At 40.5% G+C, this 144,179-nt stretch overlaps 3 protein-coding genes across 5 annotated transcripts in view; 2 read left to right on the plus strand and 1 right to left on the minus strand.

The window, feature by feature from the left end:
• The window catches only part of MAP3K5 (mitogen-activated protein kinase kinase kinase 5), a 159,124-nt gene extending 137,535 nt beyond the window's left edge, over positions 1 to 21,589 (minus strand). The window contains exon 1 of one of the 2 annotated variants that reach the window (XM_079780409.1): positions 20,261 to 21,589. In XM_079780409.1, the coding sequence (XP_079636535.1) occupies positions 20,261 to 20,714 (454 nt within the window). In that variant the 5' untranslated portion in view covers positions 20,715 to 21,589. The remainder of the gene's footprint in view (positions 1 to 20,260) is intronic. The other variant, XM_079780408.1, reaches the window with a different exon arrangement.
• Positions 21,590 to 38,104: 16,515 nt separating this feature from the next.
• Positions 38,105 to 103,835, plus strand: PEX7 (peroxisomal biogenesis factor 7). Of its 2 annotated transcripts, XM_079779829.1 has the most exons (11): positions 38,105 to 38,315; positions 38,565 to 38,759; positions 39,852 to 39,909; positions 42,196 to 42,346; positions 54,452 to 54,529; positions 54,935 to 55,043; positions 63,471 to 63,577; positions 65,196 to 65,309; positions 66,654 to 66,709; positions 87,217 to 87,316; positions 101,996 to 103,835. In XM_079779829.1, exons 1-11 carry the CDS (start codon positions 38,186 to 38,188, stop codon positions 102,062 to 102,064), a joined length of 1,167 nt encoding a protein of 388 aa, XP_079635955.1. In that variant the 5' UTR covers positions 38,105 to 38,185; the 3' UTR covers positions 102,065 to 103,835. The 2 variants fall into 2 exon arrangements, with proteins under 2 accessions (XP_079635955.1, XP_079635956.1); XM_079779830.1 differs by lacking the exon at positions 38,565 to 38,759.
• A 6,027-nt stretch (positions 103,836 to 109,862) lies between these two features.
• On the plus strand, positions 109,863 to 112,100 carry SLC35D3 (solute carrier family 35 member D3; the record flags this gene model as incomplete). The annotated part of the gene is made up of 2 exons (XM_079780138.1): positions 109,863 to 110,301; positions 111,268 to 112,100. The coding sequence occupies 2 exons, from the start codon at positions 109,863 to 109,865 to the stop codon at positions 112,098 to 112,100; spliced, it is 1,272 nt and encodes a 423-aa protein (XP_079636264.1).
• Positions 112,101 to 144,179: the final 32,079 nt, after the last annotated feature.

Below are 144,179 nucleotides of genomic sequence, written 5' to 3' on the forward strand. Positions count from 1 at the left end.
GTTTGGGGCCAGGGAAAAAATCAGTAAAGAAAATGAATACCGATGGCAGAGAAAAGATGGAAGTGATGGGAACGGGTATAGATGCTGAGCAAACAGAACAAAAGTGCTCCTGACTTTGTATGGTAAAAGCTGGAAACATGTGGTTCACCAAGCAGAACCAATACTTTTCCCAAGCATAAATAGTACATTTGATAGGATACCCAGCCAAGAACTGTCTGCCGATATTTGCACATGACTCTCAGGTGTCCTGTGGGCAAAGATTAGGGAGAGAGTTTGGCTCATGCTTCTCACGGTTCAGCAGTCTATGAACAACACAGATATAAGACAGAGAAGGTGTGTGAGGGTAAGACAGGAGTAGGGCTTAGGTCAGGAAAAGCACAAAAAGAAAAGTAAACTTCAGGTTGAATTTCTAAAGCCTAGAATTAAACAAGGGGGAGGCACCAAGGAAAATTAAACAAGAGAAAGTACCTCCTGTACTCTGTCTTTATCTCTCTGGAAACTCTCATGCTGGCTGTAAAACCCTCTATGGATAGGCAGGTTGCCTGCAGATTAAACCAGTCCATGAACCACATACTCATATTTGCACTTGACCCTCAGGGAAGGCCATTCCCCCTTCACTCAACCCAGCCTCCAGAAGTCTGGGTTAACGACCATTGCTACCACCTAGTCCTCTCTGTGGCCCCTATCATTTACTGCCTCGCCCTCTGACAGCTAAAGAATAAAAATGACGAATTCTGTTCATTCCCAAGACTGAGATGGGGTAGTAGGGAGTCTTGGATGCTGATTAATTTGCATATTTTTAAAAATGACAACAATCTCCACCTTTTTGCATAATCAACAAAGATGAAGTCTTCGATGTATAAAGAGCATCTACACAAAATTATTCATTGCCTCTCCACTTCAAGCACCAGCCATTGTAAATCTTTAGCTTTTCTGTCTCTATTCAACCATCTAATCCCACTTAACCAAAATATGTGGGGAAACAGGTCAGCTTTCAGGCAGATGTTCTTCTGTTGGACAATGAAGTAAATTTTCTACCAGTCTTATTTGTTGACACTAAAAATTTATAGAGGCAAAAAATTCTTCCATGTAATGCACATTCTTGCTGAAGCTATTCCAGTACCTTCCATTTTGAGTTTCAGTTGCTCCTTTCTGAAAATCTAATGACTACTCAAGGCCAAGGCCTGTTTCTCTCCATGACTCAGTTACCAGGTGGAAGGGTGCACGCAGAGAGCTACTGACCTGTTGATGAGCAATGTCCACATGTGCACACCTACACGATCTACAGAAGCATGCAAGAACATTCAGACTGTAGGACAGATGTTTCCAAAGATGGCCACCACCAATCCCTTACCCCCTGTATGCATGTGCCCACTTCACCACTGAGTTATCCTCCCTCTCCTTGAGTCTGGTTGGCACTGTGACTGCTTTGATCAACAGAATGCAGCAAAAATCATATTCTGAGAATTCTGAGATCAAAACATAAGAGAGCTGACAGCTTCTACTTCCTTCTTCTTGCAACTCTCATTCATAGGACACCTCCTCTCAGAATGCAAACAGCACGTGAGAAGGCCAACCTGGCCATGCAGAGGCCAAAGGAAGATAACAGGCCCCTGCAGATAGCCCATCTTAACATCCAGTCATGAGAATGAGCCTTCTTGGACATTCCAGCCCAGTCCAGTCCCCAGGTCACTGCAGACCCAAACAACTTTATGTAACATGGAAGAACCACACAACTGAACCTAGGCAACCCACTAAGCTATGAGAGATAACAGGTTGCTGTTTGAAGTCACTGTATTTTGTGTGTTTTATTATATGACCAAAGAAATTGAAACTCAGATCTCCCACAATAATAAACACTGTGAATATACAGAGTGGCCAGATTATTATGACCACCCCATCAGTACTTCGTTGGGCCACCTTTTGCCTTCAATACTGCGGCGATTCTTCTTGGCATTGACTCCACGAGATGTTGAAAGGTGATGCGAGGAATCTGACACCATGCCTGATGAATAGCACTGTCCAGTTCTGTGATATTTGGTGGTTGTGGAACCAGCTGCCTGATGGCTCTTTTAACTTCGTCCCACAAATGCTCAATTGGATTGAGATCTGGTGATTGTGCGGGCCACCTAAGCAAGGTAATATCTCCCTCATGTTCTTGAAACCACTCCTGCACAATACGAGCACCATGACATGGTGCATTGTCTTATTAGAAGAAGTCATCTCCATTGGGATACGCCATCAACATGATAGGATGAACTTGATCAGCAACGATACTTAGGTATGTTGTGCTATTCAGACGTTGTTCCACACGAATTAAAGGGCCCAAATCATGCCAGGAAAACATGCCCCAAACCATAACACTGCCCCCACCAGCTTGAAGGGTTGTACTCATGCATGTGGGGTGCATGCTTTCATGCCGTTTCCACGAAATTCTCACTCTGCCATCTGCATGATGCAACTGGAAACGTGATTCATCGGACCACATGACTTTTTTCCAGTGCTCGACTGTCCAATCCTTGTGTTCCTGTGCGAATTGGAGACATTTCATCTTGGTAACTGCAGACAGCAAAGGTGTTCGAACAGGCCTTCGGCTTCCATATCCCATACGATGCAGTGTACGGCTAATTTGCCTACAAACATCAGGTGGTCATAATAATCTGGCAACTCAGTGTATAAATGTTGGCCAAGGACCTTCTATGTGCCTGCTCCTTTTGTTCACACACACACACACACACACATATATATATATATATATATATATATATATATATATACACACACACACACATATATGTATGTACACACACACACACACACATATATATATATATATATACACACACACACACATATATGTATGTACACACACACACACACACACACATATGTATATTCTCACTTAATCCTCAAAACAATGGGGAAATATAGGCTTTCTCATTGCAGAGGGGATATGTAAAAGGCATAACTGAAACTCCAAGCAAACCTCATTACCCTAAAGCTTGTGTTCTTCCCACCACATCTTTAAAGCTGCGACATGTGAACGCTGTCGGGTTACATTGCAGCTCTCTGCCAATCTGTTCCTTTGCCACACAGGCTTCCAGGATCTCCTCTCTCTACCACCCCACCACTAAATACCCAGGCAGTGGAGAACTTTCTAAATAGTCTTAACAAAAATTCAAAAGTCATCATTAGATTCCCCCACTCCCACAAAAAAAAAAAAATCAAAAGTATATCTAAAAGCCTTTTGGTACATTCGTGCATCAGATAAGGTACTGAATTAGCCTCTAAAATCCTTTTTTTTTTACACTTTAAAATTTTTCTATTACAGTTTACATTCAATATTATTCTGTCTTAGTTTTGATAAACAGCAAAATGATTAGAAAATTATGTACTCTACAGAGTGGCACCCCTGCTGCTTATAAGTACCACCTGGCCGCATATATAGTTATCACAATATTATTAACTGTGTTTCCTACACTGCTACTGTACATTGCCATGACTGTTCTGTAACTACCAATTTGTACTGCTTAATCACTTCACCTTTTTAAAAGTCCTTTTTATTCCAACAGTTTGTGACATGTCAGGCACTGTACAAAGTTCCTTACATGCACGATCCTGTCTAACCTTCTCAATAGGCCTATCAGGCAATGGCTGCTTGACCCCATCTTACAGATGAGAAAACTAAGGCTTAGAAAAGTAAGAATATAAAACCTAAAAGTGACAGGGCCAAGATTCAAACACAGAGGTCTGTCAGGTACAGAGTCCACTTTGATCACTACAATGTATGGTTGCCCTTCCATTGCTAAGACATGATTTTTTTCCCTAGTCCTCTGATCACTGGAGAACATGTTTAGATTATCCACAATCCAAGAAATAGTCCCGAGGTGGGCAAGAAACATTCTGGTAAAGCAGAAAACCACAGATGCTACAGGTGAAGGCAGGAGTCAAGTCAACCCCCACCCGGCTTGCAGTCAGAGACGGACTGAATAAACACCTCACCTGCAAATCCACACCAACTGTTCTACAGAATAAGTTTCCGAGTTGAAGCTCTAGTTTCCCTTTCAAAACAAGGCCAATCAATAACTCAGCGAAGAACTGCCCATAACAATGACCCTTGGGATCACTTCACAATCTAAAAACAAAAAATAGCTGGTCATCACTGATCTCATAGCCAAGTGGGTCAAAGCTTTGTTCTTGCTCTTCCAAACTTTATTTCAATTCACCCATGGTAATGAACAGACCAGTTAATTATCTGGAGCTTTGACTCATTCCCTTCATTATCAGATATAGCAGCAAACAACTGGGTTTTAGGGTACTGGGTAGTAGAATATCTGACTCAACAAAACTGTACAGGTAGAAATTTGTGGTTGGGGACAGAGATCATTAAAAAAATTTACAGAGCACCCCTATGTTCATTGCAGCCTTATTTACAATAACCAAGAAATGGAAGCAACCCAGATGCTCATCAGGAGACAAGTGGCTAAAAAGCTATGGTACATATATACAATGGAGTATTACTCAGGCATAAAAAGGAATGAAATCTTACTGTTTGTGACAATATGGATGGACCTAGAGGGTATTATGCTAAGTTAAATAAGTCAGACAGAGAAAGACAAATACTGTATGATTTCACTTATCAGATAGTTTTGGGAATCTAAAGAACAAAATAAATGAACAAACAAAACAAAATAGACTCATAGATATAGAAAATAGACTGATGGTTGCCAAATGGGAGAGCAGTTGGGGGTAACAAGGATAAAGGGATTAAGAGGTAAAAATTGGTAGTTACATGGATGTAAAGTACAGCATTGGAATATAGTCAATAATCCTATATAATAAAAGCCTAATATGCTAAGTGTCCGGTCGTCTGGTCGTCCATTCAACCAATCAAAGTGTAATATGCTAATGATATGCTAAGGCCACTCAACTGCTCGCTATGATGTGCACTGACCACCAGAGGGCAGACAGTCGACCAGTTGCTATGACATGCACTGACCACAAGGGGGAAGACACTCTGACTGGTAGGTTAGCTTGCTGCTTGGGTCCGGCTGATCAGGACTGGGCAAGACCAGCCGGACATGTCCTGGAGTCCTCCCGTGGTTCCTTCCCGGATGGCCAATCTCCCACGTCCCTCCCCAGCTCCAACTGTGCACCGGTGGGGTCCCTCGGTCTGGCCTGTGCTCTCTCACAATACGGGATCCCTCTGGGGATGCCGGAGAGCCGGTTTCGGCCCGATCCCTCAGGCCAGGCCGAGGGACCCACTGGTGCACAAATTTGTGCACTGGGCCTCTAGTATTGTAATAACTATGTGTGGTGGCAGGTGGGTACTAGAATTATCAATGGGGTCACTTCGTAAAGTATCTGAATGTCTAACCACGCTATGCTGTACACCTGAAACTAATATAAAGTAGTACTTAATTCCAACTGTAATTGAAAAATAAAAATTTTTTAAAAAAATAAATAAAATGCTAGGAGCGGAAAGTGCCATACTCACATATTCAGTCCATCAACATGTACCAAGTGTCTATTATGTGCCAAGCACTAAATTAGGTGCTAGAGATACAGGATAAACAAGACAGACAAGGAAAAGAGATATGAAATTATATTTTATCAATCCTTTTAAAGTTTATATAACTGCTCCTTGGATCTGAGACCTTTCTAGTAAAGGATTTATCAATATCCTGTAACACTGGACTTCACTTTTTCAGATGTTTCTTCTTAGTCATTTCACATCTGATGCAAGATTTATGGAGCAACAGCTTTTTTTATATCCTCTAAAGAAAGTATGCATTGAAAAACTAAATCTTAAAACAAATCGAGATTTATTTAATAGACTTTAAATGATTATTTTAAGAATTAGTAGACAGATAAAAGAGGTAAATAACAAACATGCAATTAAAATTACACAGATCTTAAAGAGAGAGTAAAATAGACAAATACTTGCACGATTATTCTTAGTTTAAATAAAAAGAATGCTAACCTTAAGCTTATAAATAACTATGCAATATGGTGGATTCAGTAAAGAAAAAAAATTCCTGGTGAACACATAGTATGGCTTAAAAGTTGAAAAATACTGTGTTCTATGGCTAAGGGACAATTACAAGTCTTGAAAAAGGTAATTCGCATATACTAAATATAAAGTCATCAGAAGTTTATAACCCAATCCAAGCCATAAACTAAGAGTTCTGCATGTAGATCAGATAACCAGAAACTGAAAGCAGATTAGGCATCTCCAATCATAGCCCATTTCTCCTTTAATGCTCACAGAAAATCTCAAATTAAGTGTGCCTTATGCTCTGGCACAGAACTCTGTTTAGGTAACATGCCTCTTCAGAGTTATTCCAATATGTCTAGTGATATTTTCAGAGGAAAGCACAAGCCTATTAAACAAACAGCAGTGGTCTGGGAAAATTAAGAAACAGCAACATGCCCTGGCAAGAGGCTCAGTTGGTGTGGGAGCACCGTCCCGTACACCAAAAGTTTGGGGGTTCAATTCCCAGACAGGGCACATTACCTAGGTTGGGGGTTCAATCCCCAGCTGGGAAGCATATATGAAGCAATAGATAAATGTTTCTCTGTATGGCTCAGTGGTTGAATGTCGACCCATGCACTGAAGGGTCACCGGTTGGATTCCTGGTCAGGTCACATGCCCTGGTTGCGGACTCGATCCCCACCAGGGGACATGCAGGAGGCAGCCTATTGATGTTGATGTTTCTCTCTCAGGGATGTTTCTATCTCTCTCTTTCTAAAATCAATAAAAACATATTTTTATTTAAAAATCAAGGGCATAGCTTGCTGCTCAGAGGCAATCACTTTCAACAATTTAAAAAAACACACAGCAACATATAAATGCCATAGTGCAGTTTTGCTTCAAAATTTCCAACTCACAATACAGTGGCAACAGCTTTTGTGTGAACAACTCTGGGACGACTTGAGGTTGGAGTCTGGCCCTTCTTGGGCTATTCTAGATTTAAAATGAATGAAAATAGGTAATGAGAATCAACTACAAAAGAATTTAAATTACAAAAGTAAACTTTGTAAACATACTATGTTCATAACTATGAATTTCTGTTACCTGTACCTTGTGTGACATAAATTAATCAAAAGTAACGCCTACGGCCCAGCTGGAGTGTATCAGTTGGTTGAGTGTCAGCTGGCTGAGCGTTGTCATGTGCACCAAAAGGTTGCCAGTTCAATTTCAGGTCAGGGCACATGTCTGCGTTGCAGGTTCAGTCCTCAGTTGGGATGCATATAGAAGGCGGCTGATTGATGTTTCTTACATCGATGTTTCTCTCTCTCTCTCTTCCTCTCTCTAAGCATGTTCTCAGGTGAGGATTAAAAAAAAGTAACCCCTATGACACAGGTATGCCACTAATTTGAATGTACTGTAAATGGTCTAGTAAACACTAACAAAATACTCCCAGGACTTAAATGTTAAGTCAAAAGCACAACTGTGCAAATGCTGACAGCTCTTAACTTCAGACTTTGGAAACAAAGAATGCAGACCTGCAGGTTGACATTCATTCTAATAAGCACAGAAGGATCAGTCCTTGGATATCCCAGTCATGGGTTATATTTAATGATTAAATGAATTTTCTACACTACTGATTTTATAAAGGAAAGAAGAGTCTAGGACTCTGTAAAGAGTCTAGGCTAGCATTTCTTTTCCAATTTTAGTTCAGATTTACCAACTGCCACGTGGTAAGCACGTAAAATATAGGCAACGCTAAGTTGCTTGGCAAGAAAAGTCAAGCCAACCATTCTTGTCATAAATCACATGCAAGCTGCAAAATTGTTCTCTAATTTCACTAGGTCAAATCAAGTAACTTATACCCCAACTGTGCTTTGCAACTAATAATACACACACACATAAACACACACACACATATACATTAAATTTTAAAGCTAGACTCCCTACCCCTCTAGATTGCCTACAAACCTTTTCTTACTCTGATAATATATAAACAGTAAACACTGGGCCAGTATGCATCTCTGGGAAAATGACCAGAAGTTAACTTTGAAAAACTAAAAGCTTACTGTCCAGATATGAATGTCTGAATTTTTACTGGGGGTGGGGGGTGTGGTGGGGGAGAGGGGGTCAAGCAAAACTAGCTTCCAAAGACCAAGTGCTAAAAATTGAGGAACTGTTTTAGTAGAGCTGATGTACATCAAAATAGTTAGACCTATTATGGAAAGTATAATCCATAAATGTTGCTTAGAACCTTCAAAGGTAGCCTACATTTCAACCTTAAGTCATTGTCTATGTATACCATAATACATATATGGTTCTGCATCTATAAGGTATCCAATGCATATCTGCCATCTAGATTCCATTATCTAAATGAAATTTTGTTTACTATTCTCATTCTGGCCCAGATATTCAATAATTTGGCATTCGGTTGACTTGGCTGTCAACCAAAGACCATACACTCCCAGCATCAGCAACAAGCAAGAAACACAATTATGGACTATAGACCTAAAGAATACTAAGTTGAAATGACATTGTTGGCATATTTCAATGATCTAAAACACCCTATATATTTTTCACAAACTGAAAAGATTAATACAAGACAATTTAAATACAGATCAAATTCTACTACTAGAAAAATAATACACACGAAAAAAGTTTCAAGTCTCAAGACATAGCTCCATTTGCTTCCATAAGAGTCAGTATTAAAAAAATTCTTCATTAAGGAATTATAATACCCACGTAGAATTTGATTTAATTATATCATATCAATATTTATAAAAGATCTTATAATCTGGGAATTTATTTAAATATTTTTCAATACTGATTTCATATAAAAATAAGTGATGAGCCTAATGCACTTATAGGTATGTAAGCTTTTTATTACCAATGCATGTTCCATTATAGCAGCAATAAATGTTCTCAAATGTACAATCCAATGAAATCACTTATATTATGAGTCCTTAAAAATTTATCCTGGAGCCCAACCGTTGTGGCTCAGTGATTGAGCCTTGACCCATGAACCAAAGGTTGCCAGTCTGATTCACAATCAAACACATGCCCAGGTTTCGAGCTCAATCCCCAGTAGGAGGCGTGCAGGAGGCAGCCGATAGATGTTTTTCATTGATATTTCTATCTCTCTATCCCTTTCCCTTCCTCTCTAAAATCAATAAAAACATTTAAAAAATGTAAGCATTCTTGAGTGGTCATTAAAACCATAATATTAAAAAAAAAATCCCTTGGTTTTGTTTCTTATTCACTACTTAGAGCATCACCTTGCATGTGGTAGGCTCCCAACATTTATTAAATTGTTGAACTCAATGGGGTAGACTACAAGATCATAAAATGCAGAAATTGCACTCTTTTAACTTAACTTTGTACAGACCTTAGAAAAAATATTCTAAGTAGTCAATGAATGTCTACTGATAACACTGTAATCCTGGTATTAAAGACAAGTATTTTCAAATAGAAAATTTATTTCTGGGAGACAGGAGAGCATAGCTATAAAGGAACAAACTATGAAATCAGGTTGGGGATCAAAAGTTGGCTCTGCCCCTTAAAGCATATGACTGGGAAAGCTAATAATTCTTGCAGGGTCACAGTTCTCCCATATGTAAAATTGATCTTCTGATGCTATCGGCCTCATGGAGCTGTTTTAAAGAGTGAATAAAATCAAGCATGTCCATTGATTGGTACAGCACATCATAATGCATATTGTTCATGTGGGTAGATTACATTACAAGACCAAAGTAATATACTATTTGGCATATGGAATTTGACAGCAATTTGCCAGCCCTTTATATAATAATAGAAGCCCAGTGCACAAAAATCATGCACTCGGGGGGGTGGGGGGCCCGGCCTGCACCTTCTTGCAGTCTGGGAGCCCTCAGGGGATGTCCAACTGCCTTGGAGGTGGGAGAGGCTCCCACCACCGCCGCTGAGCTCGCCAGCCGTGAGCCTGGCTTCTGGCTGAGCAGCGCTCCCCCTGTGGGAGCGCACTGACCACCAGGGGGGAGCTCCTGCGTTGAGGGTCTGCCCCCTGGTGGTCAGTGTGCGTTATAGCGACCAGTTGTTCTGTCGTTCAGTCAATTTGCATATTAGCCTTTTATTATATAGGATTATAAGGATTTTTTTTTCAGAAGCCTATTTGGAGCAGTCTAGACTACTGAAGTTTCCATTAATAATGATAATCATTTCCCACTGTAAAACTGAAGACACTGCAGGCATCCCACTGGCATATTTCTGATTTGGTTCTAGCCAATCCACTTCTGGGAACTATCTGATTTTAAAAAGATGTATACTTTGGTTCTGGCATGTGGCTTGTAACTCTTATCACATCCAAAACCTAGGTGCTGGACATCCTAATATCCAATTTGTACATGTTTCTGACCTGAAACAATTAGGATTAGAACAAGTTAATCTGGGACCTTCTCAGGGTGATCCCAGCTTCAGATGGCAGAGCAGCTGAGAAAAAAAAAAACAGGCCCTTTAAGTCAGGTTGGGTAAGAGCACTTGAGAAAAACACAGGCACAGAGCCTGCTGAAAATGACTGTGAAGAAAAGTTGTCAAACACTTGGAAATCGGCAAAAGAGAGTAGTGGGTATCCTTTCTGTGGAGGGCTGGGCTTTGTGTAGCACATCCTCTAGGAAATACCTGATTTTAAAAGGATGTGCACCTTTGATTGTCCTCGCGATAAGACCATTTTACAGTGCTGTTGGGATAAACATTAAGTTACACAAAACCTACAGCAATGCAAATAACTCTTGTCACAGCAATACAAATGGATATTACTTGGTAGATACAATTGATTTCCCCCATGTAGAAAAGATGACTCCAACATCTATATTTATAGAATTGCCTTACAGGCATTATTCAGTTTTGCATCTATTAGCAAATTTATTTCAGCATTCCTGATTGTGTGTGTATATGATAGCAGCTCTTCAAATTCTCCTTTGAACTAATTTTAATATCTTAGTGGTTTTCTCATTTAATAATAGCTAATTAAATTAAATTTTTGCCATTTATTCACATTTTAGAGAGCCATGATTTCAGATTTTTGAAAATGGTAATTTAGTACTTCTAATGAAGGAACAATTTTATAGGAAGGAAAATTGATGTGGTAGAAAGGAGCTTTCAGTTTTATCCAGAATTATTTAGTTCTCTAAAAGAAAGAGGTAGAGAAGGAAAACAAATCTCAAAATGTTTAACAGCTATTATATTTATGTAGTGAATGCATAAGTGCTATATACTATTTTACATACTTTAAGACTGAAATGCTTCATAACTTAAAAAAATTTTTAAATGATTTTTTTAAAAGAATCAATTGAGTAGGGAAAATGGGAGTACAGATAGTTCGTCCTGACTTGTTTAGCATCAATTTTCCCCATGGAAACATATTTTTTTAAATATATTTTTATTGATTTTAGAGAGGAAGGGAGAGGGAGAAAGAGATAGAAACATCAATGATGAGAGAGAATCATTGATTGGCTGTCTCTTGCACATCCCCTACTGGGGATCAAGCCCGCAACCCCAGGCATGTGCCTTTGGCGGGAATCGAACCTGGGACCCTTCAGTCCGCAGGCCGATGCTCTATCCACTGCGCCAAACCAGCTAGGGCTGGAAACATATTTCATAAGCCTCTATTATCCTGTAGATTTATGCCTGCTTTTCTTTTGTAATTTTTCCGTATCTATTAGTAAAAGGCACATCACAGCCAATGAATATGTGCTTATAGAACTGAATTACTGGGAATATACTCTAACACTAGAGAAAAGTGAATCAGACTCAGGAGGCAGAATTTCTCAGGGAACCAAGGAAAAGAAGTCTTCCCGGGCTGTGCTGTCAACTCAGCTCTCTGCCTTACTCAGAGAAAGCTTGGTCTGTCACTTGGCAGTCCACCCTACTACCATGCCCAGAAAATAGCCTAAGACTTGCCTGCAGGAAGCCCAGTTTATAGCTCCAGGCAATAAACTGGCAACCAGGACTCAGTCTAGGCTGTAGACTAGTGATGGCGAACCTATGACACACGTGTCAGCACTGACACGCGTAGCCATTTCTGATGACACGCGGCCGCATGCCGAGGATGAAACATTTGCTGCTTCTGAGGATGAAACATTTGCGACTAGAGTCTTGGAGTTAGTTTTTTCCTCAAAGTGACACACTACCCGAGTTATGCTCAGTTTTTTGGCGAAGTTTGACACACCAAGCTCAAAAGGTTGCCCATCACTGCTGTAGACCTTCTTTGGTATTGACAGAGAAATGACAAAGTCAGTTTACTGATGGATTACTTTACAAGACTGTTAATAAGAAATCAGTGAAATTTGTTAGTAAAAGGGCACCAGAACTTAAGTGTCACTACCGTGACTCTTCCTCATAATAATGGTACATGAACCAAGATGCTAGAACTGATCCTCTTGAACAGCATATGTACTTCACAATATTTTTCTCTGCAGGGGGGAAAGTGTGGTACAGTGGGGGAAAACACATGAATTATTTGGAAGTCAGAAGACCTGAGTTGGACTCCTACTCAACCACTTCCAAGGAGGAGTTTCCTCAACTGTCAAATATAGATAATTATATGGCCACATTTATTTACTGTATGGAGGTAATAAGATGATCAAAGAGTACTACACTGTACAGGATAACATACATTTATATTGTCATTCTGATATAGCCACATAAATCACCTGCACCCCAGTTTGACCAAACTATAAATTGGGAAATACCTAACTGGAGGTAAAAGTCATGGCCCCTGGACAGAAGAATCCCACCCCTGCTTCTGGCTGCCTCAGGTCTAAGACAGTATTTGTCACAATAAACATATTAAAAAACTTGAATGTGACATTAAGGAATAGTTGACATGTAAAACCCTGGGTTTACTTATTCTCATTGGATGACTTTTAAGTAAGAAATAGGAGTAACCAAGATTTTTCAAGGAGTATGAATTCTCTGGCTTAGGCAAATACTTGGTCTTATATGTTTTGGAGTCAATGAATAGATGACCTGACATTCGCTAGGGCAGCTCTTCCGATGTTTCTGTCTCTTGAGAATTCTTAGAAGAGACTACAAGTGTTGCAAAATACTAATATAATTGGTCACAAACATTTTTAGAGATCTGCTGTACAAAGGATTATAACTTCCTTCCTGTATGAATCATAAACCAAAGGCAGTTGCTTTCCTCATTGTTGATTACCTACTATAACAGAAAAGGTTTGCTTGTAATGGAATGTTTACTATTACCCTGTACAATTTCTGTGACATTTAAGTTACACAGATCTGCTTTGTTATGCTTTTTAGTAGAAGACTCTGTTAACATTTATATATTCTCTCCTCCCTCTGCCTCCCATAAGAAGATTACCACAATTAGCCTAGGCCCGTGGTCGGCAAACTGCGGCTCGCGAGCAACATGCGGCTCTTTGGCCCCTTGAGTGTGGCTCTTCCACAAAATACCACGGCCTGGGCGAGTCTATTTTGAAGAAATGGCGTTAGAAGAAGTTTAAGTTTTAAAAATTTGGCTCTCAAAAGAAATTTCAATCGTTGTACTGTTGATATTTGGCTCTGTTGACTAATGAGTTTGCCGACCACTGGCCTAGGCTATGCATCTTTAAGTTCTTTTATGTTTTCTTTGGGGAAAACAACAACAACACTACAAAATAAAACTCGCATAGAAGTAAGTACTCACTTTAAACATTTTTTGGAATTATTAGACAAAATTTTAAAAATCAACTCTGCCCTGGTCGGATGGCTCAGTTGATTGGAGCATTGTCCTATACACCAAAAAAAGGTTGCAGGTTCAATCCTGGTTAGGGCATGTAAGGGAGGCAACTGATCGATGTTTCTCTCTCACTCTCCCTTCCTCTCTCTCTAAAAATCAATAAAACATATCCTCTGGTGATGATTACAAAAAAAAATAAAAATCAGCTTTGTCTCATCCCCTTTCTCCCTCTCCAATAATTTGATACATATTTTGATCAACATCTTCAGTCAATATCTCCAGCCAGAGAGAAAAGCCAATATATTAAAGCAACTAAGAAAACCAACAATTATTAGAATCACCAGTGGATTTTTAAATAATTTGTAATTTTGTTTTGCTTTCCTGTTTTTTCTTTTATGCCATAATAAAATTTGCAAAATTAATTTTGCTCCCTGAAAAGAAGAGTGTTTTCTTAAATACAGCCAGTTTCCCCACTTACCTATATCCAAATTAGGGGATGGCAAAGCTGTTTTCAAGACAAGATTTTGAGAACAACTATCTTAGTTATCCCACTTGATTCCACAAATGTTCCACTTACCCCATTAATTTAAGGCCACTTGCTAAATTTATATGTCAGAGCAATTTCAGGAATCTACATTAAGAAAATAAAAGAGCCCTGGACAGTGGTTAGAGCATCAGCCTAGTGACCAAAGGGTCACAAGTTCGATTCCCAGTCAAGAGCATGTACCTCAGTTGCAGGCTTGATCCTCAGCCTCGGTCAAGTGTGAATGGACGGCAACAAATCGATGTTTCTCTCTCTTCCCCCTCTTCCTCCCTTCCACTTACTCTCAAAAAAAAAAAAATTCAATGGGAAAAATATCCTAGGATGAAGATTTAAAAAAAAAAAAAAAAAGATAAAGGCACTTACAGCAATTAAACAAAACAAACAAACAACAAAAAAAAAAAACATAAAAAACAAAGTATACCTTCCTTTCCCAAGGCTGTGGTTTTCTGCTTTCTTCCTGATATCCACATAGCTGTGGGTTCCTGCAACTGTCTACTCCCTTCATTTATCACATTCTCAACTTTCACCTTGCCCCCTGTGAGTTGGGGTAGTGTTTGAAGGGACTACCTGGGGCAACTTACTTGGAAAGTAAATAGCTGGGACCTATTGGTGGCGAAGTGCACAGTCACTGGGCCTTGTGCTTGTCAATCTCTCATTGCTCCACAAAGAAGCTGTGAACCAACTTTATCCTGCAAACCAGAAACAGGAACTGAACGGGCCTCTAACCCAGCCTCCAAAACAGGAAGCAGGGGACAGTCCCTACAGCACGAGAGAGGAACTGACCTGCAGCACAAAACTCCCAGAAGGCTGGCACCAGCCAAGGCCACAGGTGAGACAGGGCCACACTGCGCATTTATAACTAGGCCTCACCTACAAGTGGAACCAACTTGAGCTACCAACGGATGAATGTCTTAAACAGACCACAGGAGATGGAGTTGAGGGAAGAAACCAGAATCCCCGGAGCCTGGAAAGCAGGGCCAGTCATGACAATCTGCAGTTGACTAGTTAGAGTAAGAAGTGGATGATCTAAAAACAAATTTACTTTTGTCCTTCGGAGTTTTCCTCTTAGTTTTGCTTTTCTTTCCAATCTTCTAGTAAACCTCTTTTTGGCAAATTATAATTTTGCCTTCAAGAAAGCAAAAGGAAACACAGTGCTTTGGGTTCACAGAGGGTGGGTAATGGCAAGCCAGCAAAAAAGTCAAAAGGCCAGAGAAAAAAACATGTGCAGAGCACCACTGGGATATATTTTTTAAATCCCTCTTAACCATAGTTTTCCTTTACGTTGGCTCTTTTGATAATTTTGCTAAGGCTTGTTTCTTCCATGAAGAAACAGTGACTGAAAGGTGGGAAGAGGCTGTAAGGTAGTTTAGATCAAACACTACTCTGTTGATTGGCATGATAGTGTTCACTCATCTGTGGTGAAATAGGGACAAAATAATAAATAACGAGTTTCTCCATACATTTACTATATGCAAAAAGCTAGCCTTTATTCTAAGCTTATGCCAATCCGTCCTTTGTTCCAGTCCTCACCACAGCCCCTGCTATCGGAAGATAGATAAAAGCAAAAGTTACTGATTCTAACACAAGCACAGGTGTGTATTGAAAGTCCCAATTTTAGGTTTCAGTAACATAATTTTCCTGAATGTTTAACAGCGAATGGGTTTCATACTTCAAGTATACTAAGTTAACACGGCTTCTTCTAGCATGGTCCTAGAGTCTAACCACCACGGATAATTCTGGTTCTAAGGCAAAATGAGCTCCTGGTTCCAACCTAAATATCTTAACCTGGATTAGTGAATATAACTACTCTATGTTTCATTTTTCTTATAAGTAAAATAGCTGATTAATAAAGCCTATTCCAGCTATACTTCAAAGAACTAATGTTTATTAAAAAAATTTTTTGAGACCCTGCCAGTTGGGGGTCTGTGTACCTGAGTGGAATAGCTCTGTATAACTAACATCTGTATCACTGACAACTCTTAGCTTTCCTAGAGATTTACAATGTAGGGGACTTGAAATGTTAACTTGGCATTTGCCATCTGAGTGATAGTCTTGTATATATAAATATGGCATATTTTCGTAAAAAGCTTTGATAGAATATTAGTTTCCTTCAGAACAGGAATGAGAGAGTGACAAATATGTAGTTAAAAAGCCAACCAGATTACAGTTTAATGGTCAAACAGGGAAAATCAGTGAAAACCTTCAACTGCAATCTATTCTTTAAAAAACACACCAGTACACATAGATAGAAGAAGCTTGTGAAAATGTAACCAAACTTTAAGTTCTTCCTCATGCCATTAAGTTGAGCTATTGGAACACCAACATTCCTTTTAAATGTTGAGGCCCACCTTAAGTTGTCCTTGCTTACCCTCCCATCTCAGTTCAGGTGTCACTTCTAAACCACCACCACCCCGCCCCCAAGCCCACCACATCCACCCGTCTGATTCCAGAATGCGTTTCCTGGGAACCCAAGGCATTCTCTGTGAACCCTCTCAGAGGCCCCGCTACAGCCAGGCTTTCAATCTCCCCTCCTCACCAACTCTCCACTCCTTGGGGCCAGGAACACGGTATAATCTATATACAAGTCCACAGACTAAAACAATTCATTTCGCATTAATAATGTTATAATTTTAAAGTATGGAAATTGAGAGCTGAAGGGAATCTCAGAAACCTTTTATTCCAACCCTCCACTCGTTTTGAGATTTTAAATGACTTGCTCCCAATCAGAGAAGAGCCAAGGACCAGAATCCAGATCTTGAAACTCTTGTTCCAATGCTCAAACCACACTGCCTTGCCTTTGCAAATTCATAGGATTAAATGAGGGAAATCAGAAATTTAATCCAATCTTCCACGTCCATCCCTGGTCAATTTCATAAGCCTTTTGGAGGAGATGAATTACATGGTTCAGAACAGAGCCAGGATAAAAACGCAGATCTAAGCTGAGGAGCCGTACTCTTCCCACTACCAGTATATCATAATGATTCAGCTTTCAAATGGAGGGGGCGGATGTAGAACAAAGGTCAGCATGGCCCAGGGACCAAAATCCTGCCAGGCCTGTTTCTGTACAGCTTACAATCTAAGAATGCTTTTTACATTTTTTAATGGGTGGGGAGAAAAAGAGAAAAAAAAGGGTTATATTTTGTGAAATATATAAAATTCCAATTTCAGTGTCCATTAATTAAGTTCATTGGACTACAGCCATGATCATTTGTTTAGGTACTGTTTATGGCTGCTGGTGTGTACCAACTGCACAGCTGAAAAGTGAGAGAGACCTCCTGGAAAGTCTGAAATATTTACTATCTGGCCCTTCACAGAAAACTCTGCCGAATCCTGGTGGAGGAGGAGCATTTGCTCTCTTAGAAATCAGAAGAAAAGTTGGACTACCATCAAACTCAGCAGTCCTCAGTTTAGAAAGACAAAGGGTTTGGACAGAACTGATACCTCTGTCACATCTTCATGGTGAATGAGAGGGCTCAAAGTTCATTCACTCACATAGGCAGAGGGTAAGCTGAGACCTTCGAGGTGGAACAGGACAGAGATGGCCTGCAAACACTGGTCTTTCTAGAGCGAGTCTTCCCCACTACTCCACACCGTACCCAAATGGCTCATAAGTTCCCTGCCAGCTCCCTACCACATGATTCCAAGACAGAGAGCTACCCTTGACCCTGAGACTAAGTAAATCAGCGCAGCTAAATGGAGGCAGCGAGGGCAAAGCATACCATTTTAGTCAGCCACCGGATGCGGAATCTGGCATTGACTAGTTAATACCTGAAACTTGGAGCGGGTTATGATCCCTTGGTCTTCTCAGCTAAGAAGGACATAAGAAGGCACTTCCTTCATAGGCTTGTTTGGAGGATTAAATGAGTTACAGTTCAAATGTCAGGTCCCTTCTAATCTTTCTCCTCTTTCCAGAGAATAAACAGTTAAGTGAACCTTGTTAGAAAACTTACAAATAGGCTCACAGTTTAAGATTTTTTAATAGAGCCACATAAAAAATATATATCAGTGCAGTAAAAATAAGCATTTTGGTTGGGTGTTTCCCTCACACATCTTTCAATTCTTTGAAGCTTCTTCCAAATTATAATCTATACTAATATCTATACTAATAAAAGGGTAATATGCTAATTAGACCAGGAGACCTTCCGGATGTCCTTCCAGACAAAGCCATGGTGGCGGGGCCGAGGCAGAGGCGATTAGGGGCGATAAGGCCAGGAGGGGAGGGCAGTTGGGGGTGATCAGGCCAGCAAGGGAGGGGGCAGTTGGGGGCAAGGAGGCAGGCAGGGGGGGCAGTTGGGGGCGAGCAGGCCAGCGGGGGGGGGGGGGGGCAGTTGGGGGCAAGAAGGCAGGCAGGCGGGACAGTTGGGGGCAAGCAAGCCGGCAGGGGGGGCAGTTTGGGGTGAGCAGGCTGGCAGGGGGGGCAGTTGGGGGTGAGAAGGCTGGCTGGGGGGGCAGTTGGGGGCGAGCGGGCCGGCAGGCAGACTGGTTAGGGGCAATCAGGCAGGCAGGCAGGTGAGCAGTTAGGGGTCAGCGGTCCCGGGTTGCAAGAGGGATGTCCGACTGCTTGTTTAGGCCCGATCCCACAGGGGATCGGGCCTAAACCGGCAGTTGGACATCCCCTGAGGGGTCCCAGATTGGAGAGGGTGCAGGTCGGGCTGAGGGACAGCCCCCGGCTCCCCATGTATGAATTCGTGCACCGGGCCACTAGTTCTAAAATAAGAGTACCGTAGTTTTTAGAAAAGTTATGTTTATGTAATTTTTATAGCATGCTACCCAAAAAAACAAGCTACACTATATTATACTCATGTTCACTTATGAAGACCAAGATTGTAAAAAAAACAACACCACCCAGAAAGAGAAAATCCTAGTTTATTTAGTCTGACTTCCTTAACATGAAGTTCTTCTTGTTCTTAAAGTAGTCAGCTTTGGATGAATTCCAAAACTGACATAAGCCTATTTCAGGTGTTTTGAAGAAATTGAAGAGAATCAGAAGTGAAAACAAGATTGGAATATAAAACGTTTTGTGTAATCACAAATGCCAAGAACTTATTGTCTGAAACCACCATTTAATAAATAAAATTTTCTGCCCACGCTTATAAAAATAAATAAGCACATGTTCTCAACATTGGTTGCACAGGCCACTAAAGGTTAATTTCAGTAACACGTTCTAATTTCTAATATTTGCTAGCACAGCTAATTGCTTCAGTCACTAGAACTGCAACAACACTGAAATCTGCGATAGGCTGAAAACCTATTTTTTCATAGATTATGCTAGCAATCATCTTAATGGCCACTTTAGTCTTAGTTATTAAGATAGCATATCAGCATTTTAAACAATGTTAAATTACACACTGTCCAGCCCCTTCTGGTATATGGGGTAATAAAATCAGACCCTAGTTCTTTCACTGAAATCCTAAAAAGATACCACACAAGTTTAGTGTGAGTGACAAGGTTATTACTCTTGGAAGCAATTACTTGAAAGTTCAAACTGCTACGAGATGGGAAATTCAAGCCACTACACTTGTTTAGGTAAAACGACTCGGGAGATCATGACATGCAAATTCATAGAGATACACTCTTTTCGTGCGGCTGGCTTCGCTACATTGTCATGGTTTCTGTACTCCCAAAACTACACAGAAAAAGAAAAAAAAAATGAGAACGTCATCTAACAGTCACAGGTAGATATAGGACAATATGGGCCAAACCTAACAGAAGAGAAACCAAGACACGGAGGGACGAAGGGCTGAGTGGGGCTGATGAATAGAAGTCCTTTGTGGGGACCAGGCGGACCCGGGGCTCCAGCCTGGGCCGTGGGTGAGTCGGTCCCGCGAACAGGTACTCACAGGCTCCTGCCCCAGCACCCACCTTCCGAGGAGCCGCGGGCGCCGGGAGCATCCGCGCAGCGCCGCTCGCTGCCCCTAAGGTGGGGCGAGAAGTAAAGTCGGAAGCACGCCTGCTGCCCAGAAAAAAATGTTATTTTCTCCCCCGTGGCGGCCCCTGACCGTGGAGGATGGGGAAGGGGTTCCATACGCACCTGCATTGTAAAAACGGTCCAGCACCGTGGTCTCCCCAAAGTCCAGTTTTCCAAAATGAAGCGTCTCCAGCGTGGCGCCCACCGTCTCGCACGCCTCCCGCAGGCTCTGCAGGGCCTCGGTCTCGGACCCCACCTGCTGCCCCTGGCTCTCCTCGTTGATCACGTAGGCCACCGTGGTCCGTCGGCCGCCTCCCCCGCCAGAGTTGCCCCGGCAACGGACGGCGCTGCTCCCGGAGGCGGCCGCGGGACACCCAGCGACCGGGGCGGCGGCGCTCTCCACGTTCCAGAAGCTGCCCGGCGGCGGCGGGGGCAGCTGGTTCTCTTCGCCCTCGGCCCCCGCCGCCGCCGCCGCCCCTCCCCGCCAGCAGCTGCCGCCCTCGGCGAGGGCACAGAGGCCCGAGTGGGCTAGGGGCGGCACGGAGAAGGTGATGCCCTCGCCCGCCTCCGCGCTCATCTTTCCCGGCCGGGCGGCGGCGGCGGCGGCGTCCCCCGCGCAGCCGCTCCGTCTGGGCAGCCACAGCTCCGGGCTGCTCCGCGCGCGCCGGGCTAAGCAGCTGCCATCGCGAGCCGTGCCTTCCGCGCCGCGCCGACGCCTCCTCTCGGACGCCCTTTCCCCCGAAGGGACGCCGCTGCCCGGCGGCGCCTCGCCCCTCCTCGGCGCCTCCGTGGCCGCAGGGTGTCGAGTACACGGGGTGGGACAGCGCTTCCTTCTCTTGGCGGGCGGACCAGGCGGCTCGCGAGCCGGCGCGGCGGTGCGGCTCAAGGGCGCCGCGTTCGGGGTGCGAGTGTCCGGGTGTGTCAAGCCGGGGCCCCGGCTCCTTCCGCGCGGGGCGCTCGGGGAGGGGCCAGGAAGAGCGCCCTCGGGGTGGGGAGCCGAGCTACCTGGGCAGCACCTCACGGGCAGGCAGGCAGGCAGGCAGGCAGGCGCGCGGGGCTGCGTGTCGGAACAGATCGGCCTCCCTCCTCGGCACCGGTCCCTCGTATCGGTTCTACGTCTTCCGACTCCCCGGGCCTCCTTCGACTTCCGAGAGCTGCGGCCGCCCAGTCCCCGCGCCGGCCTCGCCGCCGGAGTCTCCGCGCCCGCCGCTCGCCCTGCCGGCCACAGGCTTCTGGCCGCCCACTCGTCGCTGCACCGAGAGTCGGGGGCCCGCCCCGGGGGAGGCGCCGCTGGGGAGCCGGAGCCGGGGCGAAACTGACCGCGCCGCCGCTCCCGGAGCTCAGTCCCAGCGCGGCGCGGAGCCCAGCTTCTCCGCCACCAACCGGGCCCCCACCTCAGAAGACCTGGCGTCGGCAGGAGCCCGAAGCGCACGCGACAACAGGGTGGCGCAAAAAGTCTGTGTAGCGAATGCTGGGGCCTCCGGAGCGACAGCCCCAGAAGCATTTGCAGCGTTTCCCGGGGCCACGGCGCCCCCCTCTGGCCCCTGCCGGGCTCGCTCCACCGAGCCGTCTAGAAAGCCTGGGGCCGCCCCGGAGGCCCGCTGCGGGAAAGGCGGGAGCGCTCTGGAGCTGGGGCCGAACTGGGGAGGGCGGTTTATTCGTGACAGTGCGCTCCGAGGTGGCAGGCGAAATTCATCAGGTCGTCCCCTGGAGCATTTCCTTTAAAATTTTCCAATAGTTGTGCTGTCATTAATGAATAATTGGTTAGCTCCTGACCGATTTAGCATTCTTATTTAGGGTCTTAACAGTCTCCCCGACCCCCCCCCCCCCCCCACACACACACACAAATACGTGTGCCATATATCCATATACTTGGGATAGAAGAGGTCTATACCTGATTCTGCAAATCATCAGCCGCCAGTTAAAAGAAGGAAATTAAGTGACTAACTCTGTTCTTTAAATTGCACCACAGGCCCTGGCCGGGGTGACTCAGTGGTTAGGTGACTCAGTGGTTAGAGCGTGGGCTCCCGCACCAAAGGGTCACGTGTTCGATTCCTGGTCAAGGGCACAAACCTGGGTTGCGGATTCGCTCCCCGCCCCCGAAGGAGGCAACCAGTTGATGTGCATCTCTCACCTCTCTCTCCCTCCCTCCCTCCCTCTCTCTCTCCCCACTCCATGTGTCTCTCACATCAGATGTCTCTCTCAAACCGCAATGGAAAAAAATATCCTCAGATGAGGATTAACAACTCAATTGCACCGTGGAGAGGGGGACGTGAGGGGAATGCTTGGATTGCTTAAGAGCATTCAAACAAAAAGGATCTACTTATTTAAAGAGTAAAAACAGATGTGTAAATTCTCAGAAAACTTCACAATGCTGTAACTTTAGGAAAACCAGTGAAAGTGCAAGGAAGTTATAGATTTGGGGCTTCCCATATTCAGGAATTGATTGAGTTCTTATAAAAAAAAAAAAAGAAGAAGAAGAAGAAGAAGCCCAGAGGCTACACAATTGTATTCTCAAGGAAGCAAAATGGCCTTAGCTCTTTCTAAAGGTTTGTAAGATGATGAAAGGGCATTTACAGTTAGGAAACTTTACACTCTTCATGTCAGCTGGAATCTATGTGATCCATCTCTGCTTTTCCACTTGTTATCATTAGAGTGTATATCAGTGATATACTGAGACAAAATGTTGATAGGCTACTAGTAGATATATATCTTTTAGTATGTCCAAAAACTTATCAAACCTATAAACGCCTGTTGGAGAAGATAAAATAATAAACACTGGAAATTCATTAGAATCTTATCTGGAAAACTAAAATGCCTAAATTCTCAAATAGCATTTTACTACACAAAGAAGGCCTAAGGTTATTATACATAATGGCATTTTCTAAAAATCTTAACTTTTTAGACCATTTCATCTTTGCTTTCCTTCCAGATCTTTTCAGAGCCATTTTTCATACACAATTTTTATTTTTACTCACTTTGTTTCACTTTGAATTGATTTAATAATTTTAAAGATGTTCTTGATTAATGGCACCCAAACTCCAATGCACTACTGAAAGACTGTAGTTAGTTCTAAGTCTCTCACTAACTAATGGAATGATTTAGCTAATTACACTTACATGGAATTTATTAAGTTGAACCATTTGAAATTTCCATTTTTATAGCTGATAGACAAATATGCATAAATTCAGATGGTTCCATTTACAACTCAAATCTGAAAACTGTGAGCAGACAGAGGGGCAGGTGCTTGCAAGGTTGGCTCAGTGTGTCCATCTAGAGAAAATGAAATCATCTTTTCCTAACTGAAACACCCAAAAGATGTGCATTTTCACAATTTGTATAAATAAAAGGAGTGCTTTTTTTCTAATCCAAAAAGACATAAGCAAAATCATTGCCTATTTTGGGCTCTCAGTTTGTTCTTAAAGAGGCAAAATAATGTCCTAGCCAGTTTTGCTCAGTGAATAGACAATTTCTTACCATTATAGTCTGTGCTTATTCTGATTGCTAATTTCCAAAGTACTAAGGTTTAGAATATGGAGACGTTAATTTCAGTACATCTGACCTCTCCTGGGGAGGTGTCTTTAGTCCATTTTAGATAGGTGAGACAAAGTCATTTGGAGCATAGCACTTTTATAAGTCACAGATCCTGGTAATTCTAAGTCCATTATTTAGAAAATTAGAGGTCCAATGCATAAAAATTCATGCAAGAGTAGGCCTTCCTTCCCCCGGCTGCCGGCACTGGCTTCCCTCTGGCACCTGGGACCCAGGCTTCCCTCCTCTGGCCGCCCGCAGGCACCGGGGACCCAGGCTGGCTTCCTTCAGGCTTCCCTCAGGCACCTGGGTCCCGGGCTGGCTTCCCTCTGGCTCCGGCTTTGTCAGGAAGGACATCCGGAAGACATCTGGTCTAATTAGCATATTACCCTTTTATTATTATAGATATTCACCAGGATATTCAGGCTAGCTTCTCCTCTAGGTGAAGGCAGTGAAAAAAGTGCTAGGGAATAACTTTCACTAGAGTGGCTTAGTTCTGGAGCCCACCCTGTATCTAGTTCAAGGTACAATTAGAGGCTCAGTCTTGGTCTTAACCCTTGGCCTGTGTAATGAGGGGTAAAGAGAGAAGTCTGCAATGAGAAGGGAAGTAGGGCGTGTTGTGTAGACAAAATAACTGCAGGGTTTTAAAGTTACCACTTATAGACTGAAAGGAATTACCTACTTTTTCATGAAATTCCATAGCATTATTCTCATCGACTTTTCCTGGGATCTTATCTTTGTAACTAATATTTGTAAGTACTAAAGTGTCACACATAGTCACATGAGAGAGACTGTTTTTACCAATAGTCCTGCTACCCTGCATGAAGGAGATTAGGCAAGAAAGAGTTGGTGGCAATAATCTATATATATATATAAAAGCCTAATATGCAAATTGTCCCCACAGGAGTTCGACCAGGAGATTGATCACTCGCTATGATGTGCGATGACCACCAGGGGGCAGCACAGACTGAAGGAAGGCCCCAGCCAGCAGCGGAAGGCCCCAAACGGCCCTGATCGCCAGCCAGGCCTAGGTCCCTACCTGTGTACATATCTTGTGCACTGGGCCTCTAGTTGGCAAATAAAAGCATTCCACATTTATTTCCAAATCAGTGGAGACATGTTCATCACACCAATTATGGTCATGTAAAAGGAAATGCAGAAATTGTAGTTTTGTCCCACATGTGCGAGCAAGATGCTGACTGCATCACTCCCACGTCCAAGTGTAGCTCTGCTGAATGAAATCCCTGTTACAACGAGCCAGAGCATGCACTCTCAGTAGAGAAGGGCTCTGAAAATAATGTACTTCTATAGTATTGATCATTCCTATTCCTCCTGGTTCTTACAAATTTGGGGCTGGTGGGGAGTGGGGAGAAACTCTTCTAATTTTCTCTGCTGTGCCCTCCACAAATGCATCTTTGCTGTGCTTTTAGGGTGGAGGAAAGTTTTTCAGAATTTTTTTGGTCCTTTTAGGAGGTAAATTGGTGTTTTATACTTACATAATCATTTAGTCAGACTTGCAAGAAAATATTTTCATTGGCTTTCCCCAAAAGTACTTTAAACCCATATTAATTTTTTACCTGGATTCTATCATTCATGAACCATTTCTCTGCTCATTTATTATCCTACCTATGTGCCTATTATGTTTAGATTGGCTTAATAGTGTGATATGGATCCCTCAAGAAATGAGTCATTTAATAACTATCACTAATGACATAATTAGTCTCTCATTTACTAGTGGCCCTGACTCATTCTAAGAATAAGTCATACTCAAGAAAAGATAAATGAGCTAACTGAAAAAAATAAAACAGCTTTATCACATTAAGTATTTCCAATGACATTTTACTTTTTGTATTTAATACTTACTTATCAAGTATTATTAAATGTTGATGGAACTGTGATCATTACTAATCATAATACTAGTACTACTAGTACTACTAATAAATGTATGATAACTTGTCCTAGAAAAAATCCCTAAAGCCATATAGTTATAAAATTTTTAATTAAAAATTTTATGTATATACATAACTACCCTAAACTGATAAGGAAATTGGTAAAATAATTCCAAGTGTAAGTATATATTACATTAGAACAAGATTCAGAGAAGAATAGTGGAATGGAGTTCAAGGAGAAAAAGAAATGATAGGTTTCTTAATAGTTAAACATGATCTTGCTCATGTATTTTTAAAAATTGAAAACAGTGATAGGCAGCCTCTGCAAGGTGGCTCTGCCCCCTGGTATTCATGCCCTGAGAAAACCCATCCCCTTGAGGGTGGGCCTGACCTAATGACTTGCTTCTAACTAAGACTACACACACAGCAAAAGTGATGGATGCAACTTCCAAGACTAGGTTACAAAAAGAATGTGAAACCTGTCTTGCACATCCTCTTTTGTTCTCTCTCACTCTCGCTCTTCTTCACTCTCTCTCTGTTTCACGCTCTGTCTTTCTGAGGGAGGCCAGGTGTCATGTTGTAAACTGCCCTATGGAGAGCCCCATGTGGCCATTGGCCAGCATAGAGCCAGCCCCTCAGTTTACAGCTCAAAAGGAACTGAATCCTGCCAACATGCATGCGAGTGAACTTGGAAGTGGATTATTCTTAGTCTCCAGATGAGACGAACCCCTTGACTTCAGTCTTGTGAGAGATCCTGAGTAATTGGACCCAGAAAAACTGAGAAAGCAAATGTTTGTTTTCAGCTAAGTGGACAGTTGATTACAAAGCACTAGATAAGTAATACAATGATTGTTAGTGTCAGATGCCTATTATTTTTAGAATCTATTGGAAACATTTCAATTGATAAAATACTTTTAATTTTAAAATGAAATCTTCCATTAGCTTAAAATTACATCATTTGCAGCTATTTGAGCTTATGAGAAAACTTTTTAGAGGGTAACTTAAAATGTATGTGGGTTTCATAATTTTTCTAAATTATTTTTGGGAATGCATGAGTTTAAAATTAGCAATGTCCTAGCAGTATTGGGCAACCCACATTTCTATGGGATAGTGAAAGAGATTAAGGGAATGAATTAAGAGTAAAATGGGAACTAGATGGTTAAATTTCCTGCCTTAAAGAACTAAATTTAATACTTAAGCCAAGCTAGAAAGCATAACTAAAATAATAACCTATACCAACTGAGAGCTTACAGTGAGTGATACATGTCACCTCATTTAGTTTTCACAACAACCCTTGGCGGGAGATATTATCATTATGGAGATTTGAGGGGGCCAATTCATTATACCCCATGTTGTTTTGTTCAGTTGAGCCTACAGAAGAGCGCCCATTTATCCATTGGAGCCAATATCCATTTATGGGACAATTCTACCCATTTATCCCATTTATCTAAAGGATAATCAAGGGGCCATGAGTGCATGTGCTGTAATCCTGCCTAAGAGCTTAAAGTGGACAACTAGATATCATCACACAAGTAAAAAGCATGAGGCTTAGGTTCAGTGCTACATCTTTGCTCTGAGGATTGTGTTCTTAACAGCTCTGTCTTTTCAAAAGACAATGAGAATGATTAATTGCATTTTCTACTATGTTCAAACTATATCAATCACGCATAGATTTTTGTCTCTCTACATAGAAGCACAGTAAATTTATTTAAGACTCAAAAGCTTATTTTTTTTTATTGTGTCAAAATATACAGACCATAAAATTTACCATTTCAACTATCTTTAAGTGTACAATTCAGTGGCATTAAGTATATTTGCATTGTTGTGCAACCATCACTGTTATCCATCCTCAGAACTTTTCCACTTTCTCAAACTGAAATTCCATACCCACTAAACAATAGCTCCTCATTGGTCCCTCCACCCAGCCCCTGACAATCACCATTCCACTTTCTGTCTCTATGAATTTGACTACTCTAAGTTCCTCACATAAGTAGAATCATACAATATTTATCCTTTTGGGGTTGGGTTATTTCACTTAACATGATACCTTGAGGTTCATTCATGTTGTAGAATGTGTCAGCATTTCCTTCGTATTTAAGGCTGAATTACATTCCATTATATATATATATACCACAATTTTGTTGATCCATTCATCTGTCAATGAACACTTGTTTTGCTTCTACCTTTTGGCTATTGAGAATAATGCTGTTATGAACACGGGTGTAGAAACATCTGTTTCAGTTTCTGTTTTCAACCCTTTTTGGAATATACTCAGAATTAAAATTGCTGTATTATATAGTAATTCTATGTTTATTTTATTTTAATTTTTTTTTTAAGAACTGCTATACTGTTTTACACATTGGCTCTACCATTTTACGTTCCCATGAGATTCTAAAACTTTTAACAGGAAAGTATAACTAAGAAAACAAGTGATATGGAATGACTGTTGCAGAAAATTAGCCCACAATTACAGACTCTTGGAAATTGAAGGGCCTGTAAGTACATCTGTCCAACTACCCATTACATATTTGAAGATAATGCTTAAAGTGTTAGGATGATGGTGATGTTACCCTCTAGCAAACATCAATTAAAGGCTTACTACTATGTGCCCAGCACAAGGCTGTGCAGAACTAAAAGGAAAAAAAAAATACCCATCTTTTTCTGGAATTCTTTTCCATTACTACCATAAAGAAACTTAAACATAGTAACCTGTCCATTTACCTAGGATAATGACTCACCTGGATAGAAAGACCATATATTTAAATTATTTTACTTCCTGTCCATCTCCCGTGAGAAAGATAAACTAGTTTTGAAAACAATTTGGGTTGGTAAATATTTGCCATTAGAGTCTGTATGAGTGTCACAATAGCAGTTATAAAAACAAAACATTTTTAATATAATTATAGATTCTTACAGAAGCCTGATATCTAGCCATGCCCGCTTACACTGATTTAGTCGAATGGTGTTCCACAGCAGTGGCCAAGTTTATAAATTACACAACTCTGAGGTTTAATAAATGTTTTGATAAAAACAGTTTCTGTCTCAGTTGAGAAAAGCCAAGTACCCCCAAATGATGAGGAGGACAGATAGTAGCAAGCCTATCATAACAATAAAAGGAGCACTTCCTAAATGTTGCTAATGTTCTAAGTGATGAAAATGATCTCTCTGCTGGGCTTTGAATGCTCTGGTAGCTTCCCTCTTCTTCAAGACTTCCAAAAGTCACAATAAGGGAATATTGTTTGGCCTTAAAAAAGAAGGAAATCCCATAATTTGATACACTATGCTAAGTGTGTGTGTGTGTGTGTGGGGGGGGGGGGGGGGTGAACCAGACACAGACTGGCAAATACTGTATGATCTTGCTCATATATGGAATCTAAAATTATTGAACTCATAGAAGCAGAGTAGAATGGCAGTTGCCAGGGGTTGGGGGCAGGAGAAATAGGGAAATGTGGGTCAATGTACACAAAGTTTTAGTAATGCAAGATGAGTAAGTTCCAGTGATGTAATGTACAGCATGGTGACTATATTAACAATAATGCATTATATACTAGAAATTTGCTAAGAGGATAGATCTTAAGTGTTCCCATTGAACACATGTAAAAAGGTAATTATGTGAGTTGATGGATGTGTTAACTAGTTTAATTGTGGGGATTATTTCACAATGTATACATATATCAAGGCCTGTATATCTGTTTCCTATATATCTGTTATACCCCAATAAAGCTTTTAAAAAGAATCACAGTAAGGAGTACATGATGACAGCAACTCTCTGCCTTAGCCTTTCTTGGCTCTGCAGTGTCTTAGAGAGCAAACTGATACCTATAAAAACTTTTCAATTTTTTTTTTTTTTTTTTTGCCTCCAGGAGCCCCAGAAATGCTATGATTTCATAAGCAGTTAGTCAGAAGTTAATATCAACATCAGAGAATGAGTGTAACCACACTACATTCATACAATTTCAGTCCAAAAACCAAGAAAATAGAATTCTAGGCTGGCCTCTGCTGCAGAATTATAAGTGTACAATTTCTATTTGGCTTTGCAATATTTAGATTAGTTTATGTAAACTTATTACAGTCTTCAAACCCTCTTACCTAGAAATGATTAATCTAGTTAAAACTTGCCCATCCTATATAATAAAAGCCCAGCAACCGAACGGGGGAACAACCAGAATGACCGGTCGACCCCTCGCTATGACGTGCACTGACCACCAGGGGGCAGACACTCAATGCAGGACCTTCCCCCTGGTAGTCAGTGCGCTACCACAGTGGGAGCACCATCGGCTGACCAGAATGAGTGGCTGCTCCCACTGCGAACCCCGGGCCAATGGGCAGAAACCCAGGCTTCGATCGTTGCCTTCTTGCCCCAGGCTCCTCCTCCTCGCTCCCTGCTACCTCCTCTGGACACCCCAGGACATGCAGTGCCGCCGCCAGACTCACAGAGCTGACCCCGGAGGCTGGGAGGCAGGTTTGTGGCCGCCGCAGGACTGAGGCCTACTCCGCTGCCTCTCAGTGCTATTGTCCCTGGGCCCGGCCCGGACCGGGTCCCCTGGAGAGGAGAGTGCTCCAGCTCCATGGAAGATGCCGGACCAGGGAGCAGCTGCTCAGAGGGCAGGTCCACAGCTGCTCAGCTGACCGGGATGAGCAGCACTCCCACAGAGGGCCGATCCCCGCAGGCCATGCCCCCCACCAGTGCACGAATCCCGTGCACCAGGCCTCTAGTTTTACATAAGAAGAAACAAAAATCTAGGGTAAGCATGGAATTCAGAAGTAAAGGGCAAATTGAGATAAAAACTCAGAATTCTTTGTCCTCTAGCCTATTTGCATTTAAAAGAGGACTCTTCAAGTAATCAATTAAAAAATTCACAGGGAATAAATTTCCAGTAATGGAATTTCACATAGTCCTTAACTTTACTTCCATCGACACCACTAGCAAACCTGGACTCTGCTTGGAACGTAAGATGTGGGGAGGGGTGTGAAGGGAGGGTAGGAAGGGATAAGAGAAGAGAAGAAATATTTCATGTCTCCTATTCTTTGATCTTCCAATTCAACTCAAGTTGTTAAACATTTATGGAAGGTTTACGTCTTTTGAGAATTCTTTAAGATTCTGGAGACACAAACAAATTAGACCTGGACTTCACTTCAAATTGCCCCAATCCAGTATAGGAATGTGCTTCATTTATTTACATGTTAAATTTTTTTAATTCTAGAAAACCTTGCCAGTGGAATAAAATAGTTTACAATGCTAGAGTCATGCATTGCTAGGTAAGGAGTGGCTACTATCTCAGAGCCCCTCAGAATTTTTTTCTGTGGTCAGGATCACCATAAGCAGTTTACCCAGCTGGAATCAGCCTCTGTCCTTCCCAGAGAGACCACACTATTTTTAGCTTAGATTGGGTAAATCCTCCTGCATCACTCTTTGCCAACGTTCCAGCTGCCTTGTGTTTGCTCACTTCAATATTATATTAACCTCTTTTTAGCATAGCAAAAAAAAAAAAACAACTTCAGAATTTTTTCAGTTTACCTTTATGGTACTACAAAAAAAATAAAGCGAGAGTTTAGGCTTGTATAATGCTGCATTCACTCAATGACAATATTTCCTGAATGCCTATGTCAGGTTTTTGGGATATATCAGTGAGCATAACAGGCAGAGATCCCTGGCTCAATGGAACATATATTCAATAAAAATCCAAAGTTATTGAGGTTCAGAAAAGATACAATTTTTTCCCTCATGTAAAGTAAGTGCAGATTTATTCAGTCCAGGGCTCCACTAGTGACTCCTTCACCGTGTCTTCTTTCTTAGCCTTATCTCATAGCTTCCCTCCTCAGGGTCACCTCATGATCAGAAGATGGCTGTTGTAGTCCAGCCAGGATATCTGCGAGGGAGGCTGGAAACAAGCTTTAAACCTGGGCACATATATGCAACCAAAATTTAGGAATTTTCTTCCTTACCAGAGAAGAAAAGGAGAATGGATACTGGTTAGGCAACAGTTTCACAGATATCTTAATCTTCAATACGATATGTGTTTGTGTGCATGTGTGTGTATCTATAGATGGATGGATGGATGGATGGATAGATGTATAAGAAAAAATTTTAGAGCACCAAATGGAGGAATTGTCAAATACATGTAGTACTTCTGGGGTTGTTGTACATGCTCTTTAAAAAAAATCACGTGTATAAATTCTAACTTTAAGTATTTAGCTTCTGCTCATCCTTAAAAATTTAGAGTGCTGATTATCCCATCTAGACAGGTAGTGTTTAAGGAGTGTGGGTTATGTGCTGTCATTCATTTCATTTAGTGTAATCCCTTATTCTTGGTTCTCAAGAATAATCTGCAAGTTTCTTAATGTATTTATAATTAATAAAAAAAGATCTCTGCTGAACTCTTACATAAGCAAGAAAAGAGCCTTCTCTGAGAGGTCCTGCTTTCGGTTCAGGAAAGATCCTGGGTGTCCCTAAATCCTTAGCTTCTTAGAGACACCACGTCCTGTGGCCCCAGGGAAGGACATGTGCCTCTAAAGCAGTGGGCGCCTGACTAAACTCAGTTCTGGCTCAGTCTTGGAAGGAGCTGACTTCCATTCTTTTGGCCTGAGTTTCCTAATTTGCAAAATGAAGCCGATTAAGTTCAACTGCCACAGCATTTTATTTAACTGCTAGATTAATAATTGTCTTTGAAATATTTTTAATTGAAGACAGGCCTGTATATCAACAAAAGCAATAACACCTTTTTCAGTTGTCCTAAGAGAGAGACTACATTCGCATAACTTTTATTATAGTACTAGAGGCCCGTTGCACAAAAATCGTGCACTGGGGGAGGGGAAGAGGTCCCTCAGCCCAGTCTGCATCCTCTAGCAGTCCAGGAGCCCTAGGGGGATGTCCAACTGATGGCTTAGTGCTGCTGTGGAGATGGGAGAGGCTCCTACCACCACTGCTGCACTTGCCAGCCGTGAGCCCGGCTTCTGGCTGAGCAGCGCTCCCCTGTGGGAGTGCACTGACATCCAGGGGGCCAGCTCTGGCATTGAGCGTCTGCCCCCCTAGTGGGCAGTCTGCATCATAGTGACCAGTTGTTTTGCTGTTCGGTCTATTTGCATATTAGCCTTTTATTATATAGGACCAGTGCACGGATTTGTGCACTGGTGGGATCCCGTGGTCTGGCCTGTGCCTTCTCGCAATCTGGGACCCCTCAGGGGATGTTGGAGAGCTGGTTTCAGCTAATCCTCGCAGGCCAGGCTGAGGGACCCCACCGGTGCACAAAGATCTTTGGTTAATCTTTTCCTGCCCTCATCCCTCCCTTCTTCCCTTTGAAATTCATCAGTCTGTTCCATGTTTCCATGCCTGTGCATTGAGCATCTGCCCCCTGGTGGTCAGTGTGCTTCATAGCTACTGGTCAAACAGTGGAACAGTAGCATGGTCGAACAGTCACTTAGGCTTTTATAAATATAGATATGGTTATACTTGTTTGAATTTATTATTATCTGTTGTTAATTTATTACTGTGCCTAATTTATAAATTAACCTTTATCATAGTTAGGTGTATGTAAGAAAATATATATAGGGTTTGGTACTATCCACATTTTCAGGCATCCACTGGAGGTCTTGGAACATAAATCCCCTCTGCAGTTAAGGGGGACTACTGTACACACATTTGAAAATAAAATTAGTGGCATATTATAAGCACTGTTCTTCACTTTGATTTATTTTTCACTAAACAGTAAACTTCTCTCTGAAGATGTGGACAGAAAAATTAAGGATCTAAAGTGAGACGAACACTACTTCTCACTGTACACTCTTTGAATACTTTTTAAATCATGTGCACATATTAATTTTTAAATGATAAAACATACATATGAGGTAGCTTCTGCATATTCTTAATATTTGGATGAAGATCTTAAAAACAAGTAGCAAGACTTTAAAGAAAGCCAACTCAAGGTCCTTTTACTTCTCTTTTAATTTTGTGGCATCATTAACTTCCTACTTCTCAAGGAGCATGATTTTTAGCAACATTTACTTTCTGTTTTAAAATATATTTTAAAATTTATTTTAGAGAGGAAGGGAGAGAGAAAGAGAAATGAAAACATAAATGATGAGAAAGAATCATTGATTGGTTGCCTCCTGCATGCCCCACACTGGGGATCGAGCCCACAATCTGGGCATATGCCCCGATCAGGAATCGAACTGTGACCTCCTGGTTTATAACCACTGAGCAATCCTGACTGGGCACAACATTTACTTTCTGAATTAAGCTTTGGATTCTGATGCTACCCAAAATCAAGTCACCACTAAAAGGAAACATTATTCTGTTGCCTATAAAATATAGATTCCAAGATTTGAGATAAAGTGTGGCTACCACCTGGTGGTCTTAGTTTGAATAAAAATAACCTTCAGTTATAATAACATGTCTTTATAACAAGTTTTAGGATCATGATGTTAATTAAGAGGTAAAAAGGATCAGACTATATCATACTTATTATGCACATGAGAATATAAAAAAGGTAAAGCAAAGAGCCCCAAAACACAAAGCACATACTTACTCATAATTACTTTATAAGTATTTCATTCACTAAATTTGTCAGGAAAAGGATATGATTGCTATAACCCCCCAAAGAAGGGAAAAATAAGAAAAGCAATTACAATTCTTACAAACTTTATTAGACGCATGTTCTTACAAATTTGGAAGTTAAATTTTAGAGATGAGGTGAAATTTCTGGAAGTATTCCATCCTCAGGGAGTATTTGAAAGAGGACAGAGGTGGCGTGTGGGATAAGAAGGTAAGGACTTTTCCTGCGTAGGGGGCAGCATTAAGAACACCCAGAAAAGTCAGTGGGTGTAGGGAACAAAAGAATCTTTCAGAAGAATTCTGTAGGCAATCCATGCTAGTGAGATGGGGGAGGGGAGATTTTACTTTCTTTTTGAGCTTCTTGAAAGTTTTGTCTCAGAAGGGTAGTGGAGAATGAAACTAAATTCTAAAACTTTTCAATTTATTTAAGAACAAAATTTTTAACCATTTTTACCACATTTGCTTTATTCAGTAGGTTATAATCTACACTTACCAATATTTTAATTGGCCCAGATGTGTTCAGGGTGAGCTCCCCTCTAGCAGGCGCCTATGTCCTTTATACAATCTGTGTAATTTTGTGTGTGCACTTCCTTACTCTCTGGCACAGTAAGGTATTCCAGGCTCTGCCATTATGTGTTAAATAAATTAAAATATTTATTCAGCTTATGAGTATTTATTTAATTCCAAAATAATGTTGAAGGTTTCACTGTGCTCATAACACTAAATAAAATGGTCACATTTGTAGCATCCTTCCCATGCCTTTTCATATGTAGTGACTACTCCTAGAAGGAAAGTTTGGGGACTGGTGTATGTTTCCTTTTCGTTTGCAGGTGTAGGCATTCATGGCCAGCCAGCTGTTGCCTCTTTGGTCTCTCTCGGTTACTGTGTGTTTAAAGAACATCAGGGCTCCCACTCTGTGTTTATTCAGTTAGGATAATGCAGTTTAAATTGGAATTTAAGTTGTCCATGTCTGAAAAACAAAGTGACTGCAGCCTTCTTGTTAATACTGATTCAGGAGCTCACAAGTCTTGTGCCACCTTTGAAAACACAGCACTTGGGGCTGTGAAGGAAGTGACATTGGATCTCAGGTTTACTCAAGTGCAAAGGACATGAAAACACACATACAAAGTGTTCCCCTCAAATAGAAACTCCTGAGAGGGTTGAATTGAGTCTGACATTTTGTATATTTATGTTTTAATACGAATGAAGTAGATAGCTAAAATCCAACGCTCAGATGCCATCTATAAAGTCCATGGGAACAATTAAATGTGAGCCTGGTTCCATTTTGCTATGGGAGTAATTCAGTTCTGGTGGTCTCCTCTAGGTTCAGGAGGAGATGCTGTGTAATTCGATGATGTCAATATTTTATGAATGATATCCCTTCCTGAACACCTTATGATCTCCAGCTTGCTCTGCCTGCAGTGTCTTTTCCCTTCTGCTCCCAGGGTTTGCTTCCACTGTTCAAGTCCTTGTCAGTGCTGAGCACTTCGCAAATGTGTTCTTCTTCTCTGTGCTTTAGCCAACGAATGAGAATTGCTCAGAAGAGCTTGTTAAAACGCAGATTTCCAGGCCCTGGGATTTTGAATGAATGTGTCCATGGTGTGTCCTAAGAACCTGCATTATAAAAATTACCCAATGAGATTCAGAGGCAGGGATATGAAATATGAGGAATACTGCCTGGGTGATGAGGCACCCATGTCCCATCTCAGGTCCATGGGGAGGGAGGATGCTGAGTCTGGGGCTTGTGTGGGTTAGGAGTGAGAGGAAGCATATGCAACATTCTGTTAGCTTCTAAACATCTATGTTTTTACTGTCAATTGTTATTAATTAATGATTAATTGATGTTTTATCCCTTTTCTTCATTAACAGTATGCCAGGACAATTGGTTTGGTATTGATTTGCATTTTGCTGTACTGGAGTTTTTTTTCCTTTCCCTATTCCAATTAGATAGCCAGCGCCTCTGTGATTCCTGGCCTCAGGGCACTTGACGTACTGGCATGGAAGCTGCTGACAGTCTTTAAACTCACTGAACAGAGTTTTGATGTGCCCTTAAGAAGAGGGAGGCAAGAGATGACCATGTGATGGCAGAGAAAGATCAGTGGGAAAGTGTCTCCAGCCTGGAGAAGGGCCAGCAACCTGGCCCTGCCTCTTGGTGGGAATGGTTTCATGGCCTTCACCCCCTCCCCATCCCCATCTCCACCCCCCTCCCGGTTAGTGGGAGCCCATCTCAGTAAAGAGACCTGGGTCCTGCTTGGCTTCAAGCAAGGCAGGGAAATGCGCATTCACGCGATAATTCAGACTTGCACAGGGAGATGTCTATGGTGACCCTAACAGACGGAAGGTGAGAGAGACTCTTCTTCACTGTTGGCCAGACACCGTTTCAGGTGATGTTGTAAACTTTACATTCCAGTGTCAGATTCTGGTGTGACCCTAGGGAAGCCAGGAAAAACCCGAATTTGATGAGCTTGAATTTTCTAACGGCCTAGGGGGATGGAGATTTAACTTTGTTCAAGAAAATAAAGAAATCCTCTACTTCTTGAATACTTGGGTCTGTGCTAGAAAATTCTTTCCTGCTATAATAGCAATGGTTGTCATATTTTTTGCATGCCTACTATATGCCCGGCAATGGAATAGATGTTTTATCTTATTTTCTCTGATACTCTTAAGAACTCTGCCGAGTCGTGTTCCCAATGTAGGACCCACTCTCAATCTATCCATCTAAATATGTATGACAGGGTTATATGCAAATTCTCCCAACTACAGCTGTATTCTTGACCAGTATAATTAATTAATAGGATTCCCAATCCTTCCCTAGCTCCTCTTCCTCTGTCGCATCTTACATCTGGTATTTTCTGTCTTTGGCCCTTTTCACTTTTCATACCACTCTCTTCCTGAGTGATGGCAATCCTTTCCATGGCTCACATATATTTTACATGCAAATAAGAACTCCCTTAGCTCCTGACTGGTATGTCCAATATGAAATTCATATTCAATATGTTAAAACCGGAGCTCATTTTTCCCCCAAACCTATTCCTCCTCCCATAGTCCTGATTTCAGTGAGGAGGCCCTACATCCATCCAGGCATGTAAGTAAAAAATATGGAAGTCATTTTGATTCCTTCCTATTACTTACATGTCATATATTATGAGTTATTGCCCTAAAATCTCATCTGACTCTTACTTTATATTCCCATTATCTTTGTCTCAAATCTTATCTTTTGCTTGAACTATTGCTAAAGCCCTTTAATCAATCTCCCATTTCTAATCTCTGGCCTCCAGATTAGTGTTGCCCAGATCTTTTAAAATGAAAACTCAGTAATTTAATTTCTCATGTTAGAAAACTCCTATGGTCCTATATTGTTTAAATTAGAGTAGAAATCCAATTCCCTTGGTGTGGCACACAGATTCTTCATGATCCAGCCCCAGCACAACACTAATCCCTCCCAATACTCTTCACCATCCCCTTTCCATGTGGTTAGGCATAATACATGGTTAGTAAATGTTAGAATGAATGAGTGAATAAGCCTGTTTTCCTTAATTAGCCCTGCATCTGAGCACTTACTATACATGAAGTGAGATTTCTTTTTAAGTTAATGCCTTTTTTACTTAGCTTCACTCCACCTGATTTAATATTATTCAAGTTACCTTGGGCAACGCAGTTCTCAATTGCTTTTTGGACTAGCTGCATGATTTCAGAGTTTACTGTCGCTTGTCTCGTTTTGTAATAATGAGGGACATTTCCCGATGCCAGAATTTCAAAAGCTCAATGAATTAATAAAAACCAGATAGCCCCGCAATGGAGGCTGATATGCAAAATGAAAGTTGTCACCTAACCCGCACCTCCCTGTCGTATCCAGTTCATTACTGGTGGCGCCAATTAGTTTGTCTTGCCCAAAACAAAAATGCATCCCGTTGGCGTCAATGCCCTTTCACTTGCGACCAATAGGAACCCAGCGTTCAGGACACCAGGTGTCTCGACTTCCGCCTCGTCCTCCGGGTCTCCAACTTCTGGGCCAGTCCGCCTCGGCTTCCCCTCGGCGCCGGCGGCCGGGAGGCGCGGTCCCGAGGCGCGGGCGGGATGAGCGCGGCGCACGGCGGGTCGGTGCGGACGCTGCGGGTGCCGGGCCGCCACGGCTACGCCGCCGAGTTCTCCCCGTACCTGCCCGGCCGCCTGGCCTGCGCCGCCGCGCAGCACTACGGAATCGCGGGTGAGGCCGGGCCCCGCCGCCGGGGCGGGGGCGGGTTCCAGCCGAGCCCGGCTCCTCCCGCTCGTCGGGAAGCACTTCCGACAGCAGACGGCGCCACAACGGAACGCCAGGGGGCGCCGAGGAGCCGATCGGCGCGGCGCCCTCCTTTGTCCAGTGCGGGGAGTTGGTGTCAATTTCTCCCCCAGTGACGGCGCGGAAATAGCTTATGGAAGATGCCTAGTGGCCCGGGTCCTTGTCCTTATTCCTTAGGAGCGCCCCGATTCCGCAGCCATCCGACACCCCTCTCGCCCCCGTGCACACGCTGCCCGAGGAAGAGTGTGTTTAGCCTGTGTGGCCCCTCTGACCGGTCGGACCCACCACCGCGCTTGGAAAACCGTCCGCAGGGTCACCCCAGGGCCTGTTCGTTCGTCCCCGTTCCCCGCAGTCAGCATCCCGCCGTCAGGGGTAAATCGAGTGCCCCTGAGTCTGCGCTTGGAGTTTCCTCGCAAAATTGCCATTATGACATTTTATTTAAGTTCTGCCCTCACTGTTTGTTGTCTCAGCAGGAATACATACATTTATTTGCAAGCACTTATTTGGGGTTTAAGTTAATTGTCATGGGCTAGATTGAAATGCAGGGTTTCAGTCTTAATTTTTTTTCCCTCTTAATTCATATCCTAGCTATTATTTACACACCGACAATCTATGAAACAAGTCCCTACATAATGTCAGCTTCCTGTAGTAGTTTTTGTTTGGTCCCACACATGAAGAAAAAAAAAATACTGTGATTTCCAAAACTCGGAGGAAATATTTGCTTTCTTGTATTGTCACCATTAGCTCTTAGGGCTTGCACATTTAGATTTACAATAATTGCCCATCAGTTAGGTTGAAGACCCATGAGTTTGTGATATTTTAAATTGAAACCTTTACAAAAACTTTGAAGGAGTTAATATTAAAAAAAAAAAAAAATCAGGTTTAAATAAAAGAGTCCCCTCCCCAGTTCCTATAACAAATATACCTTTTAAAATATGCTGGTCCCTTAATAAAAATAATTCATCTTCGGTATATAACATATTCTGTTCAGCCCTTTACCACCAAGTTTGTGGTAAATTCCACCAGCTATTTTGTCTTAAAACCCCATGTTTAATGCATTTCAGATCTATTGGCAAGGCAGTGTGATGTAGTAGGAGCAGAGGCCTGCAGGTCTGTAAGCCAGAGGTTTAATCACCTGTAAATAGGGATGATGATAATACCTATCTAGGTCGTTTGTGTGCTTGGTACCTGCCTGGCCACAGAATATGAACTCAAATATCTCCTCTGTTAGGGCTATCGGGATTCCAAGCATAAGTGAGATGATAAATTGAATATTTAATTATTGAAGCACAATATAGAAAGACAAATGGGGAACACAAACCCATTATTTTGTAAACATGGTCTCAATAACTGTAGGGAGAAATTCATGGTAGTAAAGTTAGGTACTCGGTGCTTGATCCCTCCTTGACCTAGATGGTCCCCTGGTGGGTTCAACAGTATGACCTCAACTTTTTTTTCCCTTAGGCTGTGGAACTCTGCTAATACTGGATCAAGATGAATCTGGGCTTAGGATTTTTAGAAGGTAATATGGTTCTCTAATTATTAACTTACTAGTGGCCCGGTGCATGAAATTCGTGCATGTGGGGGGGGTCCCCCTCAGCCCGGCCTCCACCCTCTCCAATCTGGGACCCCTCGGGGGATGTCCGGCTGCCGGTTTAGGCCTGATCAGGATCGGGCCTAAACCGGCAGTTGGACATCCCTCTAGCAATCTGGGATGGCTGGCTCCTAACCGCTCACTCTGCCTGCTGGCCTGCCCTCCCTGCAGGCCTGCTCGCCCCCAACTGCCCCCCTGCCAGCCTGCTCGCCCCCAACTGCCCTCCCCACTGGCCTGCTCTCCCCCAACTGCCCCCCTGCCAGCCTAATCACCCCAACTGACCCCCACTGCCGGCCTGCTCGCCCCCAACTGCCCCCTTGCCGTCCTGCTTGCCCCCAACTGCCCCCCACCAGCCTGCTCACCCCCAACTGCCCTCCCCGCTGGCCTGCTCGCCCCCAACTGCCCCCCTGCTGGCCTGCTTACCCCCAGCTGCCCCTCCCCCCATGGCCTGATCACCCCCAACAACCCCCCCCCCCGCCACTGGCCTGATCACCTACAACTGCTGTCCCATCCTGGCCTGATCACCCACAACTGCCCTCCCCTCTTGGCCCCTAACCGCCTCTACCTTGGCCCTGCCACCATGGCTTTATCCAGAAGAATGTCTGGAATGTCTCCTGGAAGGTCTCCCAGTCTAATTAGCATATTACCCTTTTATTAGTATAGATAGAGGCCTGGTACACGGGTGGGGGCTGGCTGGTTTGCCCTGAAGGGTGTCCCGGATCAGGGTGGGGGTTCCCTTGGGGGGCGGGGCGGCTTGGGCGAGGGGCTGGGGCAGTTTTCAGGCCAACCATGCCCCCTTAAGGGTGGAGGTCCCTGCTGGGGTGCCTGGCCAGCCTGGGTGAGGGGCTGATAGCTGTTTGCATGCTGGTCATGCCCCCCCAGTGGGGACCCTCACCCTGATGGTGGCATGGCCAGCCTGGGTAAGGGGCTGAGGGCTGTTTTCAGGCTGGCCACACCCCCTTCAGGGTGGGGGTCCCCGCTGGGGTGCCTGGCCAGCCTGGGTGAGGGGCTGATGGCTGTTTGCAGGCTGGTTACGCCCCCCAGCGGGGACCCTCACCCCGATGGAGGTGTGGCCAGCCTGGGTAAGGGGCTGAGGGCCGTTTGCAGGCCTTGGTGGCTGGCCTGGGTGACCCAAGCCTCCCGCTTGCTCCAGCCTGCTCCGTGACCGCCGCCCAGAGGCCCCTCCTTCCACAGCTGGCCCAGGCAGGTGGGAAGCTTGGCTTCCTCCATCACCAGGGGCGACTCAAGCCTCCCTCCCAGCTGACTCTGTGGCCGCTGCCATCTTTGTCCCGCTAATTTGCATATTCCCTCCTGATTGGCTGTGGGTGTCGCGAAGTGGTGGTTAATTACCATATTACTCTTTTATTATTATTATTAACTTATATGTATTCTCTTTTGCTACTAAAGCCTTAGTAGAATTAGGTTTTGAATCTTCTTTATCCATAAAGTTTTTTTTTTAATTTGCAATATAAAAGAAACGTCAGCATTTCCGTAGTATAGAACTTATTTTTTCCATTAAGTTTGATTGTCATTTTTCTTCTACAGCTTTTGTCTTTTAGTGTCCATTTAGGAATTATAAAACTAAAAAAAAAAAAAAAAATGAACTAGTTAGTCTACTGCTGTGTGACATTTGTATCTTTGCTCTCTTCTTAATGTCGTTTAGCTTCACTCATTCAGAAGCTATTACCCATTTTGTAGATATCTTTCCTGTCTTTCCATGCACGTCTTGTCTGTATGTTGGACTCAACACCTCCATCGGAGCAGTCAAGGTAGAGAAAGAAAAGGAAACGCTGTCAGAAAATAACTACCTGCTCATAACTCATGTGAAAGATTTATGGGAGACATTGAAATTATTGCTCTAAATTAGTATCTTAAAGTGCTTGCTAGTCCCGCCTCTGAACCACAGAAAACAGTGAGCACCCAAGTATGGCAGCATGCCCTCATGTAAATAGTGCTGTATTGCTAGCGGGCAGACCTAATTTTAATATAGCTTTACAGTTTTCTAGCTGTATGAATTCGGCTATTCTTTTAACCTCTCCGAACTTGTTTCTGCATATGACAAGTGCCAGTTCTACTTATTTCTCATTGTTGTGAAGATCAGGTGAGATAATATGTGTTAAAATGTGAGAAACTTAAAAAAACTGTAACGTTATTTTTATTTTACGTTCAACTGCCTATATAACTAGATGTTTTTGTTGTAATTTCCTGGTATAGCTTTGACTGGAACGATGGTTTGTTTGACGTGACCTGGAGTGAGAACAATGAACATGTCCTGGTCACTTGTAGTGGGGATGGCTCGCTGCAGCTCTGGGACACTGCCAAACCCACAGGGCCACTGCAGGTCTACAAGGAACACACTCAGGAGGTAGGAAGGGAGTCTTCCTGGGCCTATGGTTTTTCTTTGGGTGAAATACATTTGGGGATGCAAACTTGGGGAAATGTCTTCAGGGGATAAGAAGTTTAAGCTTTGGTGTTTGCCCTACATGTTATAAGTCACTTATTTGATTATTCAGACTTAAACTACCTCTTGGCCAAAAGAGCTAGGAAAGAAGAAAAGGTCAGGCTACTCATTGGTCAGTAAAAATGCCTCCAGTAGTAAGCATCCTGTGGCACCAGTTCCTCCAGCGAGGCCCATCGCTGTCTTCATGCTGTAGGAATATGCCTGTCATAATCTGCCTCAAGATAGAGGTAGGTGGACTTTTCACAAAGATATCGAAAGATTGCCTTTAGCTCTTCAGTAGGATTCCTGAGGATTTTCAGAATATATTGGAGCAAGAGCATCAATTACTGAAGAGATTTTAAATCTAAATCTGGTTCATGTGTCAGTGTGTAGCATAAAAAATAGTTTGATCTTCTTAAGTCATATTAAAATATATCTGTTTTTAATGAACATGATGGGAAAGACATTCTCTTTTGATGTTTTACTTTATTTATTTTTTATTGTTTAAAGTATTACAAATAGTAGTACATATGTTCCCTTTTTTATTTTCCCCAATTGATCTTCCCTCAGCCTCCCCTACCCGCACGGCACATGCCCTCACCCCCCTCCCAGTGTCTTGCGTCCATTGGTTATGTTTATATGCATGCATACAAGTCCTTCGGTTGATCTCTTACCTCTCCCCCACGCCCCACCCCCCTGCCCAAGATGTTTTACTTTAAATGTCTAAAAATTTTTCTCGAGGTAGCAATAGATCCTTCAAATGAAAACTTGCAAATTGACTTTTAAATTTGTGTCTACACGGGGCCTGGCCCATAGAAACCTTTATTTAGTAAATGCTTATCAGATATAAGAATATTAGTCTTTTGTGATAAAAGATTCATTATGAGGATTTCAGACATCATTTTGTAGCTATAGCTGTTAAAAATCAGTGTTTCTAACATTGTGACTGAAAATAATGAAAAATTATAGTTTTTCTATTTTATTGTGAAGGCTCTTTGAATAAGGGTAGTTATAAATTATCATATTTTCATAGAATCACTGAAAATTAAGACAACTTTGATAAAGAAGAACTTTAGTTTCAGGATGTTCAATGCAAGAAATTCCACAGAGCAGGATGTCCAAAATGCAGACATTTTTGTGGTACCTTCATGATTTTTGCCATATTCTTATACTACTTACTTCAGGCCTGGTGCACGAAGTTCATGCACAGGTAGGATCCCTAGGCCTGGCCGGCAATCAGGGCCAATCTGTGGGGCGACCAGTGGAGTGATCGGAGGGGCCTCCCCTGGCACCTGCCTTGACGGCCTGGCGCCACCTGCTCACCGGCCCCACCCCGCTGCCACCACCAGTCACCTCCCTCTGCGGGGTGATCGGCCAGGCGATTTGGGTCAGGGGTGGCCCTTCTGGTACCCGCCTTGGCTGGCCTGGGGCCTGCAGGCTAGGGGAAGCTCCTGCATTGAGCATCTGCCCCCTGGTGGTAAGTGCATGTCACAGTGACCAGTCATTCTGCTGGTCATTCTGCTGTTCAGTCGATTTGCATATTAGGCTTTTATTATATAGGAGAAGTAATTAAAAAATTTTTTTTTAAATATTTTTTCTCTCAAAAGTTTTTTTTTCTTTTTATTAAATCTTTGGTGCTGTGTATTGTTTATCTATATAAATTCTATGGCTGTAACTAATGGGTCATAAAATATCTAGTTATGTTAAGTAGGCTATATCACTTAATGTTTTTCTTTAAACGAGCTTTATGTTATTTCACTCATCCTAAAATAGTTATATTCATGAAACCATGGGGTTGATAGCTAATTTAGTATATATATTTATTAAATTATAACATGTTAAAGTAAACATAAAAGGCATAAAATAAAGTTTATGTACCAGTTAAAATCATCTCATACAGCCAGAGGTGTGTGTACTGCAGAATGGAGCAAAAGTAGGTTTACAGTTGTTTGTATGGAAAATAATGCAACAATTAATAAAGAATAATTTAAGAATAAACTGTGTTTCATGTACTCACAACTGTAAACCTGCTTTGCCCTACCCTGTACATGCTACCTTCTGGAAAATACTATTCTAGAATGTTCCTCATGATGGTCTCTCAGTCTTTGCTTCATTTCTGTGAAATTGAATTTCACTGTCTCACATAACTAACCTGACTTTTAGATTGCTGTAATGGTTAGAAACTGCTCTCTTAGGCCCAGATCTGTTCTCCATGGCAACCAACTGTTTCTTCTAATGCCTTTCTGTGAAGGGGTGAGATTAAGTCCAATCTCCCTTTTCTAGGAGAACCCTTGAAAATAGTCATCATGTCCCCTTTAGTCTTCTCTCTTCCAGACTGTGCACTTGTAATTCCTTCAGCCTGTCCTCAGATTACATGGTCTCTACATTTGTCACCCTCCTGGTAAACTCCTTTGCATACTCTCCTGTTCTTTAATGTTGCTTTTAATATTCTCTACCTAATTTATTCCATAAATGTGTTGATCAGTGCTGGGCTTTATAAGACTTTGCCAACATAATCTTGAGCCTCTAATTCTAATAATATTACCTAACCTGGCTGTATATTTTCTTCAGCCATGTCATAGTGTTGGGTTACTTTAAATCTGTTACTAAAGTACCTCAATCTTTGTTATTTGAACTGCTGTTATACATCATCCTATAATTATGTAACTTTGTTTTTTTTAACTGAGGTCATACTTTGTTGTTTGTTTGTTTTTTTTGTCAGACTGTTATTCTAGATTGTCCGTCCTCATTTTCTTTTCAAATGCAGTTTTTGAAAATCATTTGTATCAGTTAGGATGCCTTGGATGTTAGTATAATAAAAAACTGAACAAAAAAAATGCATGCAATAATCAGAGTTTATTATTGCACATAACCAAGCATATGGAGGTGGAATGGGTCTAAGCTTGGTTAATTCAAAGTTTGACAATGCCATCAAATACTCAAGTTCCTTCTGTCTTTCCACTCTCTTATCCTTAGCGGGTTTCTTTTCTTCTTATTCTTCTTATAGTTCCAACTATTATCTCATCACCCTGTGAGGTCAAAGAGCAAAAAAAGTGAATGTCCCTATCTTGGGACTTTCCTAAAGCCCCACAGCAGTACGCTTCATGTCTCAGTGGCTAGAAGAGCATCACATGCCCAGTTCTAACTCTATACCACTCCTGCTTTCACCTAAATGAGATTCACCCTTCAGATGACGAAGGGACAGAGCTTTTCCTGAAGGACAAAGTTGGGGTTGTGTGAACAAGAAGGAACCTTTTGGGAGCCAACCATCTCTATGTGCCACAACATTACTTCTTGTCTTTCTCACAATCCTCCTATATAATAAAAGCCTAATATGCTAAGTGTCCGGTTGTCCAGTCATCCATTCAACCAATCAAAGTGTAATTTGCTAATGATATGCTAAGGACTCTCAACTGTTCGCTATGACATGCACTTACCACCAGGGGGCAGTCACTCGACTGGTCGACCACTCACTGTGATGTGCACTGACCACCAGGAGGCAGACGCTCTGACTGGTAGGTTAGCTTGCTGCTGGGGTCCAGCCGATTGGGACTGAGCGAGATGGGACAGACACGCCCTGGAGCCCTCCCGTGGTCTCTCCACGGCTGGCCAACCTCCTGCGTCCCTCCTCGGCCCTGATTGTGCGCTGGTGGGGTGCCTCAGCCTGGCCTGCACCCTCTCGCAATCCGGGACCCCTCAGGGGATGTCGGAGAGCTGGTTTCAGCCCGATCCCTGCAGGCCAGGCCAAGGAACCCCACTGGTTCACAAATTTGTGCACCGGGCCTCTAGTTGTTTATAAAACTCAAATTACACCAAGCAGGGTGATGAATAGAGAACTGTGGGAATCTCATAAAAGTCATCCTCCATGAGGTTATTAAGAGAAAGAATTTCTGATGATCAACTTAAAACTCAGTATTATAATACCAAATATTTGGCATTTTTCCATTAAAGAGAAGCACAGCATTTATTTGAAGTTTGCTTCTTATACCAAATATGCAGAGACACTTAAAAGGATTTAAAGTCAAAGGAGAGTTTTGAGGAGCTAATAAAAATTTGTTGAATAAATTAGTAAGTGAATAATCACAGCTGATTCCTATTTTTTCCCACCAACGTGTTCAGAGAAACTTTGTTTTACAATAGAATAGCACACAATGGGTCACTTTCTCCCATGGGAGAGAGTTTAGAATGATGAACAGTATGGTATTGAGTCCTGGCTCTATAAGTTTCCTGCTGTGTGACCTTGGGCAAGTTATTTTCCCTAAACCTAGTTTCTTCATTTGCAAACGAGGACAATAGTGGGTGTCTTAGGTTTGTTGTGAGTGCTTAGAATAGAGCCAGCACTTACTAAATATGAGCTATTATTATTATTTGCTCTTATGATAGTAGGGTTGTAAAGGCATGAAACAAGTTAGGAATCTTCCAGTTACTCATTTCACCACTCAGTAACTGAAAAATGTCCAACAATGAATTTTCAGATAGTCAGATCAGTAAGTACTGAAGCAAAAAGGAGAAATCCAAGACCTAGATATATTTTAGGTCTTGAGGAATAAAGGTCTTGGTGAAATGAAAGAAAATCATGGACATTATTCCTTTGCCTGGCTTCTAAATTTAGCATCAAAGCAGAAATCAAGTTCTTCTCTATGTTAACTGGCAGCTGCAGAGGCCGTTATGTCTTTTGGGCCCCATAAAATGCTGTTAGCTTAGACTGCTGCTGAATATATAATAGGAGTGGAAGAATAGGAAAATTTTAAAAGGTTCAGCGAGGAGAAAAAAGAGGGTAATTAGGAGTTTTATCTTTGCTTCTCTACTTCATGACTTACAGCACTGTGTGCTATGGAAAGCAAGTTCAAACTCACTTTACTAGTAAAGATGACATAGACAATGTTTATTTCAATATCTACTTTTCAGTGTGCTTATTACCATTCTTAAAAATAGTTAAAATTTGTCTTCACTGTCAAATGGCAAGGCTTATCAGTTTGCTGAAAACTTAAAAGATATTTGATCCATTTAAAGTTTTTTTTTTACCATTGCTTATAAAATGTATTTTTGAAATAAGTATCCAACAAGTAGTATGTTGTGGAGAAAATGTATTTAACTATACATTTCATAGTAAAAATGTGCCTTATTTTAAAAAAGAGTCAATTATTTACCTCTTTGATAATGATAGTAGCTGATAAGCTTATAATGATAGGTACCAAAAAAATATTAAGGCAGAGTGACAACTCATGCATTTTTTAAAATATATTTTATTAATTTTTTACAGAGAGAAAGGGAGAGGGATAGAGAGTCAGAAACAGTGATGAGAGAGAAACATCGATCAGTTGCCTCCTGCACACTCCCTACTGGGTATGTGCCCACAACCAAGGTACATGCCCTTGGCCAGAATCGAACCTGGGACCCTTGAGTCCGCAGGCCAATGCTCTATCCACTGAGCCAAACCAGTTAGGGTACAACTCATGCATTTAACACCATTTTGTTCTCTTTAGAAATGTATTTATATTTAAAACTATCCAATAACAGATTTGTCAACCAAAGAGATATCTCCCTCTCTCTCTCCCTCCCTCCCTCTCTTCTTCCCTTCCTCCCTGTCTCTCTTTATCACCTTGCTTGGTGTAGTTTGATATTTACTAATAATTGTGAGAAAGACAAGAAATAATGTTGTGGCACATAGAGATGGTTGGTCAGGAAGTTATGAAAGGCCACTGAGATCTTGTCAAAAGGTTAGAAAATACAACCTGAAGAGGCTCTCATTGATTATGATGGGGCAATTTGAACACCATAAGGAATGACAGCAATGGATTGAAACACTATACACACACATAGACACACTTATATGTATATTTTCACTCATAAAAAAAAAAAACCCAACTGGTCGCCATTGAAGATTACTAGGATAACTGCCTCATTCTGAATATTGATAAATAAAGGTAAGGAATGAAGGCATTTATCCTGCCTTTCCTATATGAATTTTATTGTGGGGTAAACAGTTGATGTGGAAAATGTCTTATAACAGAATTCTAGCTAATAAATGCAGGAGGAATAACATCATCATTTTGTAGCCCCTAATGAAACGACTCTAAGCAAGGGTTATGCATGGATGCTGAAACCATTAATTTAAGACTGATACATCTTCTGAACAATTTTAGGATCACTACAAGTGGGTCAACCAGAAATTATATACCTTCTAATACAATAGGAAGCTAAAGAAAAGATTGAACTGAATCTAATGAAGCCTCTAGATCTAACTTCAATTTAAAGGAAATAGGAAAGGTAGAAGAAAAGTTAAACACTACCATGAGGAAACAATTAGCCAAGTCCAGAATGTGAAAATACTATAGGACCATTAACTTTGTTTCTTCAAGAAATAAATGTCATGGGAAGAGGCGGGAAGGCAAAGCAAGGTGGGGAAGAGGACTTTCCTAGATTAGAAGAGACCTCAGAGACATAGCACCTAGATGTAAAATATGGGTTTTATTTGGAACCTGATTCAAATGAACTGTAAAAAGACATTTTTAAGACAATTGGGGTAATATGAAAATGGACAGTATTAGATGATATTAAGGAACTTTTGTTCATCTTGTTGGGTTTGAAAATGACTGTGCATATATAAAAAAGAAAACCATCCTTATCTTCTGAACTATTTATGAGTGAAATTGTCTGATGTTAAAATACTCCAGTAGTCAATTAGTCAGTAATAGGATAAAACAAGTTAGGCAAAATGTCAATAATTATAGAAGGTAAATGACAGATACCCAGGGATTTATTATTCTGTTTTCTTTACTTGTATGCACATTAAAATTTTTCTGTCATGAAAGATTAAAAAAATTCATTTCACATTAAAAGAAACATGTAGCCCTTTCTACTCAGTAATTAAAAGTCAGTGTTCCTTTCCTTTGTATTGATATAGATAAGTGTGAACATTCCAGACAGTTTTTCTTTGATGATTTTTAATTAAATAAGCCAACTTTTAAAAGGGCAATATTGTACAGTAGATTTAAAATGAACTCTTTGGGACTTAGTTTCAGTAATAAAATTTGTCCTCTCAAACTGATTTTGATGAGGTTTAGATTTCATAAAGTAGCACAAAATATTGTTCAGTGTCTTTTTCTTTTTGCAATTTTTAAATTAATTTTCTTCACCATTGCCAAGAGCAATTTCCTAAGATAGGCTTTCAGAGGACCCTGCTTTTAAAGCAGAGCTGCGTATTTCTCTTCTTTTTTATACTTTGACCATTTGCCATGTGCACTGTTTGAGTGGTAGAGGAGGGGGAATTGGGAATAGGGAAGAGATGGAAGAGTGGACTATTGGGAGATGTGTTTTCCATTCAGATTTGTTTTTCTGCCCCTTCATTCATTCCAAAAACTTTAACTCTACTGTCTGCAAAGGCCTACTGGGGAAGATGAACCCGTCAGGCAGGGTCCTTACCCTTCTGGAGTCCTTGCCCCTCTGGGGAGAGAGTCCTAAGCTGCTGGTTATCTAAGTTGTAATGTGGCCAGTGCTGTGAATGTGCAGAGTGCTACAAGAGGGGAGGGTCTGGTCTGGGGAAGAGGACGTCCTTGAGTCTGACAGGAGAGTAGGAATTGGCTATTTAGGTGGAGAGGTCAGAGGAACAGGGTTAGCAGCAAAGGGAAGTGCATGCTGGAAGGGGAAGGATTGAGCCTATGTGCCCAGAGCAGTGAGCATTTTGGCCCTTATGTTAAGGTCAGTGGAAAGACATTGAAGATTTAAAATAATTTACTCTGAAATATTATATGCATATAAAAATATGTAACAAATGTATGATGAACACTGTATATTCATCACCTAGCTGAAGAAATAAAACTTTACCGATACCGTGGAGCCCCTGGTTACTGTTCTTCTGTCTTTTTTTTTCTTTCTATCCTTTTCTTTTCCTTCCTTTTTTCCTTCCTCCTTTCTTTCCAGGAGCAACCACTATCCTGAATTTTCTGTTTATGTATTTTTTCTTTTAGTTCTACTACATATGTATGAATCCCTAGTCATGTGTAGTTTAGCATGCTTTTATCTTTCAGTAGTAAGTAGCATGGATACATCTCAGTGTAGAGTGAGGATTGTAAATTGCAGGAACTATATAGGATGAAATGACTGAAGGGCTTTGTGCAGGGGGGGACGACATTAAGTGTGTCTTACAAAGGTAATTTTTTATGCAATGTAGATAACAGATTGGAGGTGAGCAAAAATGAATGGGGAGAGCAGTTAGAAGAATGCTATAATCTAGCTGGTAGTTGATGGGTGTAGCTGCTTAAGAGAAATTACATATAAACCCGTAACCATGGCCCTATGGGTTCTTGTCCCTCCTATTTGACCTTGCTGTTCCTCAAACAGGACACACTTGTTTCATGCTTCAGGGCCTTTCCCTGTTCTTCTACTGAAAGCCTTTCTTCTCAAATCTGCAGAGTTTTCTCTTACTGCACAGAGTTCTTTGCTCAGAACAGTCTTCCCTGGCCACTGTTGAGAAGTGACCTCCTGCCCTTGTCATTGTTTTCTAGTCTCCTTACTTGGCTTTGTAATTTAAAAAAAATATATTTATTTATTTACAGCCTGTTTTCCCCGCTAAAATATAACATCCATGAGGGTTGGGACTTCATCTATCTTGTCTTACATTGTACCCCCACCCCTCAATTTGTCCCTTGTATATACACTGAGTGGCCAGATTATTATGATCTCTGAACGCATAGTAATCTGGCCACTCAAGTGTATTTGTATCTCAAATGGGTACCAAAAGTATTCTAGACTTTTGCTGGAGATCAACCACCTATTTGCCCTGAGCTTTCTATCAGCCAGTGCAAAGGGGAAAACTGATCAGGTGCACGATTTATAGTATCTTTGATATCAAATACATGAGGTACTCAAGAGAAGTACACTGAGTGGCCAGATTATTATGCGTTCAGAGATCATAATAATCTGGCCACTCAGTGTAGTAGGTGCTTAATAAATACTTGTTGAATAGATTAGTGAGTTGACTTAAGGTTGGGAAAATGGACCTTATCCCAAACATCCTTATGGTTATAAACTTTTTCCAGTGCTTGAAGTTAATGCAAAACTCCTGTTTTTACTAGACATTTCCACTTGACTATCTTGCTGTCACCTCAAACTCAGTATGTCTAAAATTACACCTTATCTTCCTTCCTCCAGTCTTCCAGTTTGTTCAAGCCAGCATCACTGACAGTCCCCAGGCACAAAACCTTGGCCTTATGCAGCGTTCACTAGTCCTAATATCTTGGTGCTTTCTGTGCCCATATATATCTTTGGAGGAGTTTCTGGTCAGTGTTTGCACCTCTGCTTCCTGCTATTAACATTGTAGCCAGCCCTCAAGGCCCTGCTTGAATCCTTCTCTTCTGGCATCAAGCTGAAGTTTCCACCCCAGCACCACTTTTATACTTAGGTCTATAGTTCTCTTTTTTAAAACACAGTATCCTGACTTGTACTGTTAGTTACTTCCCCACGTCCGAATACTTTAAACACAGTAAAGCAAATAAACTGGTTATTGATTGAGTCACCTTTATTTCCTTCTTTATTAATCCATTTTTAACCTCATCATGTGTGCCTATCCTTAGTTTTGTCCTAGAGCCCTAAAGCTTGCCATGTTGTGTGACAGATAAGTCAGCTGGCAGGACGCTGCCATCAGCATAGTTTTCTTGCCTCCAGCTTTTTATCTCATCAGGGCTGGGTTCTCTCTGAGCCTATGGAGGCTCTTGCAGTTTTAAAAGGTGAGGGGTCATAGGGTTTCAAGTCCTGCATCAGGCTGGAAATGGATAGAGGCAGTGGAGTGTGAGCTCATGATGTTAGTTTTCAGTTGTATTCAGTTATCTTTTAAAATGAAATCAATAGCTATTTATGCCTACTTAAATCAAAGTTATAGATTGTGAACATAAATTTGGTTGGTTTAATTATTTTAATTCACATTTATTGAGTTATATTGCAATGAGCATAGATGTACAAGATGTACCTCTTAGGATTTTACTTAGAGGGGTCTTTCAAAATCTAGCAGGTATGGTAGTTATTTAACATGAATATTAGTAAAATATGGTAAATGCTGAATCAGAAGTAGGTGCTGTTGGAATGCACAGAAGGAAGCATTTAAATCATTGAGGGTTCATCGGGAAGCTTATGTCATGAAGGACATCATCGGGCCAAGAGTTGACATTTGAGCAGGAGTTAACCAGGTGGGCAGGGACTTTAAGTTCTTGGATATGTTTAGTTCATGAAAACAAAATAAAATAAGTCTGAGCCCAAATATAGCTCTAGTGAAGGGTGATACCAATAAGGGTAGTGTTTTATTTCCTTAATATCACAGCTCATTGTCACCAAGAAGTTCCAGTTCAACAGTGCCCTGGAGCAGCATGCTGTAGAGATGGCCTAACAAAGTGATTAAGTGTGGGCTCTACAATTAGGCCTCCCAGGTTCAGATTTCAGCTCTAGCTTTGGCAATTAAACTTCTGACATATTATCTACTTCATAGACGTGAAGATTAAATGAGATAAAATACACAACCTGTTTATGGAAACATGCAGTAGGTGCTCAATAAAGATTTGCTTTTATAGTTATTTTTCACTGTTCACATCAGCCAGAGCAGGGGTTGCCAAACTACTATACCAAGGTTAAACCCAACCCACTGTCTGATTTGAAATAAAGTTTTATTGGAACACAGCCATGCCCGTTCATTAAATATCATCTATGGCTACTTTTGTGCTCTACAAGACTGAGTTTAGTAGTTTTGACAGAGAGCAAATGGTCCAGAAAGCCTATAATATTTATTTGGCCCTTAACAGAAGATATTTGTTGAGCCCTGGACTAGAAGATAAAATCAAACTCTTCAGCTCTCAAAATCTTCAGTGATTGCTTCCAAACCTGCCTTTCCACCCATAACTAACAGATGGCTGTAGCAGTCTTTGGTTTCTGCTGCCCCTTCTGTATGCTTTATGAGCTGCTCTCTGTTACTGGATTGTGGTTTCTGTAGTGTTACAATTGCTCTTTTCTCTTTTGCATGGATGTGGGCAGCAGCAGGGCCAGGACTAGGGCAAGCTGGATGAGGCACTCACCTTGACTACATAATTTAAAGGAGCCCCCCAAAAACTTAGTAGTCAAAATAAATAATGTCTTAGTGCAGTAATTAAAAAAATAAAAATTAATGCAAAAATCTATGATTAACAAAAATATCAATTCTACTGGAAAATAAAGATAGGATCAGAATTACTAATTTTTTGGTTTTACTCATGCTCCAACATGCTCAGCTTAGCACTAGGCAGCTGAGAACAGGTAACCCATACTTAAACCACTACAGACCCCAAACACTCATACCTCTTACATAAATATGGTAGAGTTTTTAGATTTAAAATAACCTGCTGACCACATTTAATGACATACTCAGATCCATGTCGGGACTACTTTCATAAAGTATAATTATGCAAGTATTCTGTTGAACTTAGCTTATAGTAGTGATCTGTATATAATCTATTGTATAAAATGACAACAAAATTTTTTCCAAATAGTTTATTTGAAATGGTTCACTGAGAGCAGTGAAGCATAGATTAGAATAGCAGCATTGGATAACTAAAGCTGTTTACCAAGAGATCTGAAAGGATCACCTGGTTCCTATAAGCTTTTTCTAAGAAAGGCCAGCTAGTGATAGTAATTGAATTTTAATGTTTTATGATAAACATTGACCCAGCAAGCTTTTTTAGATGGCTTTCTGATCTACTTTGACATTTCCTCAGGGTGCTGCAAACAGTGACTTGTGGTAGGTTTAAAAATATGTATAATTTGTTTTAGTGAAGGATATTTGGAAATATTCTGTAGAATTTTATTAAAGTAGAATCTGTAAGGAATAAGTCTGGAGGAGTGGACAGGTAACTTTCTATTTCTCAGACACTGTGTTAAGATTTGTAGACTTGATGTTTCAACAAAGTAAATTAGTTGTTCTAGTTGGCTATCACTGTTATAAAGAGATAAAATATAATATTGAACTTGATGCTCTTTTGTTTTCTAAATAACACTTTTAAATGTTTATAGGTATATAGTGTTGATTGGAGCCAAACCAGAGGCGAACACCTTGTGGTATCTGGTTCATGGGATCAAACCGTCAAACTGGTATGTTGATATTACTGTATTTAAAAACAAATATTCCTTTCCCCAAAGCTTCCACTGCTTTTTTTCTATTCTAGAATATTTTTATGTAGCTTTTAAATTATGCAGCTAATTTTATTTTTTAAAAAAATGTATGAAAGCATTTATTAAAATTTAATATTTTCTAATCTTTTGGCTGTAAACTAATAATCAGCTCAACATTGATTATTTTGGCCCCTTAAATGCCATCTTGCTTTATGTAAAAATATATTTTTAAAAAGTCCTTGAGACACATATGTATATCGTATGTGTGTGTGTGTGTATATGTGTGTGTGTGTATATGTATATATATATATTTATATATTATATATGTGAAAGCATACATTTGAATTTACCTGTTAAGTAATTGATCTGTTCATTTATTTGTAGTGGGATCCAAATGTTGGCAAGTCTTTATGCACCTTTAGAGGCCATGAAAGTGTCATTTATAGCACAATCTGGTCTCCTCACATCCCTGGTTGCTTTGCTTCAGCCTCAGGTAAATAATTCCATATTTACCAAAAGTCTTACTTGTAGTGAATGGTGGTCTTGCTTTCCCCAATAGGTGGCGCTGTGTACCTTAGATTCTGAGGAAATAACACACCAAAAAAACCAAAAAACCGAACAATTTTTTTTGTGTTCTTTAGACTGTTTTATTCTTTACCAACCTCTAGACATTCTTTACCAACCTGGATTACTTTTTGATGATTCTAACCATTTGACTTACATGTTTCTTTTTGGTGAGGTAAGAGGTGTGGGACAAAGAGCAAGTGAAGGCTTTGGCATTAGTCTCTCTTTGATGTTTACCCTCCTTTTAGGGGTATTCTCTGTAATTCATTGCTAATAAGCCATAGCAAAGATAGGTTTTGGTATGATCTTTTTTCTGACTGTTGCTTTGCTTTTGATTGATGTTAGCAATTTTAAGGTGAGGTAGATACTTATATTTATGTCTCTATTTTTTATAGAGAAAAATTATTTTGTTAGCTTTAATAATTATACTTTGTACTGTTTGCATAAAGATTTACAAATGTGTTTTGTGGGCCAATTCATAAATAATGTAAAATCTGAACAATCTAACTTTTAAGTTGTAGAGACACATTGCCCAGGTTCTCTGCAGTGCCATTTACAGCAGCGCAGTCCACCTGCCTAATGGCGGTTTAAATAGCTGTCTGGGTCTTCACTCATTTCTAGCTGCTCTGGAGCTCCTTTCCCCGGGCCACTTGCCTCATTCTTCTCACACCCCTTCACCTCTGCCCCTACCGCTCTTGTACTTTCATCATTTACCTTTTCTTCCCACCAGTCGAGCCTCTCTCTAATGCTCTCCTGATTTTACATGAACAAGTTCAGTGTCAGGGTCCTCCAGAGGGTGACAGGGGAAGAAGCTGAAACGGAAGAGCAACCCCTTCTGCCTGTGGTTAGAGAGAGAACTGTTCTCCACAGAGAGGAAGCAGTTCATTGAAAGGCATTTGGAGTTAGAGTTCATGTGGTTAAGAATATGGAATACCAGTTCTTAGTGATATTGTAGTATCTGATACACCAAGACTTTTAATAGTGTGAATTAGATAGAATGCACTATTAAGGAACAAATATAATTCCTCTTAGGCAGATTACAACTGGTTATAAATCTTTCAAAATTAGGAACCAGTCTAGCTCTTTTTACTAGCCCCTGAGCTGCTTCGCTTAAATAGTTTTATCTTTGGTTTGTTTATCAGAACAAAGGTTGCTAAGTTGTAGTAACAGTTATAAGAATATGTAACATGTGCTAATTAATCATAAATATTGTGGTGATTGACTAAGTAAGATAATCAGTTTTTATTTTTTACTTTTATAACTTTCAAAAAATAAATTTATAAAGAAAAAAGTCGTATTCCAGATAATTCCTATTCCAACCGTGTACCTACAGTGAGGAAATTCAAACAACACAGAAACATGCCAAATAAAAAGTAAAAGCCTTCCCTCCCCCTCCCCTTTATTTAACCATTATTAACATTTTCTTGTGTTTCTCCATAAAAATTCTTTTGCTCACTCCAGAATATATGATACAAAAGATTTAAAATATTTATGGGGAATATTCTTGAGGAAAAAGTCAGATACTTTCAAAGGCTGAATTTGCTTAGTGATGTTAGGTTTTATATGCTTATAGCTATAAAACCTTTGTTGTTGTTGAAATTGCATAGGAAAATAACTTTTTGTCTATGAGTCAGGAATTCTCCTGTCCCAGATTCCAAATTCTTATCCCCATTGAAAACATTGTTTTTAGAAAACAGTTTTTGATTGTAGAGATTTCTTAGTAATCTTAATACAGTATAATAGCTGAATTGAGTAAATCATACCACCATTCAGAAAGAGTTTTTGGACCATAGTTTTGATAAACTTGATGGAAAGAATATCCATCAATTATATATTGTGAATTATATATACATTTATAGTATATATTTAAATTTATTAAAATATTTTTAAAGTAGAGAAGGAGGTACATCAAGGCTTTTGGGATGGGAAGAATAATATATTTTTTCTTGTCACATTTCCTTTTCCAAGCTTAAATTCATTCTTTCATCTTTTATCTTTCTGTTGTGCAGCTAGTCATAAGGCCAGTTGTGTATTAAGTAAATGATAGCAATACTGATATATTTAATTTGAATTAACTCTTTAGCATACATGTATAACTTGAGTTAGTCATCATTTGTGCTTTAATTTATTGTAAATGCTAATGAGTTTCATGTTTATAGTGAATAACATCTGTAAGATGACCACAGTTCAGTGTAATGGTTATACATAATTTTTATAATTTTACTATTAGTGAAAAGCTCTAATACAGAGAGCATTAGTACAATTAAATTAAAATTTTAATGAAGATGTGAATCAAATTTACATTAGCATCATTTTCTTAGAGAAGGCATGCCCTTTAGCTTCATATCCTATGGTTCCAAAGGAGACATTTCAAACCCTGAATGGAATTAACAGTATAGAATAGATCCACTTTCAATGAACTGAAACATGCTTCAAGGGTAAAACAATGAAGACATGTCCGCTGGGAGCTCTGATTGTCATCATTCATAATAAACTAGAATTAATAATGAGTGCAATTTTACATATTTGGAAAAGTGTTAGTAAGTAAAACTCCCTGAACTACTAACATATTTTTTAAAAATTCCTTTATCTTATTATTGTATATAATTTTGTTAATTTACATTATTATTTAAGTTCTAAAATTGTCTCCATTTTATTTTAATTGTTCTTCTTTTTATGCCCATGAGCAAATGCAAAATCTGACAGTGACAAAATCATGAACTAACACAGCTGCATTTATTTAAATGTCAAGCAGAATTGTGTATATTAGCCCTTTATTTGAACTGAGTCACACACACCGCTTGTTTCATTGGCCTTTTGTGTAGCATGGTATACGTAATATTGACTCTGGATATTATATATAGAGTGTTCAGTGTGATACTGAATAGCAGAAAAAGATTAGTTGTATGTAAAATATTAACAGTAAAATCATAAAACTTAACATTTAAAAATATCTGTATGTTGTAAATAGATAGTGTATAAAAACAGTCTTTTATCAACAGTGATCATTAGCTTTAGTAGAAAAAAAGATCATCTGTTTAATGACATTATTTTCATGTGTTATATTAGAAATGAATATAAATAGTGGTCATATCAACCAGGACTTGTTTTGTTAAAATTGAAAAAATATTCTGACCCAAACTAGTTAAGGAAGAAGATAATTTATTTGCTCACATAGTTTTAAAGTCCAGAATTAGAACTGGCTTTATAGAGACACTAGAGGCACGGTGCATGAAATTTGTGCATTGGGGGTGTCCCTCAGCTCGGCCTGCAGCCTCTCCAATCTGGGACCCCTCGGGGGATGTCCAACTGCCGGTTAAGGTGGGATTGGACCTAAACCGGCAGTCGGACATCCCTCTCACAATCCAGGACCGCTGGCTCCTAACCACTCGCCTGCCTGATTGCCCCTAACCGCTTCTGCCTGCCAGCCTGAGCACCCCCTGACTGCTCCCCTGCCGGCCTGATTGACGCCTAACTGCTCCCCTGCCTGCTTGATTGCCCCCAATTGCCCTCCTCTGCTGGCCTGGTTCCCCCCAACTGCCCTCCCCTGCCGGCCCGATGGCCCCTAACTGCCCTCCCCTGCTGGCCCAATCACCCCCAGCTGCCCTCCCGTGCTGGCCCAATCACCCCCAGCTGCCCTCCCGTGCCGGCCCAATCACCCCCAACTGCCCTCCTCTGCTGGCCTGATGGCCCTCAACTGCCCTCCCCTGTTGGCCTGATGGCCCCCAACTCCCCTCCCCTGCTGGCCCAATCGGCCTCCTCTGCACGAGGCAGCGGAGACACTGGGACTGGCCTCCTTCGTGCCATGGAGCCATGGGACCCTCAGGCCTCACTGCGCAAAGCAGCTGCTGGGTCCCGCCTCCACTGTGCATACGGCCATCTTGTGGTGGCCATCTTGTGGTGGCCATCTTGTGATGACGTCGCATGTGAGGACCACCTAGGCTTTTATTAGTATAGATGACTGGATATAGGGTTCAAAGGATGTTCTTGTCCTCATTTTTGTTCTGTCTTCTGCTCAGTTGGTTTCAGTATCAGGTACCACGTGATAGCAAAATGGCAGTAGTTTTAACCCCCACATCCTTTTTGGTTTCTGCGCTGTAGGAAAAAGTGAGAGGTTCTCAGACATCTAGGAAAGTTTTGTTCTCTCTCATTTGCTCTGAAGGGTCTCTGTGGTTGGAGAGGGGTGTGTAATGTGTTAGTTGGCTTCTGCCCAGCTTAGTTCCTGCAGTTGGGAATGGGAAATGGGAGAGAGTGGTGCCCAAACTACATACTAGTACACTGAGAATGGAAAGGGTCGAATCCTGATTAGGTGGAAGTAGATGGATACATTCTGGGGGGCCAACAGTCAATAAAATGCTGCTCATTGAAGGCTTAAAATAGATCTGAGGGGTTTTGATGGAAATCAAGCACTAGACCTGTGTGCTATGAAATATGTTCCTTTAAAAAATTTACTCAAAGATGTAGTAACCTTCAAATTTGTATGAAAATCTAGAACTAAATTTATCATTAGCTAAATTAAGACAGGACAAAAAGGGAGAATTGTTAGAGATTTAGATCTAGATTTACCTTCCATAGCAGAGTTCACTAAGGACGTTGCATTTTGTCTAGTTCATGGTAGTCGTATTAGTACAGAATTTATATTTCTAAATTATATGAGCTAGAAGGGAAGAATATTTGAGCTCGTTGTGGAAAGAGGATTAATGTGAAGTAAACTTTCTTGTGAACCATGAAAACTAAGTTACTGCTCTTACAGACCCCATATAATTGCATAAATGATAGCCATGTGTGAATATGTTGAGTCTAGTAGTTAAGAAAACCTCATTCTACTCTAAGAAAAAGTCATATGATATCTGATAGGCATCTGGTATTTCAATTAAATTAAATTATTTGGGCCCAATATACATCCTTTTGCTACTCAGTTCACTTCACTGTTTCAGACTCAACTTTTACACTCATTCTTTCTTCCCAACTTACTTTTATCTGCTGCAATTTGAAATGTAGACATAGTAGCAGCCAGTGCTTCCTGTTCTGCACTGTGCACTTCCATACACTGGTTCTGCTGCCAGTGGCAGATCTGCAACTGATAAGAGAAGCTGGTAATTCAGATGGGTCTATGGCACCATTACAGGGCCCTGATGAATATTCAGCTGACAATGAAAGGCCAGTTTTCTGGAAAATATTATTTAAAAACAGCAAATATAGGTGTGCTGGTGGCTCAAAGAGTTGAGCGAGTCATTGTGCCATTTGGCTAGAAAGTCTCTCTCCTACCTGGAAAACCAACGGATGAGGATGAAGTGCCAAATGTTTGCAGCAGGAGCGACTGTCAAGGAAGTGAATTCTTAGGTTCTGAAGAGCAATTCTCACTTTTTGGTGCCTTTAAATTAACTGCAAGAGGGGACAAGCCATGGCACTTGTTTAAAAAAAAAATGTTGCTTGGGTATAATAGTGAGGAACCAAAATATTGTCCCAGAGAAGTTAGAATAACCAACTACAAAGCCTTTGTTGTTGTTTTGTTTGGTCTTTATTGGAGTACTAGAGGCCTGGTGCATGAAATTCGTGCATGGGGTGGGGTGTCCCTCAGCCCGGCTGCGCCCTCTCTCAATCCAGGACCCCTCAGGGGATGTCCAACTGCCCTGTGGGGATCGGGCCTAAACCGGCATTTGGACATCCCTCTCGCAATCTGGGACTGCTCACCCCTAACTGCTCGCCTGCCTGCCTGCTTGCCCCTAACTGCTCACCTGCCTGCCTGCCCAGTGCGCGTAATAGCAACCAGTTGTTCTAGTCATTCTGGTCATTCCTCCTTAATGGTCGCTTAGGCTTTTATATATATATAGATAATACACATACAGAACAGTACAGAATCTTAAGTGTACAAGGCAATAGATTTTTACAACGAACACATCTGTGTACCAGCAACCAGATCAAGAAACAGAATTTTTCCAGAGTCCCTCCTCATATCTTCCAGTCATTACTGCCTCCGCGCCTCAGGGTGACCACTGTGCTGTCTCCTAATAGCATAGATCAGGGGTCCTCAAACTACAGTCCACGGGCCACATGCGGCCCACCGAGGACATTTATCCGGCCTGCTGGGTGTTTTTGCCGCCACTGCCTGTCCTGCTTAGCAGCCGACTTAGCAGTGTGCATAGGAATTTGTTCATAGTTTTTCTTTTAAACTATAGTCCGGCCCTCCAACGGTCTGAGGGACAGTGAACTGGCCCCCTGTTTAAAAAGTTTGAGGACCCCTGGCATAGATTAGCATTGCCTTTTGTGTCTGGTTTCTTTTGCTCAACATTCTTTGTGGGATTCATCCATATTGTTGCTAGAATAACAGTTCTTAATCTCCTAGTCAACATTCATTGTAATATTTTGTCACCTTAAATCGTCCATACCCATATAATGTAATTTTTAGGGTGAGCGCAAGCTCTCTGAACTTTAAGCAATGCTTAATAGTTATAGCAGACTTTATAGTTTCAGCCCTAATATAAAATAAACTAGCAGCCCTTTTGCACGAAGATTCGTGCAATAGACCTTCATTCACCTGGCTGCCTGCACCAGTTTTCTGCCGGCACCGGGGACCCAGGCCTTGGCTGTGGCCACCGCCTTCTGCCTTCTTTCAGGGTTGGGGCTTGGCCCCGGAGGCTTTCCCGGCCTTGGGCTCGGCCGCACCCCAGCGTCCCTGCGACGGTTTCCTGGTGGGCGTGGCTGGTGGGTGTAGCGAAGGTACGGTCAATTTGCATATTACTCTATTATTAGGTAGGATGTTTGAAAGCTGATGTACACCATTTAGGCACTTCCTGTGTTTTAGTGGAAGCCTCGTGCAGAATCCAATGTTTTTGTCTGTGACTAGGCTTTTAGAGACTGAAGCTCCAAGTGAACTTCATCACTCCCTCCAAGATGATCAGGGATCTCCTTTGCCTACAGGCCTTGCTTGGACCTGACTGGTCAGCTTCTATCAGTTGCAGACCTGCAACCTCCACATTTCATTACTACCAACAATTTAATACTTAACTTTTTTAACATCCAAGGAAATCAGGAAAAAGTTATCTAAAATAGCTAAATTTAGCGAAATGATCTGATTAAGAATCTAAAATATAGGAACATATATGTGGGTAAGTAAAGAATAATTTAGCCCTAACCGGTCTGACTCAGTGGATAGAGCGTCGGCCTGTGGACTGAAGGGTCCCAGGTTCGATTCCGTTCAAGGGCATGTATCTTGGTTGCGGGCACATCCCCATTTGGGGGTGTGCAGGAGGCAGCTGATCGATGTTTCTCTCTCATTGATGTTTCTAACTCTCTATCCCTCTCCCTTCCTCTCTGTAAAAAATCAATAAAATATATTTAAAAATAATAATTTAAAGATTTAGCACTTTTATATGCCATTTATTAAAATATCTACTCTGTGCTAGCAGTCATGATAGGTGCTTTGCAGAAACTTTTATTACACTAAATTCTTGTACAACCCTGCATATAAGCATTGTTTCTTTTTTAGCAATGAGGAATCATTTTCAGAGATATCATATAACTTGTGCAGGATCGCACAACCACTAATGGAATTCAAGACCTTGACTGTCATCACCCCAGTCATAGACCACAATCTTATCATTAATATGAACTAGCTTTCTCTCATGATCAGTAATTGTAATTTACTTTTGATGTAGCTATATGTACTTATTTATTCTGGGATTTTTTCATCTGGGCATTTTGTTGTTTTCTCATAGTTTACAAAAAGTCAAGGTAAACAGCATATAAAACATTTAATCAGGGGCGACTTTGTGCAGCTAAGCAATGTAAACCATATTTGTAATAATGTAAAGTATAATTCTTAAAAATTTTCAACTTGATTTTTTCCAAGGAGAAAAAAATATCTCTGGATGGCTGATTAAAATGTGGTAAACATAAAAACTAAGATTTAAAAATTCTCCATTTTGGCTTGGTAGACTTTGCCTACGTTCAGTAGTAAAATTGTTACTGTTTTATTTCTTGTAGCATGTGCTGATACAGGGCACTAACTTTATTTAATAAAAGGAAGGATTTTCAGGCTCTTTTCCTAAAGAGAAAAGCACAGATGTGTGTTTGGTCAGCACTGTGCTTTTCTCAGTGTGAGATTCAGATTTTTCCAATTTGAATACATCTAAAAAAACATTGTCATGGTGTGTTATTTGTTGTAGTTCATCAGTTTTAGTAGATCTTATAATGCATTATTATAGTTAAACAATATGTGTATTTATGTGATAAACAGATGACAGTATCCTCTCAGTGAAAGCAGTGTGTTTCCCATGACTTACCATCATGGATACATGTCATTGAGCATGCAGGTGGTGTGATGCACAGTGATCAAGTCTTCCTCTTTCACCAGGTGATCAGACTCTGAGGATTTGGGACGTGAAGGCAGCAGGAGTCAGAATTGTGGTTCCAGCACATCAGGCAGAAGTTTTGAGTTGCGACTGGTGTAAATACAATGAGGTACCTTGTCTGGCTCTGTCCTGATCTGCCCAGCCCTTCCCAATGGTGAAATGTTCTAGATTTTATTTTGTCTTTGTTTATGTGGATTTGATAGTGTTTGTGGGCCATTAAGTTAAATTTAGTCCCTTTCACTTCTAATTGATGATTGCAAGTGACCTGCATTAGCATTAATTGGGTTTAAGTGCACATAAAACAGGCAGAATAAGAAACAGAAATTCTCAAAGTTCAACAGTGCAGCCTTACTTGTTTGTTTCGGAAACTGCTTCACAATTTATGTGATTTTTTTTTTCTTTATTGCTCTTAACCCTGCCAATTTGTGTCAACTTTTGCTTTCCATCCTTGTTCATTTGCTACTCAGGCTGCTGAACTATTTGTAGGTTGATTTTTAATTTAACATTCCACCAGTTTTTAATATTTTCTGTTTTATCTTCCCTTATAAGCCTAACCATGCTTCATGCTTCTTAAGATAGCAGTATCCATTTGTAACTTCTTGTAAAGCTTCAGTTAACCACAGAAGCATATGAATTAGAAATAGTAATGGATCAAATATGTGCTGACATATATATATTTATATACCTGAAGTGGTCTGTTGCTGTGACAAAGAAGTAAAACATATGCCTTATTTTCCCCTGTGTTAAATTAATGAATAAAAATTAAGAGAACATTATATTGGCAGTTTTTTAAATAAAAAGAAATAAAATAGATTAAAAGAAAATACAGTACCTATTCAATAATAATACTTGATCAAAATAAAAAAATTTCTGTGCTGATAACTACAGTTTATTCTCATCATAATGAATTTTTCATATAGGAAAATGAAATTGTGAACTATATATTTGGGAATTCTAAAAAAGATGCCTATTGACACTTGAGAGTGCTTTAAATTTTCTTTTTAAACATTGAAACTTATCTTTAAATGAACTTATACTGAAGCCCAAAACATTCAGACGATGAATTATTGCTCTGGTTGATGTGGGATACAGCCGAGTGTGAACTCTGCACTTGGCCTATTCAACCAGGAACTCTGGATCCACTTGAGTTTGTAAAAAGCAGAAGTTGCAGGCTTATCATTATTTGCATAGATTTTCTGATATGTTTAGATATATTAAGATATGGCCTGTGGGAGTTGGGAACAATGATTGATTTAGATTTAGAAAAATATATAAAGATTTAATTTATACCTTTGCTTTCAAATATTCCTAAATTAACAGAACTTTTGCCTTTTAATGCCCAGCAAACAAACCCCCAGGGCATGCTGAAGAGAAAGGTTGGTTCATTGTCAGATATAATTTTTAATCCATAACATACTTATTAATATTACTAAAAGTGGATTGGAAAATCTACAATGCTATTTGGGACTATGCCTTTTTCTGTAGTGTGTAGTGTTCCATACATGCTAAAAGCATATGGAGTTCTTTTTCTCTCAAGTCAGACTAATTTTTGCTTTTCTGATGTATATTTTGATTCCATTCTATACTTGTCATATAACTTCTCAAGAATGACTCCTGGGTTCTGATTAAATAATGATCCGAAAATAGATATTGTTTCTAATAGAAGAACCTGGACACTACTTAATTGAAAAGTTGTCACAGTTTATTTTTCTCTGCATTGCTTTCAGAATTTGCTGGTGACGGGAGCAGTTGATTGTAGTTTGAGGGGTTGGGACTTGAGGAATGTTCGACAACCAGTGTTTGAACTGCTTGGTCACACCTATGCTATCAGGAGAGTGAAAGTAAGTTTATATCTTTTCTTTTTATACATAGAATAAAATATAATCAATGAAATATAAAAGGTGCTTATGGGTTGGAGTTATTTATTATTTTTTATGCATGTTTTTGTTACCCAACTAGTTATAGTGAACATTGAAAGCTAATATTAGGTAAAATATTTGAATAATTATTGAATGAATTGGGACAATGTAGCCAATTCATACTTAGAGTTAAATAATTTTTTTTATTCTGTCATCCCAATCTACTATTTCTTTTAATATTTTTTAACTATAGTAATTACTTTTAGTATTATATGCTTCATAATTTCCTATTCAGTGAGATGGTCTCTTTACTTTGTTGAAACTCATATAACAAAATGGTTACTTTTTTTCTTTTCTCTAACATGATAGTATATATGAATGTTCACAAACATTTGAGGTATAAATGTAAAGAGCAGAGGATGAGATAATTTTTTTCTGCTGCTCCTAAGAAATTTGCCTGCTTATAACAGCTGTAATTTAGTTTTCCAGCTTCTATTTAACTCCAGGCAGAATAAGAAACAGAAATTCAAAGAATTTCATTCTTTGTTTTTACACTGAAGGTAAAATGTACTTTATTGATCTTTTCTTTTAAAAAAAAATATTTTTACTGGTTTCAGACAGGAAGAGAGAAGGAGAGAGAGCTAGAAACATCAATGATGAGAGAGAATCATTGATTGGCTGCCTCCTGCATGCCCCCTACTGGGGATTGAGCCCACAACCCAGGCATATGCCCTGACCGGGAATGGAACCGTGACCTCCTGGCTCATAGGTTAATGCTCAACTGCTGAGCCACACCAGCTGGGGTTATTGATCTTTTCAATAAGATAAGTATGCTATTCCTATTTCAAAAATCTAAAATTTCAATTAAATTAATATTTTAAATTTTATTGGCTGCAACTTAACATATGAGACACAGTGCCCTGGCACACAGGTTTTAGTAGTTGAAGATATTTTTACTTTTTGTTCACAGTGCTTCTGAGAATGAAATAGGGTAATGTAGTGAAAGTATTTTGCAAACTAGAAAGTTGGCAAATCTGGTTATTATGTGTATGTAACTATTAAAGTACTGATGAGAAAGACAACAAAGAAATGTCATTGCAAAGGGCAGCTTATGAAAGTATGTTATTACTTATGTAAAATATACTATTTTAAATTTAAGTGTTTTTCCTGTAGATAACATACATAAAAGGCTACAATATTTTTGCCTTGAATTAAAGCATATAAGGTTCAGAAAAGCATAATTTTTAGTGACAGCCCTGACTAGATTTTAATTTATTAAGCATGTTATAATTACAGCTAACTTCAAAAATATGTTTTGTTTTATAGTTTTCACCATTTCATTCTTCTGTGCTGGCCTCTTGCTCCTATGACTTTACTGTAAGGTACAGTAGTTTTGGATAAGTTTCATTGTGAAATACCAAGTAGCATTTGCATCTTTGCAATTTTTAGGAAGATAATGTATTTATCTTACTAATATAAAAAAATCTGAGCTGGGCACATTTGAAAATTTGCCACTGGTTTGTGAGTTTTTAATGGCATTTACTTTAACTTCTATTGATTGCATACATAACCAAGGCATTTACTCTACTTTCCTTATTTTCCGCTTTCCCTTCTCCATCAAATTTTGAGTTGTTTTATTTATACTTTGTCAGAACATGCAACATATAACATATAGCACCATCATATTATATAGTATTCTTCTACTCTTATTTACACCTTTGTTTTGCTTTTAGATATATAACTAAATATATTAAATACTCATCACAAATTTTTTTGCTGAAATTTCCCCATCATCTCTTGGTTTGATGAATTTTTCTTCTAGTAGATTCCTCAGGAAGGGCTGATGATTAGGAGCTTTTGCATGTTTAAAACTGTTTCTCTATGTCCTGGATACTTAAAGGATAGCTTAGCTGAACATAAACTAAATTTACATTTCTTTCCTGCAGCTTTTTGAAAATGCTCCCTCATTTTGGCCTTGTTTTATGTTGTTTTTGAGAATTTTGATGGCAGTTAATGGTCTTGTCCTTGTGAGTTATTTGATCTTTTTTTTCAGTTCCATTTGCATGCTACAGGTTAAAGAGTTCAGTGGGTTCTTTAAATAATGTAGCTTCAGGTCTTCTTTTATTTCCAAAAGTTTTTTTGGATTATAATTTAAAATATTAGTTCTGAGACAATGTTTTATCATTTGCAGGGGCTCTCAACATAAATTGAATTTCTTTTCGCTGTCTTCTATATCAAATGCTTTCTCTCTGATGCTTTTTACTTTTTATTTTAAAAAAAATCTCATTTTCATTCTCTTGGTTGTTTTTCTGCTGTTTTCAGAGCCGTTATTATGTTATGTAAATGTATTCTTTGGGCACTATGTAATTTTGTCTTCATTTCTGATATAATTTTGCCTTTCCCCCTCTATTTCTTTCTTGTGTTTATTCAGCTCTACTTCACTTCTTTCTGTTTTTGCTCACTTCTTTTCTTTGTTTTTGCAATTCCTGATTATAAGGGAAAAACTATTTTTTTTCCTCTACTGTCAGTAGTCTTGAGACCAAATGTGTGTGGGGTTTTCCCCCACCAAGCAATTCTTCAGTTCTCAGCAGACACCAACTGGGTATCCTATAAATTTACCTCAGTTTTGAGATAGCATCAGATCCTACAGATGAAGGGCTGTTCCACAAGACTGCCCCATTTCCGAGGTCAATCAAAAGTTCAAGTTGTCACATGTACTTCTGACCTACCAACTATAAATTGGAGGTTCCCATGAGCCCCTCCTCAGATTTGATAATGTTTTAGAATGGCTTTTACTTTTACCATTTATTTTTAAAATGTTATAAAGGATAAAGATAGACAGATGAAGAGGTACATAGGGAGAGTTCATGAAGGTCCCAAGTGCAGAAACTGGGGTGAACCACTCTCCCAGCTTGTGGTTGTGTTCACCAGTCTTGAAGCTCATCAGATCTTATTGTTCAAGAGTTTTTATAGAGCTTAATTTGCAGCCCCCCCCCCCCCCCCCGCCCCGTTCCCTTCCCTGGAGGTTAGTGGGTGGGGTTGAAAGTTCTAGCCCTCTAATCACTTGGTCTTTCTGGTGACCAGCCCCTTCCAGAGGTTATATAGGGGCTCCATCCTAAATCACCTCATTAGCAAAAACTCTAGTTTGCTCAAAGGAGGCTCCTTATGAATAACAAAATACTCTTCTGTCATTCAGGAAATTCCAAGGGTTTTAGGAGCTCTGTATCAGGAAGCAGGGACAAAGATGAAATTACTCTTATACTACATTGATCAAGGCTTTTTTCTTTTTTTGATGTCTCCAAATGCTTGTTTAAAGATGTTTAATTCAGTTTAGGATGTTATATTCTAGTTTTCTTCTACTTTGCTGTCTGTTTTCTTGGAGTGAATCTTTTGTCAGGTGAATTGTTTGAATTATTGTATCCATTTTATTTTGATAGGAGTTTTTTATTTTTTAATAAATGAAGACCTTGTGTCTCTGCTTCTCTCTTCTCTGTTCAGTTTTGTTTTCCCTAAACTGCCCTCACTGGCCTCAGAGGCTTGCAGCTGGAACGTGGGAGATAGCTTATTGGTATTCTGTTTGTCTTTTTCTTTTTACATGTAATTAAGAAGTTTGGATGTGTTAAAGATCTAAGTTTTGTGTAGTTTTAATTGTTCTTTTTGTTGTTCTGTATTGGTTTTTGTGAGGATACACTAAGAATTTTAGACTTACATAACCTCATTGCCTCAACTACCCAGAATTCCTCTCTCCTTCAGAGTCAGTATTTTATATGGAAGAAGCTATATAACTTTGTTTGTGTAGATTGTACTTCTACTAGAATAAATTACAATGCCTTGAGAGAAATTATATGCTTTAACTTTCTTTTTGACTGATCTAATAAAAGCAGAGAGACAAACCAGGAAACATCACACTGAGGCTTCCAGCTCTCAATTAAAACAATACCATAACCAGGTTTTGTTTTTTAAAATAGTATATATAAAATACTAAAGAGTTATTATAGAATTTTTAGCATGGGAGTTAAATAATGGCAACGTGGAAGAAAAGGAGAAAAATTAACGGTTGTTTTCCATCCACCCCAAGTGTTTCCAGATTGAAACTGTGGAGCTAGATCATTGGCTGGAGGAAAGGGCTGTAAATGTGGATTCAAAAGTCATTAACTTACTGACAATTCAATCTGTAAGAGTGAATAAACCAAAAGGAGATGAGTTTAGAGAAAGAAGTTTTGTGGCATGGTGGGAGACACTACTGGCATTGAGGGCAGACACCAGGCATAAAATCCTACAATGGCCATAACATTGACTCCCTTCCTCCAATAGGACCCCTATTGAATTGGATTTCAGGCAGTAGGAACATTGAATGGGATAGGTCTAAGAGAAGACAAGTCTTTATTATGCTTAAAATTCTTCTACATTATATCTGTTATTTAAATTCTTATTTTTGATTAGCTGTGTCTAGTTTACAAAGTATTTTCACATAAAATATTTCTTTTAATCCACACACACTATTGTGGGGGTGCTTGCTTTATCTAGAAGATAGTTGACTCAGTGAGGTGAAAGGACTGGCTGATGTCACATAGCTGGCAAGGAATTAAAGCTAGACTTGAACTTAGATCTTCTATGTCTAAGTGTTTTTATGTTACTCGATACTTGGAAACTTCTTTAATCCTGGGGACTTTATGTATTTCTGTTTTTCCCCTATTATGTAAGCATGTTCTCCATAGAGACTAAGTTAATAATAACAAAATATTGCCTTTAATCTCTATAATCATTTCAGAATTGAAGTATTCCACATAAGTGACTCTTGACAATGATGGATGCATAAAAGTTTATGTGCCATAATTTTTATCTTAATATAGATTTTAAAACATTTTGAAATTAGCCCTAACTGGTTTGGCTCAGTGGATAGAGCGTCGGCCTGCAGACTGAAGGGTCCCAGGTTCGATTCCGGTCAAGGGCATGTACCTTGGTTGCGGGCACATCCCCAGTGGGGGGTGTGCAGGAGGCAGCTGATCTATGTTTCTCTCTCATCAATGTTTCTAACTATTCCTCTCTGTAAAAAAAAATCAATAAAATATATTTAAAAAATTTTTTGAAATTATAATGTGTGTGTGTGTGTGTGTATGTGTGTATGTATGTATATATATATATATATTAGAGGCCTGGTGCACAAATTCGTACACCAGTGGGGTCCCTCGGCCTGGCCTGTGGGATGAGGCTGAAACTGGCTCTCCGACATCCCCTGAGGGGTCCTGGATTTCGAGAGGGCGCAGGCCAGGCTGAGGGACCCCACTGGTGCACGATCGGGGCCGGGGAGGGACACGGGAGGTTGGCCAGCTGGAGAGGGACCACAGGAGGGCTCCAGGGTGTGTCCAGCCCATCTCGCTCAGTCCCGATCAGCCAGACCCCAGCAGCAAGGTAACCTACCGATCGGAGTGTCTGCCCCTGGTGGTCAGTGCACGTCATAGTGACTGGTCGATTGGTCGACTGTCTGCCCCCTGGTGGTCAGTGCATGTCATAGCTAGTGGTTGAGCGGCCTTAGCATATCATTAGCATATTATGCTTTGATTGGTTGAACGGACGACTGGACATTTAGCATATTAGGCTTTTATTATATAGGATAGGATAATACACACTTGTACACATGTATAAAGATACACATATGTATAAACATTTATTGAAAAATGTTTGGAAAGATATAACCAGAATTTTAAATAGATTACTGATGTGTGGGATTTCATATGTCCTTATCATAATTTTTTTTATCTTCTTTAATTGAGTTATAATTTAGGAACACCACCTTAAATCTTCCTTAACAGAATTGTAACTTCTGACCACAGCTGGCCTTGTATCAGCTATTGAAATGTTCTGTGTAATATAGGACTGTCCTAAGGAACTGTGGTCCCCAGAAAGTTTACTTTACAGTTTTTTTCTTTCACTTAAAAAAAAAATTTGTTTGTTTGTTTGTTTGTTTTGTTTTTGGGCAGATTGAAACTCCCAGGCATCTCGCAAAGTAGGCGGGTCACCTTAGGGGCAACCTTTACCGGCTCAAAAATTCGTCTCACATTAGCAGTGAGAATTCAAGCGTTACCCCGAATCCTTATTTTCCTTACTCATAAGCATAAAAAAAATGTATGTTTTTATTCATCTTTTTCCAAGAGAGAGGGAGTTAGAAGTATTGATGAGAAAGAAACATTAATCAGCTGAATCCTGCACATCCCTACTGGGGATCGAGCCCGCAACCCTGGCATGTGCCCTGACCAGGAATCAACCAGCGAACTCTTAATGCACAGGACAACATTCAATCCACTGAGCCACACCGGCTCGGCTCTTTCACTTTTTATCTTTTCTCTATACTTTTTCACTTCTAGCTATCATGTTATGCTTTTCTGTGTACAAGTTTTAATCTGCTCACTTAATAAAATTTAAGACTTAAAAATAGCCATTTATCACATATACACACTTCCCTATATTTTTGGGCTCTCTGTTTGGGTTATTATTCCTCTCAAAAGTCAGATTCCTAAGTATGTACAATATTACCATAGTAAATATGTATCATATCTGTTGTTAAATGAATTATATAACTATATTATTAAAACATTATATTTGATTCCCAAGTTATATATGGGATATATTCCTGAAAAAGAAAGTAATATAATATAACTTGAAATTATATAACCCTAAGGTTTTGGGAGGGAGATTAGACAATCTAGGACCAAGACTCGGTAACTATTTCATTCAAAAGAAATATTTAAGTGGAAGTTATAATAGAATAGCTTTTTCTAAATATCTACTCAAAGTATAATTTAATAAAATTCCAAATTAACAAGGAGGTGAGAGAGAAGTACAGAGTAGAGATAGGAGGTTATCTAGAATCAGCCCTGTCCCTCCCCATGCCTTGCTTCTGGAGGCATATACAAAGTTCTATGGGTTAGAAATCCACTGTGTGGTGGAGTGAGCATAGGATCAGTCAGATTTGAGGAGAAAGGCTGGCTCCTCCATTTGCTAGTCATGCAATACAGGAAATGATACCTATCTTTTGGAGATGTTCAGAGGATTAAATGAAAGTATCTGGAAATGCTCTTGGCACATAATAAGTGCTCAAAGAAATCTGACATAATAAAAGCCTAATATGCTAAGTGTTTGGTCATCTGGTTATCTGTTCAACCAATCAAAGCATTATATGCTAATGATATGCAAAGGCCGCTCAACTGCTCGCTATAACGTGCACTGACCACCATGGGGAAGACAGTTGACTGGTTGACCAGTTGCTATGATGTGCACTGACCACCAGGGGGAAGATGCTCCAACTGGTAGGTTGCTGCTGGGGTCTGGCCAATTGGGACTGAGTGAGGTGGGTTGGAGCCCTCCCACAGTCCCACCCCGGCTGGGCAATTTCCCACATCCCTCCCCGGCCCCGATCGTGCACCGGTGGGGTCCCTTGGACTGGCCTGCACCCTCTTGCAATCTGGGACCCCTTCGGGGATGTCGGAGAGCCAGTTGCGGCCCGATCCCACAGGCCAGGCTGAGGGACCCCACTGGTATATGAATTCGTGCACCAGGCCTCTAGTAACAGATATTTTAAATGAGAATATTAATAGTCTGTTTCCTAATTTAAAACATAAGTACCATAGGGAGAGTTAAGATAGTCATTATTTATGCCTTTCCGGGCATAACTATACAAAGATAATTATGTGCTTAAAGCTACTAAGGAGCTTTGTGAATGGGAGTTCTTATTGCCCTGTCAAGGTGAGGTGGGGGAAGCGTACCTTGTGAATGTAGTGCAGCATGAACCAGAACAGGAGATGTACTATGCAAAGTTGAATATGTCTTTTTATTCAAATCCATAACCATGTGACCATTTCTACTTCAATTCAACCTGTATTTTCTTCTAAATTATTATATTTTTATCTACATATTTGTTAGAAATTATTTCTGAGGAAGATAGCATGATGTAATAGAAAAAGAGGTATAGTTTAAAATCTTGGATATACCATTACTAGCTATTGTTATATTTAATCTCTTATAAAGTCACTAAATCTCCCTGAGCTGTTGTTTCCTCACTCATAAAACATATTGTTATGAGGTTTAGAAATCAATATATGCAAGGCTGTTCACATAATGCTTGGCCATTTTGAGCACTCAAGTTTCATTCTTTTTTTCATTCACATATATGTTCCTCAAATTTTATACTTAGTACCATATTACTATACATACATACATACTCTTGATGGTGTTTGCAATTTATTTTGAAGTGGTTCAGCAAAAATATTATTTTATGTGTGTATGTGTAGAGAGAGAAAATAAAGGAAATATGCCAAATTTTTAACAATTGGTAAATCTAGATGAAGAGTATATGGGTGTTCATCATATTATTCTTTGAATTTTTCTGTTGGTTAGTCATTTTCAAAATAGAAACATTTGAGAAAGTCAGCTGTAAAATAAGATACTTAAAACATTTCTTACTAATACCTTCTAATAAATGTGACATTTAATATATTGTTTAATTGTAATCCTATATAATAAAGAGGTGATATGCAAATTGACCCTCACGCCCTTGCACAAGATGGCCGCCCCCATGTGGTCAAAGATGGCCACCACAAGATGGCCGGCAGGAGAGGATAGTTGTGGGCGATCAGGCTAGCAGGGGAGGGCAGTTGGGGGGGACCAGGCCTGAAGGGGAGGGCAGTAGGGGGCAACCGGGCCTGTAGGGGAGGGCAGTTGGGGGCGACCGGGCCAGCAGGGGAAGGCAGTTGGGGGCGATCGGGCTGGCAGGGGAGTGGTTAGAGGGTGATCAGGCTGGCAGGCAAGCGAACGGTTGGGAGCTAGCAGTCCCAGATTGTGAGAGGGATGTCTGACTGTCCGACTGCAGTCGGACATCCCCAGAGGGGTCCCAGATTGGAGAGGGTGCAGGCTGGCTGAGGGACACCCCCCACCCAGTGTATGAATTTTGTGTACTGGGCCTGTAGTATAAAATAAATAGCTTTATTATATTGCATTAACAGGTAAGTGGTCTTTAATTGGATTGTAGTACACATAGACTCTTAACAAAGCAGCAAATACAGAAATACCTTTTATCTTTGTCACATTTACTCTCGTGGGATTTGCCTTTATGTAGTGAGTATCTTAACTTTGGTATGGTTGATGGACTTTTTTGATCCTTATGTTTATTAGCATAGAGATTCTCAGGAGCAGATAATTCTCTTTCTTCCCCTTCCCCATAAAAAAAGGTCAGGCAGAGTAAACAGATAGTATAGCTGAATATGTACTCTGTCTCAAACCTTTCATTTCAACTTTACCTAGTCCCCCTTACCCACAAAAAAAGGTCAGTCAAAGTAAATAGATAAAAAATGTGGCTGAAGGTGAGCTCATATGCAGCTTCAAATGATCATTTTACCTCATTTTTAAGATAGTTGTTGTAATTCCTTTATATTTGTTTATCAAATCACCAGAAATTATGTGGCTAATGATATGATACTATTTGCAGGAACTGTGAATCTTAAAATGATCAAAGAGTGATTTAATATTCCATACTTAGATATAAATGTCTTTGTAACTCATCACAGTTTTTGCTTCACCACTGATAATAGGAAAGCATCACCAGACTTCACCACTGATAATAGGAAAGCATCTTAATGTAGTTGTCTTTAGTTTTCTTGTTAAGAATGAGAATATATGCATTCACATATTTGTTTAATTCTTATAAGGATATTTTTGTAATGAATATATTTAATAAAACACATTGCCTGATTATAGGGTAGGACTTGTCTGTTTCATTGTTTTGTCCCTAGCATCTGGGACATGGATATACTAAATACATTTGTTTATAAATGTGAGTGAATTTAAATTATATTAAAAATTTTGATTCTCTTTGGTTACTGACTATAAAAGCCTGCAAGTGGCCCAGCCGGCATGGCTCAATGGTTGAGCATTGACCTATGAACCAGAAGATTATGGTTCATTTCCCCGTCAGAACACATGCCAGGGTTGCAGGCTCAATCCCCAGTGTGGGGCATGTAGGAGGCAGCTGATCAATGATTGTCTCTCATCATTGGTGTTTCTTTCTCTCCCTCTCCCTTCCTCTCTGAAATCAATAAAAATATTTATTTTTTAAAAGCCTGCAAATGATTATATTTTAATATGGTTTTCACTTTGTATTTAAAGTAGTCATCACTAAAACTGAATTAAAGTGTAAAGTCCTGTTGGGATAAGAAAATGGTATTTTTCACCGAGAAAACTTGCTGTTCTATTGTTTAAATCAGTATTGACTAGATTGCAACATTTTAGTATTTAATAAATTTGTAACCATTGTATTGGTATCCTGATTGTTAACTAAAGTTACAGATAGATATTATTTTTCCACAACCAATTGTAATATGGGATTTACTGATAAATCTCTATGAGCTTCATATACCTAATGTTTAAGATATTTGTATGTATGAAGCAATAACTCCTGAGTTTATTATGTTCGTTTTTTTTTAATATGTTCCAAAAGAGTTTTCCCATTTGACTTGTTTAAATTAGAAAATTCTTGTGTTGATTATTGCAATACTGGAAAGATCTTTTGATTAAGTGAAGCGTAATTTTGCAAGTTAAATGCCAGGTGAAAAATGAAAATAATTTCCTATAAAATGAAACAACATGCATTAATTAGAAAAAAAAACTTGTAAGACTTTTTTTTCTTCTTGTAAGACATTTGATTTTAAGTACCTTGATTTATAATTGCAGAACGTTTTCAGAATTATTTAGTACTAACAGTGTTCTTTAAGAATCAAACCAAATCTGTGTCTAATTCACACCCTAATGCAAGCACATGAAGAAATAGATCTAAAAGGAATGAGGAATGTTAAGCCTGAGGTTAATGCCATGTAAGTCACTGCTTTGAACTTTGAATTGTGCTGATTAGTCCCAACAGAAAATTTATGGAGTTTGTCAGCTAATTTGCATTATAATTTTTTAAAAATTCTCTTGTGCAGCTTCAATAAGGCAACTGTGGGTTTTGTTGTATATATTTCCTAATGTAGATATTGCTTTGCCTCATCTTCCATAGTAGGAAGTAAAAAGATAATATCTGAAAATGAACATAATCAGTGAATTCTCTGAGCATATTATTCCAAAATACAGAGTAAAAAATCAGAAGAAACAGCTAAAAGAATTTAAAGTGAATGCCTCTGAGGTGAAAAGATCGAGGGGGCACGGCTCGAAGCTGCTGTTCTTTGTTATAAGCCTGTAGAATTAGTGGACGCAGATCTGTGCAAGTATAGTTTTTAAGAAAAAGGCACTTGAGTAGAACCTCAGTGTTTCCCTCTCTTAGTTATTTACACACATAGTGAACCTATTTATTTAGATCAACTGGGTATTACCTGTCAGTTGTTAGTAGTTTACTTTGTCCCCTAAGAACTCAGGGATAATTTATTTATTTATTTATTTATTTATTTATTTATTTATTTATTTAAAACATTAAGTATTTCATGGTAACATTGCTAATCAAGACCAAAGGCCTGTCCTGAAACTCCAACCTAGAGTGTGGCAACACTAAACAAATATTATAATATTTAATTTTTCAAGATTTGACCTAATGAAATGAACCATACAGAGAATAAAATCATGATTATTAATCTATTTTCACCTTAAATAAAATTCAGCAGAGTCCCGTATCTTTCTTCATTATATATTTTAGGACGTGTGTGAGCACACCTGTGTACACTCCCGTGTGAAACAGAAACCATCTTGAGCTAGCTTAAATAAAAAATGGAAAATGTTTCTTAGGCTCTGGGCTCCCTTTGCCCCAGGGCAGTGGTGCAGCAGGGCCTAGGCAAGGTACTGGGACTGCTTTACCCTGAGTTCCTGCTTCATCGGTCCTTCTTCTTTCTATAGACGGATCTTTTTTCTCCCCAAGCTTTCATGTCCAATCACCAGAAAGTAAACAGACTTGTTTATTCTGCTTTGTGTCTGATTTTCTTTCTCCACCTTAGTTAATGTCTGTTTTCTTCTCCCCACCACTGTATCCATCTTCTAATGAGGAGAGAGTTGTACAATAAGAGGTCCTTGTGCGCTGTGCTGACATTTCACAACCTGGTACCCCGAGTGGTTTTATTCATAAATGCTCAGCTGCAGAGATGAGAACATTAAGTATTTCATGGTAACATTGCTAATCAAGACCAAAGCACAGGCAGGTTGCTGCTGTGAGTTTAACGTTGTTCTACATTTAGGTGTGGAACTTGAATCTCATCTGATCACATTATCCTCTGAACTTTGTGAAATGATATTTTGCTCTAGGTAGCCACGTTTTGGTGCCAGTTACAGTTCAGATGTACATAGACCATTCTCATGCCTGAGATAATGATACTATTGCATGAGTAAATTCTTATCATATTGTTTATTGTCAGATATTTGTTTGAGACTTTATTGGAAAAAAAATTTCATCGTTCTTCATTTTGTGCCAGTAAGCAGTAAACAAACTCCATGGGAGTTTTTTCCCCCTTCATCTCTTTTTGTTGAGATGTGACATTCTTCAGAAAGCCATCCTGCATCCTTGTGGATCACAGCCATAAACTCCCCCAGAACAAGCCTTCCATCAGCTAATGGTTTTCTTTAATTTGTCAAAGGTACTCTAGGCTTTGTGGTACATGGTTCCTGGACTTAATGTTTATTGTGATGAAGTGGAGTCAGCCCCTCCACAGTACTGATCTAATTAAAATTTTAATTGAAATCTGAATAATTCATTTTGCTGGACAAGCTTAAGTTTAGAATTTTATTATATTTAACCTTGAAAGTTTATAAATATGGTATGGTTTCTGGATATTTGCAATTGAGTGTTCTAAAATTCATCTTTGAAAATTGTTCAGTAATTCTTCAAAATTAATAATATGTTCAGGCAATTAGTGTTTTTCTATTTTAAACTTTGTTATTACCAGTTCCAAAACACAAGCACCTTTCCAATCCAATCATGCAAATAAATGAGCATTAACATTCAATAAATATTTTTGAGTTAATAAATGAAAGTTTAGCCCTTTACAAAATTTGCTTGCTTACAATTTCTATTTTTAATCCCCTCCAAAAGCAATACAGATGGTAAAGTAATAAGCCCGTGATTCCATGTTATACTCAGAGGGAATTCACTTTTAAAGGATAGAAATCTCTGAGGTTACAAAAAGAGCCAATCACTCGAGTGATACCTAAGTTAGGAGGAGACAGCAAAGTAGATGAGAGGATGTAGTAAGTGCATATAAAAAAAATAGAACAGAGAAGGGATAATTTCTGAACTCCTTGCTACAGGAGTGCATATTTATTCTATTCATAATTTCCTTAGGGTATTGGTTTTGAATGTAAGTTGGCACACTAATGGGATTTTGGCATGGACTTTGGCTTATGGAATTTTCTATGTAGTTTGAGGAGTGAGGGGGAAACCTGACTTGGACCAGGTCCATTTGAACTTTCAGGTTGTTAATCAGAGCTTCCCAAAGAAACCCCGATTCCTGCCGTCTATATTCTAGATTCACTATCATGGCCCAGGTCTAGAGAAAAAAATGAATGGCAGCATCTTTCAATAGAAAAAGTACTGGACATTATGCCAGTAGAGTCTGTGCTTTGGGGCTGCCATTTATTTGCTATGTCACCATGGATTGCTTAATTTCCTTGAGCAATTATCCTCATCTCTGAAATGAGAATGATTACAGTAGTCCCCCCTTAACCATTGGGGATACATTCCAAGACCCCTAGTGGATGCCTGAAACCTTGGCTAGTACTGAACCCTATAGTGTATATAACTTATGTTATTTCCTATGCATACATATCTTTTTACTTAAATAAAGCACTTTATGACTTCTTTTTGGCATATCCGAATTGCCAGCATCACTACTCTTGCACTTTGGGGCCATTATGGAGTAAAATGAAGGTTACTTGAATATAAGCAACAGTGGATCTGATAACCTAGAGGGCTACTAAATGACTAATGGATGGGGAACATAAACTGTGTGGATACACAGGACAAAGGGATGATTCACTCCTGAGTGGGACAGACTGGAGAAAGTATGAGATATCACTCTACTCGGATGTACAATTAAAAACATATGAATTGTTTATTTCTGGAATTTTCCATTTAATATTATATGATCACAATTGGCTGTGGGTTACTGAAACTGCTGATAGGTGTGGACTACTGTATACCCTTTGTATCTTACCTTGAAAATTTTTTACGCTTATCCGAAGCAATCTATAATAATAAAAGGGTAATATGCTAATTAGACCGGATGTCCTTCCTCACATAGCCGGGCCCAGAGGGAAACCAGCCTGTGTCCCAGGTGCCTGCAGGCGGCCCGAGGGAAGCAAGCCCAGGTCCCGGGTGCCTGCGGGCAGCCGGAGGAGAAAAGCGCGGGTCGTGGGTACAGGAGGGATGCTGGTGCCAGTAGCCGAGGGAAGGAAGGTCTACTCTTGCACAAATTTTTGTGCATAGGGCCTCTAGGATAAGATAATGGGGAAGACTGTGCACACTGTCAAAGTCTTTCTTGCTGAGGATGGATTGGGTAATGTGAGAACCTTAGTTTTGGATCATCTTTGTTCTTCATTATTGGGAAGCTGGAGCTAACACTAATACTTGTTTGTTCAGCAGCTTTTTATCCTAGTCTGCTAAGTTAAATTATATGAGATAATAGTGTTACTTTTTCTGTGAAACTATTTGCCTGTCTTTTGCTTCTAATGTATTTGTCCCTTCCCAAAGTTTTGCCTTCATTAGTGGTTAGAGCCACAATGAAGTAATAATTCTAACCAGTAACAACTGTCTGGATCAGTGGTTCTGAAAGTTTGGCCCTAGGACCAGCAACGTGAGCATCACCTGGGAACTTGTTTCTAAAATAAGTTCTCCAGCCACACTCCAGATGTCTGTATTCATGCTCAGCAAGCTCTTCGGGTGATTCTGATGCAAACTTAGGTTTGAAAACTGCTGTTTAGATCAGTGATTCTCAATAAACGGGTAATGCCCCCTACCCAGGTCAGAGCTTCCCAACCTTGGCTGCATATTACCTTCACCCGGAGAATGTTTGCACCTTCCAATTCCCATGATGTACTCTAGGCCATTTAGAATTTCTTGGGGAGCATTCACACATCAGTATTTTTAAAAATACTATCAAGGTTGAGAACCACTGCCTTTTTCTCTCCCCTCCCCTTCTTCCTGAAATCACTATTGTTTCTAATGGGAATTTATCTAATCTGTATGTATGATGATATAAGGGTGAGAAGTACTGCTTTCCATGGTGTTTCCAAGCCTATCAGCATTTCTTGGGAAGAGGTTTCTGGATTTCAGACTGATCTACTCAATTAGAATTTTTTAGGAAAAAATTTCTCAGCAAACCTGAGGAATGTGTCTTTTCCGAATATCTGATATAATGAGCCTTGGTCCATCATTTGGGAACCAGGCCTATAGGTGATTTAAAAGTTATCTTACTTGTGAGGTTGGCCTTCGTTATTTGTTTATCTTGTCCTTAATATGCTTATTTATTTTTTGTTCATTCGTGAAACATTCTTGGACTATCCATGTGTCAGATACTTTTATACATGCAAGAAATACAAAGACTAGAATATTGTCCTTGAGTGTAAGGAACTTAGTGACTTTTAGAGGAAAATAGATGAATAAATAATTTAAATAGTAAATAAGCAAATGCATCTTTCTTGGTATCTTCTGTTCCATTAATCATTTTGATTTCTTTTGTCCTATTAATTTTTTCTGCTTAAATATATCTCTAATCCATCCATCAACCTTTCCTTATCATCACTGTACCACCTAAAATCCAAGCTGCTATCATCTCTTTTTAGACCACTGGTAGCCACATATCCACTCTTGAGCCCTCAAATCCATTCTTCTCTCAGTGGCCAGAGATACCTTTTAAAAGTCAAAACTGACTATACTACATGTGGTCATACTGTAAGGGAACTCTCTATACTATCTTCACAGTTCTTCTGCAAATTTGAAACTATCTACAGTATATAATAAAAGCCTAAGCAACCGTTACGGCGGAACAACCAGATCGACTGGTCGATATGATGTGCACTGACCACCGGGGGGCAGACACTCATTGCAGGAGCTGCCCCCTGGTGGTCAGTGCACTCCCACAGGGGGAGCGTCACTCAGCCAGAAGCCAGGCTCACAGCTGGCAAGCGCAGTGGCGGTGGTGGGAGCCTCTCCCGCCTCCGCAGCAGCGCTAAGGAGCAGCAAGCCAAGCCGTAAGGAGCAGTGAGCAGGCGGGCAGTAAGGAGTGAGCAAACCCAGACTGCGAGAGGGTGCAGGCTGGGCTAAGGGACCCTCCCCCTCCCCCAGTGCATGAATTTTGTGCACTGGGCCTCTAGTTTTAAAATAAAAAAGTAGTTTATTTTTAAAAATTTTTAAGAAGGCAAAATGGAGTGTATAAACGTTCTGCTTAAAACTCTCACTGGTGTGTGTGTGTGTGTGTGTTTACACTTAAGAGAAAAATTCCCAATTCTTCACATGGCCTACAAGACCTCTGTGATCTGGTCCTGTTTGCCTTGTGTAACACTCTCCTCTTCTCTTGCCCCAGTCCAATGGGCTCTCTCAGTCACAAACCATCAGGCTCCTTGCTGACAAGGGACAAGCTGCCATCTTTGCCCTCCACCTGGTGAACTCAACCTTCAGCTCAGTGTCACTTCTTCAGGACAACATTCTTACATCATCCTGCGTTGTTTTGGGGGGCAGCTGTCAATTGTAGTTACATTTGTGTTTTTGTTGTGTTTTTTTGTTTTGTTTTGTTTTTTAATGTCCATCTATCTCATGGAATTAGGAGCTGCAGGAGGGCTGTGGCCACGTGTCTCTTGCTTTTGGTGCTTATTAGCACGGTACCAGGCACATTTTAGCACTCATAAATTGTTGTATGAATGAGTAATTAAATGAGAAAACAAGCAGTTGTGACATGTTTTGCTCACCACTGGAGAATGCTACATAGCCAAGCAATGCAAATAGAGATAATTATAATATTGCAATTCGCTTAAAAATTTTAAATACACAACTAAAGTTAAGGCACATGTAAGGCATTGCAAAGTAGCCAAAACTTTCCCCCAACTCTTATAGTTAGGAAAGACTCATGAAGAATTACTAACATGTGGGTTGTGAACAGGAAAGGAAACTGAAAAATATTTTAAACCTTCTACTGAATTCATGTACTGGCTAAATTTTAAAAGTGTTTGTATAGAGATTTCAAATTACATTTGAGTAAAGTAAAAAAGTGATTTTAGCTTCATTTTTGAAATCGTTTTGATGCTTTATTTAACACAGTGCTACATACTTGCTTTGCTAAAGAATTGTGAGTCAGAAGGCAAAAAGGGATTTAACCAAGACATTGTACTATGATGAATTTTTCTCTCTACCTCTCCAATTTAAATGAAAAATGTTCCTACAGTTCTGTAATATTTTTAATCATTGGAAGCCTGTCCAGTGTATTTACTTCCCATGATGGAGCTTAAATAGTCAGTGATTTCATCAGCAAAGAGACAAAAAGGCACCAAGAAGTATATATATGCTGTACCAAAAAGCCATCATTTAAAAATGATGTGCCTTATTTGACTGCTTAATGATATATGTAGCCTGCCTTCTCCCAATAAAAAGGAGCTCATTTTACTTGTATGATAGGCACACGAAGGCCCTCAGATATATAGAACTTATGGGACCTTGAGTCCAGAAAAAGATTGCGAAGAGAGACCTTGCCAATTCCCTATTTGCAAACGTGAGGAAACCTGGTGAAACGCTCACTTTCTTCCTGCCACTTTCTCCTTACAACTCACCCCTTCCTGGTGGAATTGAATGATGATACCTAGAAAAATCTTGAACTATACACATCAAACTGTTGACAATGGTTGCCATTTAAAGTGTGGAAATGAATAAATGTAAAATAAATACATTTATTTTATTTCTTTTGTTATTTGTTTTATGATTTAAAAATAAAGTTTATAGACATTAATTTTTTATTGTCTCAGCTATTTAACTTGTGCACTTTACTGTATTTGACTTGATACTTTTGATTAGATATTTCAGTTTACTGAAAAATATATTAAAATTATAAATAAATATAAATACTGAATTTTTCTTATTTTACTGGCTCCTGATCTCCTTGAGGTTAAAAATATAGAAGCTTAGATTCTTCCTATTTAGCAAATTCTCTCAGGGCAAAAGCTGCCTTCACTGTTCCATTTACTGCGCTGGGTTTCAGACACCACTCTAGTTTTTACTTGAGTGTTCCTCACTGATGCTTTTATGAAGTTTTGTGGTAGTTGTTTTCACAGTTTATCTAGCAAGTTTAATTGTTTTCAGGAAGAATATTGGCCTAGGTTCCTATTCAGCCATTCTGCTGGAAATGAACCTCTCATAATGTTTGCACCACATATATATATATACTTTGTGTATTACATAACTTGTCAGAGCTGTGAAATGGTGTAATAAAAAATCGTGCTTGTATGTCATTCACTAAATTAACTTTCCCTTCACCAAATAGTATCCTTAGAGTTTTAGCATGTATTTTTTTTGTTTTTCAATTTAGCTTTTTTTAGTTTTAGAAAAATATACATAACATGAAATTTACCATTTTGACCAATTTTTAAGTGTACAGTTCACTGTCCTTAAGAACATTTACATTTTTTTGCAACCATCACCACTCTTCATCTCCAGAACTTTTCTCATCTTTTAAACCTGAAGCTCTATACTTCTTAAAGTCCATTTTATCTGATGTAAGTATTGCTGCCCCAGCTTTTTTTCTCTCTTCATTTCCATTTGCATGAAATATCTTTTTCCATTCCTTTATTTTTAGTCTCTGTGTGTCTTTCCCTCTGAGGTGGGTCTCTTGTAGACAGCCCATATGAGTCTTTTTTTTTTTAAATTCTTTATTGTTAAAAGTCTTACATAAGTCTCCTTTTCCCCCCATTGACCTCTCCCCAGCCGTCCCTACCACCCAGCACATGCCCTCCTTCTGCCCCCCACCCCAGTCTGTGTCCATTGGTTAGGCTCATATTTAGCATGTATTTTATTTGATGAGTTCTTTGCAAAATGCAAATAAATAAATATTGATAGTTTTTCCCAGGTTAAAATTATGATAGGTGTGACTATAGTGTGGAATTGTAGCCTTGACTGCCCACGAAGCTACATATTAGACAAATTTATATTGAGTTTTTGAATCCACTCTCTGCTCTCCTGCATGTGCAACTTCTCTTACCACACTTTCAAGCTAAAATTGGATGGCTTCACACATGTGCCCTTATTAAGCATCCTAATTTTCATAAGGTTCACCTGTCTTGTCCTCCATGCAGCCTTATCCTTAACAGGTTTAAATAAGAAAATAACAACAAAACTGCATTTCAGGAACAGGTCAGGAGGGTATAAATGAATCCTTATTGCTTTTTATTTATAATAATAAAAGCATAATATGCTAATTAGACCGGACAGCCAAACAACCATCTGGATGTCATTCCAGAAGCCACGGCAGCGTGGGCCGAGGCAGAGGCAGTTAGGGGTGATCAGGCAGGTAGGCAGAATGGTTAGGGGCAATCACGCAGGCAGGCAGAGTGGTTAAAAGCGATCAGGCAGGCAGGCAGGCAGAGTGGATAGGGGTGATCAGGCAGGTAGGCAGAGTGGTTAGGGGCAATCACGCAGGCAGGCAGAGTGGTTAGAAGCGATCAGGCAGGCAGGCAGAGTGGTTAGGGGTGATGAGGCAGGCAGGTGAGTGGTTAGGGGCGCTCAGGCAGGCAGGCAAAGTGGTTAGGGTCGATCAGACAGGCAGGCAGGTGAGCAGTTAGGGGCGATGATGCAGGCAGGCAGAGTGGTTAGGGGCCATCAGGCAGGCAGGCAGGCCAGCGGTTAGAAGCCAGCAGTCCCGGATTATGAGAGGAATGTCGGGCATCCCTTGAGGGGTCCCAGATTGCTAGAGAGTGCGGGCCGGGCTGAGGTTCCCCCCCTCCCGTGCACGAATTGCGTGCACCGGCCTCTAGTCCTTAAATAGTTCAGAAGGAAACCAGTTTTTAGGATTTGTCTAAAGAGCATTTATCCTACCAATTTTACTGAAATAAAATCTAAATCCCAAATGAAGTCAGAGAGCTGATTACCTGGATTTAATTGACCTCCCCATAGAATGATTCCAACAAACTGCTCTTTGGGGTGACTCATGAGTAGCAACCCATGAAACAGCATGTCTGTGTTTCCCTAAGAAATGTTCAGGGAATTCATTACATAAGCATTGGATTTCTGTTTTGTGGACTCCCAAGGGTGAATTTCCTTCAGAGTTCCAAGAGCAATTTGAATTGAGGGATCTCTTGTGTCTCCCTTTTTCCTTTGGCTCCTGGAAAGCTTAGCATCTTGAGAGGTCCTCCCCTGCCAAGCAGTACACAACTTTATGGAATATAATTTTGTTTACAAATATTACAGATTTGAATTTACTCTCCCACCCTTACTTTTCCTTTAACTCAGTTTTTTTTCCATATTAAATACATATTTTTAAAACTTTTGAATACTTTTTGGATTATAGTGGGCATATACAAAATCATTTGATTATTGTTTCAGCTATTGCAAATCAGCATATAACCATATTTTAGAAATGAAATTATACGATTACATATTTACTTTTGCTTATATAAACATTATCAAGATCTAGAAAATTAGATTGCAGTAAAATTCACTGTCTTTAGACCCAAAGAACAAATATGCAAAGACAGTAGAGACCATTATTATGATTTCTGAGAAGGACTGCAGCTTAGCTTGCTCCCTCATTTGTTTGAATGGGCAGATTTTCAAAAGTAAAGTCACTCTCCTTAAATATTTTGCAGATTTCAGTAATCTGATAAATGAGCTATTTATTCATTGTTTCTCTGGTACCACACAGTAGATTATCCATAGCAACAATCCTTTTCAGACTTAATAAGACCAACTCTGTATTTATTAGGAAAATAATACTGCCAGGTTAAACAAACTGACTGCTGGTTTTGTGTATTTACTCTCTTACAAAGAGATCTGCTAAGCCTTCAATGTGTTCTATGTTGTGCATCATTAGAGAGGCTGAACTAGAGTATGACTCTATGATTCTGAATGTGCCATTTTTTATGGTGTGTTTAGAATAAGAAGGAGGATGAGCAAATAAAGCTTTACAAATAAAGTGCTATTTTGTGTATTGAAAATAGGGCCAAACTCTTCTCTAAACGGTAGAAATCAGATATATCATGGTAAATATTACCACTCCCCGTCTATAGAGCATAAATAGAATACTTAATATTGGCCCAGGAAAACACATTTCCGTTTTTCTTGACTCGAGAATTACATTGACATGAAATCTATAAGAAGGGCTGTGCTGCAGAAAAAAGAAAAAGATAGTTTCAGAATTACAGAGATATTTTTATAAGAGAACAGATTCTTTTTTAAGAATTTGAATTGCTATTGAAATGTAAATTAAACCTAAGATCTTTTCATGTCAGAAATGAAATAGTATTTAAAATCACAAAATGTTAGAGTGCATGTATTCCAATATTCTTATTTTACAGCAGTGAATGCTTTTAGAAATTGCTGAAAAAAAAAAAAAGAAAGAAAGCCTGATCTCTCTCATCTGAAATGTCCATGTGCAATATAAAAAAAAATTAACTAAAACTTGTGAAGTTTCACCCTACAAGTTATACTAATGGGAAGATAATCATTGTTTACAGGGTAGATTGATTACTAATTCCATTTGTTATATAATAGAATGGAGTGCATTTTTTTCTTTATTTGATTTTTTAATGTGGGCCAGCAATGGAGCTCTGCATTTATTAATTGGTTGGGCCTATTCTGATAAAATCTTTGCTATGTTAAATATCTGTTTTTCTTAGGTGAACTTTTTGGTAATTTTAGAACTTGAATTACTTTTTTTGTTTATATTCACAGATTCTGGAACTTTTCAAAGCCTGATCCTCTTCTTGAAATAGTGGACCATCATACAGAGTTTACCTGTGGTTTAGATTTAAGTCTTCAGAGCCCTACTCAGGTAATGGCGGCGATCTCCTGGGGGTTTTTTCTTCCCATACAGTTCACAAATAGCTCTATGTGTGGCTTTTCTGAACAAAATTGCTGCCTTTAGGCAAGAGCAAAGTACATTTACTTAATCATCTTGATATCTTTTGCTGTAAAGCTGGAGCATTTGAAACCCTAGGGAAAGAGAGGTGTCCAGAAACTTGACATGCCTCTCCCCTCATGAAAGACAGACTTTTCTGAGAGGAAAAGGAACCGTCCCCACAAGTACTGTGCCTTACATGCTGAAGGCTCCCAGTGGAAAGGGTGGCAAGAGAAGAATGGAATGGGGAAGGATTGTCCCCAGAGGTTGGTGGGAGTCGAGAGTGTGTGGTCCTCATTTCAGCTGTCCCATAAGCATGTGAGATGATGGGCAAGTCACTTCCCTCTCGGGACTGTCACCAGAAACTGTGTTAAAAGAGAGGCTTCCGATGGGGACAAAGTAAAGAATAGCTACTCTTTTAATCAATAAACTTTAAAATTCCCACGTTTTATTTTCTTGAGGACTTGAGAGTTTAAATATTTAGGACTTTTTAAAAAGCTGTTTCAGTTTTGGAAACCCAGATCAGAAACACTAGAATATATTGAATGAAAATGCACTTTAAAACAGACTATGTGAAAACACTAACATATCAATGAAACAATATAATATGTGGAAATTCTAGAGTATGACTAAGAAATTAGGTTTTTATGACAAATTTTAGAAATTAAACAAAAACAAATTTCATTTCTCATTGCTGTGTTCTTAAATTTAAACGAGTACAGGTTTTTATTTTATTTTAGGAATTTAAGACATAATTCTGAGCTTAAAATATTCTCGTTAGATATTAGAATAGTCTCATTAACATTAAAATAATTGTTGTAAAATGACTTCATAGCAACTAAGAAGAGAAGAGACTGAAAATGGCATTACCTTTAATGTAAATACAATGTGCTTCCAATGAACTAGTTTTTTCTCCTCAGACATAAATCTATTATAGATGATTTTTAATAAAATATTCATACCTGTTTGCTCTCCTAGTTAGGAAAAAAGCTGTACATATTGAAACATGACCATACCAAACAAAGAACCCTAAATAAATACTTTCCTCTCATATATTTCTGTTAACCTATGTTCCATGAGTCCCAGACTGTGGCCCGAGGCAACACATACGCCTCCTCAACTTCCTTGATCCTGGCAGTTCCTTACCCCTGTCTGAGAGGTGCCAAATGCTTTCTAAATCCTCCACATAGACCACCTTATTAAAAGCAACTTTGTTTCAGAGGACTTATTAATTAGATTTTATGTATTCTTAGATAAGAGAATGTATTACAAGGTCATGTATTTTGTGTAAATCTGGTGACTGTCACCCATCTCTTCCTGTTCAACAACCAAATTTCAGTTGTACTAAGGAAATAGTTGCTATTGAGAGAAATAAGAGTGGAAAAGCAGGGTCTTCAAGCTCTACATAACCAGCAGGTTCACTGGCATAATGTACAGTTCAACTGTGCCAGAAGTCTCCACTGAGTTCATTCATAGTGGGACAGAATTTTGGGATTAGAAGGGACCTAAGAAATAAGACCACTCCCTCTCATTTATGTATTCTTCCCACAGACATTTTCATATGCCAGACCTTGTGCCAGGCACTGGGGATTCAGTAGAGAATGAAAATAAATGTGGGCCCTGCCTTCATAGAACATTTAATCCACTGTTATATCAGATAATCTCAAGAAATGAATGTAAATGTCAGTTGTAACAACCCTATGAAAGAGAAGTACATTGTTCCTCAGGAGTTCATAATCAGGATAGACATTTGACCTACTTAAGAAATTTGTAAGGAAGTGAGGGTCACCTGAGATCTGATGAGTAGGCATTAACTGTAGTATGAAGAGACAAAAGGAAGAAAGATCATAACAGGCAAAGGTAACAGTATGTTACAGATGCAGCAATGCCAGGGAGCATGGATAGTATTTGAAAATGAAAGAAAGTATTTCTTCCTTATTTATGGTAGATTATTCAACTTTAGAATTTAAGGAAATATATTTGTTGACTTGTCATGTTTTAAAAAATGGAGTGTTGAGATTATTGACTAAATGTTATGTTTGTTTCAATGTTTCCTTTTTCCCCTCCATTGTATTTATATTCTGTTTTGGACCTTAAACTTTCTTCCCTTTCTAACTAACATTTCAACCAATATTTTTTTACATACCTAACATTGACACATTTTAACACAAACATTTGTATTGTATATATTAATAGCTTTTGTTTTTACCAGGAAACATTAATGTTCTTTCTTCCTAGGGTAGATAAGAGTCAAGTTCGTGGTGCAACTCCCTATTTTTCTCTCACTTATTTCATTTCAGTTTATTATATCTTGCTATATAATAAATTCCCCACAAGTTAATAGCTTAAACAACAATTCCCTTTCCCCATAGCTCTGTGAATCAGTAATTTAGGATGGGCTAAGCCACGCAGTTCTCTTGTGGCCCCAGTCATCTGGTGGCTTAACTCCGGCTGGGTGGTCTTAGATGGCCTCATTCACACGTGTAGGGTACAGTGCTGGTGGTCTTCTGAGCCCTATGCCTCCAGATGAGCCCAAGCCTCTTCACTTGGCTGTTGTAGATTTCCAGTGATTTCCAAGAAGGTGAGAGTAAAAGCCGCAAGGTATCTTCAGGGCTAGGCTTCGAAATCACACAACATCCCTTCCGTTGCAAAGCAAGTCACAAGGCTAATCAGATTTAAGGAGTGAGAAAGAGACTCCATCTCCTGATGGGAGTAGCCACAAAAAATTTGTAGCCATTGAAAATATACCACATTTATTTTTTGCTGGTATATTTGGTAGCTTAATTTATTTTTGACATATTTATCCTTTATTCTCAGAATATGTGGTCAAGTATGCTGATTGCATGTTAATTTATTTCACTGTTTCTTCATAGTTTATTTCCTTAAAAAGTATCTTTCTCACTGGCTGGCATGGCCCAGTGGTTGAGTGTACACCTATGAACCAAGAGGTCACGGTTGATTCCTGGTCAGGGCACAAGCCCAGGTTGTTCGATCCCCAGTTGGGGGCGTGCAGAAAATAGCCGATCGATGATTTTCTCTCATCATTGATGTTTCCATCTCTCCCTCTCCCTTCCTCTCTGAAAGCAATATATATATATATATATATTTAAAGTATATTTCTCTCACCTCTTAGAAAGTAAGTACCTTTCAAAAATGTGTTGTCTCTTAGGGTGAACTTAACAGCTGTAGGACTTTGCTGATTGTATGGTTTCTGTGTCTTAATATATTATCTGTCTTAAAAGAAGATTTATCTGAGTTCTTGTATTTATAATTCTTTTTAGCTTCTCCCTTCTCAGAGATCTGAAAGATGAGACCCAAGAATATTATACCTTTCTTCTTGACAGAATGTAAGATCTTGTCTTTAAAAGTTTAAAACTTGACAATTAAGTGTCTGGGGTCATTCTTTAAGGATAATTGCTGAGAAATTCTTTGTGCCCTCACTTGTTAACCAGGCTGAAGTTATCTTTCACTTCAAAAAAGTTTTCTTTGATTTTTCCCCCCTCTGATCATGATTTGTACAGTCTTGGCATTTTCCCTTTTCTCAGCCTTATTATTTCTAAATTGGATACTCTTTTTCAATGTTTTTAGTTTTATGATTCTCGACCTTCAATGCACCCATTTATATAATTGGGATTTCCTGTATGAATGTATTTTTAGAATTCTTGACTTTGTGATCTGTAGTATCAACTCTGCTTTTTCAAATGCTCATTGATATTAGTCTAGTATTTATAAACTGGGTACAGGTTTACATATCTGTACACATTTCTTTTGGAAGATAATTGTTTTTCTTTTAAAGTATAAATTATTAATTCATTCCAAGATATCACATGTATGTTCAATAAAATGTATCTCTTTTCCCATGATGAAATTGGGAAATTACATATAAAAGAAAGAAACAAGATTTCTACCACTCTGTAAAGAATCAGTTATAACATATTAATATTTTGTTTCAATCCTTTTTAAAGAAGTTTTTAAATTAAAGTATAACACTTATACTGGAAAATACACATTTTTAGTTTATAGCTCAATAAGTTATTAAGAATGCCCATGTATCCATCACTCACGTTAAGATATAAGACACTACCAGCATCCCAGGAGCCCTCTCAATATTCCTCCAAAATCTCACCCTCTCCCTTCTCCCCAAAGGTAATTGCTCTGTATTTGTGCATATTTTTCATTATTGTAGTTACACTACACATAAGAATTTTTCTTCTGGAACTCCCAAAATCCTTGGTAAACATTGATGAATGAATATCCTAGTCCATCCATGCTAGGTATCCTTATAGTACCCTTAAAATAGGGTAGAAGAAATTTTGTATACTTTCATTTTGTTTGGTGGAAGATGCTTAGATTTGATTTAAACAAGTTCTTTAGATGTGGTTTAAATAATATCTTTGGCTTTGTTGATGTTTTAGTGAAAATATTCATTATTTAAAATTTACCTTATGTTTTGATTCAAATCCCTATTCTGACAATCTTAGATACCAGGTTTAGAGGTTGACAGTGAGTAATATATTTTAAACTTCTCAGTATAAGGTTGGAAATGAGGTTTTAGAAGAGGACTGGCATTATTGGCAATTAGTATATCTGTGTCCTTGCACTTTTGATCTGAGGTGGTATCTTCTGCATGTGTCACACAGACTACCTTTAGCATTGGAAAAACATGTACCAGAAGCATCCACTGTCCTCAGGCAGCAGTCTCTGCTATTTCCTCCCTGATGCTTTAATAATTGTATAATATTTAGCTGAAAATTATATAACAAGTGCTTGTTTTCTGCCAGCCATGAAACATTCCCCAGATCCAGCTCTGTAGGATCTTGGCGTGCTCCTAAGATGGGTGCGTCTAGCTTGTGTTTACTGCCCTCTGCACTCTGTGTACAGCCCTGCAGTGAGCACTTCCAGGATGATTGACATCTGAGCCTCTGGCACCTCTGCCTCTGAGCTCCCATTCCTAAATCATCCACTCTCTACTCATTTCCTTCTCTAGACTATGGAGCATGGCTTCTAAAAACCAAACAAAAATGTTGACTTGGCACGCTATGAACTACTTTTCCAAAACACTGTATTTGGGCTCTTGATCCTACTCAACTTACCTTTCAAGTCTTTTTCATTTTCTAGTCCATTCTCCACAGTATCTTTTCTCAACCTTCTATAGGGTCATTAAATTCGACTTACCTCCTACTTTACTATAAAAATAACCAAGGATGGAATATGTTCTTCTATTTCTATTCTCTCAAAATATTTATGTTCTATCTCTATTTTCCCCCTTTCCAGTGGGTTCCTAATTTTCTCAATGGCTTCCTCATCCAGGTCTTTGTTTCCATAATTATTCACTGTTTTTTAGATCTTCAGTGAGTTTTTTCCTCTGTTTTTAAAACTCATTTGTTGCCACTCTCGACCAGTAAATTCTGTTTCTCTCCTATTATTACACATCTAGAACTTCCTCTTGAATTTTTGCTGTCTTACATTATTAGATGCTGCAACTTCCCCTTGAAACTGTCATTTAATTATATGCTAGTGATGCTTGACCCGTTAATCAAATTGCCTGTATTATATGATCTGAAGAGATGTCTTGCTTTTCTCCAGTATTTCTAACTTGGTTAGTTGATTGTATGCTGAGGCCTGACGAGAGACCTGGGAAGTCGTCCTAGTTTTCTTGTCTTTCTATACCCTTAAATTCATTGGACTTCAAGTTTATAAATTCTCTCTTACCAGTACCTCTGAAATCTGGACCTTTGATAAGCATTTATTTAGTGCCTCTGCCATGGAGTACTGCAGTAATCTCCTAACCAATCTCTAAGTTCTTTTCATCATTCCATTGATTTTCAACACTGCTTCAGGGGACAGCTGTTCGTAATTCAAATTTGATTTTGTTAGTCATTGACCTGAAATATATCAATGGCCCCATTAAAGACATCAGGAACAAGATGAGAATTACTACTATCACCACTGTTAATCAATATGGTTCTAAAGATTATAGCCAATTAGTAATAGAAGAAAACAAAATAGAATATAAACATTTTTAAATGTAGGAAAATTTATGATTATTTGTACTTCATATGATTGTGACTTTAATTAAACCTATTATAAATAAAAAGAGCCCGCTGGTGTGGCTCAGTGATTGAGGGTTCACCCATGAACCTTGAGGTCGTTGGTTCAATTTCTGATTGAACCAATCAGAAGGCTCTATCCTCAATAGGGTGTACGCAGGAAGGAGTCAGCCAATCGATGTTTCTCTCTCATCGATGTTTCTATCTCTCTCTCCCTCTCTTTATAAAAATCAATAAAAAACACTTAAAAAGTAAAAAGAGTTCAATAAGTTCAGTAAAAATAAATATATAAAAATGAATACTATGTAGATATTCATAATCATCAGTTAGAAAATAAAATGGGAAAATTACCTTTACATGGCAACAACTGTGTGTGTATGTGTGTGTGTGATACATAGAGGACTACAAATTTTAAAATGTGCAGGCACAGATAAAGAAAATTATATAACTTTACAAAAGGACCTTTAAAAAAGACCAGAATAAAAGAACAGATATATTATATTCCTGCAATAAAATACATTTATTTCCTTATTGCTACCATTTTATAGGTCTTTCTCGTCTAACACAAATATTACAAACTCATGGTAAGCCACTCCTGTGATGCTCTTTACCTAATGTGACCATTAACTATACTAGTTACATAAAAGTTTTAATTTACAGCCGAGACCGGTTTGGCTCAACGGATAGAGCGTCGGCCTGCGGACTGAAGGGTCCCAGGTTCGATTCCGGTCAAGGGCATGTACCTTGGTTGCGGGCACATCCCCAGTAGGGGGTGTGCAGGAGGCAGCTGGTCGATGTTTCTCTCTCATCGATGTTTCTAGCTTTCTATCCCTCTCCCTTCCTCTCTGTAAAAACTCAATAAAATATATATATTTTTTAAAAAAAGTTTTAATTTACAAATAGATAAAACTAAATTGTCATCTTCATGTCATCTCAGAAACCTTAAAGAGTCTGCCCATTACCTTCAGGGTAGAGTCTGAATTTTTAATCTTGATTTCAAGATTCAATATAATCTGTATGTTTTCTAATTATATTTCTCATCATTCTATGTAATCCTTCTATTACATACCAATTATCCTATATAATAAAACCCTAATATGCAAATCAACCAAACAACAGAATGACCGGTTGCTATGAGCGGCAGCTAAGCTGGAAGGCGGACATCTCCTGAGGGGTCCTGGACTGAGAGAGGGTGCAGGCCATGCTGAGGGACCCCGCCCCCCAGTGCACAAATGTTGTGCACCGGGCCTCTAGTATTTTATTATTTGTTGTTTTTGCCAGTTTTTCTTGCTCTCCCCAACTTTTGCCTATACAAAGTGTTTCTGCCTTTCAAAGTCAGAATAAGTTCTCTTCCTTCATTCCTTTCCTTTTTGCTTCAGTAAATATTTGAGTGTCCATTATGTGCCAGAAGATGCATAGTAGATTAATGCAAGCTACCTGATATATATATATATACAATATACCTCCCAAAATGTATACACACTTTAACAGCTGATAGCTCAATTTTGAAAATGAAATGTGTTTTAATAAACACTGCCTTTATAATTATTCAAAGTGTATATATATTATATATGTTATAATACTATAGTATATATATTATATATGTTATATATATTATACATAAATAAAATAAGTATTAAATGAATGAATGAATGAGTGAATGAATGAAAAGGATTTTAGTAGAATTAGTCAACTCTTTCCTTATTTTTACTTAAACTCCTTAAAGATTGACATAATAAACCATGTTCTTCTCTGTAGTTACTTCCTACTGTAAGCTAATTGAGTAAGTAAAACATGTTCTTACTTCAGCCTATGATGTAATACAACGCAGCATAATGACTGGGCTGCTTTTTCAAAATTTAAAGTTGACTGTTAATTGTTTTTTGGTTTTTTTCATTCTCTCTCTATCCTTCTGCCTATTTCTCTGGTTCATTTTGGCTAAAGAGGCCATATGTCATATAAATAATTATAGTAAATTAAACAAGTTTCCCAAGGGCAAAAGCAGTTGTCCACAAAATTGAGAGAAAAGAGTATAATGATAGATAGGAAATGGAAAATTTGTCAATAAAGTAAATCTCTTAATGAGTCCGTAGGAATTCTTTGTTAGATTAATAGCCATATTTAATCATTTGAAATAAATTACATTATCAGAAGCATGTGTAAAAATTTTGATAAAATGGAGAGAATTGATAAAATTAATGTAAATTTTGTAAGTTACACATGTATTTAAAATCTGGTGTTTTCATTATGTTTCCTCTTCCAAATTTTGCATTTATAGGACCATTGTTATTGAGGATGTTCTATGGCAAGTCTTATCTGATCCACCAATGATAAATTTTTATTATAAACCACTTATTGACTGGATTTCTTTAATATTCTTGGGTCTACTATAGAATCTAGTCTATTACTTGTAAATAGGAAATGCTGAAATATTTGTTTAATACAGTTGCTCTCAAGCATTCCACGTGATAATTTCATGATATATATGCTATAACTCTATTTAGAAATTATTAGGCTATTTTGATAGATAACAAATATTTATTCAGTTTTCCAAGAATGCTTCATTGTATATTTTAAAGAAATTGACATATTCGGATAGTAGCAAAAAAATTAGTGTGCATATTATGAAAACTTAGAAATATCTATTTTGCTGTTAAATGTGAAAATGAAATAACTAAAATAGAACTTATATGAAATCTTGCCCTGTTCATTTAGTTATTTTTCACTACCCTAGAAGATAGCAGCTTTAAAAAATATAATGAAGATGGATTATATCTTTAAGGTTTTAATTCAGTAAAGAAATACAACATTTTGACAAATAGTTTTTCCTATTATGTCAATAATTTTGATTCTGAGTTTTAATGAAAAGATTTTCATTGTGAACTCAGATTAAAGGAAATTCATAGGCCATAGGGATGAAATGTACTAGAGTGGGGGCTTGCTGGTTAAGAAATACATTTTCCACTGGAAGATCCCTGGGCAGAAGAGGTAGAGCCCGGAGGCTCCTACACTGTGGTGTCCACATGCGCACTCACCGTAAGGAAGTAGGTCAAACCCGAGAGGTTTTGGCAGCCAGCCTTCAAGAAACCCTAGAAGGGAGTCAGACAGGAGTCAGAAAAAAGGCCTCTCTCAAAAGATTAAGAATTTTATCAGAGGAGGTATAATGCAATTTAGTTGCCTTAAAGCTAGAACTGTTAGTTCTGCATTTATTCTTATTTATTCCACTTCCCAGAATACTTTCCCTCTCTCCTTCATGTCCCCACACCCCACACAGTAACAACAATAAACACCCTCTGGCTAAGGTCTATCTTCCTTTGAGCGACAGTTTAGGTCAGATTTCCTCTTGAAAGCATGTACTTTGCTCACATTTGGCTACACATCTACTGGACCCCATAATTCCCCAATCGTTGTCCATATCACTCTACATCCTAGGTGTCTGTTTACTGATACATCCCTCTGCTGGACTCCAGATCTTGTTTACTGTAGTATCCTCAGCATACTTCTGACATAGAGGAGGTGCTCAATGAATATGTGTTGAATAAATGAATGAATATAAGTATGTATATATGAAGTATGTTTTAAGTAGCTTTGTAGTGCAAAGAAATACTTGAAAAACAGCTCCTGAGACATAAGCTCCCTGTGAAGCCTCTCTAAATAATATTCATGGCACTCAGATATTCCATATAGCCCTCAAATTCCATGAAACTTGTTGCCTTTACCCAGATTTTTGACCTCACACCTGGCTTGATGCTCTTTACCATGTGTGAGGTTCTACTCAACACAATCTTTGGAGGAGGGAAACAAATGCTCATGCATGGCTCCATTGATTTATTAATTCATTCATTCAACAAGCATATACTAAAAGTTTACTATATACAAATCACCACAAATACAGATTTAATCAAGATATATAATCTCCGAGTCTAAAAAAAAAGTCCTATTCAGGTTTAGTGGTACAAAAGTGTTTACATCCATATGTGAATATTGTTAGAAGACAGAAACTATATTACCCAGCATGCTTTCATTTCCTCCTTCGTTTTCTTAAAGCATAGAGCCTAATTTATTATGCAAATGTAATATGCGCAGCTCTGTAATATGTTTTTGGTCCCTTTAGAACAGATTTTTAAAAATCTATATTTATTTTATTTGGCCTGTGGGTTAATCTATAGACCACTTCAGCCCATTTAGAACTGAACAAGGTTCAAATCTTAAATAAAATAAAAATATTTTTATTAACCATAATTTAAATTATTAATACAATTTTCTCATGTGTTTAAGTAGAAAGCCTGCCATATGAAGAATGATTTTGTATATTTTGTAAAACCACTCTTTTGGCAATGAATGATTTTTGTGATGGAAGAATATTATATATTTCTCTTATAGTCAAGTGCTAGAAAAAACTTAATCTCCCTTGATGAAGCAGTGAATTATGATATTTGCATATCTTATATTATTGTTTGACATTTTTACCTTTGCTGCCAGGAGGTGTAGAGCTCAATTTTATGTCTAATTTTAGCCATTATTCTTAGTCTCTTTTTCCAGTATAATTATCTGCCCCATCTCTACATTTCATGTTTGTTCTTTTAATGAAATGGCTTTTCTGTTACTGTGTTAGCTCCTATGAGAAAGCAAGGGTTATTATATTTCATGGAAATAATTGTTACCCTGTTGAGGCAAATAAGTTACATCCCTGCATGTGGCCATGCTTAAAGGATAATTTTCAAAATGGCAATCATGACTCATACAAGTATAATGTGAACACGTATCAAAGATTTTATGTAACTTGTGAAAGATTTTACAACTAGCTTAAAGGAACAGATACATATAGGTAGTCACTGAATGCTGAAATGAATGTAGTAATAGGTACAAAACTGGCCAATATCCACAGGGCAATAAAATGTCATGTTTGGAATCATCTCTTGGGGAGCAAGAAAGACATCAATCAACTACATCTTCATAGGACATTCCTTTGCAACTTTAATGGATGAGAATCATTTGATTACTATCAGTTTTCTACAGCTTTCAGAGTTGTAAAATAATCCAGTCAAAGACAGAGGAAGGCAGAGACCCCTATAGAATCAGGTAACCAGCCCTGTGGGGCCCTAGCACAATGCCAGCATTCCACTGAAAGAACACCTCGAAATCTTTTCTGCTGATCACAATCTTTTACAGTTTTTCCTGACAGCAAGGTAATGGGCAAAGAACTGAGTCCTCCTGTAGGAGACTGAAACTGAGAAAGAGGATCTTCGGTAGATGAGAAAGGAGATACCCCTTTATCGCTATCCTGAGTCTGGCCTTGAAGGAGTCTTCATGGCCAGGAGTGCATTCCTGGGGATGGGAAGGAAAGGTGGCTTTTGTCTTGAAGAAGCAGGATGGGAGCTAAGCAAGATTCCTTTCTTTGTTTGACATGCTAATGAATGAGTGGATCTCATCCTGCAAAGCAGATTATTTATTTCCATGTTATTCACTTTCCTTTTTTATTTATTTATTTATTTATTTATTTATTTATTTACTTACTTATGTTAACCTTTAATAAAGGTTAGAAAAGTCTTTTTTAAATGCCTTTCAGGCTGGTCTCAGCTGCATAGAAAGGGATATGAAGAAGAAGCCCTGTGCTTAGTCTCAGTCATAGAATGAAGTGGGAAGCAGTGCCTCCAGAGGCCATTTGGTTGATGATAATTAATGAGAGCCCTCCTCCTACCCCTGGGGACCACAAGGTCATCTTTTCTTACCATATGGCAGTGTTGGCGAACCTCTGACACGCGTGTCAGCACTAAATATTTAGTTTTTGGTTTATTAAATACAATTATATATAACAATTATACATTTATGTTATTTAAACTATAAATATCGTGAAATAATGTTTTTTCCTCAAAGTGACACGCTACCCGAGTTATGCTCAGTTTTTTGGCGAAGTTTGACACACCAAGCTCAAAAGGTTGCCCATCACTGCCATATGGTTTCCACAGTGCCTACCTTGGAGAAGCTGGAGACTCTGTGTTAGTTTAGTAAAGTGCTTTTATTCTTACCTTATTGTTATTTTTATTGTAAGCTTTTAAAAATGTTTAGAATTTGATGGAGTTTAATTAATTAATTAATGGAGAAATATTATTTGCATTCATTTTAATGACTATTCACAGTTCAGTTTCAGGTCTTTCTTGTATTACCAATTAATGTAAGTGTATAGTTATGTACATTTACTGATTCAGTGGCCTTGATATTTGTTAGTTATAAGTTCTGAGTAAATAAGAAGCTGGACTGAAGAGTGCTGAATAAGGATTCAGAAACATAATTTTATGAATATTTTATATTAGAAACATAAGTCTTTCTTCTCTGGTTTTCTTGTCCATAATAGTTGACACTTAATATATAGAGAGGCCCGGCACATGAAAAAATAAACATATATGAGATAGGGGTAAATTATATAATGATCTTTGTGGTCCATGGCATAAAAACTTAAAACTTCAGGATATAATCCTAACTGCAGGATTAGGCAAATAATGAATGTTAGCTTGCCTTTTATGAGGCACTATTTTAGAAGACAGATTCAACAAATGTAGGTTCTGGTTCCAGCTCTGTTACTGTAGCGTGACCATGAGAAAAAGTTCATCTGTGAGGTCTTAACCTATAACAGTGATGGGCAACCTTTTGAGCTTGGTGTGTCAAACTTCGCCAAAAAACTGAGCATAACTCGGGTAGCGTGTCACTTTGAGGAAAAAACATTATTTCACAAATGTTTCATCCTCAGGAGCAGCAAATGTTTCATCCTCGGCATGCGGCCGCCTCGGGTTCGCCATCACTGACCTATAAAATACATTCTGTGAGATAGTATTTATTGAGACATTGTTGTTATAGAAAGACATAGTCCATGCCCTCAAAGAGCTGAGACACGCGTGCAGTAAATAAGTATAGCTGAGTATTATAACCACTAGGAAGTCTCTTGCCCATTTCTAATAGGGTTGTCTTTGGATTATTGAGTTATAGTAGTTCATCATATAGTCTAGATATTTGTCAGTTGTTCGTTTTGTGAATATTTTTTACCACTCTGTGGCTTACCTATTCATTTTCTAAATATTATTTTTTGATGAGCAAAAGATTTACTTTTGATTGAGTCTAAGTTATCAAAATTTTTGGTTATAGCTTTCTGTGTCCTGTCTAAGAAATCTTAACATACTTTCAGATTGAGAATATATTCTTCTATGTTTTCTTCTATAAGCTTTGTATCTTTATTTTATATATTTAGGACTATGGTCCATCCACCTCAAATTAATTTTTATTTATGGTGTAAAGTTGGAGTTGAGGTTCATTTTTTCCCATATGGATCTCCAATTCTAGCACCATTTGTTGAAAATACATTTTTGCCCTTTGAGTTGTTTTAGTAGATTTGTTGAAAAGCAGTTGGCCAAGTGTAGGGTTTATTCCTGAATTCTGTTCTATTTCTTTGATCTACTTGTATATCCTTATATCAATGTTGCACTGTCTTGATTACTGTAGTAAGTCTTGAGATGGGTAGTATAAGTACACCTTTCTTGTTATTTTTCAAGGTTCTTTTGGCTATTCTAAGTCCTCTGCATTTCTACATAACTTTAAAAATCACCTTGTTCATTTTTATTAAAAAGCCTGCTAGGATTATGAATTGTAAATTACTTTGGGAGAGAATTAAGTTCTTAACAATATTGAACCCATGAATATGGTGTATATATATAATATATATATATATATATATATATATATATTATATATATATTACCCCATTTATTTAGACCTTTTAAAATTTCTCTCAGCAATGTTTTAGTTTTTAATGTGGAGAATTTGCATGTCTTTTGTTAAATGTGTTATTAAGTATTTTGTTATTTGGTGCTATTTTACATAGATTTTTAAATTTATTTTTAACTTTTTTTCTGCTAGTATATAGAAATACAATTGATTTTATATATTAATCTTATACCCTGAGACATTATTACATTTGCCAAGTTTTTAACACAGAGTTCCTGAGCACCATGGACTGTCTTCCCTTCATGTTTTAGTATGGCTTTTTAGACTTCAATGTCCTTGTCTCTCAGGTCTGCCCCCAAAGAGGGCCAGTGTGAATGCCCAGGCATTTGTGAAGTCTTCTGACTTCACAGTTGGATTCAAATAGTTCCTCCTAGGAACGTCTCTATTAGAGCATTTATCACTTTCAGTCTTGAACAAGCTATTCTTTGAAGTCCAGAGCTATGCTTTATCTCCATTCCATTCCCACAATACCTAGCACAATGCCTTTGTTCACAGTTGAGGAATACATCTTTCCAACATTTATCTCAGGAGGTATAGGGAATTACGTAGCTCTGGGGTGCGGGAGGGGAAAATCCTGATGGGCAACTTTAGTCCATTGGAAACAATCCCTGAGTGTGTCTTAGAAAGGTAAAATAGACCTTTGATAAAAAACATACCATGTGTTCTTGCTATTTAAAGATATGTTCACTGGTGGATGATCTGCTACTCTCTAAATGACTTAGGCTTTTGCTATCAGTTTTGAATTTCTCTAAATTATGTTTCCTCTTACTTTCTTCTGGTTTTCTAGGTGGTTGACTGTGCTTGGGATGAAACGATAAAGATATACGATCCTGTTTGTCTTACTGTGCCTGCTTGAGATACACTACTCTGATCAGAAACAAAGAACATTGGCTGAAGAACTACTTACCAGGAAATAAATTAACTATTGATAACATAGTCATTATGCTTTTATATGCTATTCAGATTTCAAATGTTAAAAACTTACCCTGAATCGGTTTAGAGGCAGCTGATACAGACTTTGGCTCACCCTTTACGCCTGACACATAAGCCATATTTCTTAAAATTCTAAGGAATAATTGATGTTATGGTATATCTTACAGTACGTTAAAAATGTAAACTATGTGTTATAAAATGGATGAAATTTGATTCATATAGGTTATATAGGTAGGGATATATTTTATTTTTAATTTGTCATTTTTGATGTGAAATACAATTATTGCTGTTGATAAAAATAAATTGCATCTCTTGATCACTTATCATTTTATGACATTCCCAACAAGATTGCCTTTTCTAATCTAGTGTGCATATGAATGCAGTACTATAGATAAGGTAGCTATATCTTGCTTTAGTGGCAGGGCTCTAATACAGATTTAATTTATTTAGCAGTTATTTATTGTGCATCTACTATGTGCTTGACACATAGACCGAATGCTTCTCTCAAGGATTGTTTCCATGCTTTAAGAATATGGAATGTTGTGAACTAAGCTTTTCTTTTTTTACAGTTCTGCAAATCTTTTTAGATATTGTATCCATGATTCTATATTTCTCTCTTCCTACTTCTCTACTATCAAATGTTTAAAAAAGAAAAAAACAACAACTGGTTACTAGACAAAATGTCTTAGATCCTACTATGGTTTCAAGCAATTTCCCTGGAAACAAACCCTAAATAATGCTATAAACATTTCTCACTACCTCCCTAAGTGTCCTTGAAAAATCTCTAGGTGTTGATGACCTGTAAAAAAGTAGGTTAAAAGGGAAAAAGTAGTAAAACAAACAACTTTGCATAACATTTATATTTTTATATAAAATTTAAGAAATGTGTTATAAATGGCAAAAATTGTCATTAAATTTTTAATAAGCTTTTGAGGATTTTTAAAGAGCAAAATACAGTTGTAGTAATCAGAAACAAAATAAATTAAAATATATGTATATTGTCTAATTTACATATCTTTCTTTACTTATTCCAGAAAAAAGTTAAGACAGCTTACAAAGTAAAGGAAAAAATGAGATCACATAAAAAATAGAACAAAAGGAGACAAAGTAGAGCCAGGAGTAGGGCTTGAAAATACATGTCTCAGAGTCCTAGAAAGTTGCACTGGCAGCATAAATGGGAAGCCTGGTCAAGAACACAGTTCAATCCCCAAGGCCTGAGGGTAAGAACTTTGTCCTAGTCCCGGGCTTGGCCTAGCATCATGCCTAGCGCATAGACGGTGCTCAATATCCGTTAAACGAATGAAAGGACTCAGGGAAAGTACAGCTCTTTTTAGTGCTTAGACAAATCAATACTAATTGTTTTCGAGAAGCCCCATAAAGAGGACACTGCTTAACATGAATATATGGTAAGGAACCAGGCGCTCAAACAGCCTTCGAGCTGTCACGGCGATGAGATTCATAGAGCTGCTTCTTGTTGCTTCCCTCTACAGGAACTAATGGCATCACACCAAGTGCAGTTCAGTAAAAGCAGGTTCACTGTGGGTGTTCTCTGTGTCAGCAGAATTTATAATAGACCCGTACAAATACCTAACCCAGATCATACTTATAATTAATTGAAATTACTTTTTTAATTTCCTTTTTACAAGAGACTTATTAAAATAATCTACCGTGTATCTTTTGAGACAAATATTTGTGATTTAGAAATTAACACCTTTCTAAATATTTATTTCCCCCCTCTATATTGGGGATGTTAGAGATGTTTAGAATACTAACTTCATAATACTTAACTCAGGTTCTTGGAGACTCTCCATATAAACGAGTGTGAGTGAACATTTGCCCAGTGGGTCCCCTAGAGATGGGATTGGAAAAACTAGATTGGGAAACTAGAAGGAAAGGAGCTTGGATTCTCTCTGAAAAGAGAATGGGCAAGATTTTTGAATTCTTGGTAGTCCACAAGCCAAGCAGCCTCTGAATTTTAAGAGGACAAGAGTCATTCCCTCCAGGCTGGGAAAATGCCTTTGTTTTCGGGCTACAGAGCTCTTAGCTTTCACCCTGTCTGCCTCCCCAGGCTCCTCCTGCACCTGCAGCGACAGCACAGCACCCCAGAGTGAGTGCAGGGAAAGGGAACACGGTCCCCGAGCATTTCCGTGATCTGGGCACGACGTGAGATGCTTTCTGTACGTTATCCCTTTTTGTCTTCATAACATCCCTGCAAGGAAGCCCTGCCAGTTTTCCAGACAAGGAAATGATGGCTCTCGGGAGTCATAATACCCAGGAAGTGTGGAGCTGGAATTGGAAACCTGCTATAACTGGATCCAAACGTATGGTTCTGCCACGTGGCCTCCTTTCCCTCAGAACAGCAGAAATGGGCCCACGGAGAAGCAGTAAAGATGTGGACCTCGGGTGACTAGATCCTGATCATTCCTGAGAGAACTGACCAAGTTGAGTTTCCAAGACTAAAGAGCTAAGAAGCTGACCCTGGGTCTAGAATGACTTCCCCAAGGTCTGTCACCTGCTTCGGCATTTTTAAACTGCATAACTTAGCTATGACTTGGCTCTTCCAAACATGAACTCATTCATTTCTTATTTAACAGGCTTCTTTGTGAATGAAATACCTACTTAAACATTTTTTACTTCCATATATTACTGGGTACTTCCAAATCCGTATCTCCTGCCTTCCCCACCTGGGCCTCCCACAACCTTTGCACTCATGTTCTTCCAACCAAACTCATCTTGCTCTCTAAACCAGCTTTTCCTGTACACGCCTTTTCTTTTGCCAACACTGTCCACCTGGGTGCTCAAGCTAAAGACCTAAAGACCATCTTTGTTCCTTCCCTTTTTCCCACTTCTCCACTTCAAGACACATCAAATAGGTCACTAAGTCCTGTCCCTTTAGCCCCCTAAATACTTCTCCATTCTGTCTCTTCCCCACCATTCAACCACCACTGCCCCAGCTCAGGCCACCATTAGCTCTTCTCTAGGCGATCGAAGCAGTTTCCTAAGTGATGCATCTGTTTCTTGTTCTGTCCCCTCAGAGCCATCCTCTTCAACAGAGCTGCCAGAGACTGATCTAAAATGCAGTCTGATTACCCCAATTTCAGTGTCAAACCGTTCTCTGCCTACAGGATGGCCTACAAGAAAAAGTTCAAGCTCACTAAGCAGACAGATAAGGTCCTTCAGGCCCAGCCCCCGCCCCTCTCTGCAGCATTGCTTCTCTCCACATTGTCACACACTTCGTGCTTCACCAACTCCAGCATGCTCACAAACTCCTCGTGTAAATAATGCAGGTTTTCATTTCTCTCTTTGCTCAAGGCAGTCTATGTGCTTGGATTGTCTTGTTCTTGGCTTGGCACATTCTTACCCATTAGTTGAAAGTCATGTGAAATGACTAAAGAAAAAGATTGACAACATACAAAAATTAAAATATTCACATACACCATTAGCAAAGCTTAAAGACAGAAGACATACTGGAAGGATATATTTGCAGTGTATCTAATGGTTATGTAGAATTGATAAAGAGCTCTTCACAGTCACTGAGAAGTTTGTCCACTTTTATCAACAAACGATTCACAGATGTAGAAATGCAAATGTCTAATACACTTCAAAAAGATACTCAGACTTTTACTGCTGACAAAGAAATGCAAATTAAAATCCCATTTTATCAGTTTGGCAAATGTAAAATACTGACAATATTCAATAGTGGTTAAAGTAAAAGCACTGTTATATACTTGTTGGCAAGGCAATGTGATATAAAATTTAAAATTACCAGTTGACCCAACAGTTCCATTTTTAGGATTCCCTGCCTCTGCTGCCCTCCCTTCCTCCTCTCATTCCCCACTCTACCCCTACAAATAATTACAGAAGTACTTAAGTACAAATTTCCAAAGATATTCACTACATCTTTGTTTGGTAAAACCTAGATACCTGTCTACAGAAGGAAGGTTATACTATAGAGCAGTCGTTTAAAAGTATAAGGTAGAACTATGTGGCCTGACATGGAAAAATACATTCCTATTGATATGTATATAGTTATCTATTTCTGTGTAACAAATCATTCCAAAATTTAGCCCCTTAAACATTTCTTTATCTTACAGTTTCTATAGGTCAGGGATCCAGTAGTGGCTTAGCTGGGTTGTTCTGGCTAAGGTTTTCTCGTAACATTGCAGATAAGCTGTCACCTGGGTCTACAGACATCTGAAGTTCAACTGGGGCTAAAGAATCAGCTTTCAAAGTCACTCACATGGTTGTCAGCAGGCCTCACATACTTACCCTGTGGGACCCTCCACTGGCTGAGTGTCCCTGCAACATGGCATCTGGCTTCTCCCAGAATGAGTGATACAAGGAAAATAAAAGTCCAAGGTGGATGCCTCAGTTCTTTATAACCTAATCTCAGGACTGGCAGCATCACTTCTGCTGTATTGCGTTGGTTACACAGACCAACCCTGTACAATGTGCAAGGGGTTAACCAAGGATGTGAATAACAGGAAGCAGGAGATCTTTGGGGATTATCTTGGAGGCTGGTTACCACACTCTGCTTTTAAAAATAGCAAATTATATGCAAATGTGTATTGTAATTTATTTTTTAAAGGGGATTTATATATATATATATTGAATGGCTCACACCAAACTCGTAACATTAGCCAGCTCTGTGTAGTGAGGTTGGGGCTGGGAAATATTGAAAACAGCATGTTCATTAAAAAAAAGAAAACAGTGTATTCACTTATTTATGAAGTTTGTTTTCCTTTTATATACTATAAAGAGCACGTGTTATTTTTTTGTTAAAAAGAATGAAATAAGACCCTATTTCCTTCTGCAGGGAGCCTTACTGATACCCCTGTGAAGCTGGAGAGTATTGCCCTCCTCAGTGCTCTCCGGTTTCTGCTGTAAGACCCCACTGCTGCATGAACCTCTTTGTGCTGCCTCACCTCCACCTGTGAATCTTAAGGACTAGGATGAGTGCTCATCTTTGAATCCTCTGTAGCTAACACTGTATAGCACAACATACTTGCTCTGTATGTTTGTTGACAGAGTTTATGTAATGCCACCAATATTTATTGAGTAGCTCCAAAGATAATAGAGCTTGAATCTAGACCCTTGCTACCTCGATAGCTTTTTGACCTTCAGATCCCCATTCTTGTTCCATTATCTTGCTATTCTTATTTCTCTCATTTTTCTTTGGGATCCTATCTAGTAACCGGTGTGGGAGATGGTGTTAATTTTTTAAAATGAGAGCCCTAATGGAAAAGAATTATATGCAATAAAGTAGAGAAAATGTACTCTGTTTCATGCCAATGTAGGCTTCAAATATTAAGCTAAATATTCTTGCCTAAATGAGAAGGGTAAGAGAGCTGAATCAGCCCCAAATCTTTTACCTAATGTTCATATCACAAATGGAAGCAGTTATAATTGCTGGCAGAAATGAATCATTCCAAAACTAGGTCTGTGCAGACAATTCTTTATTGTGTTCACTTAAGATGGCTTAAAGCAGCCATCCTTAATTGCAATGCTCCCCAAAAGCAGAGATCTGTTATTTGCTGATGGCTTTAAAAGTTAATTTTTCAGAGAGTTTTTTTCTTTTCTGAGTGTATTTTAATATATGCTTACGCACATACATAATTTGAACTGTTGCTTCAGACTTCATTATTTCCTAAACAAGGAACAGTATCACTTAAAAAAAGCAGAGTCCTTGAAATAGCCCTGTAACCAGAGCTGTTAACAAAAACCAAGCGTTCCCTGGGGCGCCGGGGAGCACGGGTTTCCCATAATGCTTTCCAGTGTTATTCCTGGAAAGTTGGCAAAGTGGTGGGTCATTCGCAAACATTTTCTTGAGTGCCCACCTGTCCGAGGCAGGGGGGTTCCCTGCTAGGCGGTCAGCACGGGCGCTGGAGGTTAGCTCGAGAGCCAATTCTCTCTCACCCAAGCGAGCTCCCAGCACCTACAAAGCTGGCCCGTGATGCTGCCAATCCCAGATGTAACTTCTTTTTCTGCTGCGGTGGTAATCGCGGTTTCCATCTGGGCTGGAAGAGTCGCGTTCGGCACAAAGGTGGTAATAAGGAGGACAAAAAAGAACCACCAGAGAGATGGATTTAAACGTTAGGAGTTTGGGATGCGGCTGCGGGGACCAGGGGGAGGGAGGGGCGGGCGTGTGGCTGGAGTAGAGAAAAGAAGGAAAGGAGAGGCGGAGCGCATCTCGAGCTCTCTCCCTGGCACCCAAACCCTGACCGTGTCCAAGGAGCGCGAAAACTAAACTGTGTCTGGCTCTTAACCGTGGCCTCCTCTGAGCGAATGACTGGGTCCGGGCGTTACTTTCCAGGGACGGAAGTTCAGATAAAAGGGTCACAAAAGTCTGGCGCTTCAGAACATGAGAGTTTTCTTTTTCTCTTAGCCGAGTGGGAAGTTCACAAGTCCTGCGGAACACGGAGGTGCCCTGGCCCGGGAGACAGGAGATGGGGGTTGTCCAGCTCACCAAGAGCGGCTCGCCACGGCCCGCAGGCTGCAGAGGGTTCCCGGGATCCACAGAAAGCTAACACCTGGGCTCAGCTCGGTCACGATCCCAGTTCCAGCCCTCTCTTCCCACCTCCGCCCCCCGCACCCCACTCCCCGGCGCGGCCAGTCGCCCAGCCCACCGCTGGGGCACCGGCGCCCAGGCGCTCCTCTGGCACCCCTACAGGCTGCTCTCTCCGGAGACTCAGTTTCTGCTCTTTCGCTAACATCACGTCTCCGCTCCACTTGGAACACGTGCCCCCGCCCCCGGCTCCACAGCCGCGCGAGGCCACTGCGACCCCGGAAGCTCCCCGGAGCCGAGCGCGTAATTCCAGGTCCCTCCCGGGAAGGCGCGCGCTCGGGGTGCGGGGTGCGGGGTGCCGGGGCCCGGACCGGGCCAGCCTGCCCGTCCCAAAGCACGCCGGCGCGGCGTCCTGGGCCTCGGTTTCCTTCACTGTCGGGGCGTCAGCGCCCGAATCTAGAGCATCAGGGGACTCCGCCGCCCGCTGGCACACACCTCCCTGGTCGGCAGCGGGACCAGACCCCGCGGCTGCGCCGGCCGGGACCGTGGGGGGAAAGCCATGCAGCGCGGGGGTCGGGGGGGGGGGCGGCAAGGAGGCTGGGGCGCTGTCACTTGTTGCAGCTAATAACGGGTGTTCGACCCTGGGGCGCTGTGGTTTCTAAAATCTTTAGCTGTGCCAGGATCCCCCTGGACTCGGAGCAGGGAAGACGGGGCACACCGGAACAGCTGACCCTGCTGGGGGAGAGGGCACAGCACCCTGAGAGCCCGCTGGCGGGGGCGCTGGGTGCCCGAGGGGCGCGCGTCCCGTCCGCTGGCGGCGGCAGCTGCCCGGGTTTCCAGCCTCAGTGTTCTCCCAGACGGGGAACCCGCGCGGGACACAGCCCATTGCAGCTCGTCACCTAATTACGAACTGCTGTCGCTAGGATTCCCGCCACTCCTCTCAGACCAGCCCCCCCACCCCGCCACTTTTCGGAGTCCTCCGCCCCCGTCGCTGCCGAGTGCGGGGCAGTCGGACGCGGAGCCACCGAGCCGCGAGGACGCCTGGCGGGAGCTGCCCTCCGCGGCGGAGCCGGCGCCCCCTGCCGTGGGGCCCCCTGCCCTTCGCCCACGGCGCCGGGCTGGTACCCGCGCCGCCCTCGCCGCGCTCCTCCCGGCTCTCCTCCCGGCTCTCCTCCCCGCAGGTCCTCCACCGCCGGGCGCGGCGGAGCGGGGCGCGATGCGGCAGCTGTGCCGGGGCCGCCTGCTGGGCATCTCGGTGGCCATCGCGCACGGGGTCTTCTCGGGCTCCCTCAACATCCTCCTCAAGTTCCTCCTCAGCCGCTACCAGTTCTCCTTCCTGACCCTGGTGCAGTGCCTGACCAGCTCCACGGCGGCGCTGAGCCTGGAGCTGCTGCGGCGCCTCGGGCTCATCGCGGTGCCCCCCTTCGGCCTGAGCCTGGCGCGCTCCTTCGCGGGGGTCACCGTGCTCTCCACGCTGCAGTCCAGCCTCACGCTCTGGTCGCTGCGCGGCCTCAGCCTGCCCATGTACGTGGTCTTCAAGCGCTGCCTGCCCCTGGTCACCATGCTCATCGGCGTCCTGGTGCTCAAGAACGGCGCGCCCTCGCCGGGGGTGCTCGCCGCCGTGCTCATCACCACCTGCGGCGCGGCGCTGGCAGGTGAGCGGACGCGCGCCCACCCCACCCCACCCCACCCCACCCCACGGGCAGAGACCGCACGGGTGGCTAGGGCAGCGTCCTCACTTCCCGATGGGGCGACTGAGACCGGCAGGCGGAGAGTTGGAACGTGTCGCTCGGCTCCAAAGCGCGACTTCTGCGACCCAGAGGAGCCTTCCCCAGAGCTCCGGCCTCGCCGGTCAGAGCTCCCACCCCCCCGTCCCGGCTTTCGACCCCCGCCCCTGCCTCACCCCGTATCGTGCTTCCCGCCACCCCGTCCCCCTTCCCCACTTCCTTCCTCCGGGAGGGGCGGGAGAGCCGCCCGAGCCGGGAGCTGGAATCCCAGACCGCGCCGGAAGGAGGGGGCCGTGAACTTCCTTGGGTCACGCGGGGCTGGAGTGGGGGTGGGGGCGACGGCAGCGAAGCCGGGGCCGCCCGGGCTGGTTTGGGGGCTCCGGCGGCGCCGCGCGGGGGGCTGCGGGCGCGGGCGCGGGGCGGAGGGGGCTGCATGGAGACCGCGTGGGCTTGGCCGACTTTAGGAGACGGGGGCCGGCGGGAGCGGGACAGCTTTTGGGGTGAGAGGGCCTTCTTCGCCCCGCGCCCAGCCCGCCGGAGTTAGAAGCTGCTAGTTGGGGATCACCCCACGGAGGGGCGAGGATACCAAACACCTGGCCACCTCCGCGTCGGCTCTGAGAGCCACCGCCTACCCGAGGGCATGTGCCTCTCCGGGGCCTCTGTCGGGGGCAGAGATAGACATGACGCCCCGGGGACGTGGCAGGGAAGGCGCCCCTCCGCCTGCCTCGCACTGGGCACTGACCATCTTATACCCCTGGGCGGAGGTGGGGCAGGAGCCCCGTCTACTTCCCAACCCGACGCGTCTCCCCCGTGGAGAGCCACCCGCGCCAACCTGGGGTCTTGTCTCTCTCTCTCTCTCTCTCCTGGCTCTGCGGCCCTCTTCCTGCGCCCCAGGAGCCGGCGACCTGACCGGCGACCCCATGGGCTACGTGACGGGCGTGCTGGCGGTGCTGGTGCACGCCGCCTACCTGGTGCTCATCCAGAAGGCGAGCGCCGACACCCAGCACGGGCCGCTCACGGCGCAGTACGCCATCGCCATCTCCGCCACCCCGCTGCTGGTCGTCCTCTCCTTCGCCAGCACCGACGCGATCCACGTCTGGGCCTTCCCCGGCTGGAAGGACCCCACGATGGTCTGCATCTTCGTGGCCTGCGTCCTGATCGGCTGCGCCATGAACTTCACCACGCTGCACTGCACCTACATCAACTCGGCCGTGACCACCAGCTTCGTGGGCGTGGTGAAGAGCATCGCCACCATCACGGTGGGCATGGTGGCCTTCAGCGACGTGGCGCCCACCTCTCTCTTCATTGCCGGCGTCGTGGTGAACACCCTGGGCTCCATCATTTACTGCGTGGCCAAATTCTTGGAGACCAGAAAGCAAAGCCACTACGAGGACCTGGAGACGCAGCAGCCGCAGGGGGAGGAAGCGCAGCCAGGTGGAGACCAGCTGCCTTTTGTCATGGAGGAGCTGCTGGAGGAGGAGGTAGCTGGCGGGGCCGAAGGTGGAAAGGTAGCAGGTGGCTCCGCTCAGCAGAGGGGGCAAGGGGTGAGGGGCAGCCCCGGAGGAGTCCCGCTGGCGGCGGGTACCTGGCAGATTGCAGACAGCCCGGAAGAAGCCAGCAGGAGGTCACTCAAGGATGCTTACCTGGTAGTGTGGAGGTTAGTCAGGGGAACCAAGTATATGAAGAAGGATTATCTGATAGAAAATGAGGAGTTACCCAGTCCTTGAAAAGGAAACACATGTATGTATATATGTACATAGATGCTTATTTCATATCTTAGAGACAACGTATTTTAATGAGGGGCTGCCCAGTTTTATTCTTTGAGGAGCGGGGCAGGGAAGCAAAGAAAGAATCTGAACCAGACTGACAGCAGCAAAATGAGCACCGGCGTGAATTATTTAGCGTCAGCTTACCTGAGGCATAACAAAGACGAAAGAATATGAAGGTGCTCAACAAAATAAGACAGCGGGCTCAGCTGCAGACTCTTGGCACCTTTTTTTGACATTATAACCATAACCAAATATCTGCATGTACTCAGTCCCTCAACCACCCCCTTCAAAGATGGAGTGTAGACATGATGGCAGCAGGTAATCAGCTCAAAGATTACATCCCAGGGCACATTTTTGATGAGAGAACTACAGTTTTTTTATGGCCAGCTGGGCAAAGAGTATATTATTGAAAAGATATATAAATACACTGAATTGATGTTTACTGTTTATAGTCATCTGAAATAACATGTTTACTCTAATTTACTTCACTTGTTTTTAAAAAAATAAGAGTTCTACTATTCTATTATACCTTGGTAAGAAATGTCAAAGCTATTTTGAAAATGTGAGTTCTTAGCTTTAATCACCAAGTTTAATGTTGGCTTTTAGTAATTACTATAAAAATATTTTAAAAGTTGTTTTGGTTCACTGCTTTGTAATATTTATTATTGAATGCCATGACCTTTTTAAATACCAGTTTTACTGTGTCCAATATTCTTTCAAGCAAATGCAATGGCTGAAATAGAATTCAGCATTAAGAAGCCCAAACAGAAGTAAAACCTTCCTATTAAGCTAGTCCTTGCAAATCGCATTGCACATTCCAAACCTTGTTACAGAAAGAGCAACTGCTATATTCACTTGATATTTTTCTATCTTACATTTGTCGAAATAAAGTCTGAGTCTATCTGCTAAAAGACATATTGTTAGAAACTTGTTGGAGACACATTGGTGTTCTGTTGTTGCTGTGTAGCTTGTGTTTGCCTTCAATGCCTGGTGTCTAGCATCTGGTATGTAGGGGCCACCCCCTTGGGAACTTGCAAAATTAGCATGTTTGTTTAGTTTAACACAACAAAAACACTCTCGTTTTCCAGCCAAGAAAACCATCATAAAGTAAAATAAAATACTGCCTCATGCTGCAGAATGAAAGCCATCCACAGCTGACTTCAGTTAAAGTGGAATTTGAGACATAATAGCAGAGTCTTCTGGTCAGCCCCATCCGGCAGAGGGACTTTGACATGAAAAGCCAGTATGTATCTGCGACTCCCAGATGGTGGCATTCTATATTTTTCTTTATTTTCCAAAATCTAAACAAAACAAAAAGCAGAGGCAGAAATGGAGTTTTAGCTCCATCAGTTTGACTTGACAAGCAGGTGAGCAGGTGTAATTGTGGTAGTTCTACTATTCTATTCTACATTGGAGATTGGTCCTGGTTTACTGGTTTTCACGGGCAATTGTTCATTTCCATAGGCACCTCTAGAAGATAGTTAAGATGTAGGAGCCCTCATAAGACTGCAGTTAGAAATGGTTGGCTAGGGTTATAATGACTTCTTTAAGAATGAGCATTTATGTTATTTAATGAAATTAATTAATGAGAATTAGTGAAAAGCAGCAAAGTTGAATGAAGTATCCTATCTATCCTATCTAATAAAGAGGGAATATGCTAATTGACCATCACTCCATCACAAAAGATGGCTGCACCCACAGCTGAGGCCAAGTTCCCCTAAGGAGCCTTAACGAGCAATCAGCAGGGACCTGAGGCTACGCCCTTCCCCACCTGGCAGGGCTTGACAGGGGACCTCAGGCTGTGCCCCCCACCCTGGCACCAGGCTGGGGGACCTCAGACCGCACCCCCTGCCTGGCGGGGCTTGATGGGGGACCTAAGGCCGTGGCCCCCCACCCAAGCACTGGGCCAGGGGACCTGAGGCTGCACCCCGCTGCCTGGCTGGGCTTGACAGGGGACCTTAGGCTGTGTCCCCCACCCAGCAGGGCTTGACAGGGGACCTCAAGGTGCACCCCCAGTGCTGGGTCGGGGGAACTCAGGCCATGCCCCTGCCCAGCGGGGCTTGAAGGGGACCTGAGGCTGCGCCCCCTCTCCCCCCACCTGGCAGGGCTTGACAGGGGATCTCAGGCTGTGTCCCCAACCTGGTGGGGCTTGACAGGGGATCTCAGGCTGTGTCCCCCACCTGGCGGGGCTTGACAGAGGACCTAAAGGCATGGCCCTGGCCCCAGTCTGGGCTGGGGGACCTCAGGCCACGCCCCCCCATCCTGGCGCCAGGCCAGGGGACCTGAGGCTATGCCCCCTGGCAGGGCTTGACAAGGGTGGGACTGGCTGGGTCTGGATCTAGCCCAATGTGGGGGGGGCGGGCCGCTGGCTCTGGGTCTCATGTGATTTTGAGGTGCATTTGGGTGGGTGGGGACTTGACTCTGGGTCCCGTGGTGTGCCCCAGACTCTGACAGGAGGAAGGTTTTCATATACATTTTACTAATTTTCTTTCATCTCTGACATTTCTATTATAGAGAAAGGGCAAATAGCAATATTAAATTATTTCCTCTAATTAATCCCCTTTTAATGTGCATGAATTTTGTGCACTGGGTCACTAGTGTGTGTGTGTGTGTGTGTGTGTATGTGTGTGTGTGTGTATTTGTTAATACCACTGTCAGGTAAATGGATAGAATGATTATCTTTCACTGAAAAAAAAATCCCTTTTGATTAAAACTGGGGGTTTGTATTTATTGTGAAAAGATTAACTGCTTCCTGTCAACAAATGTGTCCAGGCACTGTATCAGTTAGAGTTTTCCAGAGAAACAGAACCAAGAAGTTTGGGCCTCTTTAAGAACTCCTGCTTAGTTTGTTACCCTGCATCTCCTTCAGCTATAATCCACTCGGTTCTATTTTTAGCTCTGCCCTTTAACTGCTCTGTGCCCTTGAGGAAGTCACTTGCCCTCTCTGTGCTGCAGTAGCCTCACCTGGACAATGGGCTACAGCTGCTCCTCCCAGGAGTGTGGGGTGATTGTGTGTGTGTGTGTGTGTGTGTGTGTGTGTGTGTGTGCAGCACTTGCCCTGAGGGCATTCCACTTCCTAGTCAACACCCCTGCCTCACCACCCTTCTCTCCCCCAGCCTTGCAGGGACTGCACAGTCCCTTCTGGACCTCTTGCATGGACTCCGGACAGGCCTTTGCTGTCCTGTCTCCTTGTCAATCCCCGCTGTCACAGTCCCAGCAGGAAAGAGAGGGCACGCACAAACCATTTTCTGGAAACGACTTTGGCAAAGGGACTGTTGACAGGTGGGAGAGCAGGGCCAGACGTGCAACCAGGGAGGTGGCACCCCAGAAACAGACCAACTGAGATCTCAAGGGGGTGGGGCCACGTGGTCAGGGGTAAGAGGGCACTTGAACAAGGGGTTGGAGCCATGACTTCTGCTGGAATTGGGCTTCTGATCTAGGGAGTGGGGTCGCATGATGGGGGGGGCGTGGCCACATGAACAGGGGGCAGGGCCACGTGAACAGCCAGAAGTGGGCACGTGAACAAGCTGGTGGGGCCAGGTGAACTGCTGTAAGTGGGCACATGAAGGGGGCGGGGCCATGTGAACAGCCGGAAGTTGGCACGTGTACAAGGGGGTGGGCCACTTGAAGGGTCCTGGCCGGGGGCAGCTCTTACTATATTGGAGCTTCGTTGGTGTGCTGGGAGTAGGGGAGGGGAAGGGTTCTACAATCTTATTATTATTTCTCAGTCTTTTAGCCTGTGTCCCTGGGCTGTGACTTTCGAAAGTGTTTCTTAGCCTTTCTTTTTTTCTCCCCTTAGATAAGACTGGAAGGCCAAAGGGGTGTAGAGTGGGAGAAATGCCCTTTCCCCAGGGTGGGATAAGGCCCTGGGAAGTCTTTTCCCCTAGAGCAGTGGTTCTCAACCTTCCTAATGCCCCGACCCTTTAATACAGCTCCTCATGTTGTGGTGACCCCCAACCATAAAATTATTTTTGTTGCTACTTCATAACTGTAATTTTGCTACTGTTATGAATCGTAATGTAAATATCTGTGTTTTCCGATGGTCTTAGGCGACCCTGCTCGCGGTTCTCAACCTGTGGGAAACACAGATATTTACATTACAATTCATTAACAGTAGCAAAATTACAGTTATGAAGTAGCAACGAAAATAATTTTATGGTTGGGGGTCACCACAACATGAGGAACCTGTATTAAAGGGTCGCGGCATTAGAAAGGTTGAGAACTGCTGCCCTAGAGAGTAGTTCTTCTCATGGAAAACCCTCTCAGTATCCTATATCAATCGTCGGCAAACTGCGGCTCACGAGCCACATGCGGCTCTTTGGCCCCTTGAGTGTGACTCTTCCACAAAATACCACATGCGGGCATGCATGAACAGTGCGACTGAAACTTCGTGGTCAATGCGCAGAAGTTGGTTTTCAGCTCACAAAAGAAATTTCAATCATTGTACTGTTGATATTTGGCTCTGTTGACTAATGAGTTTGCCGACCACTGTCCCATATAATAAAAGGCTAATATGCAAATTGTCCCTTCCACGGGGAGTTCAACCAGGGACCGGGGCCGGCCAGCCAACTGCCCGAAGCTCCTCCCCCCAGCCAGCCCGGCCCAAGTGTCATGGGCCAGCAGGACCCTGCCTATGCACAAATTTGTGCACCGGGCATCTAGTATTTCATAATGATGACTCTTTCCCAGAGTGCCAAGGTTTCCTGGAAGTCAATCTATGAAAATGTGGGCTTTCCCAGGAGTTTCTCACTCTCATGATAGTCCCTATTCAGCCTCCAGAAATTTATCAAATTTGCCATTTAAGTGTTTATACCAATGTATAGCTCTGGTGGCTTCTGCCCCAGGTAAGGAGGTCTTGCTGTAACTTTCTGGATTCACCTGTCTATCCAGATTTGGCAGAGGTGGTGGGGGGCAAGGGGCGGGAATGTTGCCCCTTTCTCCGATGGGTCCTAGATAAGTTGCTGATTTTCTGTTAATTTATCTTTTTCTTCTTGTAAGAATGGGAGTAACAACTTCTAAGCTCTTTACATGGAGCCAGAAGTCCTGATTGAACACTTTTGAAAAGCCAGCTTGATTTCTGTAAAGACAGAAGTTGTGAAGGGAAGCTAGACATTCCTAAGGAAATTTCCAAAAGGAAATACAAGCACCCAAAGCTACTGGCCCTTCTTGTAACTCCTGCCCTCTCACATTTCATGCTCAGTGGTGGCCACTCCTGCACTCAAGCATGGTGACATATGCATGTGAGTGTGGGCAACTTTTGAGTCCAGTGCATTGTGAGCAGGAGCCAATGCACACTGAGATTGGTGTGCCATTGCGGTAGTCATTCGTATACCCCACTTCTCTGTCTTGGGGTGCTACATTTCTGCATAACAGAAATATCTTCTTCTGGATTTTTTTTTTAACCATGTCCCAACTACCTGCTATGATACCCATAGGTTTCATGTTTCATGTTAACCTCTAGTGATGACTGCTGACCTGACTCACCTGTTGCCTCTGTCTCTAGATATTATTTTAGGTCAGCCAGGCTGGACTTCATCACAGCATCTGCTGAAACTGTTCCTTCTCCCTGGCCACTCTCTGCCCCTGGGCCCCACCCCTTACATACATAACAAGTATGCCTGATTCTGCATATATTCCTCTCTGTATCTGCTTTGTCCTGCTCCCGAGATAAAACGGCAGGGTTCAGAAAAGAGCCTGTGAACAGAATAGAGTAGAACATAGAATAGCAGGATGCACAACTAGTAAAATGGAGTCCCAGACCCCCTATGGGGAACTATCCCCTCCCCATTTCTGAGTTCACGTGTTCAGATGGTGTTGACTCCATCCTTCCACCCTCAGTGTTTGACTCCTGCCAACCCAATCAAAGGGTTTCCTCCAATTGGAAACTCAATTAGTTCAGGCATAGTCATGGGACCTGGTCATAGCCAATGAGGTGCAAAGATACTTTGGTAAGACTCAAGTTGCATATGTTTTTTCTTGACAGTCTATATCAAGTCCTGCTCTAGGAGTCTCTGAGCTTTTCTCTCTCTCCTTGGACCCTGACTGCTGCTATGTGGTAACCCCCCCACTCAGAATAGTCCCCTTTCCTGAAGTCACCTTTACTGTAGATTTAAACCCCCCCAGTTCCTTATTTTTTCAATATTTTACTCAAGAAGTAACTGGAGGGGTGATCATACTGTTCTTTAAAGCAAAAGAGCAGTCGTCTTCACCAGTTCCTAGATAGGATGTTTGTATTCCCCCCCCAAATTCATATGTTGAAATCCTAACCCCCAATGTGATGGTATTTGATGATGGTGCCTTTGGGAGGTAATAGGTTATGAGGGGGAAGCCCCCATAAGTGGAGTTAGTTCCCTTTATATGACGAGACCTGTGGGCTTGCCTCTTCCCTCTGCTCTCTGCCACGTGAGGATACAAAAAGAAGACGATCATCTGAAAACCAGGAAGCTGGCCCTCACCAGGCCCGGGATCTGCTGGCACCTTGACCTTGGATTTCCAGACTCCAGGTTTGTGAGAAATAAATGTCTGTTTTATGTAAGCCGCACAGTCTGTGGTATTTTGTTATAGCAACCCAAAGTGAGTAAGGGAGATTTTTAGGTAATATACTTGGTGGGCACTGCCGTTTCCCCGAGGCATACCTTCTCCCTTCCTCCTTTTAGCACTAGAGCGCAGGTTCTGCAGCCGGCACCTGGCTTCTGACCTCAGGCTACACTCCCAAGTCTCCTTGTAGGTGGCTGCAGCCAATGGAAGGCGAATGGAACAGATGTGGACAAGGCCCATATATCACTTGTTTAAAAAAACTTGCTTGTCGATAAAAAAGTCTTGGAAAGGCAGTTATGATTGCATAATATTGTGAATATAATTAGTGCTATTGAATTGTACACTTAAAATGGTTAAAATGGAAAATTTATGTTGTATAGATGTCTTCGTCTGCTCAGGCTGCCATAACTAAATTCCATGGAGGTGGCTTAAACAACAAACATTTATTTCTCATAGGCCTGGAGCAGGGGTCCTCAAACTTTTTAAACAGGGGGCCAATTCACTGTCCCTCAGACCGTTGGAGGGCCGGACTATAGTTTTAAAAAAACTATGAACAAATTCCTATGCACAGTGCACATATCTTATTTTGAAGTAAAAAAACAAAACGGCAAAAACACCCGCATGTGGCCCGTGGGCCGTAGTTTGAGGACGCCTGGCCTGGAGGCTGGAAGTCCAAGATCAGGGTGCCAGCAGGGTTGGGTTCTGGTTAAGGACCCGCTTCCTGTCTTGTAGACAGTTACCTTCTCACGATGTCCTTACATGGCCAAGAGAGAGCTCTGGGCTTTTCCTTCCCTTATATTGGCCTCCACCACCATGACCTCATCCAAATCCAATCTCCTTCCAAAAGCCCCACTTTCAAGCACTACCTCATTAGGAATTAGGCCTCAACATACAAAATTCAGGGGGACACATTCAGTCCATACCAATATATTTTACGCCAATTTTTAAAACTGATAATATAACGTACCACAGTCCACTGAATTGTATACTTTAAAGGGATGAATTGTGTGGTATATATATAATAAAAGCCTAAGCGACCATTACGGCAGAATGACCAGAATGACTAGTTGCTATGATGCACCCTGACCACCAGGGGGCAGATGTTCAATGCAGGAGCCAGGAGCCCGGCTCACGGCTGGCAAGTGCAGCGGCGGTGGCGGGAGCCTCTCTGCCTCTGTGGCAGTGCTAAGGAGCAGTGAGCCAAGTGGTAAGGAGCAAGAAGCAGGCCGGCGGTGAGGAGCGAGGGGTCCTGGACTGCAAGCGGGATGTCTGACTGCTGGCTTAGGCCTGATCGCCATGGGGAGTGGGCCTAAGCCGGCAGGCAGACATTTCCCCGAGGGGTCCCAGACTGCGAGAGGGTATAGGCTGCGCTGAGGGACCTCCCCACCAGTGCACAAATTTTGTGCACCAGGCCTCTAGTATCTTAATAAAACTGTTTGTAAAAAGTAAAAGGAACCTGTTATCCTTTCCCTTCTCTCTTTCCAGTCCCAGGGCTCCACTGTGGATGTGGCACTGACCAGCTAGGATGAAACTCGGGAATGTCAGAGCACATACAGAAGAAAGCTGGGGCCCTGAAGAAACCGGGGAGTGAGACTTTCTACCATTCCAGCCCCATCCCTACTTTCAGACTCTTGTGAGAGAGAATGAGCTTTTTGTGTTGAGCTGTTGTACTTGGGGCTCTTTGTATTTTGGTAGCTTAGCTAGTATTCAGATCAAAACATTCACCTGGGAACGAGTGATTTTGAGGGCCTCTTCCTGCCCTCTTTCTTCTACTCTTTCCCTTCCTCATCCCGACCTATACCAAGCTAGGGATCAGAAATGCCCAAGGCTCTGTACTCCCTGTACAGCTATATAATTTTACCTTTAATTTACAGAGCTGTTAAAAGCACAGTACTCTATATAAGAGTAAGCTATGATTATTCAGCCTTTTCACTTATTTCATTAACAGCTGATTGAGTTTCAATGAATAACAATATTCTATAGAAGAACTCAAAAATTAGTTTGTGGTTTATGCTGAGAGTCAATTGAATAGATAAACTATATTAAAAAGAGCAAAATCAATAAATTCTCTAGCTGTCTTAATAATATCTATTTGTCATTTGTTTCTTTTATTTCACTGCAGAAAATATTTTAGAACACAAAAACAAAAGGCTAGCCCTAGCCAGTTTGGCTCAGTGGATAGAGCGTTGGCCTGAGGAGTGAAGGGTCCTGGCTTCTATTCTGGTCAAGGGCACGCATGTACCTCGGTTGCAGGCTCCTCCCCGGCCCAACTGATGTGTTTCTCACATAGATATTTCTCTCTGTTTTTCCCTGTCTCTTCCCACTCCCTCTAAAAATCAATGGAAAAATATCCTCGTGTGAGGATAAAAAAAAAAAAAAAAGAAAGAAAGAAAAGAAAAGGATAGAAACTATCATTTTTCTCAAGTTCCTTCTTTATCATAAAATGATTTGGTAGATCTTTGAGGCTTGCAAGAATATAATAATAGAGTCACCTCAGTGATATATTTTGAAAATAATCCATGAAATAAACTTGATGCAACAGAAAGAATCATTACTTATTAGCAAAGGGCATGCCTTTGATATTGTCCCTCCACGTGATGTAATTCCAAATGTGTTTGATCCATTCCTGCCTCTAGATCAACCTTTTCTTTTGATGTGATGGAAGAGAGAACCTTTGATTCTAAACATTTCATGCCAAAACACCAGGTTGAAAAATTTTAAACCCCCATTCATCTTGATGTTTTTGTACCTTGATGCAGAGTACCTAATTTAGAGATATCTGGACAGTGGCCTACATTTCTTGCTTTATGTTTGGCTATTTGGCTTCATTCATATGTGGTGTGTGTGTGTGTGTGTGTGTGTGTGTGTGTGTGTGTGTGTGTTTCCTTGTATCAAGATCTTTCAATAAATGAGAGGTGCTGTTGCTCTTGGGGCCGGCTTTCCATGCAATTATGATGAGTCGAGGGTGTTAATCTATTGTGTGATTTAATAAAATGCCACCAGTTATAAATCTCTGCTGGAGAGAACCCTTACCTTGCCTGAGTAGGAGTTACACAGGTCATGACTGAAATTCAAAATTCCTGGCTGTACGTGGAATGCTTTCACACTGATTGCCCAATTCTCCAGAGGGCTACCATACTTTCTCATCAATAATTTCTGTGCCCAGTTACCCTTAAAGCACCCCATAATAAGCAACCCAGTTCAAATTGTTAGGTCCCCATTTTTAAGAAATGATGTTCAATTTTCAAATGAATTGGGTAAGCAAATAGGGAAGAGGTTTACATTTGCAATTCACCTAGTGGCTGTCTTCCAAAATCTGCAATATATTTTATAAATGTTATTACTGACTTGGTAAGCAGCCATTTCTGTAGGCACTTACTGTCATTGCAATAGTATAAAAGGAAATTAACTTTGCCTAGTATTACTTAAGCCTTCCAGAGCACTGCTGTAATCATAGGATGGTACCTTTTGTATTTGATGAATGACTTTGTAAGCAAATATCATCCCCTGTAATTCCATAACCATATGGAGAGATGATTGCAGAAAGGGAGATAGTAGCCTGGACAGTTCACCACACTGAGGCAGGCATTCCACTGCCTTCTCTGCTTTCCTACCTCCCCCGGCCCAATGCTGTGCCTCGGACATTGTTTACCACTCAATAAGTACTTGCTGTTTGGCAAAAGAAATCCAAGTCATGAAATCAAAGCACAACTTCAGTTTTCTCATTCAATTGGAAACTACATTGGGTTATAAGCTCCTTTTAAGATGGCCTGATAGGTTAGCCTGATTTCCCTATAGTGCCATTCTTGGAAAATAAAATGCTGTAAATTGAATCTGCTGGATAAGGGATCAGCTGTGTAGTCTCTGCAAAGGCAGGGAGGCAGGATGGCTCGGTGCAGACTGTTAGGAAGTCTACTCAGTAAGGAGAGCTTGGCCAAGCACACTTGGCGCCCCAAGGCTCCATGCAGTCAAATTTTAGGAGACTTGCTGTAGCTCAATCCAATAAAAATGTTCATAAAGATTTTTTTTTTTTTTGGCTAGGATGCTTGTCTTGAAAAATAATATAGAACATTGTTAACAATTCAGTCAGGGAAGGGAGAAAATAGGTCAGACAAAAAATAAAGGGTGAAATTGTCCTGGCCTTTCTTTAATCTTTTGAACAGAATTTGAAAGAGCTCCTGGCAGGTGAACAAATTTGTTCTGTATTGTGGAGTTAATATCTGAGCCAGGATTTCTGTCATCCCTCTGGGTGTGGTAATCAATATAACTAATAATTAGGAAATGACTAGACTGAGCCCAGTGGAGGCCAGCAGTTTCCCTAATAGGGCCCCATAATAGATAGGGGACATCCTGGGTTACCAGTCATGCAGAGCTTGGGGAAATGTGGGTCTGAACAGAACAGTTAGCAGCTACTAGGTTAGCACTGAGTTATCTTAGAGAAGCTGATCAATATCCAAAGATAACATTAAGCAAAAGAGATAGCAAGAAAGTGAACCAAGTGAGTGAGGGAAGAAGGAGCCATAGCAGAGGGTGAATGAGCAGAAACCAGGGAGGTATCCCCCCTTCCCAAAAAACAAAACAAAACAAAATCCTATTTTTTAGGGCAGTTTTAGGTTCACGGCAAAACTGAGAGGAAAGTACAGAGATTTTTCTATATTCATCCTGCCCCGACACAGGCATAGCTGCTCCCACTATCCCCCACCAGATGGTACATTTGTTACAACCTATATTGACACATCATTATCACCCAAAGTACATAGATTACATTAGGGTTTACTTTTGGTGTTATATATTCTGAGTTTGAATAAATATCTAATAATATCTATTCGTATTATGGTATCATACAGATTATGTTCACTGCCCAAAAAATCCTCTGTGCTCTTATTATTCATCCCTTTCCCTCTCATTCCCTACCTCCAGCCATGGCAACTACTGATCTTTTTACTGTCTCCATAGTTTGTCTTTTCCAGAATGTCATATAGTTGGAATCATCTAGCAGGTAATTTTTAGATTGCCTTCTTTCACTTAGTAATATACTTGTAAGTTTCCAGGTCTTTTCATGGCTTGATAACTCATTTCTTTTTAGATTTGAATGGTATTCTTTACCTGGATGTACTACAATTTATCCATTCACCCACTGAAGGACATTTTGGTTGCTTACAAGTTTTGGCAATTATGAATAAAGAGGTTATAATAATCTGCCTGCAGGTTTTTGTATGGACCCAAGTTTTCAACCTCTCTGGGTAAGTACCAAGGAGTGTGATTGCTGGATTGTGTGGTAAGAATATGTTTAGTTTGATAATGAACTGCTGAATTGTCTACGTTGCATTTTGACCAGCAATGTTTGAGGTTTCTGTTGCCACACATCCTCGTTAGCATTTGGTGTTGTCTGTGTTCTAGATTTTGGCCATTATGATAGGTGTATAGTGGTATCATATTGTTGTTTTAATTTGTATTTCCCTTTTGACATATGATGCGGAGCATCTTTTCATATGCTTATTTTCCATCTATATATCTTCTTTGGTAAGGTGTCGATTAAGATATTTGGGCCACTTTTTAATGGGGTTGTTTGTTTTCTTATTGTTGAGAAAGGAATCCTTTTTAAGGACAACTGAAGAGTTTGCTGGTGTTGGGAGTGAATCAGTGACCCTGAAGAAGTCTAAGGTACATTGTAGGGGCACCCGTGCTGTGGGGTATGTATCCGGTGCAAACACAATCTAAGTCAAAGTCAAGGGAACCTCTGATTAAAACACAATGATAAAAAGAAAATATGTAGTCACAGACTCAAATGCAAGGGGAAAAGTGCACATGATTAGAGGAATTATATGAGACTCCAATAGAAGTTCTGGATCCAGGAGTATTCTTAAGTTTAATGTTTCAATAAGAAAAACTAAGGCAGTATTTTTTCCCTTTAGAAGACAGTTGACTAATTGCTGAAATAGAAACCAGATTTAATTAGCGGGTCCTCCAGTTGTGTTAGCAGGAAGATGAAGAGTTGTATAAAGAACTGCAAGCCATGAATATGTGCTTAGCAGCAGGTCCCCATTATTATGCAGGGTGGCCTCAGTTTTCTCTTTAAAAATTGGGATGATCAAAGAGCTTCAGGAATAAGGTTTTTGGTTTTATTTTAACAATGATGAGTATTCCTCAGGTAATTTTTTAAAGCTTAATATGTGACAATGAAACTAACAAAAGAAATAAATGTTTTGCTCTACAGAAGTATTTGAAATACAGTTCATTTAGGTAGAAAGTTACCATATGTGAGGAGCCTGTCCAACTTCCTCAGGCCTAGCCTAGAAGGGTCTACTTCAACACCTGTTAAAGTCCTGTGTTGTAGCTTTATTTATATCTGTGTACTTGTTGTAGCTTTATTTATATTTGTTCATCTTTATGCTCCTCATAACTGATTTCTAGCACTTAGTAGGCATTTAGTAAGTGCTTATTCAATGCATGAATCTGTTCTGGTGCACTTGAAATGGGTTTTGGCTTATTGAAACTATATTTTAAAGCTAAATTTCAAAAACTCACTCATCATGAAAATCAAAGAAACATTCATAATAAAGGAATTCACTGGCCCTTTAATAGTAGGCCTTCCTTGAAAAAAGATGATGTATTGAAAATCCTTCCTGAATTTCCTGCTATTGTATTGTTGTCAAAATATTAAAATGGATATTCAGTTAATTCTCCTTCTCTTTTTATTATGTTGACCATTAATCTGTTACTTGCAAATTATGTTATCCTCAAACCTGGGCAAGTCATTGTTAGGTAAGCTGGACAGTTAGAGAAAAAAGCTTTGTTTTGTTTTTAGATTCAGGAAGAAGATCCTTGGGGAGACTAGCTAAGCTGGACAAGTAGGAAGAGTCCAGCCCTGGAAGGGCAGTAAAGATGGCTTTCTAAAAGTGGCCTATTCCGTGGGGCTACTTCTGTGTGGCTGAGGGTGCATTAAAATGCCTGCTCGAACATGCTGTTAGTTCTGGATGAACAATAAGAGCTGTAGTTTTCATTGGCTCAACTTTGAGGATTTCCCCAAGGCTGGAGGTATTCCATTTAAATCTCCAAATCTTTTAATTAACAAACATTCCGAAGCAGGCTAAAATTGCTTCTGATAGAACACTTCTAATATACAACACGGAAGTGCAATATACCTACTAGATAATTACCTACTTGTGTTGAAAAGACATCTTAATTAGCAAAATAGATATATTCACATTTTGCACTTGAAATACTTAATAATACCACTATTCAAGTAGTATACAGACTATCTTCTCTGAGAAGGTCAATGAAATCCCTACATTGTTCATTTATAGTCATCCCCACGAACCTTTTTCATTTCATGTCATTCTTATGGATTTGCTTAAGAGGGGTGCTGCACTTTGCTGAGAGAATAATTTTCATTGTCAGATATGTAAAATGATGTTTTCCAGAGACTGTACAAATTGATAAAGCCAATAATAAGACTATAATTTAAAACATTTTGTAGGGAAGCATTTGTGATGGTTTTGTTAGCTGCTCATGGAGGAAAAGTCTTACCTTTTCTAAGATGGATGATGATTCCTCTTCACCTGAAGCTATTATTAGAATTATCAAAGAAAAGGTGTTGCTCTCTGAGTGATACTCAACCTTATCAAATGGATGGATTTGTTTATTATCTGAAACATTGGTTTAAATTTCAAAAAAGACTTTTTGAATTTATACAACTTTTAATGACAAATAAAAATTACGTAGTACCAAAAGCCAGTGCCAAAAGCGAAAAAATAAACAAACAAAAACAAAAAACAGACCTTTAATTTGCAAACTATAGATGTTTGCTCCAAAACAGAATAAAGTTAGTAACCACCAAAGCTGGACTGAATTTTACTCTCTTGGTAAGTCTCTAAGCCTGGAAGATTGGAAGTATATAATTTGGGAATGAAAACTATCTGTCTACATACAGCTAGTACAAATCTAGATTGTGAACCAGATCTTGCAGTAAGTAGGAAAAAAACTCATTTCCCAGAAATGATATACAATGACTAGATTTATTAAAATAATTATTGGAAAGGAGAGCAATGATTTCAGCAATTCCCAGCCATGCTGGAATGACTGGACACAAAGCATGAGTAAATACAAGTCATATCAATGAGATCTCTTTCACGTGCTACAAGAGGCATTATTATTCTTTGGTTCGTGTCATTGTGGAGTAACATATAGACCTTCTGGGATCAAAATCTTGCACATTTCAGTCAACTTTTTTTCTTGCTCTTCATTAGTTTCACCATCAAAGTCCTTGTCACATAGAAGGTTCTCCCCCCCCCCCCCCCCCCGCCCACTTCCCCTTGCAGAGGTAGAAACATAATCCTCAAAAGAGGCAGTAGCTTTCCTGCTCACTCCTACTTTGAGATGAGTCCACTTGAACTGTTTTAGTTTTTTAAAAATAGATTTTTATTGATTTCAGAGAGGAAGGGAGAGGGAGAGAGAGATAGAAACATCAATGATGATAGAGAATCATTGATCGGCTGCCTCCTGCACACCCCCGCATTGGGGATCAAGCCCGAAACCGGTGCATTGCCCTGACTGGGAATTGGACTGTGACCTCCTGGTTCATAGGTTGATGCTCAACTTCTGAGCCAGACCGGCCAGGCACTTGAACCGTTTTAAACCATGGCCTTTCAGATTAGAAATGACCTAGAATAAGATGAGACTCTGAAAGATGGCCCATGTCTAGAGAAGGTTGGAATCTGAATGTTGCTTTGTACAAAGCATCATTAACAATGCTTGCAAACTAGGAATTGAGGCTGAGAAGCAGGGATAGTCAATCATATGTCAAACGTGTAATACATGAATGTTTTGGTGACCACCATTACTTTCAAACACAAAATTTCCCATTGCTACAGAAGGAATGTAGAAAGAGTTATGGGAAGGGAAGGAGGCTGACTCAGAGAATGTAAATAGGAAAATTCCAGGTTACAATCTGTCAATAGTTTAAAGAATTCACAAGTCTCCATTGATCAGACCTTCAAACCTCAGAGGGAAGGTAGGGAAGGGTGGAGGTAACGGGGAAGAGATCAACCAAAGGACTTGTATGCATGCATATAAGCCTAACCAATGGACACAGACACCAGGGGGGTGAGGGCATGAATGGGAGGTGGGGGCACTAGGGGAATAAGGACACATATGTAATACCTTAATCAATAAATAAAATAAAAATAAAATAGCACAGAGCACTGATGTAATTAGGATAGTTACATACAGAATAATAACTAATTATGTTAGCTACTATTTTACTTTATAGCCTATACTAATAAGATTAGTTTGGCAAGAGATTAATAGTCTCTTAAAATTCAACTTGTCTTTAATTTTGATGTATTTATTTTTGAAAGGTAAATTCTGAAATTAAAACATTGTATTTTATAACTAATGTATAGTATATTTTTTAAAATGTTTATTTGAAACTTATAGCTGTTTGGCCTTTCTCTAGTCTCTCATTTATCATGATCACTGAAAAAATAAAATAAATAATTAAGAGCTGAAAAAAAAATTCACAAGTCTCCCTTAAATTGAATTTCAAACATCTCTCTCTCATGATCTGTTAATGAGGACAGTTTGACATTCTCTCAGGTGAAATACTTCAAGTAGGAACCATGTGACAGTATAATCAATTTAAGCAGCTCTCTACTTCAAGTTTGTCAAAGTGTTTTTACAGTTAAAGCTATAATTAGCTAGCCCTTCTCAATTCACTGTGAGGTAGAGTTGAATTACCAAGTAAGCTTTATAACTGTGAAAACAAAGAGCAAATAATTTTCAAAACGAGTCAAACATCTGGGTGCTGGTTACATGGATGGTAAAAATTCAGCAAGCTAAATACTTAGGGGGTGTACACATTGTGAATGTACATTACATATCAGTTAAAATTTAAAAACACATATTAAGCAACCTGGTATAAAGAAGAAAGATCTCCTTACCAAACTAGCTCTTCTGAAATTAGCTGGGAAGGGCATTTGTGTTTAGTATAATGTGCCTTCATCACGCCGAGCCCGCCATTAAGGTGCTAAAACTAACCTGATTCCTCCTATACTTAAAATAGAGTTTGAAAATAATAGAATTGTGTGCTCAGGTGTGTTGATGGGAGTTAAGGTGGCAAGAAAAGAAATAGATAGATTTTCACATGGTTTGCTCCTTAATTGGAACACTTGGGTTTGGACTGCGAAGTGCACCAGAGAGAATAAGCAAGTCCAAAGCTTTCTTTTCAAGGTGAACACTACAGGCTTCTAGAGGTGAAACTACCGGAGAGTGGCTGACCCTCTCACTCCCAGCGTATGGGCGTTACATGCAATAGATCTGGAACCAAATTCTAGCTCTATTGATTACATGCTGTCAACCTTTCTGACTCAGTTTCCTCAGGAGTTCAAAGGGAGACAACATAATAATGTCCATGTTGTAAAACTGCTGGGGTGATAAAAGAGAAAAAATACATAAAGCTTCTGACATGTGGTAACGTTTTATGAATTCCTGCACCGGTCTTTTTTTTATTTCAAACCTGAGAATTATACCAGAGTTCTCACCAGGCAGGAAATGAAAGGAGATGGCACATTCTTAAAGCAAAGCTCAAGATTCTCTCTCTCTCTCTCTCTCTCTCTCTCTCTCTCTCTCTCTCACACACACACACACACACACACACACTCCTTTGACATTCCATTTTCTGTCCCTTCTACTTGCTTTCGACGTCAAGCCTCCTGAAATTCAAGTGTGTGCTGATGTTTCTGCTTTCCCTTCTCCCATTTAGTCTTCAGTCCCTGAGATCTGGGTTATCCTCCTACCACTTCATTCAAACTCCTCACTGAGATCTTCAAGGATGTCATGGTTTCAAAACCCAAGTCCCTTCTTTAGCTAGATCATATAACTTTTCTGTGGCATTTGATCACTCTGCCTCTAAAAAACATTCCTCTCCTTTACTTTTACGTGGCTCTTATGGTTTTAATTCTGCCCAACTGCCCTTTCTTCTCAGTCTCTTTCTCAGTGTCCCTTAAATGCAAGTATTCCCCAGGGCTCCCTGTCTCTCCTCGACCATCTCATCCCCAGCTGTGACTTCTCCTACCCCTTGAATGGTATCCTAGTGTATCTTTCTACCCTGCCCTGGCTCCTGAGCATTAGATCTCTATATTAATTGTCCATGGGGTGTTTCCATTGATTCAACTCATCTCATTCAACTGTGCCTACTACTGCCACTCCCTCTACTTCCTCCTCCTTTATGAGGTCCCTTATTCCTGAGCCCTGACTTGTACCATCTATGCTGTTGCCTCACATCTCACTCTATACTGGCATTCAATCCATCAACACACTTGGTATACTTCTTTCTTACAAATACTCTTGAGCCACGTGTGTTTCTTTGTCTTCATGCTCATTGCTCTAGCCCTGCTTTTATCCTTGTTGGTTTTCCTGATCTGAGTCATTTAGATAGGAGGTGACACCTGAGGCCCATTACTGATGCTGTGAATGTGAATCTGATTATTCCCTTCTTAAAAATCCTAGTAATCCCATCTACTTCAGAATGAGGTTCAAACTGTTAGTATAGCCTCAAAGACATTTGTGATTGCCCCTGCTTTCTTTTCCAAACTTAAGTTTTCCATTCCATATATTTTAAAAAAAAATTTAATCCTCACCCAAGGATATTTTTCCATTTAGCTTTGCTTTTTATTTTTTAAAGTATTTTATTTTAATGTATTTTATTGATTTTTTACAGAGAGTTAGAAACATCAATGAGGGAGAAACATCAATCAGCTGCCTCCTGCACACCCCCTACTGAAGATGTGCCTGCAACCAAGGTACATGCCCTTGACTGGAATCAAACCTGGGACCCTTCAGTCCGCAGGCCAACGCTCTATCCACTGAGCCAAACCGGTCAGGGCTAGCTTTGCTTTTTAAAAAATATATATTTTTATTGATTTCAAAGAGGCAGGGAGAGGGAGAGAGCGATAGAAACATCAACGATGAGCCAGAATCATTGATCGGCTGCCTCCTGCGCACCCACCTACTGAGGGCATGTGCTCTTGCCAGGATCAAACCCGGGACCCTTCAGTCCGCAGGTTGGCTTTCTATCCACTGAGCCAAACCAGCTAGGCCTCCATCCCATCTCTTTGTCCTGGAATTATGCAGCTGGGATTGTCAGGAATGTCCTTCCTCTCTCCTGAACCATTTCTGTCCATATTTCAAAACACAGCCAACTGCCAGACCCTCTGGGAAGGCTTCCACCCTCCATCCCCCATCCCCAGTTGGGTTGGGTACCTGGCTCACGGCATTCTGCTCATACCAGTAGACTTCCCGCTCTGTGTTGTGATTGTTTGTCTACCTGTCTGACATTTACATTAGAGGCAGGAAAGGTGTTCTTTCATCTGTTTTCCTAGGGCATAACCCATGCACCAGTTCCTCCGTAAGTGCAATCTGAGTGAGTGATGAGTTGGCCAGAGCGAGTCTGCAGAAAACTTTGCTGTGGCTGTGGAGGTGGAGGGAGGTATATGTGTGTTTGAACTTGGTGGCTTATCAACTCCTCCACAGTCTAGATAGAACTAGCTCAAAAGTAATTTTAATAAAAAAATGAGAAGTTCATTTTTCTCCTGATCCGCCCACATTGTCATTTCACTGCTACCTGAAGACTAAAAACCATATAACTTTCTGTTGCTTGCATGACCGTGTCAAATGATCTGAAACATGTCATGTGTGAGCAGTCTCTCTAGTGGGTCTGACACCCACAGCATCAGATTCCTCCCTACCTTTGCTTTTTCCTCCTTAATTCCTCTGAAGCACATTATATATTCCTGAGAGCTTTTCATCCTGGAACAATTCTCCTCTGATGAAAACATCTTCATCTTGTTCTAACCTCCCCCCTCCACTAAACCTCCACGGATAGAACAAAGGTGATGACTTAAAAAATTCAGTGAGGCAGCTGGAGAAGTGGTATAGAATGAGATGTTAATATTACCCTTAAAAGAAAAAAAAAAGACATTTGTCTGACCCTTTCTTTGGAAATGCATCAAAGCAAAATATTTAGAATTCATATGTAAATTGCAAAACAGAATACAGAGTGTCCGTTAGAATGAAATCACTGCTGAGCAGCGGCCCACCAATCCCACAGAAACAAAGATTTTGTTCCTTTGAAGTCAAGTAGTGTTAGTTATGTTTTTGACCTCATCTCTTTTCCTCAGAAACATAAGTATAGAAGGTAACAATACAGAGGCAAATGGTGAAACTTATCTTTATTAATAAGCTTCTTCATTGTTATTCTACATCAAAGTCTAGATCAACTTAACTTAAAAGGAAAAGAATATTTATCCCATGATCTCATGACAAAGGAAAATCATTGAGTTAAAAAACAGTTATTGGGTGGCTGGGTGGAAACATGCAATACTGAAGAAATTTTGTACCTTTTGTGGAAATCAATATCTGTACTAAACAGCTACCTTAAAATTACAAAAATTCACTTTGCAGTGGTCGGCAAACTCATTAGTCAACAGAGCCAAATATCAACAGTACAATGATTGAAATTTCTTTTGAGAGCCAAATTTTTTAAACTTAAACTTCTTCTAACTCCACTTCTTCAAAATAGACTCACGCAGGCCGTGGTATTTTGTGGAAGAGCCACACTCAAGGGGCCAAAGAGCTGCATGTGGCTCACGAGCCACAGTTTGCAGACCACAGACTGCGGCTCACGAGCCACAGGCGGCTCTTTGGCCCCTTGAGTGTGGCTCTTCCACAAAATACCACAGCCTGGGCGAGAATATTTTGAAGAACTGGTGTTAGAAGAAGTTTAAGTTTAAAAATTTTGGCTCTCAAAAGAAATTTCAATTGTTGTACTGTTGATATTTGGCTTTGTTGACTAATGAGTTTGCCCACCACTGGCCTAGGTGAACGAAAGCCCTGTAGAGTTGCTATTTACTATTGCTTTATTTTCAGTGGGTGTTTTACCAATAAAATGGGAATGAAAGGGTGATCACCCAAAGCCCATTTTTTTCTACAGAGTTAAAATCTCTTCAAATTCTTTTTCTTTCTTTCTATTAAACACAACCATCAGTGCCTCAGAGGCTGTGGCCAGGCCCCCAGTCACCTGCCGTGGTGGCTGCTGATATGGAGGTAATGTACAGGGGAGAAGATAATGGAGAGGGAGAAACTGGGAGTGGGCAAGGTAGCAGTGGAGGTTCTTAGTTATACAGTTTTTATCCCACGTCGATCCAAGTTCCACTCCGTCAAAGAGGCCTTCCCTGCCTCTTCCTCCTGCTCCTCTGACCACACTTTGGTCCCACAGCTCTCAGGAGCTACATTCACACCTATGCTTATTTATGGACTTTTCTCATGTTGTCCTCAGATTATTGTCGCTCATTTGGTGTGATTTCCTCAGGTAATTTATATATCCTCCAGGAGAATATATACAGAGCCATCTGTAAACAATAATATAAATGGAGCATTAGGTGCAGCTAGCTGAAGAGGGAGGCTGGGCTCTCCCTGGCTTCCTGTACCTTAAGGGTTTGTGCTTTAATTATTAAGAGAGACACATCCTTTATCTCACTTCTCTCCCTCAAAAAAATATATCTTGAGAGCAGGGATTTTTTAATATACTTTGTTTCTGCTGCAGCCTCTGCAGCCACACAGTTGCCTGGCATATACCAGGCAGTCCAAATTTATTGATGAATAAATATTTGAGTGAACATTTAGTATTTCTGTGACTCTTGGCATGACTCCGTATATTATTGTTTGTTTGCAAACAAACATAAATATCAGTTTTGGTGTTGTGAGGCTAGAAAATAATCAGCAAAGAGAAGAAATAAAATAAGCTAATCAAAGGTGAGGGTTGTGTTTACTCACTTCTGCATCCTATCCAGCTGCAGAACTGTGCCCTGCATAACCCACACTCAGTGTTGGTAACCAGATGTTGAGGGAGGAATCAAGTCCTGCAGGCAGACCCTAACAGTGGGCAGTGCTAGGGTCTGAGAGTTTGTGTTCCCCCAGAATTTATATGTTGAAACCTAATGCCTGATGTGATGGTATGAGGAGGTGGGGGCTTTGGAAGGTGTTTGTGTCATGAGGGTGCAGCCCTCATGAATGAGATTAGTGCCCTTACTAAAAAGACCCCTTGTCCCCTTCCACCAAGAAGATGCAGTCTGTGAACAAGGAAGCAGGCTTTCACTGGACACGGAATCTGCTGGTGCCTTGATCTTGGACTTTCCAGCCTCCAGAACCGTGAGAAATAAGTGTCTACTGTTTGTAAGCCACCTGGTCTGTGGTGTTTTTTGTTCAGGCAGCACAAATGGATTAAGACAGGCAGGGGATGAAAGGAGACTTACCAAATCTTCACTAGGCTTCCCACAAAACTATCCATCGCACCCATGTGGAAACCAACCCTCCCTGCTCATTTTAATATTTTCACTAATAATGACATTTTGGAGACCATGTGGTTAGGTTATATTGTATTATGTTTAAAGTATTATGCAGACTAAGTGCTTATATCTATGCTTATTGCAGAGGGAAGGCAAAGCCCAAGTCCTTTTCAGGTTTGTTTTGAAAAACAGAGACAGTCCTGAGCCTAGAGAGGGCACATCTCAGTCTCAGCAGAGCGAGAGGGTGGTGGGAGAGGACAGAAGAGAGGAAAAGGGCAGAGACTCTACCCGCCAGCCACCCTGGCTGTGCGGGGTGTGTGTGTGTGCACCAGTGTGAAAATATAGCCTCTCCAAGGGCCTTCTAAAATCAGACCATCTGGAACGATAATCCTTTAAGTCTTTCAGTGATTATCGCCTCGTTATGAATTGGCTTATCAGTGTCGGAATATAGCAGAGACATTTATTGATTGGTGATAACAGGCAGCACTTTGCTAAATACTCTGCCTGTTCTCTACTTCAATCCTAGTGCAACTCTGTAAAGCAGTGTTATTTTCCCTGTTTATTATTGGAGACACTGAGGCACAGAGAAGCTAAATAATTTCTCAATAATAAGTGGAAAACACCAGGGTGAGGCAAGAGAGGCTCCTAGAGGGCAAAATTTAAGTAGGCAAACTCTCAGGTTTGTGCAAGGGCAGGTTGATACTTGAATGAACCTGGGAGTGTCTCAAGTTTTGCCCCCTGGGTTCCTTGCCTGCCTCACTCTAGCCCCCATTACTATGCATAGGTCCTCCTGACTCCAAAGTATATGCTCTTGACCACTACACCATAGTTGAAAGCAGAACATTCTGGATGGTAATGCTGGGGGGGGAGGGGGTAATGGGGGTTAAAAGGTGTAGAGTAGAATGTGGTAGACCAGTAGTCTTCAAACTTTTTTGCTTATATCTCCTCAAAGATAATTTTCAAAAGCGATGTATTCTTTGATTCTTTGCACATGTGTAGGTTGATATCTAAAAACTTTCAACTTCAGTTGTGTAGTTGCAAATGATGTAATTTCTACTTTTATTTTATTTAAAATAAAATTGGTATGTAATTATTAATGTAGTCAACAGAGCCTAAATCCCATAATAATAAGAAAGACATGGGCAAACATGAGGGGGACATTTTATAGCATCCTCTTTTTTCCATAACCTCTTTGAAATAATATTTCTATTCCATTTCCCTATAGAAATTTTATCCCAGTGTTTTTTATGCTTGAAAGTTTGAATTATTTTTCTGAAACAAAATATGCATACCAGTTGAAATTAATTTTTTTACTACAGGACCTAAGTGTTTGTGGAGAGCAGCTACAGTGTTTGGACAGGTTATGGTCTAAACCTGTGATCCCACATGGCTAAGTGATACAGGCTGCCTGAGGTGCAGCAAGTAAACAAAGCTTGATCAGGTGCATGTAATTGAGTAGATTCTAAGCCCACGAGAATGTTGTAAACATCTTGACCATGCCCTTACTTTGCCTCATGGAATCTGGCTATAAAATAAAGATCCAGCTTGCAAGCCATGGTGCTGCCTCTCCATCAGAGAGGGCAGCGTCCCACCTAGCCCCAGCTTTCTTCTCTTGTCTGTCTTTTCTTAATCCTTCACCACCCCCTTCTCAGGCTCACTGAACCTGGCTGTGCTGGTGCAGCACACGTGTTTAAAGATTTTTCTCTGGAATCAAATGATTATTACAATTATTATTACAAATATTAGTACTCAGTGGGTCCTCAGCATCATTATGCTATGAATGTTAATAGTTACTAAATATAAAAATACTATTATATTAGAACTGCATTTCTTAATGAGATAGATGAGGTATTTAAAAGTTATTTCATGTATTCATTGATGAATATTAATTATGGTTAGAAAAGACAAGTTTCAGATCCAATTCTCATTATATTTGTCCTTTTTATAGATGTGCTGATAAATTTTATTCACTAAATAGGTAGATGGTAATTAATGGAAAGAGTTTTAATGGTGTAGGAAAGCCATTTGCTTCTCCAAGATACATTCTAACAAAAATACATAGTAATCTATGATGAAAAATTATTTTTAATGTTTTACCAGCTCTTAAAAAAAAACAAAACCAGAAGCCACTTGACTTGCAGAAGGATTTGTTAGCCAGTCATTAGAGTCATTCATGGTCTCAATACCAACACCAGCCCCGCTATTTAAAATTGATTCTATCTTGGATGCCTCAGAGGGTTTTAAGTCCTAAGTGCTGAGTCCTGATGTGCCTTCACTTTTTTAGGTGACAGAGAGGTGCCTGTGTAAGGGGAGATGGAAACAGAAAACCAACAGAACACCTGGACCACAGACTCTTTCTCAGGTAAAATGGTTTTTGGGGAAAACCCATATAGATGCTGAGGCTCTTGGAATTGATTTCCATAAAACTACCTGTGCCCATTTTGAGGACCATTTGGATAGGGTCTCAAAATGAACAAGTTGGTACAAAACCAAAACAAAACTCTTTTTGAAGGTTTGGGATGACAAGGTTGGGAGAAGGGTGCAGGGAGGGCAGTGAGCAGGAGGAAGGCAGCACCAGTCAAGTAGGAAACCAGGGAAGCACTGAAAGGGCACAAAGGAGTTAATTCAGGTTTGGCTGTGGCTGCCCTCTGTGTTATAAATTAGACACTGACTCATCAGCATGAGCACAAGGTTTTAGAACCCAGGGTTATTGTCTTGTGTGTATTGGATGAGCTGAATTTTATTCAGGGTTTCAGTTAAGAAAGGAATTAAAACTAGAATGTGAGGTTTATGAAACAGGTCAAGATGAGAAGATAGGAAAGACAGTTTGGGAGAATAAGAGGATTTAGGATAAATAATGGGCAGGTTGACTCTGTGTCACTGGTTTCTGTCATTAGCACTGTTTTAGCAGCAGATGTTGCTTACCGTCCTCTCCTCAAATTAAATACAAATGTCCACAGACCTGGGATAACACAGTTCAGTTATCTTTCAACCGGAGTAAACTCTCTCTCAGCACTTTCAAAACTACCAAGGGTCTGTATTTTGTGTGCAATAAACATGAACATTTTGAGTGTCATTCAGAAATAGGCTATCTCTCTGATCAGTCTATTAATTTGATCAGACAGATTAAATCAATAGGTCTGTATAAATTCAGTGAATGTTTGCTATCAGGCTTACACTGTTATCAACATAATTAAAAATTATCCATGTTAAGATTAGCTTGTTAAGGTGGAAAAGCAGTTAAGCTAATTTTTAAAAACCATCTTTGAATGAATAGATGAAAAGAAAGATATACAATTAATTTTTAAAATCTTTGCTTAAGCCCTAGCTGGTTTGGCTCAGTGGATAGAGCATCAGCCCTAGGACTGAAGGGTCCATGTTAGAATCTGGTCAAGGGCATGTACGTGGGGCAGGTTTAATCTTTGGCCTGGATCGGGGCAGGAGCTGGAGGAAACCAATTGATGTATCTCTTTCACATCCATGTTTCTCTCTCTCTCTCTCTCTCTCTCTCTCTCTCTCTCTCTCTCTCTCTCTCTCCTGCTTCCTTCCACTCTCTTTAAAAATCAATGGACTCTGTTCCATAGGGGTGGGGGGCGAGTAATCAACCAAGAGTCTTGTCTGCATATATTCATGGCCCCATGGCCACAGACAATTGGGCCATGAGGGCCTGGGGCTGGCTGGAAGGAGTCAATGGGGGAAAAAGGGGGACATATGTAATACTTTCAACAATAAAGAATGATTCTTTATTCTATTCCATTGGTCTATATGTCTGTTCTTGTGCCAGTACCAGGCTGTTTTGAGAACAGTGGCTTTGTAACACAGCTTGAAATCTGGTATTGAGATCCCACCTACTTTGTTCTTCTTTCTCAGGATTGCTGCAGCTATTCGGGGTCTTTTTTTGTTCGAGATAAATTTTTGGAAAGTTCGTTCTACGTCTGTGAAATATGCCATTGGTATTTTAATGGGGAGTGCATTGAACCTATAGATTGCTTTGGGTAGTATGGCCATTTTAATGATGTTGGTTCTACCAATCCATGAACACGGTATGTTCTTCCATCTGTTTATGTCTTCCTCTATCTCTTTTTTTCAGTGTCCTGTAGTTTTCCGCGTATAGGTCTTATATCTCCTTAGTTAAGTTTATTCCTAGGTATCTTAATTTTTTTGGTGTGATGGTAAATGGGATTGCTTTTTTAGTCTCTCTTTCTATTAGTTCACTATTGGTGTATAAAAATGCCATAGATTTCTTGGCGTTAATTTTGTATCCTGCTACATTGCCAAATTCATTTATTAAGTCTATTAGTTTTTTGATGGAGTCTTTAGGGTTTTCTATGTACAGTATCATGTCATCTGCGAATAAGGACAGTTTTACTTCTTCTTTTCCAATTTGAATGCCTTTTATTTCTTCTTCTTGTCTAATTGCAATGCCTAGTACTTCCAGTACTAGAGAACCAGAAATCGAACCAAACCACTATGCTCAATTAATATTTGACAAAGGAGGCATAAACATACAATGGAGTCAAGACAGTCTCTTCAATAAATGGTGTTGGGAAAATTGAACAGATACATGCAAAAAAATGAAACTAGACCACCAACTTACACCATACACAAAAATAAACTCAAAATGGATAAAGAACTTAAACATAAGGCGGGAAACCATAAAAATACTAGAGGAATCCACAGGCAGCAAAATCTCAGACATATGCCGAAGCAATTTCTTCACCGATACCGCTCCTAGGGCAATGGAAACTAAAGAGAAACTAAACAAATGGGACTACATCAAAATAAAAAGCTTTTGCACAGCAAAAGAAACCATCAACAGCCGAAACCGGTTTGGCTCAGTGGATAGAGCGTCGGTCTGTGGACTGAAAGGTCCCAGGTTCGATTCCAGTCAAGGGCATGTACATTGGTTGCGGGCACATCCCCGGTGGGGGGTGTGCAGGAGGCAGCTGGTCGATGTTTCTCTCTCATCGATGTTTCTAGCTCTCTATCCCTCTCCCTTCCTCTCTGTAAAAAATCAATAAAATATAAAAAAAAAAAAACAAAAAACAAAAAAAAACCATCAACAAAACAACAAGAAAGCCCACTGTATGGGAGAACATATTTGCCAATGTTATCACCAATAAGGATTTAATCTCCAACATTTACAGGAAACTCATACAACTTAACAAAAGGAAAATAAACAACCCAATCAAAAAATGGGCAACGGACCTAAATAGATACTTTCCGAAAGAAGACAGAATGAAGGCCAAGAGACATATGAAAACATGCTCAAATTCACTAATTATCTGAGAGATGCAAATCAAAACGATAGTGCGGTACCATCTCACACCTGTCAGAATGGCTATCATCAACAAATGACAAGTGCTGGCGAGGATGCAGAGAAAAAGGAACCCTAGTGCACTGCTGGTGGGAATGCAGACTGGTGCAGCCACTGTGGAGAACAGTATGGAGTTTCCTCAAAAAACTAAAAATGGAACTCCCATTTGACCCAGTGATCCCACTTCTAGGAATATATCCCAAGAAACTAGAAACACCAATCAGAAAGGATATATGCAACCCTATGTTCATAGTGGCACAATTCACCATAGCTAAGATTTGGAAACAGCCTAAGTGCCCATCAGCAGATGAGTGTATTGAAAAACTGTCATACATCTACACAATGGAATACTACGCTGCGGTAAAAAAGAAGGAATTCTTACCATTTGCAATAGCATGGATGGAGCTGGAGAGCATTATGCTAAGTGAAATAAGCAAGTCAGAGAAAGATAAATATCACATGATCTCACTCATTTATGGAATATAATGAACAACATAAACTGATGAACAAGAGACAGAGAAGCATCAGTCAGACTGTCAAACCTCAGAGGGAAGGTAGGGGAGGTTGGGGGTAAGGGGTAGAGATCAACCAAAGGACTTGTATGCATGCATATAAGCCTAACCAATGGACACAGACACCAGGGAGGTAAGGGCATGAGTGGGGGTGGGAGTGTGTGTGTGTGTGGGCAATGGGTGGATAAGGACACATATGTAATACCTTAATCAATAAAGAAATTTAAAAAATTATTCTTTAAAAAAATCAATGGAAAAATATCCTTGAGTGAGAATTAACAAAACAAAACAAAAGAATCTTTGTTTGAATTCAAAGTTCATGAAACTCTTTTGTTAACTTGTTTTGAATAACTTTAAAATTGAAGAAAATATTTGAAAATTAGTTTCATATTTTTCAGCACTGCTTTTGTGGTAGGCAGTTAGACATGAACAGAGCAAGGATGATGGAATTCCCTGGAATTGCAAAACTCACCTGCCTATTTGTAGAAATTCTCCTTCCTAAATATGACTGTTAGGCATATGTATTTATCTCATTGTTAACACATATCTTTATGAAAGAAAAAGCAAATGTTATATTCACACAATTAAAAAAAATACTGAAGCATAGTAACCTCCATCGTGGGTAAAAACTGCTGTTTACAATTTAACCCTGCTATTCTGGCTTCTGTAAACATTTGCTTGCTTAAATAAGAGGGAAAAATAAAACTACTCCCCATTCCAGAGAGGCCATAAACTATGCCCTAGACAGAGTTGTCAGTGCTGGCCCCAGGCCAGGCCTTGAGATACGGTCTCAGGGCCCTGTCCCAGCACACAGGCCGTTTTCTCAGCGGGTCTGGAAGTCTCATTCCAAATTTGGGAAACAAAGAGCTGAAAAACATATAAATAGAAAAGACTTCCACCATATTAGGCCCCAGAATTTGAGAAGCAAGATTTCCTCTGGGCCCGCTAGCGCTAGCGAAATGAACAGGACTCCAAATAAATTTGTCTCATTGATTAAGGCGTCTTCTAATTTACAATATAACAGTACCTCGTGGATATGGTTTTTATTTAGTGAAGTCAAAAAAAGTCCTGAGACAGAGCCTTCCCTTATTAAATGCTAAAATCTGCTACTTGCTGATGCCAACTAGATCATATTTCAAACAATTAACCCAGCTGTTAGTTTATAAAGTAAATTAGATAGGGAGGAGGTTTTTATTTTGGCTTTGTCTTTCATTATTGTTACAACTTTTTTTTCTTTCTCTCCCAAAATACAGCTCATTAACAAATGCCACCTCAATGGTATTTCCTCTGTGACTTTGCAGCTGTCATTGTTGTGTGTTTGTCAGGCCCTGAAGTGCTCTTCTGTGTATTGCTGGAAAGCTATTCATCTGTGTACACTAAGCAAACAGAACTGTTTAAGCTGTTAAAATACAATACCGCAGTTATTTGTTTTTGCATCTTCACGTTGCATGCAAACGAAAGGTTCCTGCTTATTGGTTCTGGGAATAGTGTCAAAGCAATCCTGGGGAATTTCTCCCGGTAATTCAGTGGAGTGAACTTCTGGTGCTCTCGCTGCGGACCTCACACAGAAGGGCAGCTTGTCTTCCCTTGTGGCGGCTTGTGCTTATCTCAGCCAGCTTAGTGGTAGTGGGCTGGGGTGGTGAGGAGAGGAGGAAGAAAGATAAACGTGGCTCAGTGTGCCCAGACCCATGCTCAGGGAGGGAGGGGGGCTCCGACTGAGAAAGAGGAGCCAGGGCAGGACTGAGAAAGAGGAGCCAGAGCGACCAGTGCTGTCACCCCAGGCCCACACTCAGAAGGGCACCCCACATCCCAATTGTTTTGGCCACCCTTTTGCAGTTCTGATTTATCTTTAAGTTTGTGTGTTTTACTAGTAAGTGGAGTATGATGGGACAGTGGAGCATGAAGCCGGGAGACTCCTGTAACCTCCCTGCCTCTACCGTGACTCTGGCCAAGTCATGCAGTGACTCAACCTCCCGCTCATCTGTGAAATCGTTTCTCTATTAGCCTGGCATATATATGCCTTTTCCCTGTCTTTAAAACTATTATAAACCCAAGTTTTCAGCTTAGTAGTTTTTGTTTTTTCTTTGTTTTTATTTTCTGGTTTGGTTACCAGTGGTTGGCAAACCGTGGCTCACGAGCCACATACGGCTCGCGAGCTGCAGTTTGCCGCTCTGTTGACTAATGAGTTTGCCGACCACTGGACTAGACTAAATGTTACCGTGTAGTTGGAAGCTGTGAGGATTAGGCAATTGTGTGCAAAGAGGTAAAGGATAGTATATGACAGTGGTCGGCAAACTCATTAGTCAACATAGTAGTTTGCCGACCACTGACATAGACAATGAGATTTTCCCTTTATATATTTCTGCGTTTCTTTGTTTCCTAACTACCAAGCTTCTGTGGTGGACTCTCACAGCCCCCCTTGAGTCAGTTAGAATGGTTAATTCAGATTGTATCTAATGTCCATCCTGCATGGTGCCAGTGACCTCCCTCTAGTTAAGCCGTTACATCCTTGGTTTATGGCCCTGGTAAATTGGGAGTATTTAGGTAAATAGCTCTTGCAAGACCAGATAATTAAGGAAGGGGCAGTGACTTCATTACAGGCTATCAGAAATGTGCATTTGGATACTGATTAACTAGGTACAGAGTCCGGCTGCTAGTCTCCTACATTCTTTTACAAATGGAGTTAATTATCGGCTAGCAAGAGTGTGCAATAGAAGGTAGGTTACTGGAACAAATTCAGATTGCTAGCACCCAAAAATGTCTTATGCTCCCCATCACAGTGGTTGCATGAAAATCTTAGTGCGGTGTTTTTGTTTTTTTTTAAGGAAATATATAATTTTGGCACTGAGAAGGAGAAAAAAGAACTCTCCTTTGCCAAGTTCATTAAGTACTAAGGAAAATGTTCAACATCTAATATCAGACATAAAAAGGTTAATTTTAATACACAAATCAAAATTATGATCAATAAGAAAATTTAAAAACTCCATTAGAAAAAAGCAGGATAAGGCTATTATTAAAAGTATTATAAAAGGTAATTAAGTAATAAAGAAATATTCAACTACTAATCAAAGAAATAGAAATGTGAAAAAACAATGATATTTTCATTTCTCAGACTGATGAAAATTTTATCAGTTTTGGCAAAAGTGCGGGGGAAACTCTCTCATACCCTAATGGATGGAGATCTCTGGAGGGCAACTTGGCACCAAACATTAAAAGTATTAAAAAGTGAGTCCTCTGATCTGGCATTTTACTTACAGTATTTTCTTCTGTGGCTTGGTCTCTTTTGTTGTAAAATGAGATACTATTGGTAGCCCATCTCACAGGTTATTGTGAAAATTAAGGTAGTACATGTATAGCACTTTATGGAATAGTGTCTGGCCTAAGATAAGTTCTCACCATTGTTAACTTTTATCTTTACTATTTTATTAAATATACATGCATAAAAATTCATGAGGGATATATATGAAAATGCTCCCAGTTGTTATTTCAGTTGAGATTTTCAGTGATTTTTTTTCCCTTGGCTATACTTTACTGTAATTGGCTATAATTTTCCCAAAATTCTGTACTGAACATGACTAACCCTTATAATCAGAGGGAACAATGAAAGTAATTCCATTATCAAAGAAAATGCAAACTTCCTTTTCTCTAAAAAAGACAAAATGAAGTTGCCCGGATGCCCCCAAATGTATGATAAGAAACACCCACATCCAGGGACTCTGAATACCTCCCTAACACAAGTGGTGATAAATGTATAAAGAAACATTCAACTTCTCTATTAATTAAAGCAATAATCAGAACTCCAATTAATATGTTTCAGCTACCTTCTGACATTGATTGACAGTTCCAGTGTTGCCTTTCTGATCTCAGTTATAATTTTTTATGGAAATGAAAGACAAGATAATGCCACTGTTGACAGTACAAGAGAAAATGATGTCTCATTAATAATAGCTAACATGTCCTATTCGTTTAACATCTTCTAGGCACCTCTACAAAGCAAGAGCTATCATTTCCCCTACTTTGCAGATAAGAAAACTGAGGCCCAGTGATGTTAAATAACTTGTCTAAATCATATACTAGAAGAAAAGTAGAGTTGGGATTTCAATCTAGTGTGGACTCAGAGACTGCACCCTGAACCCCTGGGCTATATGATGAAAAACTCAAAAAGAAGGAAGGAAGGAAGAAATAAAATGAAAAAAAATATGAGGCAGTGGGAAGTATCAAATTGACTGTTTTAAATACTTTTAGGACAAGATTTTACCTTATTTGCCTTGAGTTCCCAGAATTTAACTCCATCCTGGTGGCATAATAGGCACAGGGGAAATTCTTA

Source organism: Cnephaeus nilssonii, assembly GCF_951640355.1.
Source record: "Cnephaeus nilssonii genome assembly, chromosome: 9".
In the NCBI taxonomy this organism is placed as follows: Eukaryota; Metazoa; Chordata; class Mammalia; order Chiroptera; family Vespertilionidae; genus Cnephaeus; species Cnephaeus nilssonii.

What these genes read in the sequence shown, in the direction of transcription:
- PEX7 (XM_079779829.1), top strand. Translation starts at nt 38,186, where the DNA reads ATGAGCGCGGCGCACGGCGGGTCGGTGCGGACGCTGCGGGTGCCGGGC. An exon ending in TTGCTTTGCTTCAGCCTCAG is followed by an intron (nt 55,044 to 63,470) that starts GTAAATAATTCC and finishes CTCTTTCACCAG; the next exon opens with GTGATCAGACTCTGAGGATT. An exon ending in ACTGGTGTAAATACAATGAG is followed by an intron (nt 63,578 to 65,195) that starts GTACCTTGTCTG and finishes CATTGCTTTCAG; the next exon opens with AATTTGCTGGTGACGGGAGC.